The following is a 144,179-nucleotide window of genomic DNA, read 5'->3' on the forward strand; positions in this document are numbered from 1 at the left end:
AATATACATACTAGGGTGCTTTTATTTTTGCGACTATTTTTTATTTATCGCTCCCATCCCGAACTTTTGTTGGAAATACCCCCCAAAAAATTCCCTGAGAGTTTGGACCCTTAATATTAATATTAAGTACCCGACCACAGCGTGTGAAGATTTCCCATTTAAAATACACGTAAACTTGGGTTTTTATTTTTTAAGCTTCTATAACTCCACGGCATTTTATGATATCATCTCGCCCAAAGTCGCGATTTTCTCAGAATTAAATGCTCTATAAAAGTGCCCATTGTCGCGAAGTCGTAACTCATACAGGTGGGGTAGTACGGACCACTAAACTGAATTTTTTCATAGGATTCTTGTTTTTTCTCTCAACAACAAGACCTACAGAAAAAATGTGAAGAATAATTTTATAGGAAATTCAATTTTCTACAAAAAAGGTCCTTAGCACCAAATCACTCAGATTGATATTTTCGGAGATATTCGTCAAATAAAAAATCAATATTTTCTAAGATTTGATTCGACATTTTATGGGAATTCAATGCTACGTATACTTCAATAATTAATATCTCAAAAAATATCAATCTAAGTGATTCGGTGCTAAGGACCTTTTTTGTAGGAAATTAAATTTCCTATAAAGTTGTCTTTTGCATTTTTTCTGTAGGTCTTGTTGTTTATGAGATAATGAGAGAAAAAACAAGAATTCTATGAAAAAATTCAATTTAGCGGTCCGTAGTACCCCACCTATATGAGTAACGACTTCGCGACAATGGGCACTTTTGTAGAGCATTTAATTCTGAGGAAATCCCGAATTCGGGCGAGATGATATCATAAAATGCTGCGGAGTTATAGAAGTTTAAAAAATAAAAACCCAAGTTTACGTGTATTTTAAATGGGAAATCTTCACACGCTGTGGTCGAGTACTTAATATTAATATTAAGGGCTCAAACTCTTAGGGATTTTTTTGGGGGGGGTAATTTCCAACAAAATTTCGGGATGGGAGCGAAAAAAAAAAAATAGTCGCAAAAATAAAAGCACCCTAATTCATACTGGATGAGTACTTAACTGATGATAAGGGCAAGTAGGCAAGTTGCGAGTGAAATTGCTGAGCGATGAGTACTAGTATGATGAATGCCGGACGTGTTTACAGACGAGTGCAGTAGATGAGTGCGTTGCTGGAGATGAGTCTGTAACAGCTGCAGCAGCATATGAAGCTGTTTTAGTGGATGAGCGCGGTGGTTTGGACGAAGACGCCTGTTCCACTCGTTCTTGAGCACGAGCACGACTGACCAAGAACTCAGTGAGTACTTTGAGTGTTGGGTATTCCGTGGAAGCACCCATATTGTTTTCCCAGAGCTCCCGGTTGTGTGAGTCCAGTTTAGATATGATCAACTGCGTAAGCAGCGGATTCAAATCTGAGTTTAATTGTACCCCGAGTGCGTTGAGTGCGTTGATTACCTCTGAAACTGTATTCAGAAGGTAATTAAGCTGCTCAGATGAGCGTGAAGTGAGCGCATGCATGTTAAGGAGCTTGTCCAGTTGAGCACTGATGAGTAGGCGAGGGTTGTCATATCTCTCCTTGAGCTGATTCCACGCAGGTACAAATTGGTCGTCGCACATTTGTACACTGGCGAGGCTGAGTGCGGCTTGTCCTTGCAGACAGCTCTTCAGGTACTGGAGACGTTGAACTGGAGCAAGTTCTTGAGCATTTATCACCATTGAGGTGAATGAGTCCCTGAATTCCGGCCAGTTCTCGTAACGCCCATCGAACTTGGGAATTGCGAGTGCTGGCAAATGAGTTGGGGCCCGGGTTGAGTGTATTACAGTTGGAGCAACAGCTGGAACTGGTATTGAGTTGATAAGTGCGATGACTTTGCCCTTGGCGTTGATATACGACCGATACACCAAATCGTATACTCCGTCCTTGACATATGAGCTCTCCAAGAACTCCTTGGTGCAGGTGAGTGCTAGTGAGTCGTGAGTGAGGTTGAACTGGTGCCATTCACCCTCGAGTAACTCAAGTCGAGACTTGAGTTGAGCTAAGCCGTCGGCAACGGTGAGTGTAGCAGCCAGAGCTTCCCAGTCTGAGAAGACTCTGAGGCGTGAGTGCTGGCTGATGACTTTCAGCTCGAGTGCTGGGGAAATCGTCGATTTCCTGGAAGTGCGCTTGAGTTTCTGCTTAGACTGGTCTCCTTCGCCGTGGATCCCAGTCTCGGTGGCGCTTGAGTCACTGAGGACTTGAGTGTCGCCGACGTTGATCACTGGATAGAGGTGTTGGTCCGTGGGGGTACCTTCAGGGACCTCTGAGTGCTGCGGGTCCGTTGAAATACCCTTCTTCTTCTCTTCATCTCCAATAGTGAGCTCCTTGACCTGTTGATGGGTTTATATGAGTACAGCTGCCAAATGATGATGCTACCGACACAACCAATCAACCATCCGGCTCAAAGGACCATAAAATGTTGTAATATCAATTAATTAAAGACATGCCAGGACTGGTTGGTGATTGGGATGTTGGAAAAATACGCATATTTAAAAATATAACAATATTTTTATTTGTCACAGCACAAATATCACTGGGTTACAAAATTAAATAGTTTATTTAAATTGTCAATACTGTTAATTGTCTGAGCTCATGAATACGTAATTAAATGAATGCAAATTGTAAAAATAGAGCGCGAGTAATTAATTTAAATAATTGGAGTGATTAATCTGAGTTTGGTTGAACACTGATTTGATTATAAAAATGTCATGATAATAAGTAACATGATGTCAGAGGTTACTGAGCGAAGTAAATTATTGAACACGTAAATTACTATTTTTAATAGCACTGAATACAAAAATAATTTAGTTATTGCGTTTTAATAAGAATGATCACTTAATTGAATTGAATTTAATGAGCTCATAATAAATTACACTGATTCTAATTTATTTGTTGAACACGTGGTAGCATGATTGCAGAGGCTACTGAGCGAAAAACGATGTTTAAATTAATTAAGAAACTGAGCATAATGATAATTGAATAAATAATAAAACTGAGTTTTTTAATTATTTGAGCACTGATAGCAAGTAAATATTTAATAAAAAATGCACCTGTTGCCTTTTAGATGAAATAACCTTGTGGTCGATGATCACTGAATTTTTAGAGTCCTTTATTAATTTATAGCTGAGTTCTGATGTTAGCAATTATAAAAATAATTATATTTTTATAAAGCTTATTGATCACTTGTTGCTTCTGATTAATTACTTTCATTTAATTACTCGTGATGAGTGCAAATAGAATAGATTATATAAAACACGTGGTGTCACTTGAAATTATATAATCGATAGATAATGGCATCGGTCTTCTTGCCACGAGGCAGTAAAATCCATGCGAATGCGTCGCACTGCGCTAGTCAAGTTTTTAATTGATAGACACTAGGCCCCAGTAGGTGCTGCCTCTATTTGCCGGAAGTTCAACTACATTCAAATTTGAATGTAGTTGTGATTACGCAACAGTCGTCTATGACCGTATTTAGTTAAATTAAAAAATAAAAAAGATTGGTTTATTCTCTTTTTAATTTATTGTTTAATCATTTTGGTGATGAAGGGACTGTTAGATATGCATGTAATTGAATTTCTAATCGAATTAGAAATTTTGGATTCAGAGAAAAACGCTACACATCAACGACTGCACACGCATTAGTGGGATTAGAACCCGGAACCCTACGTACGAACGACCGACGCTTTAACGACTAGGCTACGCAACCGACAGTAACTGAATTTAGTTATATCCTACACAAGATCGAAAGAATACATTCACTTTTACAGTCACATCAAGCTGTTCAGCTTGAATTCATGCTTAAAAAATTATTAAGTATCAGGTTGTTCAGGTTACGAATAAGTTCAAAGTGTATGCTAGTTTTGAGCTGAACAACCTAACAGCTTGTTCAGCTTGAGTTCAGAATCTTTTTCATACTTTAACAGGCTATTCAGTTTCAATTCAAGCCAAAATATGGTTAAGTAGCAGTTTATTCAGCTTGAAAATAAGCTCCAAGCTTAAGCTAGTTTTGAACTGAATAACCTACAGGTTATTTAGCTCGAATGCAGTGTCTTTTTAATGCTATAGTAGGCTGTTTAGTTTAAAAACAGCCTGGAAATTTCACGTCAGTTTCAAGCTTAAGCTTGTTCAGGTTGAATCCAGCTTCAATTCAATTCCAGTAGCAGGCTGATCAGTTTAATTTAAGGCTCAATTGAGCGCGGTCAGTTTCAATTAAGGTTCAGTTCAGCGCAGTAAGCTTCATTTAAGGTCCAGTTCAGCCTAATCAGTTTGAAATAATGCTGAAACTTTTCGACTCGGGATAAACCACCAGCTCAATTTTCGAGATATCGAGCTGATTTTTTAGCAGGATTTTTTTTAGGTCTCAAAGAAACTTTTGAGACTATGAGACCTAAAAAAAAAATTATTATTTTTTTTTGACACACCCTAATATATATATATATTGTAACGAATGTGAAACTGATCTTTAAAATATTTGAATAGCTAAAAAACAAATGCCTTCTTCTCTTGTTTTATAGATGCGCGACAAAAGTCAGTCAGTCTTATATTGACAGTTTAACAGCAAACATTGTATTTCAATAAACTATATATTGCTTTTGCTTTCTTTTACTGCTGTTAATTGTGGTGTTGTTATTTCTAATATAAGTGTGCTATTATTGTAGTGTATAAGTGATATTAATTTAAGATACCAATCACTGCAGTTTAGTGTCAGAAGTGCGTGTAACCTTCGTGTGTCGTGTAAACTTATAAATATAAAAAAAAGAATATATATATCTGTTAATATATCGTGACGCGATGGGAAAGGTAAAAGTTTGAAACGATCGTGTTTTTTATATTAAAAAAGACGTGAATTCAGTGATCAATTAAACGAGTTTAGTGAAAACATATTTTTTTTTAATTTGTGATAAAGTGCGCGTGTGAATTTAAATAAATTTAATGATAAATCAAATAAGTTTTGTGGATATGTGTTATTATATTAAAGTGCGTGTAGTAAAATAAGTAAATTCGGTGATGAATTAAAAAAAAAGTTCTGTGGATATGTGTTATAGTGTTAAAGTTCGAGTAGTAATATAAATAAATACGGTGATGAATTAATTAAAATTTGTGAATATATTTTATAATATAGATTCCAAGTGCATGTAATAATTTAAACGAATTCAGTGATTAAATAATTAAGTTTTGTGAAAATGTTTTTCTTAATCGGTGCCAATGTGCGTATTTGAATTTATTTGTGTGATGTACTACATATAAAAAAAAAAAAGTTAGGGATTAATGAATTAGTGTTGTGAAAATATTTTTATTAATTTGAGTTGAAATGCGGGTATGAGTAATTACGTGTGTGATAAAAATATAAAATAATAGTGATCAAAATATTAAACGCCGGGTAGTCTCATTATTTTTTTTTTAACAAAACAGTGAAGCCGGAAGAATATTTTATTAGCATCAATTGAGGAGTTGAAGTTGAATTGATGGACAACTCGAAATTCAGAAAGGATAAATTTGGTAATGTATCATTATTCAATAATAATTATAGTTAGATACAATTAAAAAAAAAAAAAAAAAGTACAAATTAGCTAAAAATATCGTGACATCTAACCGCTCTTTTGTTTTGTGATCGATTGTCATGATTAATAAACCGGGTACATTTGATGATTCTATGATGTAGAACGATAGATAAACGATTTTTTATAGATAGTAACATTTGAAAATTTTTATCTAGGCTATATAATACCTCAAGTATTTTATCAAGTCAATAAATAAGTTTTATACGGATAAATAGGAAAATTTTATGAAACGGCTGAGATTACTATCATGAGTTAAATTTAAATTAAAAAAAAAAAAAAAAGAGAAGTCGATATTAACGGAAATAATTGAAAAATTTATTTACTTCAATGCGATTGGGAGGGTTCTTATGAAATTGAAAATAGGCTAAATAACGTAGTTTATAAAATTAGAAAAATACCAAATGATAATATAAAATCATGCATGTAAATCGTCATGTACCATATTGTGATCAATAAGAAAAATAAAAGAGAAATCCGGCTGGGGCCCTGAACGATCTCAGTGTAGACGTTGTAAAGGGTTCCCGGGATTCTGTAGTCAATTAGTAAGTCTAGAATATCTTACAAACTGATAGAATCGAAGATGTCTGAACGACTGCTAAAGACTGGTATAGTCCTTAGGAGAAGTCTGACAGTGGCCCTTGAATAACCACACTGTAGACGTTGTTGAAGAGTTCCCGAGATTCTGGAAGAAGTCTGGCTGAGGGCTCTGAACGATCTCAGTGGTAACGTTGTTCGAGGGATTCCCGGGATTCTATAAGGACTGGAATGTTCTAAGTTCGGTTATTAGCTGAGGGAAGTCCGTCTGAGGACCCTGAACGATTAGTCGTTGTAAGGATTTCCCGGGATTCTTGGGCCTTTGATGAGAGACTGGATATTTCTTTTGGTTTAAGTGAGCTCAGCTCAAATCAAAAGTTTGAATTCTTAGGACTTGTCATTGGTCAACAGTATCCTGACTGGAGCTTTGGGATCCATCCGGAGTTGGCATAGTCAACATTTCTCTTAAGTAGTGCACGACTTCTGGGAGATAGGTGGATACCCTGGAGAGTTTCCAAGGAACTTTTAGGGGGAAAAATTGAAATTCGTTGCAATGTGTATTATTCAGTAATCATTGATATGTTAGCTATAGATAACATATCGGCATATGAGCTGAATGGACCGAGCGATAGAACATTGAGCATTTAAGATCGAAAAAGTAACAAATTGATCATACTAAAAGTTTATAATTAATAACTGATAAATAATAGAATGTAATGATGAAATATGTTTAAAAATAAAATTTAATAAAATGTTGGAGATACTCGTTTTGTTTGTTTATTATGTGCACATAATATTTCCAATTTCATTGGGGAAGGAGAGAAGGAGTCCATTCCTAGTCCTTCAAGGAGGAGAGGAAGGAGTTCCTGTTCCCATCCCGTACCTGATCCCATTCCCATTGAAGGTCTATTCAATCAAGAGGAGGGTTACATTTTTAATTTTATTTATTTTGATTCGTTGAATAGGAAAATAGAGTCACGTGCACTGATTAACTTCTTAGCAGAATATTTTATTTTTTTATTATCAATTCTTAGCTCAATTAAACTATAGACTATTTTTTAAATTTTTTTATTATCTTTGCGTTAGCCTACAGGGTTGTTTTTTGGCTATGGTGTTTTTTTCCCTGTAGGGTGATAGATAGGGTGTGTTGGTACCATAGCGGAATCGAACCAAAATTGCAAATGGTTTTAATTTCAATTAAGTTCGATTCTTCCAACACAAATTTTATCGGACGATAATTTATTGAGAAGGGGGTAGTGTAACGAATGTGAAACTAATCTTTAAAATATTTGAATAGCTAGAGAACAAATGCCTTCTTCTCTTGTTTTATAGATGCACGACAAAAGTCAGTCAGTCTTATATTGACAGTTCAACAGCAAGCATTGTATTTCAATAAACTACATATTGCTCTTGCTTTCTTTTACTGCTGTTAATTGTGGTGTTGTTATTTCTAATATAAGTGTGTTATTATTGTAGTGTATAAGTGATATTAATTTAAGATACCAATCACTGCAATATATATATATATATATATATATATATATATATATATATATATATATATATATATATATATATATATATATATATATATATATATATATATATATATTGAGACAATTCGCTTTTCTCTTTACGATCCGTACCAGCAGCAACCAGGATTCACGGGTTGAACCCTGGCTTAGGCTGGCCTCTGCGAAATTTTTATTATGCTGGGACAGAGCAATGGGCTAGGGTTCTTGCAAAGTAAGAACCCGCACTTGCTCAAACTCGGCAACGTATGTAAAAAAACTTATCAACTTACTTCACGGCTTATTATAAATTATAGATTATTGTTATAGATTTCTAAGTTATGACTTGACTAATAATACTGTTGGTTTATTTAATACTCTTACCAGTATTTTAGAATATAAATAGGATGAACAATGATAGATGGAATAAAAGGAATTAATCCAAAATATATGCAAGTTTATTGCCAAATATAATAATAAAAATTACTTACAAGAAAATGCAAGCGCTGGATATAATGTAGAAAGATGCGTGGCACAGTATAATTTTATATTGCGAGTATATCGCCGGTAACGTACAGTAATATTTAATTGAACTAACTTTATTTATAGTAATCAGTAAACTTGGATAGTAAAGTATAATCGCAAGAGAATTGCTAGTAATACAACTATAACGCAAGTTAATTTCCCGATTTACGAAGTAATTGTCCGTACTAACAAAGTCGCAAGTGAATTGCTAGTATATGACAGTAGTAGTAAATTATACGTCTTATGGCTAATTGATCCAGGATCAAAGTGATTGACCGATCATTTAGGGCATAGGACTAGCCTCGGGACTGTCCCCACTTCACCCTTACGGACGTGCGTCGACGTGATAATTAGTCATGTGACCACTGCACTATGACTTGTGCAGTTTCAGACGGCAACGAGACCGGGAAAAATGGGAACCGCAAGGCGGAGGACGAAGATGGCAATTCACATTGTCTCAATATATATATACAGGGTGTTCCAAAAGTCTCGCCCGAGACTTGAAATCTAGATAGAGGACAAAAGTCGGAGACGAAAAGTCCTTTACGATTTTTTCACCTGATGAACAGATGAATTGTTATTAATTAAACAAGATAGCCAATCAGAATGAAGTATTAGCGCGAACGAGTAGAGTGGAATGAACAGTCGGAGGAAAGCAGTAACAGCGTGAGCGCTCGGCTGACGTTAAGCAGCTTTCACAACGCATGATGCGCATGAATGACACATACATTTATTTATTCTTCATAAAAATACAGTCGTACAGGAAAAATTTTTCTTTTCTTAATCAGCTGCCTGATAGATAGTCGACGGTCAACAAATGGGAGATCAGCAGAAGATTTTTTTTAAAGTCCGGAAAAATGGAAATAAACTTTTCATTTTTCTTATCAATTGACTAAGAGTCAGTCGATTGCCAGAAGTTGGGAGGACAACTGAGGATTTTCTCTTTTAAAATCCAGTCGCGTAAAAATAAATTAACATTTTTATTTTTTTTCAATAACTGGCTGACAGTCAGTTGAATGGCAGCCGGTGGGAGACAGCGAAGGATTGTTTTTTGAATCCAGTCTCGCAATAATAAGAACTTTCATATGTCTTACGTTAGAAAAATTTAGTGGCCCTGAAAAGGGCCGTTTTTTTTATGTTGAACGTTGCTATCACTTGAGCAGCTGTTCGAACGTTCTTCCCCCAACTTGTATACATAGACGACAGCGTTTCATCAAATCTGCCCTGACTTTCTCCATCATGTCAGGAGTAATGTTCAGGTACGCCAACTGAATTCTCGCCTTCGTCTCGAACTGATCCTCTGGTTCTGTCTCGTATACGACTCCTTTCATGTAACCCCACAAGAAAATATCCAGAGGTGTTAAGTCTGGTGATCTTAGAGGCCACTGAAAGGGACCGTTTCTCCCGATCCGAAAATTGGGATACGTCAGATAATTGTCACCCTAATTAATATGTTACTTAATAAATGATCTATCACAAGAATTATTATTTCCATACATTACCCAACCTACGTTCCTAGCGTCCGACAAAGGATGAAGAATCACAACGTTCCCAACAATGCCACCCCACATATTAATTTTCCACTTATTTTAGAAATTGCGGTCTCGAGTGAAATGAGGATTTTCCAAAGCGTATTGATGCGTATTGTGTTGATTAAAACACCCTTCACGAGTGCCGAATGATTTGTTGGTCCACAATATGCGCTTTAAAAAATCCACTGCTCGAAATCACCAGGTCCTAATTATTAAACTTGAGTTGCGTGGAATGGATGCAATTCTCTTGCACGAGTTATACAATTAATCGACGTACAAGAAATCTGCAACCGACGCGCAAGTTTGCGGACACTAGCGTTAGGATCATCTAGCACTGCTTCAACTACACGATCTTCGTTACGGTCCGTACGTACGTCTCGAGGACGACCTACACGCTCAACGCGGGATGGTAAAATAATCCCAGTTTCCCGAAGGCGATGAACAGCACGAAGAATTACGTGATGACCTGCATGACGAGCACGATTCGCGTAACGCTCAGCATACACGCGACTAGCATCATTAACGTTATGGCCACACTCGCCGTAGATGATAATCATGTCCGCATAATCTGAAGCAGAATAATGATTTTCACGAGGCATAGCAGAACGTATTGTGTCGTTACAGAAGATTCAATAATGACTAACATTCGCTAATAGTTTGCACCAATAAATTTTAAAAACAATTGAAAACAATGAAAAAAGACAAACAATATCTAGTGGTACAAGAAAAAGACAGCAAGTGCCTTGGACACAGCATCGAATTTCCACGAAAAAAATCTGAGTGTCGGTTAGCCCCGGCTGGCCAGCCCCAAAACTTCCCGCTGTTTTCGAGCTCAAGGAGCTTGAAAACATCACTGTGAATATATTTTCGAGCTCTTCGAGCTCGAAAATGCTATTGCATGCGATCATTTTTTTATGAGATTTTCAAGATCTAACAAGTAACGTTTTATGCTAGAGTTTAAAAGTTAAGAATCAAAAATCATTAATGAAGAATCGGCTTTGAAATTTTTATTTTCGATTACGTTCTCTGAAGTCCATGTATTGAGGCAGAAATCAATGCCAGTGATCAAAATCAAGATTTGAATGAGTTTTGACTCAGGTCAGAGCAACAATATATGGAATATCCGAGAAAAACATTAAAGACTGGGTTTTTTCAATTTTTTGCTGACAATATGTTTAAAACTAAGGACCAAGTTACATGACATTATCTGATGATCGAAAGAGACTATATTGAGAAAGAGTTGGTATGATTTCAGACACATTTTAGCACATTTAATTTTGATTTATCCGGAAAACTGTCACGATCGGAGTGAGTGAAGGCGACGGGCGAAAGGATTATTTTAATTTATTATTTAATATCGGAATACCGAATTATCTCGTTCTATAACTCAACCAAGGAGTTCGATTGAACCGTCACGTGGCTAGTGTGAGAACATATGAGTGATTGGGCACCGATTATTAAATTATAAGTTATAATATGAAATTATTTTTATTCTGTCATCCAACCAAGGAATTCGGCTCACGTGGCTGATATAAGAATGTTATAATTTCGTATGGTTTATAACTTATTTGTCTATTTGTACCGAGCGGATGTACTATAGACTGTCCCGTTCAATGACCTGCGTGGCGTTAGGGTAGGTCCGGGATTTTTGAGCGAGAGGGATATTGGGTCGGTGAATATGGGCCCTCGAGAAGACCGTGTTCTTTCTCCGTCTTACTTAGGGTTACTATGACTTAATTTACTAGCACTTGAATGCTGGAGAAAAAGGACAGTAAATAAAAAGACGAATGTATTAAAAGAAAAACATGTGTTGTATATTGACAAGTTGAATCTTACATGTAAATATTATAATTTTAGACTTACCCAGAAGGGTTGATATACTTGCACACACACTCACTCCAAATTCACCAATTTGAATTTGTGCACACAGGAATTTACAATGTTTATGACAGTTTTATTGAGATTCACAGGTTGAATCTATTCAAACGAACGCACTGCACGCTGAACCGAAAGGCCGGCTTTGCCTTCGAGTGAATTTGCTATGATTTTTAGGTTTTTATTAGCGGAATTAACTATTCCTGAACAAGGACTCCGATTTGGACGTCACGTGAAGGGGTTTAATTAATTTTGATGCGAACTCAAATGATTTTATTTTAGGTATCCAACCTAGGAGTCCAGATGCCTAGGCGAAGGACCGTCACGAGGAAAGGTTTTAAAAATAAAATTTAAGTCGCGCAATTTATAATTTTTAGTAAAAGAATCGAGTTGCGTTTATCGATCTAGGAGTCCGGTTGCCTAGGCTGTGGACCGTCACGAGAACGAATTTTGGAATCTTGCTCGCGGATAGATCCGACAAGGGTTTTGGTAGTAGAAGTAATGACTGACTTTGATTATTTTTCATGGGTTTATATAGCAAGGGTTTAATAGAAAAGTGGGGCTGAATGATGTCACATCTCTAAGACAAAAGTGGGTTAAAAAAAAAGGGAAAGAAAAATAAAATAGAGAAGTTTTGATTTTTTGACAGCTGAGAGTAAAATATGAGGTTCAAAGGGTCACGGAATTTGATAGCGACCGGATGCAGATAGAAAAATGACTCCGTGGTGGACCGTGGGATACCTTAAAAACAATGTCTCTTTGACAAATTTATGATGACATTAATTACCAATAATTTAGATGCCCTCAAAGAAAAATAATTTTAAAAAAACAAAAATCAAGAGGGAAAAATTTCTTTTGGTAAAAAGGGAAAGAGAGGTTTCGCGGGGTGTCGTGAGACTTGGTCTCCATATCAAATATATGATGACTTTTACGATCAATATATTATGTACTCTAGAAAAATATAATTATTTTAAAAACAAAATAGAGAGGAAAAATTTTTGGTGATAGAAAAAGGTACCGAAATGTTCCGCGGGATACCGTGGGACTTGCTGGTCATAGTCGTAGAAATTTGAGTCGAACTAGATCAAGGAAATATCTTGATGAATTTATATGACATTTACGATGACATTTACAATGATCTGAGGGACTCGCGGCGGACATCTGGAAGACATTGAGTCGGTGATCTCATTGCAAGGGACCGGCCGTAGCGTTGCAGCTGTGCATAGAGGAAAGAGACATACTACTTTTCTAGTGGTTGTTCCTATTCTCGTCTCTCTTTCTCTCGTGTTTTGACCGTTCATACGTACATACTTTTCTGTGGGAATTCAGATCAAACCCAAAAAGAGCTAGATGAATTTATAGGTGTGAAAGAATATACATGTGAATATACCCTCACATATACGTATACGCATTTTTGTACATATTATTGGGTGTGCTTTGAACTACGCAGTCAAATTCTTATTTTAATAAAAATAAAAAAAAATTAGAAGAATTGAAAAAAATTAAGGCACGGTTAAATCGCGATCCATTTGTAACGATCGTTACACCTCTACCCCCAGAGTCGTCATCGCCCTCGATGACTTCGATTTATGCAAATCTTGCTTAAATAAGAAGTGAGGTAAGTGGACAATATGGATTGCGGTTTAACTTACATCGAATATTCCTTACAGCTATTCCTTAAAATAATAACTACATATATTACGATAAGGTGTAGATGGTACTGAGTGGTTGCTGCATGTTAATCCGTCTTCTATGATGATTGTGTTACTGTGAGTGTTTCCTTGTTTCTAATTTGAAAAGTAAATTTCCAGGGGGAACCATGGTTGTTGCCCTCCGTTCCATTGAACATGAGAATTTACCGATCAAGTTTGGAAGTATTGTTGGTTAATTGGAATATTTATTATTTTTTTTTTTCTCTTTTTTTTTTTTTTTTTTTTTTTTACAAGAATAAAAGTTCTTTAAGTGGTTGCTTTTGTAGATGGTCAACATCGTTTATCGTTTATCATTTTGCCAAGACTTTTGAAGGACTTCAATGAAGTTAAGAACGTGCTCGACTGGCAGGTTAGGTGGTTGGATGTGGTGACTTCTGTACTGTTGTACACAGAGCGTCTTGAATATTCCTTGATGATGCATGCGATCATTTGAGGATGCTTGAGGCTGTCATTTTTGCCTTCACCAAGTGTTTTGATGTCCGAACCGGTTCCAGTGATTAACTCGTTTTGCAATTGATGAAGTGGTTAATCCAAGACTCAATAATTGTTCAGCGTGAACAATCGTTGCTGCTGAAGATTTGCCAGGCCTATGTTCATTTTGCTGGATTGTTAATTGCAGGACAAGGTGTTCCTCTATGTTCGGTGATGCTGAGTTTAACTATGGTCCTGATTTCTTGCAAATTCTTGTTGTTTCTGTTATTTTGTTTTGCTGCTAACGGCTTGTGGTCGTCATGAGTGATTAGAAATTCAGAGGAATGGCCGTACAGTTACAGACTGTAGTTTTTTAGACTTATATTTGGTCCTGAGTTATGAACTCTTATGTACTGTAGGTCGTGGCTTCACAGAAGTTTTGAGTTGACATTGGTGTTGTTTTGGCCCAATGGTGTCATTAATTTGTCTTGTTGATTCGAAAATTTCATACGATAATAAGCATGTTTTATTGTGATATTCCTTTTCAAAACTTTCGGTTCTTTTCTCACGCGCTGTGGAAAGAAAGCGCCCCATTGTTTCCCTTGAAAATTTTCGCTGCTAAGTCGATTGTTGCTTATGATGGCTGCCAATCTTCTGTTCCGTATGCGTGATAGTAACTTGTATTGAAATTACTTACAATTTATAGAGTACACGTATATTGCTTATTTATAGAGATTACAATTGTTTGTTAAACGTAACCGACATATATTCATATACTTATCTTCTGGTATATTGTTTATTTAGAATACTATTTCATTTTATAAATTTCGTTGTATCTACTGGTTTTCGTTTCTGAATACATCTTATCGAAATACTTCTAACAAAAAAAAATAGATAAGCGCATGTATATATGTTCAACTTAAATAGAAACAATTTAACTTAGATATAAAATGAAATTATATTTAAAAATTTCTTGTAAATTCACTTATAATCTATATGTAATTGACCTTACGCGCTATCCTATAATATAGTAGTGTGTTATAACCTAAATAAAGCTATACTTTTTGCAGTATTTCTTAACATTTTTTTTTTAGAATATTTTACTTTCTTAACGATTCATTAAAAGATGTTGTATGAAGATATTATGTATGGTTTAAAAAAAAAAATTTTTTTTTGTTTTTCTTTTGTTTTTAGTTTTTTTTTTCTGTTTTATGTTTTATAGTTTTTTTTTTTTTTTTTTTTTTTTTTTTGTGTATATGATATATCTAATAATTATTGATATTATACTTATGTACCAGTAAATTTTCTTGTGTACTTACACATACTCATGATTAAAGGGTATTCTTTCAGTGGTTATGATATCGGTACTGAGTAGTTGATCATTAGTTAATTATTACCATAAGTATGAGTATTTACACGTATTCTTAAATCACTATGTTAATATTTTTATGTGTATATATGTATTATAACAATAAAATAAGATGAATATACATGTAGGGTACAATTTGTTTGGTATATATTTATCTCATCTTATGGTTAGTTCCGTAAAAGTTTACTTATTAATATTATTATTATTATAAAATTTTTTTTTTTTTTTTTTTTTCAAGTTTTCGATAAAGTCTTTGTTAGTAAGGGTTAGTATCTTTGACTTAAATTATGGTTAGCTTAGTTAAGTTTATGTGTATTAGTTTACTTTTATAAGTATTGTTAGCTTGTCAAAAATATATGTGTTTCTTTAGTATATGCTAGTAAATCAAGAAGTTTTATTATTTCCTCATGTGGTTTGTGTGATGTGAGCTTACCTCAATTACTGTTGATTGGTTACATACTTATTAATGAGTAATCTTTTGATGCCTTCCCTTCAGGACTCTTCTGTAGTATAAATATCCTTGGTGGCTGCATATTTGTGAACCGGTCGGACAAAATTTTTATGAAAAATTCATTAAGAAAATATTCGTTTCGGCTCCTCCTGATAATAGTTGAACACATTTGCTTGATTTCTGATTTTTATTGAAATATTGTTATTAAATTTGATCAACTGCAAGCTGTTCAATAATCAATGATTGTATCACAATGCCTATAATAATCTAATACAACTAAAAGATAACGATAATTAAAACAATAATATGTTAATCAGATTGGGTGTCAGTATTAGAGTTAGTAGGATTTCTAGTGTTACATATTTTTAACTTGTCTATATGTTTAAGTGATCGTTTACCCTTTTCATCTTCTATTATAGCTGTATTATTGTCTAATAATTCAACTATAACATACGGGCCTTTATAATTTGAATCGAATTTACCTTTTCGTGGCTCTTTAATAGCGTAAACTTGATCTCCAACATTCAAAGTACTGGGGTTCAAGTGAGCGTCATAGTAACGTTTAGAACGATGTTTGGATCTAATTAAACTAGAGGCCGCGAATTGTCTCATGTCATCCATACGGTTGACTAGATCATGTAAATATGAGCCATAAGTTTCGGTTTTATCAGATGGTGGAAAAGAACTAGGTATACGGGCTCTTTTACCGTATATAAGTTCAAAAGGAGTGAAATTGGTGGATTCGTGTACCGAAGTATTATATGAAAACATTGCGAAAGGAACAAGCTTGTCCCAGTCGTCATATTTATTTACGTAGTGTTTAATAAATTCTGCTAACACGATGTGACTACGCTCTAGGGCTCCATTCGTTTGTGGATGATACCCTGAGGTAGTTATCTGTTTAATTTTAAAGATCTTAGCCAAATGATGAAATATTTTACCAACAAATGATCGACCTTGATCGCTCAATATTACGCGAGGTGAACCAAACTGAATTATTACATGTCGTGCAAGTGCATCTGCAATAGTTTCAGCTTTTATGTTGGGAATTGGTACAGCTATACAATATTTTGTGAGATTGTCTTGTATCGTCAAAATATGCATATTGCCTGATGGTGTTAAGGGCAATGGGCCGACTGTATCGATTGATATTTTATCGAATGGTTCTGCCGGAGTGTCAGTGATTATCATCGGCTCTTTAGTCTTGATTCGGACTAATTTTTGCTCCTGACAACTTCTACAGGTTCGAATGAATTCTGTGACGTCATCTCGCATGTTAGGCCAGTAGAAACGTTCACGGATTCTTCGATATGTTTTGGTAATACCCTTATGACCACCGGTCAAACTTTCGTGATATTCTGCGATGATATCTTGGCGGACGTCTTCGTCTGGCATTGTTACACTTCCATGACAAATAGTTAGTGAACATTCACAGTCGTTGATGCATTCTTTAAAAAGGTCAGTGACGACTGATTGACTCAAACTTTCTAACATATCTCCAGGTTTTGAGATTCGTAGTGTTTTTATATTGTAATGGCTTAATACGTTTTTAACAGTTTTTAGTACATCTTTTAACTCTTGTATAGAAAAAGAGTCAAAGTGGTTTTTCTTCAACACTGCACTGAGGATTTTGTGCTTACCGTGTGGTGTTATAAGTACTTGATTAATTTTTGGCTTTTTCAATTTTAAATCGTGAGGATCTATTTTGTCTGTCTCTATTAATAGTCGTGATGTAATAGTTGTAAATTCACAATCGGCGGAGATAAAATGTAAATAATTATCTCTGAAGTATGTCAGATTTTCATTAGATGTGTGCAGGGTTAATTTATTCTCATTGTCTTTCATTCCAGGATAGAATAACTCACACGGAACAGTATCAGCTACGGATTTTCTTCGTATCGGTGGTAGTTGAACTTCTTCATCCGTACCTGTACTTGAAGGACTTTCATGGATAGGCGGTAAATCAGCCCATCGTCTACTTGCTGCTCCTTGCGGTATTCTCTCCTCAACCTCTGATCCTGATGTTGATCCTTCAGAAGTAACTGCAGGGGTTGATCGTCCTGCAGGATGTCGAAAGGTTATACCAGATGGTCTGCTTAGTTGAGGTTCTGGTATTCTAATGGGAGCTCCCGTTCGAGGAGACTCATATGATGGGTTCTCACCACGTCGATCCCAGTAGTAATTTTCATTTTCTGAAGACGGTCCAGGTGACATTTCAACAACATTTTTAGGCAACGATTTTTGGACAGGTTCAGTTAGTGAGGGAGTTTCTTCATCTTCCCGATTATCTACATATGTTAGTTGATAATCGGTCGCTCGAGTTTTCGTGGACAAAGGTCCTGGTTTGTCAGAACTTTTTGAGGGTGGAACACGATTAGTTGTGAGACTAGGGAAAGCACTACTCCTACCGTGAGCTACTGGTGGTACTGGAGCCGTGGTTTGCGTAGTCTGTGACTGCTTTGGAGGTCGACCAGGCTTACGTTTTTCTGTTTCAGGTATTGGGATTCGAGCGATGGTTTTTGCACGCTGAATTGGAGGTGGCGGTGCTAATGAGGGATTACTCGCTAATCTTCGTAACCTCACTCTCTCACCTATAGTGCTAGCGTTTGCAATTGCCGCGTTTGTGGCAGATGATCGCAATCGCTCCAAATGTTTGGCGATCGAGCTAGATTGTCTTGCAGCTGTTTCGGACTTGGTCGTAGGTAATATCATAACGACAGGATTTCTCGATAGTGCATCTGCATTCAAATTTAGTCGACCTGGCTTGTAGTAGAAAACATACTCGTACTCTCTGAGCCTTGTTCTCCATCGGACTAAACGTTGTACAGGTGGCTTGACTGAGTCAATCCATTTTAATGGTTCATGATCACACACGAGAGTGAATCTTCGACCGTACAGGTATGGTCGAAAATGTAGAATGCCATAAATGACTGCCAAACACTCTTTCTCAGTAGTCGTATAATTTCTTTCTGCTGATTTGAGTAGTCTTGATAAATATGCTATCGGTCTATCTTCGCCAATTTTTCCTTGACTCAGTACTGCGCCAATAGCAAGATCTGAAGCGTCAGTAGTAAGTATGAAAGGTTGCGAAAAATCGGGATATTGGAGGACTGGGGTTGTGCATAATGCTTTACGCAAGTCGTCAAAACTCTCTTGTTGAGCAGAGGTCCAGACGAACGGATTATCCTTCTTTAGTAGTTCTGTTAGTGCTTTTGCACGGCCCGAGAAATTTTCGATAAAACGACGATAGTATCCGGCTAGGCCGAGAAACTGCCTGATGTTAGTTACTGTTTTAGGTCTTGGAAACTTCTCGATAGCTTCTGTTTTCTTTGGATCTGGACGTACACCACCATTGCCAATAATATGACCAAGGTAGGCGACCTCAAGATTTAAAAATTCACATTTGTCAGATTGTAGAACTAGATTAGCTTGATCTAATCTATTGAAAAGTCGTCGGACACGTTTGCCGTGCTCTTCGAGTGATGATGCGAAAATAACAACGTCATCTAGATATACGAAGAGTTCAACGTCTTGTAGACCTAGAAGAACTCTGTCCATAAGTCTCTGGAAGGTAGCTGGGGCATTCTTCAGTCCAAATGGCATTCTATTATATTCATAGTGGCCATTAGGTGTACTGAATGCAGTTTTCTGTTGGTCTTTTGGATCCATTTTAATTTGATGGAAACCACTAGCCAAATCGAAGACTGAAAAATACTTAGCTCCTCCAAGTCTGTCAAGTATTTCGACTATGTTTGGAAGAGGGTAAGCATCGCCAATGGTTTTCTCATTTAACTGACGAAAATCGATAACCATACGCCAGCGCTTATTGCCTTTGGAATCTGGTTTCTTTGGAACTATCCAAAGAGGTGAATTATATGGAGAAACAGATTCGGTTATTACACCGTCATTCAGCAATTTATTCACCTGTCGAGCGATCTCTTCTTTATGAACAGGTGGAAAACGATACTGTCTGACAGATATAGGAACTTCGTCCACAGTCGGAATAGAATGTGTCATCATTGTTGTAGCTGGGAGATCGTCTCCAGGGAGATGAAAAAGAAGCGGAAATTCTCTAATGAGTTCATGTACATGCTCTCTTTCCAGAACGTTTAAATGATCAAGTCGGAGACTAGCACATATTCGCTCAAATCTATCTTGATCGGTTTCTGGTACGTCACTTTCTTCGGAATCGTCAAAGAAATCTTCAGAGCTACCATCACAATCGAAGGGAATAATTTCTTGTGGAGGTATAACTAATTCTATATCATCTTCATAGGCATTAATTGCATGAACGTAGCAAGTGTTATTATGGTTTGTAACCAGAGCATTACCAATAAAAATATTTTCGCGAGTTTCTATACGGGGCAAAAATCCGGTTTTCAAATCTGTTTTGCAAAGATTAATTGGAACTACCGTACGAGTTCGAGCTTTTAATACGATTATTGAGGGTTCGTCTTCTGACTGAAGTGTAGTTACTTGTGATGTGTCAAATGGTTCACCGTTAGTATTTTCAAGCGGAATCGGGTGTATAGGCTCGGAATCAGCGACTATAGTATTGTGATGAAAAGATATTTCGACCTTTTCATTTGTTAGAAAGTCAATGCCAATTATTCCGTCGGTTGGAATAGGTAGTGGATTCTCGAGAACGTGGAATTTCTCGGGATTTGAGAAGAATGTGATTTCTGTTGTACCCAGAGTATCAAGTCGTTCTGTAGTGATCCCTTTTATAGATACAGAGTCCCAGGTATCGATTACTGTGCGAGGGGCCAGTGCGTCCTTCCTAATTACATTTATATCAGCACCTGTGTCGACTAAGAAACGAGCTTTGCCGTTTCGCAACTCAGGGGCTGTTAGGGTAACGACTGGTCCTCTACCCTGGACTTCGGACCACATTATGAATTTTCGACTGTTAGGAATCTGATAGTTGGTGGACGCGCTTCCGTGGGGTTCGCGCTGTTCGGCGTCGCGTCGTTCCGTCGAACCGCGTTGGAGTTTAAAAGCTCCTTAGGAGGTGCAGGGGAGTTTGGTCTCGAATTGTTTTGTTGGCTTTGTGGATTACTATTATTATTGTAATTCCCGTAATTATTTCTGTTGTAATTATTGTAACCATTGTTGCCATATCTCTGATTATTATTATCATAATTGTTACGATTATTATAATAATTGGGGTTATTGTTAGTAGGGTTATTCTGATTATTATCCTGTGGAGGATAATTTTGGTAATAGGGTGTATTATAAGGTACTGGAGGTGGATATGCTCCAGGAGGTGGGTATTGGTAAGGCATCGGAGGTATATATGGCATTGGAGGGAAATAACCCGGTGGAGGATAATATGGATAATAATTCCCAGGTGATCGACTTCGCGGACGGTAAGGTGAGTTACTACGCTCAGGATAGTCGCGTTTATCACGTGGTGGTGTTGTATCTCTAACTGGAGATCTACTATATGAATTAGAAGATCTAGTATTGTCTTCGCGAGCGAATCTAAACGGAATTGTGTTTCGGCGTTCTTCGTCCTGAAAGCTTACTGTTCGAGTTCTACGCGGTAGATCAAGATTTGCGGATTCAGATTGCGCGTAGGCTAAATAATTAGAGTTACGATGAGAGCTACCTCTCAGGTCTTCCTCGAGCCGTAATGCGATTTTATATGCATCGTCGAGAGTACCAGGATTTTGCACGCTTACTCCGTATATTAAATCGTCTGGTAGTCCGCGTTTGAATGACTCGAGTGCTAGACCGTCTAGCATTTTCTTCATCGCAGTCACCTCGACATCATTATTAAAGCTTTCGTTTAATGCGGTTACTGCATTAGCGCGAATTTTTTTAATTCGGGTATAATAGCTTAGAATTGACTCGTTTTGTTTAAGTCGTATAGCTTGAATATCCGCGCAGTATTGTGGATACGTTTTCTTGGTGGCAAAATATTCCTTAAGCGCGTCTCTAAGAGTATTCATTGTATTAATTGTTTTATCCGCGATCGCGTCTCTAGCTGTGTCCTTAAGTTTGGACTTAACTCCGTTAAAATAGGTATTTTCGAGGTTTTCTGGTACAATTGTGAGACCATTTTCTACGTCTTGTAAAAACGCTTGTAAGGGCATGTTTTTACCGTCAAAAGTCGGGACTTGCATTAACGCTTGATGTAGCGTCATACTTTCCCCGAGGGACGTGATCATTTGATCTGTTATATTTGCATGCCGGGTGATATTATTGAGTTGTTGGTCGACTTCATTATTATTAACTAGTCGGCCCAACCTGTTATTGTTAATTCGCGGTGGCGGAATATTTTGGGCACCTGGTAGAGGATCTTGGTTATCGTCTACTCCGTCATGACCATCCATTTCGATTAGTTATAAGAGTAAAAGAAATAGGAAAAGTGAGAATCCTGGTAATTATTAAGAAGCTAGCAAGGAAAAGGGATATTTACGCGAGTAAAAGGTTACGCTGATCAAAACAAAAATTTATTTATTAATTAATTGTTACCAAATTTAAATAGCCTTGTATTTAATTTATAATTGTTTATTGTAAAGTAATTAATGTTGGAAGTATTTTAATTATTCAGATATAGGTGTTGTGTCTGTTTGTGTTTGTTTATCCCTAGTTGTAGGATTGTTGTTGATACTACTGTTGGGTGAATTATCTTCTTCCTGAAGTTTTACAGTTTGTGTTAAATTTTTCCTTTTTACAGGATATGGTCCCACTGCTCCCTTATCTAATATTGCTATTAATTTTCGTATTTGATATTTTCTTCCAGCGCGTTTTCTGGTTCTCATTAGATAAAGTTTAGTTGTGTGTCAAAAATAAAAATTAAATAAGTTTATTTTATGGAACTACAATTATTTTCCTCTTCCGGATGTAGGTGATTTATTTCCTGATTTTGTGAATTATTTGCTGGATTTTGTAAGGATAGTGGTATTGTCACGGGAGTGTATGGTAACTCTCCCCTATGGTATATTGCAACTAATTTTCGCAACTGATATTTTCTACCAGCGCGTTTTCCCGTTTCATTCGGTAGTTCTAAGTTGTGCGCACAAGGTACTTTTCACAATTGCTCCATAGATCAATTAAAAAGTAAGAATACTAAAATAACTGATCTGACGAAATATTACAAATTTTTATGTCTTCTTGAAAATGAGTGAGTTAGTGGAAAATGAATGAACCGCCTGGAGTGCAGCAAGAAGTCTGCGCAATCCCAATTGATTCGATGAAAGATTGAATAGAATTCGACAAGAAGTCTGCGCAATTCTAAGCAATCAATGAAGGGTTGAATAGAATTCGACAAGAAGTCTGCGCAATTCTAAGCAACCGTAATTAATGAGATGAGTAATGAGTGGGTAATGAATGATTCAAGGTTTAACAAAAATACTTGCAATTTCGGGTGCAAAAGTTTACCAGTTGTTTGTACGCAAAACTCAGCAGTATTATAAAATGAAAGAATAGACTTATCCTTAGAAAACCACAAATTATTTTCACTGAAATTGACTCTAAGTTCAATAATTGAATTTATCTGTAATAAATTGAGTTTTCGTCTAATATTTGCATACGTGGGTCAAGAGGCGACAATTTGTAATTGAATTTCAAAAATCTTTTAGGTATATCGACTGGTATAAGTTTGTAGTTAATAAAATTTTTTGATCTGTTAGCGAGTAAATATTTTTTTATAAAAGGGCACGATGGTGCGTCTTCTGCGATTGCAATTAATCTTTCTATGTGAAATTTTATTTTTGTTTGTTTAGTGCGTTTTAGTGTCGATAAGTTAGGCATAAACGTGTAATATTAATGATTTGTGTAGCTAATAAAATTGTAGGCAACAATAAATTGCAAGAGTATTTGAATTATTATGAAGTATTAAAAAAAAATGAATAAAGTATTAAGATTGGGAGTTCGGAACTTTTCAAGAAGTTTTATTTTTAAATGTAATAAAAGTTAGAAAAGATTTTCAAAAATAAAATTGTCAATAGTTTTAAGAAAAGAATAATTAACCTTTTGATTACACAGAAAAATTTTACAAGAAAGATTTTCAGAAATAATTTTGAATTTTTATTCCAGGATTTTATTTTAATAAGATTAAAATGAAGATTAATATAGAAAAAGGATGTCAGGTAGGGGTTAAAGGTTACTGGGTATAATTCTTGGAAAGGATTTCGGAATGATGTTGACGTGTTTCGAATTTTCCACGATAAATAATTATTTTCTTTTTTTTCTTTTTCAGCGAAATTATTTTAAAATTGAAATGATTATAATAATAATTGCAAGGAAATTAAATGAGAGTTATTTTTACTTTAAGAAAAATATCAAAAGAAAAATTTCGCTTTTAAATACAGATATTTTAAATTGCAAAAGAAAATTTGTCAAGAAATTTTATAGAGAAATTTCTTTTGAACAATGAAAAGAAAAATATTTTGGATTTTAAATTTCAAATTTTCAATGTGTAGATTTTTAAATTCGAGAATTTATCGAATTTATAAAATTTTGAGAATTAAATATGTACTTAATAATTACAAGTTGAAATTTAACTCGGAAATTTCAACAAGGCAGGACGTTGGATTTTTTTTAGATTTATAAGAATCGAATAAAATTTAAGAATTTTAATAAAAGAACAATTCACCAGCGTATCCCACCGCTGTCACCAAATTTTTCGACTGTCACGATCGGAGTGAGTGAAGGCGACGGGCGAAAGGATTATTTTAATTTATTATTTAATATCGGAATACCGAATTATCTCGTTCTATAACTCAACCAAGGAGTTCGATTGAACCGTCACGTGGCTAGTGTGAGAACATATGAGTGATTGGGCACCGATTATTAAATTATAAGTTATAATATGAAATTATTTTTATTCTGTCATCCAACCAAGGAATTCGGCTCACGTGGCTGATATAAGAATGTTATAATTTCGTATGGTTTATAACTTATTTGTCTATTTGTACCGAGCGGATGTACTATAGACTGTCCCGTTCAATGACCTGCGTGGCGTTAGGGTAGGTCCGGGATTTTTGAGCGAGAGGGATATTGGGTCGGTGAATATGGGCCCTCGAGAAGACCGTGTTCTTTCTCCGTCTTACTTAGGGTTACTATGACTTAATTTACTAGCACTTGAATGCTGGAGAAAAAGGACAGTAAATAAAAAGACGAATGTATTAAAAGAAAAACATGTGTTGTATATTGACAAGTTGAATCTTACATGTAAATATTATAATTTTAGACTTACCCAGAAGGGTTGATATACTTGCACACACACTCACTCCAAATTCACCAATTTGAATTTGTGCACACAGGAATTTACAATGTTTATGACAGTTTTATTGAGATTCACAGGTTGAATCTATTCAAACGAACGCACTGCACGCTGAACCGAAAGGCCGGCTTTGCCTTCGAGTGAATTTGCTATGATTTTTAGGTTTTTATTAGCGGAATTAACTATTCCTGAACAAGGACTCCGATTTGGACGTCACGTGAAGGGGTTTAATTAATTTTGATGCGAACTCAAATGATTTTATTTTAGGTATCCAACCTAGGAGTCCAGATGCCTAGGCGAAGGACCGTCACGAGGAAAGGTTTTAAAAATAAAATTTAAGTCGCGCAATTTATAATTTTTAGTAAAAGAATCGAGTTGCGTTTATCGATCTAGGAGTCCGGTTGCCTAGGCTGTGGACCGTCACGAGAGCGAATTTTGAAGTCGACTCAGTGAGTCTTACTCGCGGATGGATCCGACAAGGGTTTTAATTAAAAAGTAAAGACTTTTGATGTTAAATTTCAATATTCAAGTCCGTTTATCGATCTAGGAGTCCGGTTGCCTAGGCTGTGGACCGTCACGAGAACGAATTTTGGAATCTTGCTCGCGGATAGATCCGACAAGGGTTTTGGTAGTAGAAGTAATGACTGACTTTGATTATTTTTCATGGGTTTATATAGCAAGGGTTTAATAGAAAAGTGGGGCTGAATGATGTCACATCTCTAAGACAAAAGTGGGTTAAAAAAAAAGGGAAAGAAAAATAAAATAGAGAAGTTTTGATTTTTTGACAGCTGAGAGTAAAATATGAGGTTCAAAGGGTCACGGAATTTGATAGCGACCGGATGCAGATAGAAAAATGACTCCGTGGTGGACCGTGGGATACCTTAAAAACAATGTCTCTTTGACAAATTTATGATGACATTAATTACCAATAATTTAGATGCCCTCAAAGAAAAATAATTTTAAAAAAACAAAAATCAAGAGGGAAAAATTTCTTTTGGTAAAAAGGGAAAGAGAGGTTTCGCGGGGTGTCGTGAGACTTGGTCTCCATATCAAATATATGATGACTTTTACGATCAATATATTATGTACTCTAGAAAAATATAATTATTTTAAAAACAAAATAGAGAGGAAAAATTTTTGGTGATAGAAAAAGGTACCGAAATGTTCCGCGGGATACCGTGGGACTTGCTGGTCATAGTCGTAGAAATTTGAGTCGAACTAGATCAAGGAAATATCTTGATGAATTTATATGACATTTACGATGACATTTACAATGATCTGAGGGACTCGCGGCGGACATCTGGAAGACATTGAGTCGGTGATCTCATTGCAAGGGACCGGCCGTAGCGTTGCAGCTGTGCATAGAGGAAAGAGACATACTACTTTTCTAGTGGTTGTTCCTATTCTCGTCTCTCTTTCTCTCGTGTTTTGACCGTTCATACGTACATACTTTTCTGTGGGAATTCAGATCAAACCCAAAAAGAGCTAGATGAATTTATAGGTGTGAAAGAATATACATGTGAATATACCCTCACATATACGTATACGCATTTTTGTACATATTATTGGGTGTGCTTTGAACTACGCAGTCAAATTCTTATTTTAATAAAAATAAAAAAAAATTAGAAGAATTGAAAAAAATTAAGGCACGGTTAAATCGCGATCCATTTGTAACGATCGTTACAAAACATAACATAAAATGTTATTTTTTTAACTTTTCAGCGCCGATATCTTTTGAACTAATCAACCGATTTTGACGTTTGAGGTGACAATCGGCGCAGTTTTCGAATTCTAGAGCTGATTAGATTTTGAAATTGATCGGATGAGTCACTTCAAAGATAATCGAAAAAAACCGTTTTTTATCATTTCTTTCGCCAACGATATCTCTCGAGCAAATTAACCGATTAAGATGGTTGAGGTGGCTTCGACGCGGCTTATAAAGTTCTAGAGCTGATTAGATTTTGAAGTCGATCGTTCAAGTCGTTTCTGAGAAATCACTAAAAAACAAAAAAAAAATCTGGCCCTGCAGGCCAGCCCCTAAACTTCCCGCTGTTTTCGAGCTCTAAGAGCTCGAAAACATTAGTATAAATACATTTTCGAGCTCTTCGAGCTCGAAAATACCTTTGTTTCTCTTTTCTTGTGAGCTTTTCAAGCACAAAAGGGTTACGATTTATATTAAAGGTTAAAAATTTAGAATCCAAAATAATGGATGAAAGAGCGTTTTTTATATATTTATTTACAATTATATTTAATAATTAGCTCAAAAATAAGTATTTATGTGATACGTTGTGTCTACATCGTGTAAGTATATCGTAATACCAGCTAACATGACAATTTTTGAGCAATCACATTCAATGACTTATATAAAGAAGAACATATTAGTTTTGAGTAATTATGTTCAGTAATTATGATGTTTTTCAATGGAAAAAGCAGATATAGATTTTTCATTTATTATTCCGTCAGCAATATCTCTCAAATGGATTATCTGATTGGGACGTTCTTGGCAGCAGTCAAATGCTTTTATCAAGTTCTAGAGCTGACTAGATTTTGGAATTGATTGATTCGATAGATTCCGAAATATCCACGAAAAACGGAAAAAAACGATTTTTTTTTTATTCTTTCGTCGACGATATCTCTTGAACGGATTATCCGATTGAGACGGTTGAGGTGACAATCGGCGCGTTTTATTGAGGTCAAGAGCTGATGAAATTTTGGGAATGATTGGTTTAGTCGTTTCAACGATATTTGCAAAAAACCGTTTTCTACTGTTTCTTTCGCCGACGATATCTTTCGAACGGATTATCTGATTGAGACGTTCTTGGTGGCAATCGAAAGCTTTTATCGAGTTCTAGAGCTGATTAGATTTTGGAATTGATCGATCCAACAGTTTTCACAATATCCAAAAAAAACGAAAAAAAAAATTTTTTTTTTTTCGTATTTCTTAAATATCTCAGAGTTTATTTGACTAAATAGTGTAAAATTTTTTTAAAAATCTAAGTTCAGAAGATATCTTTCGAATGCCACACACACACACACACACACACACACACACACACACACACACACACACACACACACACACACACACACACACACACACACACACACACACACACACACACACACACACACACACACACACACGCACACACACACACATACATACATACAGACATCGCTCTGGAAATGTCAGAATAGCATCCTAGCACCTTCAAATGTCGACATATGATGAAAACCCGGTTTTTAAAAATCGGGGTGAAACCAATAACTTCCCGAATTTTTTGAAAATCGTCGATTTTCTCAGCGGGAAGTTAAAAAATTATTTTTTTTCCTAATTCGCCAATGTTTTCGAGTCTACTTGATCAAATGATCTGAAATTTTCAGGAAAGTTGAGGGCCAACAAGCTCTTTCGATTGCCACCTCAACCATGGTTGCATGGATGCATCCAAATCGGTTTATTAGTTAAAAAGTTATAGACCGGTCACACACACACACACACACACACACACACACACACACACACACACACACACACACACACACACACACACACACACACACACACACACACACACACACACACACACACACACACACACACACACACATACACACACACATACATACATACATACATACATACATACATACATACATACATACATACATACATACATACACTCGGACATAATTCTGAAAATAGTCAGAATAGCTTCCGAGGACCTCAAAACGTCGACATCTGATGAAAACTCGATATTCGAAAATCGGGGTAAAAACAATAACTTCCCAATTTTCCGAAAATCGTCGATTTTCTTAGCGGGAAGTTAAAAATAAAAATTTTATTTTATTTTTGCGCGACTGGATTTTAAAAGAGAAAATCCTCAGTTGTCCTCCCAACGGCTGACAGTCAACTGACTGTCAGTCAGTTGATAAAAAAAATCAAATTTTTATTTTATTTTTACGCGACTGGATTTTAAAAGAGAAAAGCCTCAGTTGTCCTCCCAACTTCTGGCAGTCGACTGACTGTCAGTCAGTTGATAAGAAAAATGAAAAGTTTATTTTTATTTTTGCGGACTTCATTTTCAAAAAAAATCTCCCGCTGTCTCTCAACTGCTGGGATTCGACTGACCGTCTGCTTGTTGATGAGAAAAATGGAAAATTTATTTTTATTCTTGCGGACTTGATTTTTAAAAAAAATTCTCAGTCGTCATCCCAACTTCTGGCAATCGACTGACTGTCAGCCAGTTAATGAAAAAAAATCGGTCTATCGGTTAACCCTGCGGGCCAGCCCCAAAACTCCCCGCTGTTTTTGAGCTCTTTGAGCTTGAAAACATTATTGTGAGTACATTTTCGAGCTCTTCGAGCTCGATAATACATTTGTATGCCATTGTTTTCAAAAAAACCATTTTTCAGCATTTCTTTCTTCCACGATATCTCACGAAAGAATTGACTGATTTTGATGGTTGAGGCGGCAATAGACGCGTTTTATTAGGTTCTAGAGCTGATTAGATTTTGAAATCGAATGATTCAATTTTTTTGTAGGTATCCGAAAAAAAACGGTTTTCAATATTTTTTAATCAACGATATCTCGTGATCGAATTGACTGATTTAGGCGGCTGAGGCGGCAATCAAAGTGTTTTATTAAATTCTAAAGCTGATCAAATTTTGAAATTGATTTATCGATTCGTTTTTGAGAAATTTCAAAAAAACTAAAAAAAAAAATTTTTTTTGAATTCTTCCGTCAACGGTTTTTCTTGAACGAATGAACCGATTTTGATGGTTGAGGTGGCATTCGACGCGGCTTATAACGTTTTAGAGCTGATGAGATTTTGGAATCAAACCATCAAGCAAATTAAAAGTTATCCAAATAAAACATTTTTGAAAAAATTTTATTTTTAAAATATCTCCGAACGCACCCTACCAATTGAGCTCAAATTTTACAGCTTCATGATATTAACAAGCCGCGTCAAATGACACCTCAAAGATCAAAATCGGTTCATCCGTTCAAGAGCTATGAATATTTACATACATACGTACGTACGTACGTACGTGCGTACACACATACACACACTCGGACATTATCGTGAAATTAGTTAGAATAGCTTTCTAGAACCTCAAACGTCAAAGTCTGATAGAAATTTGGTTTTTGCAAATTGGACCGAAACCAATAACTTCCCGAATTTTTGAAAATTTTCAATTTTCTTAGCGGGAAGTTACAAATAAAAAGTTCATTTTTATTTTTGTGCGACTGGATTTTCAAAAAGAAAATCCTCAGTTGTCCTCCTAACTTCTGGCAGTCAACTGACTGTCAGTCAGTAGATAAAAAAAATAAAAATTTTATTTATTTTTGCGCCACTGAATTTAATAAAAAATCCTTTGCTATCTCTCAACTTCTGGCATTCAACTGACGTCAGTCAGTAGATAAAAAAAATAAAAATTTTATTTTTTTTTTGCGCCACTGAATTTAATAAAAAATCCTTTGCTATCTCTCAACTGCTGGCATTCAACTGACTCTTAGTCAATTGATAAGAAAAATGAAAAGTTCATTTCCATTTTTCCGGACTTTAAATAAAAATCTTCTGCTGATCTCTCATTTGTTAACAGTCGACTATCTGTCAGGCAGCTGATTAAGAAAAGAAAAATTTTTCCTGTACGACTGTATTTTTATGAAGAATAAATAAATGTATGTGTCATTCATGTGCATCACGCGTTGTGAGAGCTGCTTAACGTCAGCCGAGCGCTCACGCTGTTACTGCTTTCCTCCGACTGTTCATTCCACTCTACTCGTTCGCGCTAATACTTCATTCTGATTGGCTATCTTGTTTAATTAATAACAATTTACCTGTTCATCAGGTGAAATAATCATAAAGGACTTGTCGCCTCCGAATTTTGTCCTCTATATTTCAAGTCTCGGGCGAGACTTTTGGAACACCCTGTATACACTAGGGTGCGTCATTTCCGAGCAACATTTTTTTTTAAGTGCATGTGGAAAAACTCATAGTTCAACACAAAACAAAAATTTTCGCGCAAGAAAAAATATTCTATGTCGAGTACAGACCTAGCTCATTGAAAAATTCGATTTTCCCATTTAAATAACACGGGAAAAATTTGTTTTTCAGCTTTAAGTATTGTTAACTTTTTAACAAATCAATAGATCGAATAGACTAATACATATTTCTGTAGGAAATTGAACGCTCTACAAAAAAAATTTCTTATCATTTTTCGATAAATCCATCTGTTCAAAAGTTATTGGAGCTTGAAGTAAAGTTGAAGATCTTTTCACTTCTTCGGCGAAACTATCAGACTTATCACAAAATATTATCGCATCTTTTTTGTTGACAATTTTATTTTCTACGATCAAGTTTCTTTTCACAGCTTCAAGATATTGACAAGCCGCGTCAAATGACACCTTGACGATCAACATTGGTTCATTCGTTCAAAAGATACAGGTATTTACATACGTACGTACATACATACTATAACACAAAAAGTAGACGCTAATTTCTGCGCTATAACTTCGTTCTCTGCCTTTAGCCTCCAGTCTCAATACGAATAGGGCGCCAGGTAATTTTTATCACTGGAATTACCAAACCAGTAAATCATGAAATTTTTTGATAATTTTTGATCTGTGGAATTATCACCAAAACCACGCATAACCCTGGTTAAAAAAGAGAATTAAAGAGAATTAAAAATGAATTGAATCCTTTTTAATTCTCTTTAGAGAATTGAATAGAATTAAGGAGAATTCATATTTAGAAATTTTTAATACTTTTTAATTCTCTTCAGAGAATTACATAGAATTAAGGAGAATTCATATTTTGAAATTTTTAATACTTTTAAATTCTCTTCAGAGAATTAAATAGAATTAAGGAGAATTCATATTTAGAAATTTTTAATACTATTTAATTCTCTTCAGAGAATTAAATAGAATTAAGGAGAATTCATATTTACAAATTATTAATACTTTTAAATTCTCTTCTGAGAATTAAATAGAATTAAGGAGAATTCATATTTTGAAATTTTCAATACTTTTAAATTCTCTTCAGAGAAATCGAATAGAAAAAAGAACTATTCCCAAGAAAAATATAGAGAGCCCGAACTGGGATGGATATCCCGAATTGTCCATGAGGAAGACCACTGGTTATACCAAATATAATATATTATCTATACCAGATATATATATATATTAGGGTGGCGCAAAAAAACCGACTATTTTTTTTTTTCCATCTCGCATAAAAATTTGTTGGTTTACGATGTTTTAAGAAGCCTCTCCACAAATCAGCTCGATAAAAAATTTTTAAGAGGTCGCTCACGAATTTTGAAAATATCAAAAATGATCGAAATTCGGATTTTTATTTAAAAAATTTTTTTTTTCTCGTGGCAGCAATAGTTTATATTTGTAAAATCATGACTATGCTGAAAATTTCAGCTCAAAATTTAAATATTTAAACGGCGCTCAAGAATTTTGAATGTTTCCGAGCGCAGTCTCTTGGACGTTTTTGAGCGACCCTTAAATATTAATAATAAAGCTCCTCGATTTTTTCACCATCAATTTGCATGACAATGAATGAAAATATAACCCGAGAAATAGAAATAATAAGTTTTTTACATACTTTTTTATTTTTTAATCCAATTTGTAGGTTTTTTCGCTTATTCAAAACTTACCCAATTTTATTGTTTAAGACTGTCCTGTACACACAAAAAAAGGAATTCTTGGGTCAAGAAGAAAATCGTTTCCAAAAATAAATTCTTAAATTAAAATATCCTCTTTTCTTGTTTGAAAAAATTTTCTCTTGGTAAAAAAATTTTTTTTTTTTAATTAGAGTATATAAAGCTCTTCAATAAAGAAATTCAATTTTGATTTAAAAATATAAATTTTTGCTTTAAATGTTTTTAGTTTCTCCGAACAAGAAAACAACTTGGTTGGCTCAAGAAAATTTAGCTCTTGGTTTTAGAAGATACCAACTCATTCTAAAAACATCGTTCTCTCGAATGTAGTCGATATCGATTCATTTCGATACATCGAGTTTTTAAACGGAGGCACATTTAACTTACTCCAAGTAAAAATTAATTTATTTAAAGATTTGATAACATTTAGTTCAAAATAAATGTAGACTTCATCTTAGAACGATTAATTTTAGATTTAAAAAATAAAAAACTCATTTTAAAACTAAATTATACATCAATGTAAATAAAAAATACTTTTATTTTAAAATATGGTAACTGTTTAGAATCGCGGCTCCACCTGTTTATATCAAGCAAAAATCCAAAATTATTCAAATTGCCAAGAGACTTGTTTCATTCTCTGGCATTTGTCGGCGGATTAAAGATGTACTTGCTTATTTAGGTGTTATTTAAGCATTACTAAATTGTACGTGTATACCAAAGGTATAAAATTAGCTTGATTTCCAGTTTTTGCTTGAAATTTTTCTGTTCCGTGCTACACTGCACTATTTGACATATTTCTCTTTTTATTCTATGTATTGACTCTTAAGTCAACCACTAAAACTTAAGCTATATGCCTATTTGCCATAATTTCTGTAGTTTCGTCCTAAGTACGTTAACGGACTCGTCAGTAAGGCTATGTTAACGTACTCTTGCCTTAGACTACATCTCTTACTAGTACGGGCCGGCGTAAAACAGTGTTGCGGGCTTCAGTCAGACACTATACTAGCAAAGGAAGGCGGATACCGTCCAAACTACTTGCAACCAAGTGCTAGGTGAGCTGTTGTACACCGTTAGTGTATTGAAATAACAGAAATATGTCAATTTTCCACTATACAAGAGCTCAAAAAATATTTCAACTCTTAGTTAGACCTTTCTATCGCCACCGTCCATCTTACGGTATTAATAAAATTAATTATTTGTATTTATTAGAAATTTGTTAAATTTATTATGGAAAATTAGCATAATTTATGTCATTTTTTATCAATTTTGCACACTTTAGTTACAAGGTTCGGATAGATATCTTGTGATAAAGACATAAATACATACAGAAAATTCTTTCCGCCGTGTAGCAGAACACGTGGAAAAAGTTTAATTATAGATCTTTGATGTGTGAGCACTTGGAACTTTAGGAAATGCGTGGAGTCGCTATTGTCAACAATTACCTAAAATATAATAAATAAGTTCAATTTCAAATTAATTGTTTTTATTAAAAATTCAATTCTCAGAATATATACAATTAATTATCAAAATAAATTTTGATTCTTTATTACAATAAGAAATTTTTTTTGTTTATGAAAATAAATTAAAGGTTATGTTATTTATCCTGGCTTCATTGACACTATGAACTGCATGATACCACACTAAAAAGGAAACAATTTTATATGAACTTAGGATTAGAAATGAAAACAAACTTGATTATCTGATATATGATTAAAAACAGCATAAATAAAAATTAACTTACTTTTTTCGCGATTGAAACGACACCCTTTAACTTAACTTAAATCAGGAAATAACACCAGATATAATGACTAATAACTACAATAACTCACATTTTTACCGAGCACTTCAATTCAAAACAATTTATGTATATGAATTAGTTAATTGTATAATTAATAAACTAATACTATTAGAATATTGGTGTGTAATATATAATTGCACATATACGGCGCCAGCGCTGAACAGACTCGTTTCATTTTTTTGGGATCTTCGGGCGTCTACGTGTATACACAAAGTAGTGTCCGAAGTAGAGAAGCTGCATAGACCCGAGTGCTCCTGTTATCCGAATGCTGCTATGGAAAAAAACCAAGAGCTTGATTTTCTTGACTTGAATTTTTTTTATTTTTGTTTCAAGCAATAGCCACTAGTTGGTTTAAGAAATCTGACTCCTTACGTAGAGAAGTTAAATTTCATAGAATAAAATATTCAATATACATGAATGAAGAAATTCAAAATATTAATTCAAAAAACAATTCACTTTCTTAAAATATTTTTTCTTTTTGAACTAAAATCATATATTTTTAACTTAAAACTTTAACCCACTTGGGTCGAAAAAATAACTTTTTGAATCAAAATAATCAAAATTAAGAGAAAATTTTCTTCAACCAAGATTTATTCCATTTTCCTAAATATTCTCTTGACTCAAGATAATTCTCTTTGAACCAAGATAACCTTTCGGTCAGTGTATATTTTTGGTTGTGCAAAAGTTATATTTAAGTAGAATGACAATAATCGAGTTATAAAAACTAATTCAAACTATTAGTTACATATTATCAGTTAATATTCGAAATTCTTGAGCGCCGTTTAAATATTTAAATTTTGGGCTGAAATTTTCAGCATAGTCATGATTTTACAAATATAAACTATTGCTGCCACGAGAAAAAAAAAATTTTTTAAATAAAAATCCGAATTTCGATAATTTTTTATATTTTCAAAAATCGTGAGCGACCTCTTAAAAATTTTTTATCGAGCTGATTTGTGGAGAGGCTTCTTAAAACATCGTAAACCAACAAATTTTCATGCGAGATGGAAAAAAAAAAATAGTCGGTTTTTTTGCGCCACCCTAATATATATATATATATATAGGACGTGATGCAGGGTATACTACACCACTACCAGTAGGTACTTCCCACTCTGCTACGCAAAGTTCGCTTGGTAGCAGTGGAGTGATGACTGACGATAACGTCCGCTGCATTTGCTTTTAACACTTCTACTATAAGTGTCCATATCCAAGAAGCCCGCACGCTCTAGCGGTGAGCGCATAACTAACTTTCGCTCACTTACTCTCTCCCGCCAGATTGTCGGTCGGCGAGCGTCTCACGATCACTCTTACGTTTTTTTTCCTGTTGCCTTTTTCTCTTATGATTACTTTTTTTTCCAAAAATTTCTCCATAAAAAAAAAAAAAAATTTCACGTATAAAATTATTATTTCTTTTCATTCCCAGAATAAAATTTTAATATATAAATAATTACTAATCATTATTATTTTGTTTTTTCAAAGTTTATAAAAAAAAATTAATTTTTTTTGTTATGTTTACAATTCTCTCGAATTCTCAGCGAGAACAAGAATTGCAACATATGACTTTGAAATTAAAAAAAATAAGATGGAATTGAACTTTTTCGAATCCTGTTTTATTCTCTCGGATTCTCGGGAAGAACAGTAATTGCAAAATTATTTTAGAATGAAAAAGAATTAGTTAGAATTAAACTTTTTCCAATCCTCTTTAATTCTCTTTAATCCTCCACGGGAACAGAAATTAAATATTATTTTAGAATTAAAAAGGATTAGTTAGAATTAAACTTTTTTGAATCCTTTTTTATTCTCTTGAATCCTCCGCGAGAACAGAAATGAAATATTAATTTAGAATTAAAAAGAATTAGTTAGAATTAAATTTTTTCCAATCCTCTTTTATTCTCTTGAATCCTCCACGGGAACAGAAATTAAATATTATTTTAGAATTAAAAAGAATTCGTTAGAATTAAACTTTTTGAATCCTCTTTTATACTTTCGAATCCTCCGCGCGATCAGAAATTGCAATATTATTTTAGAATTAAAAAGAATTAGTAAGGATTAAACTTTTTTGAATCCTTTTTTATTCTCTTGAATCCTCCGCGAGAACAGAAATGAAATGTTAATTTAAAATTAAAAAGGATTAGTTAGAATTAAACTTTTTTGAATCCTTTTTTATTCTCTTGAATCCTCCGCGAGAACAGAAATGAAATATTGATTTAGAATTAAAAAGAATTAGTTAGAATTTAACTTTTTCCAATCCTCTTTTATTCTCTTGAATCCTCCACGGGAACAGAAATTAAATATTTTTTTAGAATTAAAAAGAATTCGTTAGAATTAAACTTTTTAATCCTCTATTATACTTTCGAATCCTCCGCGCGATCAGAAATTGCAATATTATTTTAGAATTAAAAAGAATTAGTAAGGATTAAACTTGTTTGAATCCTTTTTTATTCTCTTGAATCCTCCGCGAGAACAGAAATGAAATGTTAATTTAGAATTAAAAAGGATTAGTTAGAATTAAACTTTTTTGAATCCTTTTTTATTCTTTTGAATCCTCCGCGAGAACAGAAATGAAATATTGATTTAGAATTAAAAAGAATTAGTTAGAATTCAACATTTTCCAATACTTTTTTATTCTCTTGAATCCTCTACGGGAACAGAAATTAAATATTATGTTAAAATTAAAAAGAATTAGTTAGGATTAAACTTTTTTGAATCCTTTTTCATTCTCTTGAATCCTCCGCGAGCACAGAATTTCAAAGTTATTTTAGAATTAAAAAGAATTAGTTAGAATTAAACTTTTTCCAATCCTCTTTTATTCTTTTGAATCCTCCACGGGAACAGAAATTAAATATTATTTTAGAATTAAAAAGAATTAGTTAGGATTAAACTTTTTTGAATCCTTTTTTATTCTCTTGAATCCTCCGCGAGAACAGAAATGAAATGTTAATTTAGAATTAAAAAGGATTAGTTAGAATTAAACTTTTTTGAATCCTTTTTTATTCTCTTGAATCCTCCGCGAGAACAGGAATGAAATATTGATTTAGAATTAAAAAGAATTAGTTAGAATTCAACTTTTTCCAATCCTCTTTTATTCTCTTGAATCCTCCACGGGAACAGAAATTAAATATTATGTTAAAATTAAAAAGAATTAGTTAGGATTAAACTTTTTTGAATCCTTTTTCATTCTCTTGAATCCTCCGCGAGCACAGAATTTCAAAGTTATTTTAGAATTAAAATGAATTAGTTAGAATTAAACTTTTTCCAATCCTCTTTTATTCTTTTGAATCCTCCACGGGAACAGAAATTAAATATTATTTTAGAATCCCTCGCGGAATTGCCATAACGGTATTTCTACGGTATTTTCCGAGTATTTTTTGGGTATAAGTATTATTACGGTATACCCTAGGTATAAATGCGGTATGTTTGTGAAATTTTATTACCGTATTAATACCGTAAATATATTGTGTTGATACCAAATTTTTATAGGGACTGTACCGTATTTATACTGTGTTTATACCGTATTTACGCTCTCGCTATACCGTATTTGTACAATGATTATACTCCATTTATATGGTTTTTATGCTGTACTTAAACGTCGGTTATACCGTATTTATACGGTTGCTATACCTCATTTAAACAGTGGTTACACGGTATTCATATAATGTTCGCACCGTATTTAAACGGTATTTATGCGGTACAAATATGGTGGTTATGCCGCATTTATACAGTGATTATGCCGTCTCACTCTTACAGGCTGAAAAATACTTTTCATATCTTTCAGTTTTATTAACAAACAATCTTCAGATTCTAGAACAGATACAATATGTTTTACTATACTACTTGCATTCTTAAATGGCTCATCTCTTCACTATGTTCTGCTTTCAATTTTTCAATAAAAAAGTACAGCTGTAAAAATGAACTAGTTCATTTTTACTTTCACAAAAAAATTTTTTTCAAAAAAATTTTTCTCATTAACAAATAAGAACTCTTGAAACTAGTAACAATTTTTCGATTTAAACATAAAAATATGTTTACTTGAGGAAAAAAAGTTTTGATTCAAGATTAAAATTTCAAGATAATTATTTACTTGGTGCAAGAAAATTTTACTTTTCCGAATCGTTAAAACAAAATTTCTTGAATCAGGAATTGTTTTCTTGATTCGAGTTAACTGTTTTTTCTATGTAGTAATGATTCGCAAGAACATCAGATAATTTTGAAATACATTTAGGATCAATATTAATAACTAGGATTATTTTATGTTTAAAAATTACATTTCTCAATTGAAACATGTCTAAACACTGCAGTCTTTATGTCGTATGGGTATTTTGACGTAAAAGTCTTTTTTTAGCTCATAAAGTTCTTTATTTGTACATTATAAAAACCTTCACGCGTCTTTTAAATTTTAGTTTCTCTACACAGAAAATACAGTTAACTTGAACTAAGAAAAATATTCTTGATACAAGAAAATTTTTTTTAACGATTCGGAAAATAAAAATTTTTTTACATCAAATAAATAATTATTTTGAAATCTTTACTTTGAATCAAAATTTTTTTTCCTCAAGTTAACATATTTTTATGCTTTAGTCGAAAAATTTTTAATTGTTTTAAAAGTTTTTATTTCTTAAAATAAGAGATATTTTATTGAAGAAAGCCGTGCCAGGTTATTGTAGCAATATTGCATTTTTTTGTTTGAAAAAAATAAAATTTCTTGGAATAATTACCATTTGTTTAACAGAAAAATTTTCGTATGCTCCAACCAAAAAAAAAAAAAGTTACTCAAACCGAGAGAAAAATTTCTTGGGAGAAAAGATATATATGGAAGAGAGGGAAGACACTGGTGCTAGGCAGCAGCAGCGAGAATAGTTCGGTGCGCGCCACTAGGTAGCGCCTACGATTTGTAGTGTCCCTGGTAAGAAACTTATTTCAGAAGTCTTATATTCCGAAATTGTGACCATTCTGGCGCGGGTACTCCTCCGTTATTTAATAGAGTGATAAGTACCTTTTTTGATGGTAATATAGTACAACCTATATTACATAATGACAAAAATATTTATTATCAATGTTTCCATAAATAATTTATCTCTGAATTTGAACTTGGGCTTTAACAAATATATTTTAATCAAAAGTCTATAGAATCTCTACTATATGATTAAAAATATACGAGTGACATAATACATTGTAAAGCAATATAAATAATTATATAGAGCCATTTATCATTAATAATTATATATAGTTTTTTTTACCATGTACTGGATAAATTCCGTATAAACACCTCATTAAATCAGTAGAATTGTTGTGTGAACTCATATTCATATCATATACATGAAGTATTAATCTTATAGAAATGCCGTATAAGCTTCGTATAAACGCAGTATAAGCTCTGTAGGAATACCGTAATTAAATTTCACAAACATACCGTATAAATACGGTAAAACTACTTGTTATCGACTACGTGTATGCTCTTTTAATACAGTGTTCAAACCGTATCATGAAAACCGCGAGGGAATTCAAAAGGATTAGTTAGAATTAAACTTTTTCTAATCCTCTTTTATTCTCTTGAATTCTCCGCGAGAACAGAAATCCAAAGATATTTTAGAATTAAAAAGAATTCGTTAGAATTAAACTTTTTGAATCCTCTTTTATACTTTCGAATCCTCCGCGCGATCAGAAATTGCAATACTATTTTAGAATTAAAAAGGATAAGTTAGGATTAAAAATATTTAATCCTTTTTTATTCTTTTTAATCCTAAAACGATAATAATTTTGTCGCTAGATGAAGGAGAATTAAAAAGGATTCATTTTATGGTCGATCTGAATTCTCCGGAGAATTAAGAGTATTAAAGAGTATTAAGGAGTATTAAGTATGTGTGCTTTTTTAATCCTTTTTAATTCACTTTTTTAACCAGGGAAACAAAACTAAAACTAAAACTTAAAAAAATGCTCAGAACTTATTAGCAAAACAAAACGGAGACTGGAAAACTAAAAACAGAGTTACGGTATGCCATGGTGTCGCTCAGTGTGTAAGTTTATGGAGAGAGGGAGTGGTCCGGGTTACATCATTCCCAAAGTCATGTAGATTTATTTTAAATTTGCAACTTTTATTTAACAACATTAATCTCAAAACTCTATTTAACAATAAATAAAATACGGTAGCTCAGTACAAATAATATTTTCCTCTATAACGAATGCTGAATATATTAAACCCTCGCGGACTCGGGATTACTCCGAAATCATGGTGAAATTTCGGTGAAATCATAGTGGAAAGATAGTGAACCCATAGTGAAATGACAGTGAAATCACTGTAACTTTGTGCCATTTGCTTACTGTGTGATAATTATCATCCGATGGTAATTTTATGATGATTTCACCATCGATTCATAGTAGAATCACAATAGCATAACAGTCAATTTACAGTAGTATAGCTGTAAGTTGACAGTAGTATTACTGTGTATTTACAGTGATTTCACTATCAGTTTATGCTGGATCTGCAGTGCTTCAGTCATGCTTTCTCAGTAATAATACCGTGATCATACAGTGATTTCACAGCAGTCTTACTATAGATTCTTCGCGAAATCACAATAATATCGCTGTGAATTGACAGTAATATTACTGTGATTTCTTAATCATTTAATCCTGGATCTGCTTAGTTTTCATCGAGATTTAGGGGCAATATTGAGATCCTATATTTATTGATTCAAAGATAATAATAATAAAATTAATAATAATATTATAATAGCAACAATAATCCTAATCTTGGTTTTACAATAAATAATTTTTCTTGTTTAAAAAAATTATTTATTATTTCTTTGTACGACTTCATGTAATTCCTCTGGAGGATTAAATGCTATTTTTTTACCCTCGGTAAAGAAGGAATTTTGTTTTTTTTTAACGCATGATGGGACTCGAACTGCCGACCATTCGATTGAGAGTAGCTTAAGTCATGTACTTTAGCCCGCTCGGCCACCACACGTATTCGGAAGTAAATATTTAATCTGTTACTTCATGCTATTCAATACTATATATACTCAAGACTAAGCTATAAGAAAAATTATTTTATTAAATACTATAAAATTAAAAAAATTCGATATTTATAAAAAAAAAAAATTTTTGCCTTCATTTGTAAATCATCAAGTTTTCTTAATTTAAGAATATTTTATTTTAAATTATGATAAATAATAAATATTTACTATTGAAATATTAATCTAAATGATGTTCTCTTTATTTTTTGCAGTAGTTTAAATTCAATTTATACAGTTTTGAAAAAAAAGTTATTCAATTTTTTTATTTATTTATTTTTTTTCATAATTCTCAAGAATTTTACCGTCTTAAGCTTTTATAAAATTAACTAAATTAGATAATTACAGATAAAGTTTCGCTCGGAAATTCCTAAAATAGCTAAATTTATAATAAATAAAATACATATGTGCCCAAATATTTGCTAAACTTACAAATAATTATAGGAGCATTTATGAAATAATTGATATTCTTTTTTTTTTAATTCCATTTCTATCGATTAATGACATTAAAAATTCAAATTTTGATTTTGAAATTGGATTAATGATAGATGTACCTATCAGATCACTATCAAAGTAGAGTTAAATCATGGAGAAAACGCTAATAATTTGCTGTGAAAATATCATAGAGTCACAGTGCTAATACTACTAGGTTGTCATGGGATCACGGTAAATTCATGGTTAAACCACTATGAACTGACTGTGAAACTATTGTAAAGTCACAGAGTTAACACTATCAGATTACTATGGAATCACAGTGAATTCGTAGTGAAATCACGATAAACTGACTGTAAACCCATGATAAAGCCTCAGTGTTACCATTGTTGGGTTACCATAAATCGATAGCTGATCGACAGTAAAATTATCATGAAAGTATGGTAATTTAATTGTAAATCTACAAAAGAATCACAAGTGAAATCACTATGGAACTACCATAAAATTACTGTAAAATTACTATATAACCAGAGTGACGAAATGGCACAAAACGACTGTGAATTCACTATGAAATTACCATCAATACACAGTAAACTTACGGTAAAATTGATTTCACTGTGATTTCACTGTGATTTCACAGTAACCCCGAATCCGCGAGGGAAATTAATCTTAACAGAAAGTAAATTGACGTCTAAACGATACGTATCGATATCTTACAAATAAATCACTTAATTAACTAGAACTAAATGATAATCAAATAATATTTGGTAATCTAGAACGATAATTATAGACTCGATACTCTAGAACACTCTCTTTAGCAAAATCGTAAAACTAACGTACATGGGTCTCATTTCGATGTTAATTAAACACTAATTGGTTCATCAATCAGACATATTTCTTATAATTCTTTTATAAAATAATATTAACAATAAGACATGATCGTGACTCTAATAATGTAACACTATTCTCATAATTCTCTTAGATATTAAATCTTTTCTTTAATTGAAACAGGAGCATAATACCTCAAGACTTTTGACTCGAACTCGATTAATTATTTATAATAATTATCTCATACCTGATGTCTGGTGAATAAATATCAAGTAACGTCTTACACTGTTTTTAAATAATACTTCTGTAGCAATAATCTTAATCTGTAGCTTTCCGCAATGCCTTGAACTGTAGCGCCATTACTACACACGTCTACTCGCTTCAAGCGACTAGAGTCGAATACTCACGTCCGTACTCCTCGAAGGTCTCCCTTCGACTTCTCTTTCTCAATTCTCAATTCTAAAACCCCAAACTCAATCCTATCGTTATCAATAACTGACCTCTATATTCTAAATTCTCAAATCCAACTCAATCTTTACTATAACGGTAACTGGAGGCTCAAGTCCTCACCAAACGTACTCACTAAACCCATTCTGAGTATGGATATCCTTGGCAGTTGCTCTCCTGGAACAGACTTCAGCTGGGATCATAAAACTTATAAACTAAGTGACCTATGACTTCCTCAGCGGTACAAGTGGTCATGACTTGTCCTCTGAGGCCTGTCAGACTAATAATTTAAAAATGACCAAACGGCTTCCACAACAGCAACGGTCACAAAATTACTGTTGAGGCCTGCCAAACCAAAACTCCAAAACTGATCCCATTCTGCATCCGTCAAATTCCTTATATACTGGAGCACTAGCATCTCAGCTAGACCTCTGCAATCAACCAAGAAGTCTCAGAGGGATAGAACTAGGTTCTATCATCAGATGATACCGGGTGACTAATTTAAGTCCCGCTCCACGGTAACACTGACTCGTCCACATACTCAAAATACTCAAAATCCAAAACTCAAACAATCATTTTCCCAAACTTTAATCTCAAATCATATCCCATAATAATTTCCCATAATTCTGATTCCAATTCTTATTTTCTTTATCCCACAAATCCATAACTGTAGCCAAACGTTACTCCATATTTAATTCTTAAACTATAACTTAATCAAAAATCTGTATAAAAATCGTAAATTACTGTAAGCTAAATTATAAGTCTTGAGTTACCATGCTCGTAAATACAATAATATTCGTTGGTGTTTGTGACGTTCACTTTGATTTGACCCCCATACGAAAAATAACGTCACAATACTTACATACATACACTCAGACATCATCTTGAAATTAGTCAGGATAACATCCTAGAACCTCCAAATGTCAAAATCTGATAGAAATTCGATTTTCGAAAATCGGACCGAAATTAATAACTTCCCGAATTTTTGAAAATTTTCAATTTTCTTAGCGGGAAGTTAAAAATTTTTCCCGTGTCATTTAAATGGGAAAATCGAAATTTTCAATGAGCTAGGTCTGTAATCGACATAGAATTTAGGCCCCGTAGATCTAAAAAACAAAACCAAACAATTTAGAAAAATTTTGTCTCGACCTATTTCTTATGATTCCGCAAAAACCGTGGCTCAAAAAATTATTTTGCTGGAAGATCTTTAAACTAGAGATTTCAAGCTTCAATTTGCTTTATTTGTTTTTTCGATACAATAATTTTTCACGAAAATACAGCCTTCCAAAAATCACTAAAAAATTTATAAAATTTTCTTGTTCCTTTAATTTGTTGGATAAGTGTATATATATTAGGGTGTCCCAAAAAAAAAAAAAAATTTTTTTTTTTTTAACGTCTTATGGGCTGAAAAGTTACTTCATATTGTAAAAAGGATCTTCACCAAATTTCAGCCAAATATCTTTAAAATTGAGCTACCACAAAGAGGGGTCCCCTTTCCCACTTAAAACACACGCGAAAATTTTTCATTTTAGTTTTTCGTTATTATGACCACGAAAAAATTTTTTTTACAATTCCTTCTAGTATAATTTTGTAGAAAATTAAATTCTCTACAAAAAAGTGCTGATGCATTATGTACACAGTAAAAAACGAATCCTCAAAGTGTAAAAAAAAGCGTATGTTAAAATTCTGAGTGTTGAATTTTCGACACTTTTGTGTGTCAATTTAACATACAATATTTATCTTGTTTCAATTGTCGTAATCGATTGATTTTTTAACACACAAAAATGTTATTTCAGACGAAAGTAACACTTTTTATATGTTACTGTCAAATCAACACACAAAATATGTTAAAAATAATCTCGACCATCACAAAAGAATTCTCGGAAAATTTCAAGTAAAAATGACACTTCTTGTGTGTAAATTCAACATACAAGAAGTGTAGATTCGTTTAAATAACGCACAGAGGGTGTTGAATTTACATCCAGTCACGTGTTAAAGACATTGCCTCTGTTGTTTTTACGCGGGAAGTACGACGTGCTACCCATTGTGTACCCACACTATTGTAATGGTCGGCCGGCATTTTTAATTATTCATTTTATTTTATAATTTTAATTTGAATTATTATGCAGATAGTTTAGTGTCAATTAAATTAATAAATTGTGGAAATCAAGTTCAACTAAAAACATTAAGAGTTTGTACATGACAAAGTAAGTAAAATTAAACTTTTGAATATAATCATTTTTAAAATACATAACCTAAACTTTTAAATTAATGTTGATAAAATATGATTATTTTATTAATTTTATTAATTATTTTTATTAGTAGTTTGTGAGTCATGGAACACATTAGGGATATCAACATCATGTTTGGGATACTCGATTGTCAAAACCTCTGATATTTTTATTGTTAAAATTGTAGAGTTACCTTATACCAAGAGCTGGGAAATTTATAAAACTTGTGACACAGAGTTTGTTATTGTTACAGACTACTTCATGTAAAATAGAAAAGCTTTTTCAATAAAAATTTATATATAAAGCTAATAACCCAGTGAACACATGACCTTATTTTGACGTCATACGTAGGTCATAGCAATGTCATGACATCTGATGTAAATTTGATGTCAATCTGACGGTCTACATGACTTTAATATGATGTAAAGCTTGTGACATCATATTGATGTAAGCATGACTCTTGTACGACGTCACAGTTATGACTTGTGTATTACGTACGTTTGACATAGAATCTACATCACATTGTTATGTAGTAATAAAGTCATTATCCGTATATCATAATGACGTAATTTTGAAATCATACATTTATGTCAGTAGCAAAGTCACGGTTATACGTAATATGGATGTCACTCTTAAATCATATCTTTACATCAGTGACAAGTCAGTATTTTACGCAATGCTGATGTAATTTCCGAGTCATAGTTTTTTATCATCTATTTATTGAAATAAAACAATCATAGAATGAATTTTCAAATATGTGTAAATGTGTAAAAATAACAACTAAACGTCGAACATTTTTGGGGTCAAAGTAATCGATAAACTCGATAATAGATCATTCAGACGTTTTAGATTAGAACATTAGCGTGAGCATAAAAAAATTAACTTTATTTTTTTAAATGATATATCGAAAATATCATTTAGGATGACAAAGAAAATGTAACGACAGTTTGAACTCTTTTGCTATTATGATTTTAAAGTTTAGTATCACAATTTTTCAATCGATTAAATTTCATACGATTTTGTGAAATTATTTAATGTGTCGCAAAATTTTATACAAGATTTTTTAAATTTCACATCACAACAAAAAATTAAAAAATTTTATAAAACTTAATGAAATTTTATACAATTATCATCGAGGCCGACAAATATTGCTTCTATAAAATTTCATATAAGTTCATCGAGTTTTTTAAATTTTGTGAAAATCCATCACGAAAACTTATTAACTCTGTCTTTTCCGGCATTTTACTCTAAATACATCAATTAAGCACGAGATTTGAACTCTCGTGATGTGGACCAGTGAGCAACGTTCAGGACTACCAGCCAAAAGAAGCCGTGTTCGAACCCAGCAGACGCCCAGGATTTTTTTCATCATTTAACGTCATCTAATCTTGTTTCGGAATTCACAATGCGTTCGCGCGGTAATAATCAAATCAAAAATTCGGTATTTCATTTCATTTTTTTATTTTTCAAAATATTTTTTCCGAATTGATAATTTTGACATCACCCACATGTCATATTGACGTCATAGAAGGTCACACAGACATCACATTTATGTTGCTGATATCCAGCAAGACCACGAGCATGATCTCCAGCAAGACCAGGAGTGCGATATCCAGCAATACCGTCAGCGCGATCTCCAGCAAGATCTTCAGCAAGACCCTCAGCAATAACGTCAGCGTGATCTCCAGCAAGAGCACGAGCGCGATCTCCAGCAAGAACTTCAGCAAAACCATCAGCAATACCTTCAACACGATCTCCACCGAGACCGTGACCAAAATTTCTAGCTACTGTACTGTCCTACTTAAAAATTATAAAAATTTTCCACAACACTACCATAAATTCTACTCTTCATTTATCTGAGCAGAACAGACTTGTATTTGTTCACAAGTAGTTTTAAATTGGCACTTTAACCTTTTTTTTTATATATATTTATGTGGGATCAGTAATCTTTATTTTTTTTTAAGCAACTGTCTTCACTCGATTGCGAGAAACAAAGAAATAACTTATTTGCCTCTCTTATTTTTCTGTCTCTCTCTTTTAAAAAAATGAAATTCCCGGCCCTAGTCATTAGTTTTACATCATAATCTTACGTAAAAAAGTGGGAAATAATGAGTCACACCTGACTCATTCGTGACTTATATCTTACGTAAATGATGACATAGCGTAACGTCACTCTGACGTCTAATTTACGTCAATGTGTTTACTGGGAAGGATGTTTTTATTAATAACAAATCTAAAATTTTAATGATCCTGAAGTTAGCAGACAATTAGTAATTTTTGGATTTTTTTTTCAACAAATAAATTACAAAAAAAAAAAAACAAACTAAAAATATGCACATGTAGAAGATTAAAAAATCTACAGGTGCAATTTTTTCAAGTATTTTTTTTTTTTATGATTTATTGTTTAAAAAAAAGTCCAAAAATTATGAGACGTCGGCTGACTTCAGTATCATAAATTTTATTGGATTAATTTTAAGAATATTTTAAGAAAATAATAATAAATGATCGTATATATATATACATATATTGAACAATACATGATAATATTCTTTTATTATTATTATTATTATAATTTTTATTTTCATTATTTTTATTATCATTATTTTTATTATTTATTACTAATATTATCGTGATTATTATTATTTCACTGCTGAAGAAACAATTATCAACAATTGTTTCATTGATTTAAACTTTAAATAATGTAAAAAATGTTTTTGAGAAGTGTCCAAGTAACACAAAAGCGTATGTCAAATTCAACACTCTTTAAATGTTACAAATAACATATGAGTGTGTCAAATTTTAAGGTTACGTTTTCGAGGATTTTGACACTCATAAAACGTTACTTTTAACATACACGAGTGTAACTTTTTTCTACACAAACGGCGTATGTTAAAGTAACATATAAATAAGTGTCAATCGATCGTTTTACACACGGCAAGTGTCAATTTTGACGAATCCTTTTTTACTGTGTACGTCAAACGAACTGGGAAAAAGTTACGGGGCTTCAAAAATCAACAAAAATTTAGTTTACTCAGTTTTAAAGTTTTTTTTTTATTATTTTTCATTTTTATTGCATCCAAAAAATTTTTTTTTAAATTTTGACGAGCATCCCTGTGGAAAAGGTCTTATAAAATCTCATAAAAAAAAATTGGCTATGAGAAAACGATCAGTATTTGTCCACGAAAAATCTCAAAAATTCTGATACAATTATTTTCTCATAGATGGTGCATCAAAAAAATTTTTTTCTTAAAATTCTCATATAAATTATCAGAATCTATAAGAAACAGAAGCTGTAATATTGTAATTATAAGTATTTATAAGTTTTCGAAAAATGTAAAGTTTACAATTGAGTAGATTTTGGAAATGAATAAGATTGTATGAGACGATTTCTAAAGTAATCATACAAGATTTGATACTGATTAATCAATGTGAGTACAGTTATTTTCCATATAGTTTATATGCTAAATTATTGAATTTTTTAGCATGAATTCAAAAAGTTTCTATTATGTATACTCAAGAATATTTGTATGAGTATTTACGCGGAAAATCTTTAGCAATCTATTCACGAAAAATCTATGAAATTGAGTCCGTTTATTTATTCATCAAATTTACTCAAGTAAACATTCATATTAAATATTAAAGTCATGATGTATTATGGGATATACCATAGTACAACCCAAACAGGTACTTGTTGGTCTGTCAAATGACAGGAGTACTCGAATAAAATCGTATTGAAATTTGGAATATAACACTTCTGAAATAAATGTCTTACCAGGGACACTACAAATCGTAGGCGCGATCTCGTGGCGAGCACCGAACTACTCCCGCTGCTGCTGCCTAGCACCGGTGACTTTCCCCTTCTCCATATCGATCTTTTCTCCCGAGAAATTTTTTCTCTTGGCTTAAACAACTTTTGTTATTTTGGTCGGAGAATACAAAAAAACTTGCGTGAAAAGAATAGTACTTGTTCCGAGAAATTTTATTCTGTTGAACCAAAAAAATGCAATATCACTACAAAAAAATAATGTATCTTGCACCAAAAAAAAAAAAAATGGGGCAAGATACATTACTGGGTTTGTAAAAAATCACATAAAAACTTATATTTTCACTCATCTCAGAACAGTTAAAATACTTAAAGTACAAGAAATAGTGATAATATTAGTATTTTGGGTGTAAATTCTTATAAAACAAAAATGAAGTTAAGCAATTATTTTTGAATGAATCTGATAAAATTAATATTTTATGTGAATGGAAATTATTTATAAAATCTCATAAGTACTCCATAATATTTTATAAGTAATAGCCTTCTAACTAAAACTTACAAAAACTCATAAATCACATAGCTTTTAAATTAAAATTAAATCTTTTAAGTTTTTACAAGTTAATTCGATTATAGATTTTCTTACTAATTCTCATAAAATTTTTATGAGAAAAAGGTCTGCATTTGTCCATGTGATTCCTGATTCAATCTCATAAAATTTCGAAGAAATACATGTTAAATATTTTCTCATAAAATATGACAAATATTTTATGATATTCAATAAGATATTATCTCCTAGGATAACTCTTACTAAAACTTATAAATTCTGAAAATTTCGTATAAAAAAATAATCTTATTGAGATTTTGTAAGTATTATAACATCGGAATTCGCCTGATCAATTCTTATTGAAAATACATTAGAATAAACTGTAACAATCTTATAGAAATGAAAGTACTTATTGAATCTCATAATCGTTGGCGGAATTCGAGTCACAAAATCTCATAAATTAAAAAATCTTACTCATTCTTTTAAAAATCTAGTACGGAAATCATGATAGGAAAACATCAAAAGCTTTGACTCATAGATTCTCATAAAAATTCATATGAGAATTTTTTTAAATCTCATAGATATTTTCGAAGCTCATAGATTCTCATAAAAAATATTCAATATTTTATCAGAATTTATGAGAGCTTTTCCACAGGGATGTTCTTTTAGGAAATTTAATTTCCTACAAAATGTATCTGAAATCATGTATACGTCAAACGAATGAGATCAAAGTTACAGGGCTTTAAACGTCAACGAAAAGTGAAGTTCACTTTCCGTTGACATTTAAGTTCAAAAAATTGATGTTTTTTAAACTTCATTTTTCGTTGACATTTAGAGCCCTGTAACTTTTTTCTCATTCGTTTGACGTATACATGATATTAGATACTTTTTGTAAGAAATTAAATTTCCTAAAAGAACATGCTCGTCAAAATTTGAAAAAAAATTTTTTGATGCAATAAAAATGAAAAATCATAAAAAAAACTTTAAAACTGAGTAAACTAAATTTTTGTTGATTTTTGAAGCCCCGTAACTTATTCCCAGTTCGTTTGACGTACATAATGCATTAGCACTTTTTTGAAGAAAATTTAATTTCCTACAAAATTATACTAAGCGAAGTAAAAAAAAAAATTTTTTTCGAAGTCTCACCCTAGCGGATCGCCATCTACTAAGTATACACTAAATATACACGGTGTATACGCGGCGTATATACGCTGAGTATACACCAAGTTTACATCAAAAATTTTTTTTCAAGTCCCATTTTCATAAAAATTTCTAAGTGCTGTAAGCAAAGTCAAAAATTTTTTAAGTGTGACTGGAAAAAAATTGTTTATAACAAATACATAGTTTTTTTGGTAATTGTTGACAATAGCGACTCCACGCATTTCCTAAAGTTACCGATATGGTAACTGTTTAGAATCGCGGCTCCACCTGTTTATATCAAGCAAAAATCCAAAAATATTCAAATTGCCAAGAGACTTGTTTCATTCTCTGGCATTTGTCGGCGGATTAAAGATGTACTTGCTTATTTAGGTGTTATTTAAGCATTACTAAATTGTACGTGTATACCAAAGATATAAAATTAGCTTGATTTCCAGTTTTTGTTTGAAATTTTTCTGTTCCGTGCTACACTGCACTATTTGACATATTTCTCTTTTTATTCTATGTATTGACTCTTAAGTCAACCACTAAAACTTAAGCTATATGCCTATTTGCCATAATTTCTGTAGTTTCGTCCTAAGTACGTTAACGGACTCGTCAGTAAGGCTATGTTAACGCACTCTTGCCTTAGACTACATCTCTTACTAGTACGGGCCGGCGTAAAACAGTGTTGCGGGCTTCAGTCAGACACTATACTAGCAAAGGAAGGCGGATACCGTCCAAACTACTTGCAACCAAGTGCTAGGTGAGCTGTTGTACACCGTTAGTGTATTGAAATAACAGAAATATGTCAATTTTCCACTATACAAGAGCTCAAAAAATATTTCAACTCTTAGTTAGACCTTTCTATCGCCACCGTCCATCTTACGGTATTAATAAAATTAATTATTTGTATTTATTAGAAATTTATTAAATTTATTTTGGAAAATTAGCATAATTTATGTCATTTTTTATCAATTTTGCACACTTTAGTTACAAGGTTCGGATAGATATCTTGTGATAAAGACATAAATACATACAGAAAATTCTTTCCGCCGTGTAGCAGAACACGTGGAAAAAGTTTAATTATAGATCTTTGATGTGTGAGCACTTGGAACTTTAGGAAATGCGTGGAGTCGCTATTGTCAACAATTACCGAAGATATAACCCAGTAAACACGTTGACGTAAATTTGACGTCAGAGTGACGTTAGGCTATGTCATCATTTACGTAAGGTATAAGTCACGAATGAGTCAGGTGTGACTCATTATTTCCCACTTTTTTACGTAAGATTATGATGTAAAACTAATGACGTATGCATGATGTAAATGTGATGTCTGTGTGACCTTCTATGACGTCAATATGACATATGGGTGATGTCAAAATTATCAATTCGGAAAAAATATTTTTAAAAATAAAAAAATAAAATGAAATACCGAATTTTTAATTTGATTATTTCCACGCGAACGCATTGTGAATTCTGAAACAAGATTAGATAACGTTAAATGATGAAAAAATCCTGGGCGTCTGCTGGGTTCGAACACGGCTCCTCTTGGCTGGTAGTCCTGAACGTTGCTCACTGGTCCACATCACGAGAGTTCAAATCTCGTGCTTAATTGATGTATTTAGAGTGAAATGCCGGAAAAGACATAGTTCATAAGTTTTCGTGATGGATTTTTACAAAATTTAAAAAACTCCATGAACTTATATGAAATTTTATAGAAGCAATATTTGTCGACCTCGATGATAATTGTATAAAATTTCATTAAGTTTCAGCAAATTTTTAAATTTTTTGTTGTGATGTGAAATTTAAAAAATCTTAACTAAAATTTTGCGAAACATTAAATAATTTCACAAAATCGTATGAAATTCAATCGATTGAAAAATTGTGATACTAAACTTTAAAATCATAATAGCAAAAGAGTTCAAACTGTCGTTACATTTTCTTTGTCATCCTAAATGATATTTTCGATATATCATTTAAAAAAATAAAGTTAATTTTTTTATGCTCACGCTAATGTTTTAATCTAAAACGTCTGAATGATCTATTATCGAGTTTATCGATTACTTTGACCCCAAAAATGTTCGACGTTTAGTTGTTATTTTTACACATTTACAAATGTTTGAAAATTCATTCTATGATTGTTTTATTTCAATAAATAGATGATAAAAAACTATGACTCGGACATTAAATCAGCATTGCGTAAAATACTGACTTGTCACTGATGTAAAGATATGATTTAAGAGTGACATCCACATTACGTATAACCGTGACGTTGCTACTGACATAAATGTATGATTTAAAAATTACGTCATTATGATATACGGATAATGACTTTATTACTACATAACAATGTGATGTAGATTCTATGTCAAACGTACGTAATACATAAGTCATAACTGTGACATAGTACAAGAGTCATGCTTACATGAATATGGTGTCACAAGCTTCACATCATATTAAAGTCATGTAGAACGTCAGATTGACATCAAATTTACATCAGATGTCGTGACATTGCTATGACCTACGTATGACGTCAAAATAAGGTCATGTGTTCACTGGGAATTGCATCTTTAGGTGTTATTTGAGCCTTAATAAGTTATAAGTGTATACCAAAGGTATAAATTATGCTTGATTTAGATGTTAGATCATGAATTTTCAGTTCCGTGCAACACTGCATTATTTGACATATTTTTCATTTCATTCTGTGTATTGACTCTTAAGTCAAACACTAAAATTTAAGGCATATGCCTAATTGCCATAATTTCTGTAGTTTCGTCCTAAGTACGTTAACGGACTCGTCAGTAAGGCTATGTTAACGCACTCTTGCCTTAGACTACATCTCTTACCAGTACGAGCCGGCGTAAAACTGTGTTGTGGGTTTCAGCCAGACACTATACTAGCAAAGGAAGGCGGATACCGTCCAAACTACTTGCAACTAAATGTTAGGTGAGCTGTTGTACACCGTTTAAGTATTGAAATAACAGAAATATGCCAATTTTCACTATACAAGAGTTCAAAAAATCTTTGTAGCTCTTAGTTAGACCTTTCTATCACCACCGTCCATCTTACGGTATTAATAAAATTAATTATTTATATTTATTAGAAAATTTATTAAAATTTATTTTGGAAAATTTGCATGATTTTATGTTATCAATTTTGTACACTCTGATTGCAAGGTTCAGATAGATATCTAGTGTTGGAGACAAAAACACATACAGAAAATTTAATCCGCCGTGTAGCTGAACACGTGGAAAAAGTTTAATTATAGATATTTAAGGTGTGAGCACTTGGAACTTTGAAAAATAGGTGGAGCCCCACTTCTAGACCATTATACCTTTGGTATACACTTATAACTTATTAAGGCTCAAATAACACCTAAAGATGCAATTATATCTTCAATCCGCCGACAAATGCTTGAGAATGAAATTGGTTTCAAAGCGATTTGTCTATATTTGGATTTTTGCTTGATATAAACAGGTGGAGCCCCGATTATAGACCATTACCAAAAATTTTCTTCACATTTGTTCTGAGGACTTCAAAAACTTTTTTAGTGTATACTCGGTGTAAACTCTGTGTATATCGTGCGCATATACACCGTGTAAATTCAGTGTAAACTTTGAGTGTATTTGGTGTATACTTAATATGCACCGAGTATACACCAAATAAACCCCTAATTTACACTGACACTAGGTATATATCGAGTTTACACTAAGCTTACATGGTGTATACGGATCCGCTAGGGCAATAACGAAAAACTAAAATGAAAAATTTTCGCGTGTATTTTAAATGGGAAAGGGGACCCCCCTTTGTGATAGCTCAATTTTAAAGATATTCGGCTGAAATTTTGTGAAGATTTTTTTTATAATTTGAAGTAACTTTTGAGCCCATAAGACGTTAAAAAAAAATTTTTTTTTTCTTGGGACACCCTAATATATATGTATATCGTTGAAAAAAAAAATGTATTATTACACTCAAGGAGACAATTTTTACTATCTGGATTAGTAAAAATTCAACAGCAGTTTCAGTGAAAGTTTTATTCTAAAATAGAGTTTTTACTAAATCAAATAGTTAATTTTATTGAATGCTTGTGTTTTGTACTCTAAAACTCAAAGTAATTTTACTTGTAATTTATTCATATATAGGATTAAGCGGTTATAATTTTTACTTATTTAAAGGAAAATTTCGATATATATTTTTTATAAAAATAGTAATTTTTATTTGAAAAATAACAAATATTATTAGATTTTTTTTCTCCGTGTACCAGAGCACTTGCTTAAGTACGTTGTACTTGGGTATTACAATTCATAGGTGTTTTAAGCTAAAAGATCTCATTTTTGTTTTTCTCTATAAATATTTGAACAATACCAGGGTCAAGTTTATATTTTCGACCTAACATTATATAATAAAATATAACTATCGTTAAGATGTGACTTGAGATGGTTGTCAAGAAACGACTGCGCATCAATCTTTCATTCATAAAGAAAAATGTATTGTTTGTGTATATACATGTACATCATCAGCAATAAAATTGTATTAGCCAAGAATAATTCTGTGTTATGATAATTTAACGCAGGTGTTTTGCAAGTTTCGCTTGTAGTTAGGATAAACAACTAGTTAGTAACTGTTTATTACTAAGTGTATTATTTATATTTTAGACTTATATTTAAATAGTTAATCAATCATTAATAATTGTAATTATAGTGTTTAGTAAAATTGTCAATTTTTTTTTTCTTATAAATGCTATATTATTTATTGCAAATTATTGTAAAAAAACAAGAAATTAGTACTATCAGTTTGTAAGTAAAAAATAATAAATTTTTTTTAATACTCATGGAAGGAGATGATGGGCTAACAAATGAAACATTATTTCGGTAATTAATAAAAGAAACTTTAATTTTGTATTATTTATAAAATTATGAATTGAAAAACCATATTAATAAATACACAAATTTTTGAATATTATGCAGAGAAGAGTGTTCGATACCATTGGAAGTATTGGATTTCATTCAAAACTTTAATCAATCTGATTTAGAATTAATTTGGCCTTGTCAAGTAAGATACTATTGGTTAAATTTACAATCATTCGTTAAAGTTGTTCGTATTTTATTAGCTTATGTTACACCTTTTGTTATAGTCCTTGGTATGTATTTAAATCATTTTTAATAATATTCTAGTAAAAGTATACTGATGTAAAATCTGACGATACATTATTGAATAATTATATTAATTAATAGGAGTCATACTGAATATCATATCATTTGGTATGTTAAGTAAGTCGGTTAGCGACTCAGGATTATCATTATATCTTCGAGCACTTGCGATATCAGACAACGGAGCGTTAATATTTGATTATGGTGTAGGAGTTGCAAGATCAAATTTTTCAGCTTTCAATACCTTATTTATGGTAATTTAATTCAAATTATAAATAGAAATGATGTTCAATCAATAATAATTATATTAAAATTAATTATTTTTTTCAGAATAGTAAATTTTTGTGTTGCATGAATTCTGTGTGTATGGAATTTTTTCAAATAACATCAACTTGGCTTGTAGTGTCGTTAACATGGGCTCGTGTTGCGGCAATTATTTTTCCTCTTCAAACACTTAATAAAAATCATGATCGCTCTGCAGTTATTGTTATTATTACCTTAACATGCATTAGTCTTGCTGTTTCTCTTACCAAATTATACTGTGGAGGTGAATAATCAGAGAATTATACTTCATAGCTCATATTATTCTTTACATTTATTATTCATTATATATAATTTATTTCAGGATACGAATCTGACAGCGTATTTGAATATGTAACTTGTCAAAAAATAGTAATCCCATGGGGAATCCCAATGTATTTTTATATAGCTTTTTGTACATGGCTTCCTTTACTTTTCGTTTTTATTGGGAATGTATTACTCATATTTCATATGAGAAAGTCTGAAGCTATTCACACACAATTAACCGGTAAAAATTTTTATGATTTGACAATTCTCAAAAAACTAAAAACAATCGAAAATTAAATTTTGCGTCGGAAGTTCCATTTTCACTGATATAAAGAATAGTATATTACCTTCATATGTATGTATCCATATACTATCGCCGACATTAATCTTTGTCTGATAGAAATATTGAAAAAGAATTAACTGTCAATATTTAACCATTTTAATAATAAAATGTCTATAAATAAGTAATCTCTATTGAAATTAATGTATGCCAAAATCACATATAATATTGCATAAGTTATACAAATTTTCATGCATTCAATTGTTGTATTTCTATTGAAATTTAAAACTTTTTAATGAATATAATTACTTCAGGAACAGTTCGGAATAAATTGAATTTTATTAATCGAACAAGTGGAACTCTATTGGCAGTATCAATTGTTCATTTAATTTTATTATTACCTATTGGATTTGTTGAAACTTTAGAACTATATTGGGATGTTATACTAAAAAAACATCCCTCAAAAGATATTGGAGAAAATCAACAACAATACATTAGTTGGTAAGCAATTTTTGAATAGAATTGATCCAAATATTGAATAAAATATTATTTTTATGATACCAGCATCGAAACTTAAAGCTTCAGTGTCTCTACAGCCAGTCGAAACACGCTAATTTTAAGTCAATGCTGCAAACAACTCCCTGCTTAAAAAATCCGATAGATTCTTATAGCTGTATGTATAAGGCCATATACGTAACTATAGAACTTCTCATAGAACTCATTCATTCTTATTAAATCTCTAAGGGAATTTACGAGAATCTATTGGATTCGATGAGATTTTCTAAACAGAGCTACTAGCGAATTCGTAATTTACAACTACCTTCATACAGTGGTCAGAAACATGCGTGATTCTTCCCTGGGGATGAAACACAATTGTTTCTGACAGGTATTGGTTATATTTAATGGTCATTTTGAGCCTTATGTCTCTCATTTGTTTTCTTGTCACTTCAGTTTACTCATTTCATCTTTAAGACGCAGTTTTAATTAATCAAATAAAATTACTAAAAATATTTTTGTCATATACTATCTAATAAGTGACTGTAAATCACAGATTTTTTGTTCATTAACAGTTCTCTGCATCATCGAAATTAACTTCTTTCTTATTGGTTACTGACACTGAAAGTTCCGATGCAGGTAATCATGAAAAATATAGTGTGTGACTGGATGAAACACGATTTCAGACTGCGGGTAATGTCAGCCAACTTAACCCTAGTCTTAAATCGTCTTGTTTCATCCCTTGTCAGACAATATACTATTAAAATTTTGCTTTAGAAAATATGTCGATTTATAATTTTATATAATACTATGTTTTAATTTTAGGCTTCAAGAAAAGATGTTATTAAAATGGTGCCGAGGATTATTTTTTCATATTTATCATTGGAATTTTGCTATTAATTTTTTTCTTTATTATTTAACAGGAAAAAAATTCAGAGATCGTGTAATTAATGCTTTAAAAAATTGCACTAAATTTTCGTTTAACAAGCATAATTCAGTAGAAAGATGATGACTATCTTACAAAATACATTATTTTTTTCATTACATATTGTATTATAATTATTTAATTTCATGTATAAATCTATGCAAATTAAAAAAAAATTAGATTTTTAATATCAAAAGAACGTATACGCCGTTATAACTTTAGCACACAGAAAAAAAGAAAATCGTGAACCAAGAAATAAAATGTCTTCAAAATTTTTTTCTTCCCTGTTTAGAAAATCTAAACCGAATCAAACCGATTCGTCCCGATTAAACTCAATTGGATCCCAGTCGGATTTCAATCGGATTCAATCGAAATTCTCAACTAGGGTACACGGAAAAAAACGCAGCTCAAAATTAGCTAATAATTATAATCGACAAAGAAAAATTACTTTCCCAAGAGAAATTTGCAATCCAAACCAAAAATTACTATTTTTTTCTTGATTCTTACAATCAGTATTGTTAATTTTACGATTTTTAGAAATTATAATACAGATTAGCGAAAATTGAATAAAGAATAGTAGATGAATAAGAGAGTTTCTGGCACCAGAATCAAAACAGTGTCCTACTTTACCGACCTAAGGTAAGTACCCAGTGTCGGGAATGTAGATTTTTTTATCGATATTTGGGCCTGATGTTGGTAATGTAGATTTGTTTTATCGATATTTTGGGGCCTTCCTCGTTGTTGATGATAATGAAGATTTATTTTATCGATGTTTGAGGCCTTTTTCCATTATTTATGGTAATGTAGATTTATTTTATCGATATTTGAGGCCTTCTTTCATTATTTTTGGTAATGTCGATTTATTTTATCGATATTTTGGGGTCTGTTTCTTATTGATAATAATGTAGATTTGGTGGGGACTTGATCATGATAATGCCGACTTGGTTGAGGCCCAACCATGGTAATGCAGGTTCTGTTTGGGGGTCTGTTTCCGCTTATCGATAAAAGTCGATTTTGGGACTTAGTGGATATTTAAGAACTTTTTAGTATATATATATATATATATATATATATATATATATATATATATATATATATATATATATATTGTTCTAGACCTTTTAACAGCTGTAAGGGAGTGGTAAAAATTCGAAAGTTTTTCCGATAATATTTTTTATTTTTATTAAAAGTAGGGGGTTTAACGGTTGATTTAACCGGTTTTGGGCCAATCATTTTTTACTTTATATCCCCCAAATAATTTTTTTTTTCGTAGAAATCCCCCACACGAGACATTTTTTAGTGGGGATCGCTATTATAAAAACTCGGGTTTTGCTACATTTTTTACAGTTGTTAAGAGATTCGTTTTGTGAGTAGTGCACTAATGATCTGTTCAATCAGGTAAGACTTTTATATTTTTAGAACTATTAAATATATTCAAAATTCGAAACCGTAAATGTAATGTTTGAAATACTTGTTTAGACAAATAATGGACATTTTGAAAGTTAATGAGGCCATCAAATTACCAGTATTTTTACCTACCAAAAAGCTAAACGAATTGGAAAGAAATGGGGATTATCAAATAACGGCTTTCAAAAATGTCAATACGAAATTCGGATTAAGAGTTGTTGCATCCATCAATAACGAATTCATTGTATTTTTACCAAGAAGAACGTCAGCGTTGATAACGAAGAATCCTAATTATTTCGAAGAGTTGCTCAACCCCATACCATATCATAAGCTTTACCTCACTTTCTTTGGCGGTGAATATAATGACTTTGACATGGCTTCCCTCGCAGATTTGAATCACGGTGGAAACACGGTGGGTTTGTTCCATTTTACCACTGTGATTACGGGGTGTATCCACCATGATTCCACGGTGGCTTTACCACCGTGTATACACGGTGTTTTCACTGTGATCTCGCGGTGGATACAGCGTGGAACCACGGTGGTGAAATAGCACAAAGCCACCGTGGAATCACGGTAGATACACCGTGTAATCACAGTGGAAACACCGTGTATACACAGTGGTCAAGCCACCATGGAATCACGGTGGATATACTGCGTAATTACAGTGGATACACTGTGTATACCCGGTGGTGAAATGGAACAAACCCACCGTGTAACCACGGTGGATCCACGGTGTTTACACTTCCACGGCGTTTCTACGGTGTTTCCACCGTGATTCAAATCTACGAGGGTCTCTTGATTCCTCCGCAAGCTCCAACTGTAGATATGCATCCGATAAATCAATCTTTGAGAAACATACGCCATTTTCAATCTTCGACAACCAATCTGGAATCCTGAGTATTGGGTGTCTATTTTTCCTCAAATTGGGATTTGATGTGATCTTGAAATCACCACAAATCCGCACCTGTCTGTTACTATTGATGACTGGGACTATCCCTGGTTAAAAAAGTAAATTAAAAAGGATTAAAAAATCAAACATATTTAATACTACTTAATACTCTCCAATACTCTTTATTCTCCGGAGAATTAAAATCGAACATAAAACGAACTCTTTTTAACTCTCCTTCATCTAGCGAAAAAATTATTATCATTTTAGGATTAAAAAGAATAAAAAAGGATTAAATATTGTTAATCCTAACTTATCCTTTTTAATTCTAAAATAATATTGCAATTTCTGTTCTCGTTGAGGATTCAAGAGAATTAAAGAGGATTCGAAAAAGTTTAATTCTAACTAATTCTTTTTAATTCTAAAATAATATTCAATTTCTGTTCTCGCGGAGGATTGAGAAGAATACAAGAGGATTCAGAAAAATTTAATTCTAACTAATTCTTTTTAATTCTAAAATAATGTTGCCATTTCTCTTCTCCCCGAGAATCTGTGAGAATAAAACAGGATTCGAAAAAGTTTAATTCCAACTTATTTTTTTTAATTTCAAAGTCATGTTGCAATTCCTGTTCTCGCTGAGAATTCGAGAGAATTGTAACCATAACAAAAAAAATTATTTTTCTTTTAAACTTTAAAAAAATAAAATAATAATGATTAGTAATTATTTATTTATTAAAATTTTATTCTGGGAAAGAAAAGAAATAATAATTTTATACGTGAAATTTTATTTTTTTTTATGGAGAAATTTTTCGAAAAAAAAAATAATTCAAAGAGAAAAAGGCAACGGGAAAAAAATGTAAGAGTGATCGTGAGACGCTTGCCGACCGACAATCTGGCAGGAGAGAGTAAGTGAGCGAAAGTTAGTTCCGCGCTCAACGCTAGAGCGTGCGGGCTGCTTGGATATGGACACTTATAGTAGAAGTGTTAAAAGCAAATGCAGCGGACGTTATCGTCAGTCAGCACTCCACTGCTACCAAGTGAACTTTACGTAGCAGAGTGGGAAGTACCTACTGGTAGTGGCGCAGTATACCCTGCACCACGTCCTATATATATATATATATATATATCTGGTATAGATAATATATTATATTTGGTATAACCCGTGGTCTTCCCCATGGACAGTTCGGGATATCCATCCCAGTTCGGGCTCTCTATATTTTTCTTGGGAATAGTTATTTTTTCAATTCTCTGAAGAGAATGGAAAAATGCTAAATATGAATTCTTTTTAATTCTATTTAATTCTCTGAAGAGGATTAAAAAGTATTGAAAATTGCCAAATATAAATTCTTTTTAATTCTCTGAAGACGATTAAAAAGTATTGAAAATTGCTAAATATGAATTCTTTTTAATTCTATTGAATTCTCTGAAGAGGATTAAAAAGTATTGAAAATAGCTAAATATTAATTCTTTTTAATTCTATTGAATTCTCTGAAGAGGATTAAAAAGTATTGAAAATAGCTAAATTTGAATTCTTTTCAATTCTATTCAATTCTCTGAAGGCGATTAAAAAGTATTGGAAATAGCTGAATATGAATTCTTTTCAATTCTATTGAACTCTCTGAAGACCCTGGCGGATCTAATATTACGGTAGGTCTACGGTAGTATTACGGTAGGTTTACCGTAACTTACGGTAGTTCTAGCGTAACTTACGGTATAGCTACCGTAACCTACGGTGGTGTAACGGTAGCTCCACCGTAAAATTACGGTAGAACTACCGTAAGTTACGGTAAACCTACCGTAAGTTACGGTAGAAGTACCGTAAGTTACGGTAAAAGTACCGTAAATTACGGTAGAGCCACCGTAAAATTACCGTAAGTTACCGTAGACGTACCGTGAGTTTCGGTAGAAGTACCATGAGTTACGGTAGAAGTACCGTGAGTTACGGTAGAAGTACCGTTAAACTACCATTAGTTACGGTAGAGCTACCGTAACACTACCGTAAGTCACCGTACAACTACCGTAACTTACGGTAGCTCTACTGTAAGTTACGGTAGCTTTACCGTAAGTTACGGTAGCTCTACCGTAAGTTACGGTTCTTCATTGTGGTGATCATCATTAGGTGTCACGGTGACCCTCCTCTCGAGTGCACATTTCCTTTAAAATATTTATATGCAGTTATAAATTGAAGTACAGTTATTAGGCAAATGTAATACCGTTAATTTATAATAATTAATTTCCATATACCTCACTCGTCGATTTTGGCAAGCCAAGATATCATGATAAGTCATCTCATGTAAAAATATTGCTGCATCACCGACCTGAGAAAGTTTTTGTACCTGTTACATTAATAACAATTAATTAATCACTCGATGCATTGATGAAAAAAAGTTTTTATAGAAATTGAGTAATTTTTTATGCTATTCTTCAGTTACGTTGGTTATATAATATATATATATATGTATATATATATAATTATGATTATAATATATATATAATTTGTAACAAATGATCTATTTATCTTCAAATTTGGCTTCCGTGAAAGAAAAAAATTTATTGAAAATATTCAATTTCATCGGCACTGTTATAAATAATAAGTTTTTAAAATTTATAAACATTAACATAATCTTAAAGTTAATTACCTTGTAAGAAAATGTTTTCGGAAAATCACCCTATTGCTGTACCATTTCATAAATTAGTACAGAATAACCTTTGAGTCACTTTTAGTTCTCTAACCTATTATTTTGGGAATTGATGCTTACTTAGGATTTTATTACTCGAATCGAAAATTTACATGGCGCCATCTGCCAAACAAAGACAAAATGAATCGATAGAAATGGTGTGGAAATAAGGCCCTTACATTTACGCAGCGTGGATTTATCAGAACTCAAGTATGAACAAACATGTCCTATAATTAATCACGTAAATTATTTACCGTGAACCACCGTAATGCGGCAGTGTATGATAGCTAGTAGGCTGTATTGTAATCAACAGTAAAGATATTACTCATAATAGTGAAGAACCAGAACTTTGTTTTGATGATCGCACAAATAGGTACCGTATTTTTATCATAGTTCTACCGTTAATTTACCCTATCTTGCAGTCATGAAATGGCAGGATTGAGGTAATATTATGGCAGAAGTACGGTAAAATACGGTAGAACGACCGAAAATTACGGTAAATTACGGTAGGGTTACGGTAAATTACGGTAGATTACGGTAGGGTTACGGTAGATTACGGTAGGGTTACGGTAGATTACGGTAGGGTTACGGTAGATTACGGTAGGGTTACGGTAAATTGCGGTAGGATTACGGTAGGTCTACGGAAAGACTACGGAAGGATTACGGTGAATTACGGTAGAACTACGGTAGGATTACGGTATGACTACGGTAGGGTTACGGTAGAACTACGGTAATCTACGGTAACTTACCGTAATCTATGGTAACTTACCGTAATTCTACCGTAATATCGGGTCCGCCAGGGGAGGATTAAAAATTATTGGAAATTGCTAAATATGAATTCTATTTAATTCTATTTAACTCTCTGCGGAGAATTAAAAAGGATTCAATTAATGTTTAATCCTCTTTAATTTTTTTTTTAACCAGGGATGGGCGTGGCCCATTCACTATCCTTCACTGGAACCAATATTCCTTCACCAACCAGCCGCTTAATTTCCTCTTCTACTTTTGCCTTTAAGGCATATGGTAGCGGTCGAGCTTTACAAAAAACAGACTTAGCCTCTTCCTTAAGCTCCAATTTCACTTTTTTATTTTTAAACTTCTCTAGTGTCTCGGAAAACACATCTTGGAATTCCCGTAACAATGTCTGTGTTTTAATATCTTCATTAACAAATTTAATTTCTTGCGTGAAACTAGAGTCATCACGTTTAAACAATCTCAATTTGCTAATCCCGTCTCTGCCAATTATCGGACTACTACTCCCCTCAAAAACAAACAATTGCAACTCATATCCTTCCCTTTTATTCTTTACTGTAACTCTACAATTTAATACTCCCAATGGCTTCATAACATCTCCCTGGTAAGACTTGAACACACGGTCCGTAGCAATCATTTTTTCATCTTTAAAATAACTCTCAAGAATTTGCATTGATATCGCTGAAACTGGCGATCCTGTGTCCAACTCAAAATTAATTTCTTTACCGTTAACTACTAAATCAATATTAATTATTTCAATATCTTTTGTTTGCTTTTCCTCTTTGTTAGACTTAATATCATCCAAGGGAAACAGTTTATTAAACTCACCATTAACATCCACATTAACATTATTTATATAATTCTGATTGTTTTTGTTTTTATCCGCATGATTATCCTGCTTGCCATAATTTTGCTTTCCATAAGCCTTATCACTTGACTCTTTATGACTTCCTTTACTGTTTGTTTTCTCTTTACATACCGATGCTAAATGACCTTTTCTTTTACACATATTGCAGTTGTAATTCCTGAACCTACAATTATTTGCCCTGTGACCCTTTTTCCCACAATAGTAACAACCAGCCCCCATACCACTTACGCCTTGCTGATCCTTCTTCTCCACTTGTTGGAAACTGTTAATATTAGAGCTGCTCATATTTATCGACGATAAGTTTTCCATACACATGACATCCCTTGCAGCGGACTCCAATGCTGACGCTAACTCTACAGCTCTTTGATATGTTAAGTTTGTCTCACCTAACAGCCTTTTCTTCATGGTAGCACTTTTTAAGCCCCATACAAACTGATCACGAATGCTCATTTCCAAGTTATCTCCAAATCCGCATTGCATCGATAATTTTTTTAATTCCGTTAAATACGATTTAATATCTTGGCTTTACGTTTGCCTACATTCTTTAAACTTATACCGTTCTGTTATTACAGACGACGCTGGTTGCAGATGATTTTTCATTATTAACTGCAGCTCAGCTAAACTTTTATCGGACGGTGAAATTGGTGTACAGAAATTTTTCAGCAACTCGTACGCTCTAGCTCCCAATAACGTGATAAAAAGAGACTTTTTAAGTTTATCATCCACATTATTTATAATAACGTAATGTTCAAACCTTTCAATCCACATCGTCCAATCATCCTCCAAGTTGAATTCGCTTAATGATCCGATATTACTCATTAAAACTTGTGTTACCACTGGTGCTACGCTTGGAAGTCCTTGTTGATGAAGACTTTGCTGTTGCTGTTGTATTGCTTTTTGTTCTTCTTGTAACTTATTCCTTAAATCCTTGATTTGCTGTTTTTCCACATTTTGCTTTTGCCCTTCCGCACTTAACTTAACACGCTCTTGCTCCAGAACTTTCTGTTCTTCCGTGAGCCTTCTCTCCCATTCTTTTAATTTAGCCGCTAATCTAGCCCATTTTTCTTTTCTTTTTTTTTTACTATTTACCACGCTCAACAAAACCCTTTTACCTCGTCACCATTTGTGTAATGTTTTTAGGGAAAGAGAATGAGTATATCAATTAATAGCACACTGATTATTATAAAAATATATATATTGTAATTTATTTAAGTCTGATTCTTACACGTGTTCACTTAGCAGCTTTCTGACGAATAATGACGCGTAACCCATATTTAGCATCCCCTGTGCACCCCAGTGACATCTACTCCAGTACACAACAATGCGGACAAAGACAAAAGCTAGATTTTTTAAAAATCTACCTACCAAAATAGTAGCACCTAAATTTTTTGTCAATAACAGTTTTTTGTTTTTTATGAATTATATTTAAACCGAAAAAAAATTAGGTAGTGATTTTCAAAAGTAATCGTGTAATCACCAAACTACTGTTAATAAAAAAAAAAAATTTTGTCGATGAGGAATTTTGGCTGTGCCGGATTTCGGCAGTGTGGGATTCCGGTGATGTGGGATTTTAGCTGTGTGGGATTTTGGCGTTGTGGGATTTTGGCATCCACCCCTAAATTAAGAATAAAATTTACTTTGTTTTTCAATTTCTAGCTACGACAATTAAAATAACAAAACAGTTATCTATTATTGTTCAGTCGATTTATATTAATGAAATATCACATTGTATGTCAATACATAAGTGTAACAATATCAGTTAGGTATAAATATTTTTAATCTTAGAATATGATGAATCATAGATTATGAGTCACACAATCAATATATGTATAATCAAAAATATGTGACTATTTTATATCACAATCCTACAAATAAAAGAAAATTTGATTTTTCTATTAAATAGCAAACAATTTTGTATTTAAAATAATTAATAATGCAATAATAATATCAAATTTTGTCATTATTAATATTATGTCACTGAATATTCAACAAGAACATAAATTTAGGTAACAATAAATTTTATTGATTTACACTGAATAATTTTTTATTTTAACATTGTTTTTTTTTCTTTTTTCAATATGAGGATATGAATAATATTCGATCATTTTCTTATTGTAATATTTGTTTAAATGTTGGTTTATTGAGAGATACCTCCCCGTACAAAAAATGATAGATCTTCGATAGATTGGTTGTAGATCTATCCGAGATCAACGAGAAAGTCTACCATCGATCTGTGATAGATCTATATGAGAGGTCTATGATCAGCTTCTCTGGGGAGACAACTGTATTTTTTTATTTTTAATAAACTGATAGGATGATGATAGTATAAATTAACTGGAATGAAATATTTTGGTGAATTTTCATAAAAAAATAGGTTATTTCAAATAACGATCCCATAATTGACCTGTTTTATAGATACATAAATCAACCGCAAATCTGATACAGCTTTCTGATGGATCAGTTCTAAAGGCATAAGGGCGTATAAAATTTTGCTTTGTCGAATCAGCCAATTTACATCTAGACAAATTTTTTTTCGTTGTAAAATTTTTTTAGACGCCCGATCTGAGAAATCATAACAGCGACAACATGAGTGAGATCAGTGTTTCTAGATTTTTAAATAAAAAATCATTGTCTGACCAAAAACAAATATTTTTTTTTACGTGCTTAGGATTATTGGCTCCCCGAAAAGAATATGACGATTGATGTTTATGACTAATTTCTACCAGATCCACCATAGATATATGACAGCTTTCTGATAGATCTGTGGTATCATTACTACAGATCTTTAGCAAATCTACTATATATCTATGATAGCTTTCTGATAGGACTGTGGTATGATCACCCCAGATCTTTAACAAATTTACCATAGATCTATGATAGCTATCTGATAGATTCGTGGTATACTCCAACAATCTTCAGTAGATCCACCATAGATCTATGGTGGATCTGTGGTACGATCACCATCGATCTTCAGAAAATCGATCATAGATCTATGATAGCTTTTTGATAGATATGAGGTATATTAACCAGCGGCCTTTAGTAGATTCACAGTAGGTCTGTTACAGCATTCTGACAGATCTGTGGTATGATCACCACAGATCTTTAGCAAATCTACCATAGATCTGTGATTGCTTTCTGTTAGATCTGTGGTAAATTTATCACCGATCCATCAGAAAGCTATCATAGATCTATAGTAGATTTGCTAAAGATCTGTAGTAATGATACCACAGATCTATCAGAAAGCTGTCATATATCTATGGTGGATCTATCGTTTTTTGTACGGGTCTCTCTTTCCGTACGTACCTTCCATGAATTTAAATTGATTATTCATTTAATAATAATATTCATAATACCATGTTAATTTTTAATAATAAATTATTGAACTTAAATAATATTTATACGGAATTTCTTTCCATTAAATTTAGATGACGAAAGTAATATTAAATACTTTCAAAGAGTCATTCCTTTTTCGCCGACGAAAAATAATTTTTTTTTTTTTTTTATTTAGCGATTATTGTGTAATTTTATAAAAATAAGTATTTGTATACCCAGGAAAAAAATGTTCATACATGACCTTGCCTGTTCATGTATGAGCATGCCTGTTTATGTCTGACCAAGTCTGATATGTTGAATTAATTTAAAAAACTCAATTAGCGATAATTTAATATAATTAATTTAAAGCAACAAAATTTAGATTATTTGAGAAAATTTTCAGTTAATTGCAAATAACTTACAATTTGTGAGTAATATCAAAAATTTTCTTCAAGATAAGTTATAGGAAATAAAATGCTCTACAAAAAATGTCCTATAAAATTTTCCGATAAAGTTGATGGTTGCGTCAAAAAATGTAAAAAATGTAAAAATTTATCGTCAATCTAACTTTAACTTCGAATAACTTTTAAAGAAATAACAATATCGAAAAATTATAAGAGACCTTTTTTATAGAGCGTCAAATTTCCCATAGGAACATGTCTTGAACATTCAAAAGTATTGGTCCCACGGTGAGCTACAAAATTCCAAAGCTTAAAAAATAAATTTTCCCATGTTATTTAAACGAGAAATAGAAAATTGCGATGCGGCAGCTCTTAATATTAATATTAAGAATATTATAGCTCAAACTTTAACAGTATTTTTTTTCGTCATTTCCAACAACATTTTCGATACAATGAAGAAAAAAAAAATAGTCGGTTTTTTTGAATCATTCTAATGTCTATAAATATAGATATACGAATAAATGGAGTGATCTAGTACTAGCCCCTGATCGGGTATTAGATCTTTTACCTTACGTAAAAGAATTTGTAGTGACCGTAGTAATTTCTAAATATTTCAGAAGTTAATAGATGTTTAAAGCTGCCGTTTAATATATGATTTGGTGACATCTTTAAACGCGTTTACTCAAAACTACCCTTTTTATGATGGCGCAGTTAGAATTGTAAGAACCAATCGAGCAATTTTGATCTATAAGAGCTTATTTTATCCATAAGAAATACGACTACAGCCCGAACTAAGACATTTTAAATAAACCGAAAACTTCGATTATTTTTTCGAGTAAAAAACATTGGTCTCAAAAAAATTTAATTTTTTTTTTTTTTTTTTTTCAAATAATCACTTTATTATCTAAAGATTATTCATTATTATTATTTTTAACTTCCCGCTAAGAAAATCGACGATTTTCGAAAAATTCGGGAAGTTATTGTTTGCACCACGATTTGCGAAAATCGAAATTTCATCAGATGTCGACGTTTGGAAGTCCTAGGAAGCTATTCTGACTATTTTCAGAATTATGTCCGAGTGTCTGTCTATATGTGTGGATGGTTAAGGCGGCAATCGAAAGACCTTGTTGGCCATCAACTTTTCTGAAAATTTAAGATCATTTGATCAAGTAGACTCGAAAATATTGGCGAATCACGAAAAATAAATGTTTTTTTTTTAGTTTTCTATTGATTTCTCAGAAACGACTTATACGATCAACTTCAAAATCTTATCAGCTCTAGAACTCAATAAAACGCGTCGATTGACGCCTTAGCCATCTCAATTGGATAATTCGCTCGAGAGTTATCGCGGGAGAAAGAAATGGTGAAAAACGATTTTTTGCGATTATCTTTGAAACAACTGAACTAAAAAATTCCAAAATCTTATCAGCTCTGGGACTCGATAGAATACGTCAATTACCGCCTCAACCATCTCAATCGGATCATTCGTGAGATATCGTGGGAGAAAGAAATGCTAAAAAACGGTTTTTTCGAAAACAATGGTATACAAAAGAATTCTCGAAAATGTATTCACAACAATGTTTTCTAGCTCTTTGAGCTCATGAAGCTCGAAAACAGCGGGAAGTTTTGGGGCTGACCCGCAGGGTCAACCAATAGACAGATTTTTTTTTTTTTTTTTTGTTATATTAAAATATTTTAATCCAGGTTATAGCGGAACATGTCTTAAAGATAAAAAATTTTCGTATTTTCAATCAAATTGAAAAATGAAAAAAAAAAAATTTTATTATCTATAATAAATCAATAAAAATATTGTAAAAAGACCAAATTCGTTAGATCATTTTATGCCCGTAAAAAATAAAAGCATAGTGATAATTTTGTCGGCGGAAAAGGAATACCCACTCGAGTTATTTTTTTAATTTAATTGTTAATACAATAAAAGACATAAAAAAATGTATTTACACAATTTCCAGCAGAATGCAATTTCTGATAATTTATAAAATAATATACTAAAGAATAAAATAATATTTATAGATAAACGTTTACATTACTAAAAAAATTGCGTATTTTTTAACACTATTTAAACGATTAACCCGATGAAAACAAACGTTTTTGCTCAAAACAGATTTTCTTGACTCGAAAATTCATTGTTTTGATTGAAAATATATTTTGTGCAAAAACAATTTCTGGAAATGAGAAAACTTATGCTCATTTTTCACAGCTTCTGATATATCAATGAATGAACTAAGTTAAATTACTTTTAAATTTAAGGTACACGGAAAGAATTTTCGTATGAATATTGCCATGTTATTTTTTCTAAAAATTATTCTGAATCGAGTAATCTTGGGCCATTACGACTTTTTACTTTCGAATTACAAAATTTTACTCTTTCAGTGAGTAAAAATCAATCAGATTAATTTTAACTCACAATTACGAGTAAAAATTACACCTAGCGGCTATCTAAATAAATTCTCCTAATTCAATTTTTACTCGTAGGTTATGATAAAAAGTTGATGATCCAATTTATAAAATTTATATTGAATTACAATAAAAATTACAATTAATAGGCTGAAATTTCCATAAAAAATCTAAAAACCATCTAATTGCCTTAGAATATGACTTAAAATAAATATTTTGAAAAATAATAAAAAAAAAATTACTCTTATTGTGTTGAAAAAGAAAAGATACAAATTTTTTTTTAATTTTAAATTAAATATTAAGTTATAGAGAGATACAGAGATCGTCTTTTTTTCCAAGCCTACGTTTGTGTGCGTAACATGTAAGTTGTCGCGAGCAAAATAAAAGACATTTAATTGAAGCCGATATTAACCGAAGATCAACGGAGACTACTGAAATATTACTTTGCAGTTTAGAGTAAAAATTACTCCCATAGATAAGAAAATTTATTCGAGTTATAAGCAGTTTTTCATCAAACAGTTAATGGGTTTAAAAGAATGGTATATTGGGGAGTAAAAATTAATCGCATGGAGTAAAAATGAATAGATTAAGATGAGATATTCACAATAATCGATTAAATATAAGACTTTTAAAAAATAACTCAGTAGTAGAGTAATACATAGTCTAGCAACGTTAATATTTAAACAAAAAATATTAAATTTAAAACAAAATATACCAATTTTTTGCAACGGCCCAGGATTACTCGAAATTACAGAATAATTTTTATCAAAAAATTATTTCCGTGTATTATTTCAATCGATTCTCGAGGCAAGAATATATGTTCTTAATAACAATAAAAAATTAACTTCTTCGATCGAGAAGTATTTTTTTTAGTAAATTATTGTTATATCTCAATGTTAACGTTGAGTTTTACAAGTTTATTTATTGTAAATATAATAACATAAACGAAAAAATAGTCTTCTAAATAATTAATACTTTTAGTACAAATTATGCTTAGCTAGTACGTGTCTTGTATCTATTTGAAGATGACACGAAAGAAGCTCCAAATTCTTTGTTTATTGTTTCATAACTTTTTTCACTTCACCATGTGAAAATTTAAAATGAAAAACAATATTGATTTTAGATCAATTTTAAAAAATCGTTTCTTTTCGAATTTCTTGAATGAATCAATCTACGCTAAACGACCTATGCATTGGTTTCGTTGAAAAAAAATTTTTACGGCCCGTGGGCTCTTTAAAAAAAAATAAAAAAATTTGGAAATTTTTAGTCTCGCGGTATTTCTCATGTTTGCGCAATAGCGGGAGCTCTAAAAAAATTTTGATGAAAATGCATCGAAGAAAGAGATTTCAAGCTATAAAATACTTTTTTTTTAAATCTCGATACGATTATTTTTCACAAAGTTACAGCCGTGCAAAAATCACTAAAAAATTTCTAAAATTTTTCTGTTCCTTTAATTTTTTGCGTTAGTGTATTTTAATAGCTTTCGAGTTAATTAAAGAATTAGTCAAGTTTTAGAATTAATTAGATTCTTAAAAAAATTTATCGAAATTTTAAAATTATTCAAAAAATGTAAATTTATTAACAAGTGTTTTAATAAATTTTTACTTTCATTGTATCAATACAAAATTTTTTTTTTTGTAAATAACGAACAAAGTAAAAGAGTGATATGTTCTAAAATTTAATCAAATCTAACGCTTCTTTACCTTTTTTAATTGCGATTTACTTAAAACTATTAACTCTTTCAAGAGATATCGTACAATTTTTTTTTTTTTTTACAATTTTATTTAATAATTTTCTGAAACCAAAATAATTTATAAAGATTTGTATCAATTTTAAATCAATGGTACGAATAGTTTGTAAAATATTTGTAAATAAAATTAACAGGCGTTCTTACTTTTTTTCTCTCTCACACTTAATTGAGAGAACGGTATTATCTTTGTTGCTGTTGTATTATCTATTGAACAAACGAATAGTTTAAAAAAAAAATTCAAGCACACTTCGCTAGATTAGACAGTAGTGCATCTATACGCAGCCTGTCGGTTATATTTAGAGATTTTGTTTTCAAGAAAAATTCAGCCAAAAATTTCTGATAACTCCTGTTAATAAAAATAAAAAATTGTTGCAATATATTCTTTCATCGAATATATAATTATCAAGCTACTAATCCATTGGTTTAGAAATTGTATCAAATCGTGGTATATAAACTATTTCGATTACAGCAAGATTAATTTAAATTTGTTAACTTATTCATGAGTAATCGTGAATAAAAAGTTTTGAAACAATTTTTTTTTAGTTCGAAAAACTAAATATCTCTACCTATCAATGATTTGGAGCTCATAGACAGTGGGAAGTTTTAGGACTGTTCCATAGGTTTAAAACATTTTCCCATTTCTATATATACAATGGTCCTTAGTTTTCAATCATCAATAATAATTTAATTAATCAATATGATAATGATCCATATTAATAATTTTTTAAACAATATATATCAGTTATACTCTTGACTATTCTGAGTGTTATTCTGAGTATAATGCACGAAAAAAAAATTTATCGTTAATTTATTTTTTTAATTTACGCTTCACTCAGTCCACATTACCCATCAATTGCTTTAGTATTAGCCGAATATCTAAAGTAATTGTTCGTGGCCGTGTTAAAGATCGGTGCCTCTATTTTGTCAAATGTCCATGCCCTCAGACAATCACATGGATTTGAAGGAGGCACTGCTCCGGGCCAAACCGACTCTCAGAAATATTATCGTTATATCGGTAACACTGTATACTATAGTGACCCAAAAAAACAGACATTTTTTTGTTTTCAAGTCTCATATGAAAATTTGTTGATTTAACATATTTTCAAAACCCTCTCCAAAAATATTGAAAATTTTGAAAATTCCAAAAATGATTGAAATTCAGATTTAATTTTCTTTTTTTCTTTCTCATGGCAGCAATAGTTTATATCTGTAAAATAATAAATATGCTGAAAATTTTAGCCCAAAATTTAAGTAATTAAACGTCGCTCAAGAATTTTGAATGTTTCCGAGTGCTTTCTTTGAACGTTTTCGAGCAATCCTTGAATGTTAAATCATCTCAATTTTTTTACTATCAATTTATATCATAACGAATAAAAATAGAACCTGAGACATAGAAAAAATTAGTTATTTACATACTTTTTATTTTTTTATTCAATTTTTAGGCTTTTTTTGTTATTCAAATCTTACCCAATTCTATTGTTTAAGATTGTTCAGTATATTTTCGGTTATCCAAAAGTTGTATTTTAGTGAAATAATAATAATTGATGTATAAAAAAATACAAAAATTAATTCAAAGTATTAATTACCTATTATGAGTTAATATTCAAAATTCTTTAGTGACGTTTAAAAATCTATATTCTGAGCTAAAATTTTTAGCATGGCATTGATTTTACAGATAGAAAATATTTCTGCCATGAAAAAGAAAAAATTTTTAAAAAAATCTGAATTTTAATCATTTTTAGAATTTCCAAATTTATCGAGCGACCCCTTAAAAATTGTTCACCAAGTTGATTTTTGGAGAGGCCTCTTAAAACATGTGAAACTAAAAAAATTTCATATGAGACTCGAAAACAAAAAAAAAAGGTCGGTTTTTTTAGCTTACCCTACTGTATACTGCAGGATATTGAATACACAGGTAACGCTATTGGATGTCATGTACCGACATACATACAGCGGCGATATTTTTTTGGAAAAATACTGTTTTCTGTATTGAGTACATCCGTACAGTGGCGAACTTGACGTAAGCGTAAATGTTTATATAATAGTTGTCATATTTAAATGAAAAAAATTTTTAAATATCTAATAATATGTTCAATTGAATGCACATACATTTTGTGTAGATCTATGAAATTATAACTGAATTGTTACTATATTGAAATAAAAATATTTTTAAGTAATAATATGAATAAGTGTCACTGAATTAATGGATTAACTGTGAAAAGACCAGACAATTTTTATCTCAAATTACTATTTAAAAATTTAATTTTTTTTTTTTTTGTATTTTGAAAACTCATATAAGAAAAAAAAATATAAAACTAAAGTATTTTAAACACAGCTAGTGACTGATATTATTGTTTCATTATAATTTTTAGCAAAAATATATTCATACCATTTTACTAATTATAAATTATCTTATTATAAAGAACTGTCAAATTAGATTTAACGTTACAAAATTAATTATAGAACATAATTCATTTCAAATCATGTTAAATGTTATTATAAACATTAGCTTTCATTAAAATTAATTATATTTCGGTAAATTTTGAGGCAGCCGATCGACATAATTCGTCGGAAATTGTCCTTTTTTACCTTGATATTCACCATAAAGCCAATCGTCTGATATTTTTGATAAAACTTTAATCTTTGCACCTTCCTAATAAAAAAAAAAAAAAAATAAAATTTTTAAAAATCAAACTACAATTTATGGAAACTTTTATATATACCTCAAAACTTAAATCTTCCCATGTTTCTCCATTGAAAGTATACAATGCATTTACAATATTGGGGGATTGTTCTGGCAATGGTACCGTAATATCTATAAAATTTGCAGGAAACATCCCGGTATGATTGCCCACTTGACCTTCCAGCCATTCATCATTAATTTTCTTCGTCAAAATAACAATATCGCCTTCTTTTAATGCTAGATCACCAGGCTGAGTTGCTTCAAAATCATACAACGCAATACCCTGCGGTCTTGGTGTTTTTTGTGTCTATTGATTTAGAAAAATATTTTATAATACTAATTTTCTAATTACATTAAAAATAATCTGTACTATTAAGAGAATAAGGAAAATGTTGTTCCCGCCATATCTATATGATAGAATTAGTTAATGTTATTGAAATTAGTATCATTAGATAGGTTTTGACTTGAATTTGTGCCTTTTCATACTTTAAACTCTTTTTAATTGCCAAGTATTGAGCTAAATAGATTTATCTATATCATTCGAATTACATTTAAATTACGCGAGAAAAAAGACGATCGTGTTTATTTTCTTTAAATAAATTAATACTTTAATTATTCTGTCACTAAATATGACTGAATGTCACTGAATATATAGCTATATTATTTATATTGCGTTACTTATTCCAAAATGACAGATTTTTATACTCTCTTTTGATTTTAGGAAACTTCTAAAAGCCAAAAAAATGTGCATAGAAAAAAAAAGGATTCATTGACACAAAAAATCTTTACTCGCCTAAAGAAAATTTTTACTTACCCCAATAAATATTTTGCATTGTGAATTGAAAACAAAAATTTATTTAAAACTTATTAAATTATTTCTTGACCAAAAAGATCTTTTCTCTCCCCAAGACAATTTTTGTATTTAATTCATAATGCATAAAATTTTTTGGTGCAAATTAAAATTTTTTGAGGCAAGAAATTCTTTTTTTCTGAGTATTTTATAAATTGAGTGGTGATACTTGGGCAGTCACGTAGTGACTGCAGGTTGCTCGTAAACACTTAAAATACTTACTGTTGGACACTCTATTTGTGTTAAATATTCTGGTGGAGGTGCTGGTGGTGGAATTGATGGCATCGGTGGTGAAGAATTACCATGAGAAAATGTTTCATTGAATTTTGTAGGCCATGTTGAACTTTCATTTAATTTACAAGAGTTATTTACAATTTTATGATTTTTTTCACTTGAAGAAACACTAAAGTTTGGAACAGTTGGCGCTAAACTAGTAGTAAGTAATTTAGGAGCTGGTGGTTTTGGAGGTCGAGCACGAATTATTGTCGGCATCGTTGAGACATTGGTCGTCGTCGATGCTGGTGTAAATAATTGCGTTGGGCCATTGTTATAAGCGAAAAAAGAAGCTTCACCAATATGTTTAATACCATTTGTCATATTTGTAGTGGTACTTTTTGATTGTGAAAATGGATCAAAATTTGTATTTTGTTTCCACGGATCATTTTGAATAGTACGTTTAGCTAAATTGCCAAAAAAATCAAAATCATCTTCAAAGGCACTTTCATTTTGTGATGTATTACCACTATTTGTAAATACAGATGGATTTGAATTTCCATCACTCCCAAAACTATCGATACTAACACCATCACTACTTGATCTTGTGGTAAATGTAGGAGATCCAGGAGGGCTTAAATCAATCAATGATACTGTTCCATCTGGTAAATTGTTTGATTGACCATTTGTAGTTGATGATCGATTATTAGAATAAAATGATTTCACTTGCGACTGTTTAGCAGCTCGGATTCCAAATAAATTTGTAATAAGTTCTGTTGGTCTAGTCTGAAATGAAACAAAAAAAAAGTATTTATACCTATAAATACTATTATATCATGAAAACAATTAATTTTTTGCACAATCTTGAAATATATGCACCACAGATTTTTTAAGCTGAAATTCCCTGACTTTTCCAGGTATTCCAGTCAAATAATTAAAAAATTCCCTAACTATATGTCGTAATATTAAATTATTGGAAATATTTATTTAATTCAAAATAAAATGGTACAAGTCAGTTCAATAAATAATTAATCATTGTCGTTAAATTAAATCTTGTTTTATTATTTATCAATAATCAATGGTTTTTTTTCTGACAGCCTTTTTAATTCAAACTGCTTCATTCTTTCGCTATTGAAATTAATGTCTACTAATTTTTTTTCAAGACGGTATTACAATCGCATTCGCGCCATGCCATTTTTGAACAGTTTTGACAAGAAAAAAAAATTTATCGGATTTTTTCAGTCAAAAAAAAAAGAAAGTAAAAGTTTTCGAGCTCTGTGACGAAATTCCCTGACTTTTCACTGATTTTTCCATTATAATTCCCTGATATTTCCAGGTTTTCCAGGTTTACCAAAAATGTGGCCACCATGTATATGAAGAAAAACATTTTTTTATCTAAATTTTCCCTCTTAATTTGTATGTTAACAGATTTCTCAGTGAATTATTATTTTAATATTGAACTGAATAAGAATGATCAATCATTATTGTTTTTCCTTCTTATAAGATAAACTTTAAAATAGTTTTATTTTGTTTACTTTTTCGATAATCGTGTGTGCTTCTAATAATTTTTACAATTATTAGATTTGATTTGAAAGATCAAAAATTAGAATTTTTTAAATAAATAAATTCAATTTATAATACTTCTTTCATAAATAATTCAAGTATGAATAGAATCGTGATATTTTTATTTCTTGTGAAATCAATAGTCTATCTGGATAGTTATTTAACAGCAAATTTTTATGAAAAATTGGTTTTTTATTTCTAATAACTTAGGAGATTTAATAATTTTATTTTGTGATAATTTTTTTCAAGAATTTAATACTCATATATTTTATAGCGTAAAACGAAACAGAAAATTATCAAATATAAAATAAAAATTCTTTTTTTTTTTGTAACTTAAAGCAGAATTACACTAAATGCATTTTTAAAAAATTAATAGGTTTTTAAAGCTAATAATTTGTCAAAAAAATATAGTATTTATTACTATCATATTTAGTGGTTAATAAAATTTTTAAAATAACAACTCTCAGCTAAAATACGGATGAAGAAATTTTTTTGATGCATATACTTAAAGATAGAGAGGTGAGATAATACTAGCGCTAATTATACATATGAAAGAAAAAAAAATTAATAATACTAATATTAAAATTAAATATATGATCTTACGGGTTTTTTTGGTTTATTAAAATTATTTTGAATGTTGTCTTTTTTTATTCGAGGAGGTGGTGGCCGTGGAGGTGGTTTCTTTTTTTGAACTGGTTGAGGTATTGTCAAAGGGCCAAACGGGTCACTGAAAAAATAAAAGTCGATATTACAGCATAAATAAAATAAATAATTTATATCAAACGTAAAATGCAATCTAAAAAAACTCCAGATTTTAAGAAAATTAACTTTGCCGTACAAAATGTAAGTATATATGGCAGTTATATTTAAATTAATTAACAATAAGTCTACTAATTGAGTTAAATGGAAAATTACTTAGAAATATTATTATTATTAGGGGGAACCACTAGTTTGATCACCTGAAAAAAAGATGATTTTTGGAAATTTTTTTAAAGAAAACTAGTGCATGAAATGTTTCAATGCTTTAAGGATGTATTTGTGGATATAGAAAAAGTGGGATCAATACAAGATTAAATTCTTGGACAAAAAAATTCAAAATTCAACGAGTTATTCACAATCTCTCAATACTCCAAAAAAAGTCACCTCACTACTGCAGTGATAGCAACCTTCGCAGTACATGAAATCAAAAAAACCAACAAGTTTACTAAACAAGAAGTTATTTCCCTCACCATGACTTTCGGACTAAAAAAAAAAATTCAAAGTTAACAAAATGGTGTTTTTAAAAAAAAAATTTAACTTTTGCGTGAACATTTGACGATTTTCAATCTACCAATATTACATTTGTTATTTAATCGGAAAACTGGGGGTTCATGGTACGTAAGAACATATATAAAAGGAGCTACAATTCGAATCAAATCGAGAACCGATAAGCGGATGCTCTTCAGATGGCTGCGACTCCAAAAAAAAAAAAATGATTTGAGATATGCACTTTAAGTTTTAGTATATTATTTTTGAAGGTATAGACTATCGAAATATGCAAAAAAAAAATAATTGATTTTTTCAAAATTTCACACTAGTGACCCACCTAAATCTTGTCAAATTTATTATTTAGCTAATAGTTAACGTTTTAAAAATATTAACTAAAAAAAAATTTTTTCTTAGCTAGTTATAAGGTAAAAGCCTCTATACCCGCTCAGTACCATTAGTCGCCCACTTTAACTGTTTAATGCGTTTTTTATACTTTTTATAAAGACAAATTTCAACTAAAAAATTTACTATCGATAAATAATTATTGGTGGTTTTAAATGTATTAAAATATAATGTATCAAATCATTTTATAATAGATTATAAATTTAAATTAAGTGACTGTTTTTAAAATCGCGCTTAGCTGGGCATTTTTTACTTTGACGTTCATTCGTTAGATCAAATTTAGGTTACATCAAATTTTTTAAGAATTGCTATAACTATATCTTATTAAATATATTTTTAAAATTCATGAAATTTTATATTATGAAAGAATAAAGTAATTTAATTTATAAATTATTTTCCAAATCAATAAACTTATCATAGTTTAATTGACATTGTCTTTGAGCGACTACAGGGCCATGTGTTGATCGAGTAATAGTACATCACAACTTTTAGTGAGCGACTATGGGTACACTCAAGGTCCTTGTTTAAAAAGTTAATAATAATTAATTATCAACATTATTCTTCAAACTTAAATTTGATTCTAATACTCGAAACTTCAAAAAATAACCATAAAAAAAATATGGTTTTTCATTTTATTTAATCATTTATATTGAGTTATTAAATCTCACTCCAATAAAAAGTGAGCGGGTATAGGGGCTTTTACCTCATACTGTTACATAAATTTATTAGTAAATAATCTTACTTGTTACTCCATGTATTATTTCTTTGATCAATTGAATTTCCAGGAGGTTTAGGTGCTGTTCTTGTTGGAATCGGCATTTCTATAAGCAAATAAATATTAATAATAGTGATAATAATAACAATAATAATAATAATAATAATAATAATAAGTAATTGAAAAGGAAATCAGTATGATGCACTACGTCGTACTTAAAACGTATTGATACAAACGTAATCACCTGACACTGAGCAGTACCGAGCGTCACGCACGCATACATGTAAATATTACTCACAATGTATCTATAAAATGACTGTTACATACTTGATAAGTAAAATTATAATTGATTCAATAAAATCCAACACATTTGATCTCACTTACAAACAATTATAACATTTAAATAAATAAACAAAACGCCCATTATAGATAAGTTTAATATTTTAAATATTATTCCCAAGGCACAAAGCTGTCAATGTGTTACTCCTTTCAATAGTGATATAGTGACAATATTATTGATATATTACGCCTATGACTTTGTTTGTTTGACATTTAAACAGCCGTTATCATCTGCTACTTAACGACTTTATCTTTAATATCCCATGTCTAAGAAGAATGAAAACATACCACTACGTCTTGATCGCATTCCTCGAATCATCTTCAATTTTCCTAAAACACTTTCGCTTTTTTCTCAATGGCCGTTAAAAATATCATAAACCGTTATGAGCTGAATGATTGGACCGTTTTAAATTATGGCGACAACCTGTGATATAAACCTCACCTGTCCGAACATATGCAGCCATTTTATACTTTCAGCAATTTCAGCGCTCACCATTGCTGTTGTACAACTTTTTTATTTTTTTAACTGAGTTGTGTGAGGTCAACTTTTTTTTTTGTTATGATTATGAAATATATTTTAACTACAGTTATTGACTTTATCATTTGAAAGTTAGATATGTACAGTAGTGACATCTCTTTTTTTTTATAACCCCTAATAGCACAGTTTGCTTTAGCAAAAGTTTCCTTGAATTTGTCGTCAAATTTCCGTCAACTTCAGGCTTTTCCGTTTTTGACAATTTGTGTGCAACTTGCTATTCAATTTGACGTAAATTTACTACCCGAATTAGAATGCAAGTTTACTTCAAAAGTTGACGAGAAAAAAGTTGTCGTCAATTTTCAGGCAAATTTTATGTCAATTTATCGTTAATTTGACTTGAAAAATTGTCAAGTATTTTTTTGTCGTCAAATTGAAGAGAATTTTATGTATAAATTTGCTTATCTTCTGAAATGGTAAGAAAGAACATTACCGACTTTTTTTTATCGTACAAATAAGTTACCTCTAAATTGAAGAAAAATTAGCAGCAAATTTTTCTTCTTAACTTTTACTGTGGAATTGTTGGCAAATTCAAGCAGCAGATTTCAGGTAATTTCAACATCAAATCACTGTCAATTTCAAGCTAAAGTGGCTGTTAGGGGTGCTATTAGGATAGAAATCCAATAAGTTGACGGTCACTTTCTGAGAAAATTGGTGGCCAAAAGTTGGCAATCCATAAGTTGACGGAAAGTTGCCTTCAGAAACCTGCTTTCGAATTGCGGCTCATCCCTGGCGCCAACTTCCTCAGAAAGTTGGCGGTAACTTGTAGCCAAAAGTTGCAAAAGCTAGAGTTGTCGACAACTTGTCGTCAACGAGCAACTCGTGCTATCAGGGAACTTTTGCTGTGAAATTGTCGGCAAATTCGGGCAGCGGATTTCAGGTAATTTCAACATCAAATTACTGTCAATTTCAAGCTATAGTGGCTATTTGGGATACTTGCGTGCAAGTTGATGCGAATCTACTGCCGTCATCTGAATGTAATTTGCCGTCAATTTGAAGTGAAACTTTAAATCAACTTAACGTCATTCCCTATCCAAAAATTCCCATAGAATCCACTCAACTGCGACAGAAACCGCATAGAAACCAATACAGTCTATAGGATTCTATGCGGTTTTTGTCGCAGTTGAGTGGATTCTATGGGAATTTTTGGATAGGGTTGTCTGACAGTAACACTTGTAGTCAAATTAAATTCAAATTACAGACAATTAACTGTCAACTTAAAGGTAACTGCTTGCTCTCCAACACTTTCATTTAAGTTGGCTTTAGAATACGGCAGTAGCTTGAAGTTAACTTGTGGATAAGGTGGCTATCAGGGTACTTTAGGACAACATAGAACAATAACTCGCATTGACGGATACGTGGAAAATATTATTTTAGCTCATGATGATGTCGAATTGTGACGGCATTTTTAGTAAAATATACTTTATTTTCATTTTTATTATATCATTTATAAGTAATAATCAAATTAATTTTATAAATTATATAATAAAAATAAGTTAAAAACTCTTTTTAAATAATTTATTTTATGAATTCTAGAACAATTAAACTTCATTCTGATGCTTACAATATATAAAACGTCATATTAAAATGAAAAATAAGTAAAATACCAGTGATCAGCCTCATCTAATTTTATAGCAAAATAATTTAACAGTTTTGAAATAAACAGTTTAATACTAAATCCATCTAGGCTTAAAAGGAGTACAGAACTACAAAAACTATAATACTTTATTTGGATCTTCAGGTTTTTATACATCTTTACTTTTTAAACTTAAACTTTAAATTTAATATTTACCTTTTTTTTTATATTTATTATCTTGTTTCTGTTTTTTATTGGATTTAAAAAAAAACATTTAAATTATTACGAAAATAGATTTTCGAAATTTAAATATTTTTATAGTAGTGAAAAGCAGAGACAAATAACGCCCTCTATTAGATATACTTGATATGATCGAATCTATATATAAGTTATATTTTCTGTGACCGAACGATTGAAGCGCTGCTAGTTAAAAATCATTTCATTATTCTTGATTATTTCTTATTCCTCAAAGTCAAGGTGTAGAGTGTAGATTGTTTCTCGTTTCTCCATACATTATTCAGAAGTTGGCGCGAGAACATTAACCGCATTTACTGAGGGCAAAGATTTTTATTTAAAGATCTAAATTATTTTGATATTTTTTTTTTTTTTTGTTTAATCGTGTCTTAAAAAATAATTTATCAGGATGTTTTGGGGTAAGTTATTTAAATATATTTATTATTTAAAACAATTTATTTATTATACCGGTACCTGTTTCAAATATGGCGTCGCCATGTGGTTTTAAACCTCAATGAACATGCAAATTTTTTTTTAAAGTTTTAAATGCTGTTTAACATCACGATCCTGAAATTAACGAACAATTAAAATTTTTCGATTTTTTTTTTCAAAAACTTGATTAAAAAAAAAAAATTTAATAAAAATATGCACATGTAGAAAATTTCAAAAACTAAGTGCAATTTTTTTAAGTATTTTTTTTTTTATAATTTATCGTTTTTGAATAAATCCGAAAATTATTAGACATCGGCTAATTTCAGTATCATGTTCAATATCTTGATTATATTAAAAAGGTATTTTTATTATATTTTATAGGATTGATAATGGAACCAAACAAGCGGTACACGCAGACTGTAGAAAAAGCGTTCCACGTGTCTATGGCCACTCTTGATGTTACAACCGCAGGTAAAATTACTTCAAATAACGTTCAAGTTTTTAAATCATTTAATTGTAATTTATAACATCACTAAAAACTTTTTATTATTTTTTTTTTTTAATTTAATTTTAGATGACGGCATTGTACAGGTTATGTTGTGTTATGATAACCGCAATTACCTTTTGTGTAATTTGCAAAAAAGTTCATCTACGCAAGTTGGACTTGATTTAAATTTCAAAGAAGGCACTAGAATTTCATTTACCTCAAATGGTCGTGGACATGTGCATTTAACAGGTTACTTGATACCCGATGACTTAGAGGATCTAGAACAAGATTTAGATGATGATTTAGAAGAGGAAGAAGTTCCTGAACTAGTTGGTAAAAACGATAAACGCAAAGCTAAAGAGTCACCTGTAGATAAAAAATCACTAAAACGTTTAAAGTCATCAAAACCTGAGTCGTCCGATGATGACGACGACGACGATGATGATGATGATGATGAGGAGGAGGAGGAAGATCAGAGTTTATTGGAAGTTGAAGATGATAGCGATTCTGACGAAGAAGTCGAAGATGAAGAAGGTAGCGATGAAGAAGAGGATGATGACGAAGATGAAGACGATGATGAAGAAGAAGTAAAACCTCAATTGAAAACTAAACTGAGTAAACAACAAAAAAAACAACAGCAACAGCAACAAAATCAAAGTCAAGAAGACAAAGCTCGCAAGCAAAATAACCTGGTTAATGGAAAAGATAAGAAAGAGCCCAAGAAAAAAAACAATGAAGATCAGTCGCAAAAGGAACAAATGGCTAAGAAAAAAACGTTAACCGGTGGTGTAGCTATCGAAGAGCTCAAAGTTGGTACTGGGGCACCAGCTAAATCAGGCAAATTTATTTCGGTTTATTATGTTGGAAGATTAAAAAATGGCAAGAAGTTCGACTCTACTACAAGTGGAGATGGATTCAAATTCCGTCTTGGTAAAGGCGAAGTTATCAAAGGATGGGATATTGGTGTACAAGGCATGAAAGTCGGTGGTAAACGACGCATCACAATACCCGCACCTATGGGGTATGTATAATTAACTACTTTTAATAATTTAAAAAAATATTTTCTTGAAAATTTAATAATTTTTATAAAATAATTTCAGTTACGGCGCCAAAGGCTCGCCACCAACAATTCCAGGAAACAGTACTTTGGTATTTGAAGTAGAACTTAAAAATGTTCATTAAAATTTATCATTATAATTAAAATAAGTATTGATATAATTTTTTTAAAATACAGTATAAAGTTATTTTACATGACTCATTTACACTATCATTTATAATCTTCATCTAAATTAAATAATGTGCCATTTCTAAATCAATCATTCCATAATACATTACCAATAATACCTTCACACCCATCATCTGTTCTTGATAATAACAAAAAAAAATACAGGCGAAAGATAATGACTATTTTATTAGTTCATAATTAACTTAACATTTTGTTTATAGTTAAATAATATATTTTGTAATACAAAACATTTACAATTTAGTATATATTTTTTTCGCTATTGTGACATGACAAACTGCATTAGACTTGATTTTTAATTGTATTTGGAAAACTTTCAAAAATAAAAAAATTAAATTGAATTCTGTTTGAATTTTATAAACTGATAAAAAAAAATCCTTTAATTTGGTGGAATAGATTTTTTTTTTTTTTTTTTTTTATTTTGCGTTAATCGAAATTTTATGACATAAGCAGAGCCAGGATTTTTACTTTGATTTAAAAAAAACAATTAATGATTAATGCTGTCGAATTTTTTATATTACGGCGGAAATATTGGTCGTATAAAGAAATTATTCAAATAAAAGTTGTTTAAGATTTAATTTTATAAAAAAAAAATGTCTCTTACAATTTTTTTGTAGAACTACTAAAAAAGCCGTAATTTCAAAATTAAGATTTCCATAATTATCAAAAATTTAAATCATTCATTATGAATCTTAATTTTGTAATTACGGTTAAAATATTGGTCGTATAAAAAAATCATAAAAGACATTTTTTTTGTAAAATTAAATTTCCTATAACTTTTTTTATAAGACCAATATTTTCAGCATAATATCAAACATGAACCATTCATTTCGAAATTGAGACAAAAATCTTGTCCCTAGACATAACAAATGTGAAATTACGAAGGATTATTCAATTTTGGATATTTTTGGATTTTCCCAAGCCATTGAGCAAACGCCATTTTCACATTTTTTTACTAACTCCGGTGGCGCTTTATCATTTTCAGAATCTGATCGATTTACTCTGTATTTCCATAACTTTAATACAATCGGCTGTATTAAAAATCTCCAAATCAATAATAAAATTGGTATGAAAACACATGGAACACACACCATTATTTTATATTTTTTTAACCTAGAAAATAGGTTATTTTTTTATTAAGTGAAAACTTATATATATTTATGGTATTATTAGGTTATATTTTATAATTAGTAATATTTACTTACTTATAAATGCTCTATACATACATCACTATCGTTTTTAATTAATCATGCTCATAACCTCAGACAAGCTTGAAATTTTGTGTGGCAGTTAGAGATTGCGCATGCGCTCAATCAATTCTGTCATTCGTGTAGGGGGGGGGGGGGTCAGGCTAGAGCCATTCCAAAACACATTTGTTCGAAGTAAAATATGGAATATTTGACAAGTTGACGAATAAATAATTTCGTGGAAAAAAAAAATTAGTGAATAAATTAAATGTATAAAACTTGCGATTTGTAACAATACAAATTTACGAAATAATATAAATTAAAAAAAAAAAAAACAATTGTAGTATGTAATTCACATCGAAATAACATTTACAAAAAATAATTAGTTATAGAATAATAATGATGAGTATAAATAAATTAAAAATTAAAAACAATGATTATCACAAAAAATTATGTATAAATATGTATACATTATTTTTCTATGACAATCGTTGTATTTAATATTTAGGTAGATTAGGGCGTTTCAAAAAAAAACAAGTTTTTATTTTTTTTTGAAACCACTCAAAATTTTTCGTTTAGATGACAAATAGGCCTCTGAAAATATGAGCCTTATTTAATATTAATATTTAGGTTGTGTGGCTCGCACTTTTCGATTTCCCATAAGATCAACACAGGAAAAAAATTTTTGTTTCTTCTGATTTTTGTAACTAATGAACTATAAATTGCATTGTAATGTCCATCAAATATTTTTGTAGAGAATTTGACGCTCTACAAAAAAAGTCTCTTATGATTTTTTGATAAATCCATCTATTCGAATGTTATTGGAGCTGAAAGTTAAATCTATAGTAAATTTCGAGATCTTTTTACTTTTCCAACAAAACTATCAGACTTATCAAAAAATGTCATAGTACCTTTTTTGTAGACAATTTTATTCCCTACAAATTATTTCCAATGAACTTCATTTCGATTCCGCATTGTTTTCTAGTTATTTTTATTTTAATGTTAAGTTTTCAAAATCGATTAGAAGACTATTATTTTTATGAGCTTGGAATTAAAATGAAAATAACTAGAAAAATGTCGAATTTGAATGAATTTTATTGAAAATAATTTGTAGGGAATAAAGCTATCTACAAAAATGGTCCTATGACATTTTTTGATAAGTCTGATAGTTTTGCTGAAAAAGTAAAAAGATCTCGAAATTTATTATAGATTTGACTTCCAGCTCCAATAACTTTCGAATAGATGGGTTTATCAAAAAATGATAAGAGGCATTTTTGTAGAGCATTCAATGCTCTACAAAAGTATTTGATAGTAATCACAATGCAATCTATAGTTCATTAGTTTCAAAAATCTGAAGAAAAAAATAATTTTTTCCTGTGTTATTCTTGTGGGAAATCGAAAAGTGCGTTCGGCACAACCTTAATATTGATGTTAAGGGCTCATATTTTCAGAGGCCTATTTTGGCATCTAAACGAAAATTTTGAGCCTCATTTCGAGAAAAAAAAAATTTTTTTTTTTTGACGCCCTAAGGTAGATTTTTCTAAAATTTAACTATAATAATGTCCTCATGTTCGTTTTTTCAAGGAATTTTGCCATAACTTATTATAATTAGTTGAGTGGGTTCCAAAAATACCACTCGTTAAAACACTTATATTTATATTAGGGTGCTCCGTTTGAAACGAACTTTTTTTTTTGTTCCCCATCGAAAATCTTGCGCTACATGTAAAAATAAAAATTCAGTCCAATTTTGAGTTCTTAATATTAGTTTTAGAACTGGAACAACCTCGCTAAAGTTTTCCCACGCTAAAAGCATTGAATCTCGATTTTTTCTTTTTTATTGAATAAAACTCAGCCCCATATTAACGTATTTTGGTGGTTCAAAGTTTTATTTGAAGAGAACTGTATGTTTGAAAAAACCTGCATTTACTTAATCGTATCTTCTACTGCGTGAAAGCCTTCCTATAAAATTAGTGGTTTTTTTTGTTGGTTACTTTTAAACGGATGACTTTCAAGAAAAAAAAGTACACTATATTTTTAGTAGAAACTTAAGTTTTCTACGAAAAAATTCATATAAGTCGAATCTCTAAAATCAATATTTAAAGAAAAATATCAACTTCAAGTAATCAAAATTTAAAATTTTCACATAAAATTTTCTACACTTATTCTATGGATAATTATCTTCATCAAGTTCAAAGATGAGATGAATAGGTCAATTAGTTTACAAGATATGGCTGTTTGAAATTTTTACGATTAAAAAGAAATCGTTTTTTCACTATTCAAGTTTATAAAACTTTAATTAATTCAGTAAGCTTTAATTTTCGATCATAAGCTGAATCTTTTTACTATTTCTTCCACTAACTTGATAGCCTTGAAAATTTGAACAAAATTAAGAAAATTACTAAATATCGTTTTAATGGCTAATAACCCATACGAAAAAAAGTATATATCCGGGCAAAATTGAATATGTCTCATATATGCGACATATATTCAGATTTGCCCGGCTATATACTTTTTTCGTACAGGAACTTATGCATTTCACATTATCTTATTCTGTTAACTTTATGTTGTAGCTAATGAAACAATTTTTTAATCTCACTGCTACATCATTATTTGAAAATATACATTTTATTAATTATGAATTTACAAAATTTACAAAAGTTTTAGAACGTCTTTAGAGAAATCTACCTTCCATTCTGACTCCCAGAAGGAATTTTTTTTAACTTTATAGTCATTACTGTTCTATAACTAATTATTTTATGAATGTTATTTTGATGTGTTTTACAGTTGTATTTTTCTTTCGATAATACTTTTTTTAGTAAATTTGTATTGTTACATGTTGCAAGTTTCATACTTTTAAGCTATTCGTTAATTTTTTGTTTCCACGAAATAGTCTCTTCGAGAACTCATCGCATATTTATCAATAATATTTTACTTCGAACGAATGTCTTTTGGACAATGGGTATGATGGTCTCCTTGTGTAAGACTCAATTTTAAATCAAGAATAATTATAAATCATAATGAGTACAAAAAATGTAAAAAAAGCTGACCATTAATCAACTCTTTAGACAGCTCTCACAAATCGTCCATTATAAATGGGCTTGAATATATTGTTGATTTGTTTTTTATCTCTTCGGTTGAAAAATTTCTTTTTTATCATAAATTATTAAATACGAAAATTCAGAATTAGGTAAATTTATCAAAGATATTATGGATAGTAATTCATTAGTAAATATAAAATATTAAATTTTCAGTGGTCAGTTCGTCACTTTGTTATAGTGACTTTATCAAGTTTCTGAATTGAAAAATTTCAATAACAAAGCGATTAAACGTCGTTTGAAGTATTAATGTTTGATCCCTGATTAAGAAAAATTATTTGAAATGATTCAAAACAATTTGAATCGACTCATATATAGATTAGGGTGGTTCGTTTCAGAGCAATATTTTTTTAACTTCCCGCTAAGAAAATTGTAAATTTTCAAAAATTCGGGAAGTTATTGGTTTCGGTCCGATTTACGAAAATCGAATTTCCATCAGATGTCGACGTTTCGAGGTCCTAGGAAGCTATCCTGACTAATTTCACGATGATGTCCGAGTGTATGTATGTGTGTACGTACGTACGTACGTACGTATGTATGTATGTATGTAAATATTCATAACTCTTGAACGGATGAACCGATTTTGATCGTTGAGGTGTCATTCGACGCGGCTTGTTAATGTCTTGAGGCCGTAGAAATTTGAACTTAATCGGTAGGGTGCGTTCAGAGATATTTCAAAAATAAAATTTTTTTAAAAATGTTTTATTTGGATAACTTCCAATTTGCTCGATGGATTGATTCCAAAATCTAATCAGCTCTAAAACTCTATAAGCCGCGTCGAATGCCACCTCAACCATCAAAATCGGTTTATTCGTTCAAGAGAAACCGTTGACGAAAGAATTCAAAAAAAATTTTTTCCTTGGTTTTTTTGAAATTTCTCAAAAACGGCTGAATAAATCAATTTCAAAATTCGACCAGCTTTAGAACTTGATAAAACGCGTCGATTGCCACCTCAACCATCAAAATCGGTTAATTCGTTCGCGAGATATCGTGGAAGAAAGAAATGCTAAAAAATGGTTTTTTACAAAACAATGGCATACAAAAGTATTTGCGAGCTCGAAGAGCTCGAAAATATATTCACAATAATGTTTTCGAGCTCAGCGAGCTCGAAAACAGCGGGAAGTTTTGGGGCTGGCCCGCAGGGTCAACTGACAGACCGATTTTTTTTCAAGGTGCTGACTCGAAGTCTGGTAGAATATGTAGAAAAAAAAATTTGGTCAAAATTTGAGCCCTTAACTACTATTTTTAGAGGTCGCCAATTCATTGGCCAGTTTTCCCATTTAAATAACATACAAAAATCATTTTTTTACACTTTTCTTCACCGTAACCTGTGAAGAAATTTTTTTTCTAGTTAGATCATAATTTATTCTTATAGAGCATAAAATTCTCTAAATAAAAGTATGTCACGAAAAAATTGTCTGACGAATATTTTTATATTTATATATACCATGGAAATTTCTATGGGAAAAGAGCGGGATGTTCAATTTTATTCGAAATTTAACTTTTAAAAAAAAACATAACATGAGCTTTCGAGGCGTGCACTTTTGGATTTTCCAAATTTTTATCTATTTTGAATCAATCGTTAACTATCTTGTTTCTACAGACATCTTCTAACACGATTAAAAAAATTAATCGATTTCATTGGAAATTAAATCTAAATACAATTCCAAATCGATCTGATCAATGTCTTATTTACTCAGTAAAAAAATAATTTGGTTCGATTTAATTCTTTTAAATATTTTAGGTATTTAAGAGTTTTTTCAATTGTCGCAGAAATATTTTAAATTAGTTCATTCGTTTGAGAGAAATTAAGAAAAAGCGTTTATTTACATATATACAGACACATTTACTTCGAACATCTACTCCAAAATATTGAAAGTCGAGTTTTTGAATTCGAACAGAAATCAGTAACATTTTTTTATTCGAAAATTTTCCATTTTTATAATAAAATGTTAAAATCTATTTTTGTGTCTGACTACAAAAACTTGCCAATTGACGGAAAAATGGTAAGTTAAAAATAAATTACAAAATTGAACCAACTTTTGTCAATTAAAAAAATTTTATAGTTATTATCGCGTGTATGAGCTGACATTATTAATGATATGAGACAATCTGGAACGACTTCCAGTAACGTGTTGATTTTTTGTTGTCAAATTTGTCAAAAGACAGTAGACTTTAAATTATTTATTAATTAATTTATTGACACTACTAACAATAGTAAATAAATTTTTTGAATGTATTTGTTTAGATACATGGTCACTCGGGCAGTTTTGTTTGTCGTAAACGATATATGCATCTCATAAGTGGATCTCTATAGTCATATATTGAATTGATAATAACGAGGTCATTGACAAATGTGTTATGTTAAAAAAAATCTCAACTTTATTTTATTAAAAAACTGATTTTACGAAACTAAATGTTGTATTAATAATAAAACCGGTTTTTATTGATTATTTTTTATAAATAATACAAAGTATCAAAATTTAATATTCATCAAGTTTGCTCTTCTTTTTTTTATACAATCATATATTTTATCAAAAATCGAATAAATAATTTTTTATTATTCTGAGAATTTTAGTTGATCGACAATACTATATTATTTATATCATTCTTTTATTTATTGAGGTAGGATTAAGTAGAGATTTAAATTTATTTAAAAATTAAGAGATATGTATTTAATATGTTGGTGTTTATGAATGTTATATAGAAATGCAAACGACATGGTCACAGCCATTATATTGCTTTGCTAAGATTATTTTATAAATCTCGCACACGTCTTAACTTATAATATAATAATATATGTATAATATAATATAAGGTACCATGAAATACATATGGCCAAAGATCAGTTCGAAAAACTGTCTTTTGCAATAAAATAGTTATAATTAAAAATTAACTGTGAAAAATATTCACCCGTAACTACTAAAAATATTATTTTAAATTACATTCAATAATAAATTTTTGAATGCTCATCTATTAATTGTATTGATCAAGTCAATTTAATTTTTTTTAATCGATAAATTAATATTAATAAATGAGTTGCTAATGATTCTTGACTTTACATGCTTCCAAATATTTTACGCCCTTTAGTAACAGACATGGAAACAACGACAACACTTAATATAAAAAAGATTAGCCCTAAGATTGTAGTGAGGGCACGACACCATTGTCGTCTACGTTTAGCGCGAGCGATTAAGCGACCTAATCTTTCAGCTCTATGACCGTCTAATGTAAAATCTAAACTTTTATTGAAAACATTTATGCCTTGATTCCAATTAGCTTTATGTGAGGAGTCTCCTACTGCACCATAGGAAGAACTTTCATCACTGAGGTCCAGCTGCTAGAACAAATTATTGTTGAATTTAATTAATTTTATGTATGAATATTAGGGTGGTCCGTTTGGAACGACTACTTTTTTTTTCACTGCCACTTCAAAATATTATTGTCGATACTGAAAAAAAAATTTCCTGAAAGGTTCAACTCTTAATTTTAATTTCAAGTACTTTACATTTGATTTTGAAGTTTTCCCATTTATAATATATAGGAAAGTTTGGATTGTTTTTTTTCAATTCTCTATAGCTCAGCCGCATTTCAAGTTATCGGGTCGTCGTTTGCGGCATTTTGTAGGTAATTTAATACTCTTCATAAGTCTCCTTGATAATTTTACTCAGACTATAATTGCTTCTTCAGTATTGGTTCTGAGAATCATTTTTTTAATAATAATTTGGGTTTTTAGTTGATATTGACTAAATAACGAAATTTACAGTGAAAATGCAGATAACGATTTTTTAGTAAATTTGATGCTCTACAAAAAAGGTCCTCTTAGTTACGTGGCCCAAGTTCTTCGTTCACGTGATATATATAGGGATTTTATTAATTTTGTAAATAAAATATTTCTCAAAGATTTTTCCGATGCTTATCAAATTAAATCCTTCGTATTTTCATTAATGGGATAAGTTAATAAAAAGAAAATTTTTTACTGATTTAAAATTAAAATTTTAAAAGGCATTTGGTCGAATTTTCAAAAAAATATTTTGAAATTAAAATTAAGGGCTGAAACTAGCAGGGAATTTTTTTTTTTCAATGCCTACAACAATGCATTGAAGTGGGAGTGAAAAAAAAATAGTCTTTGCAAATAGACCACCCTAATGAATATTAATACTAAAATGATAAATTTTATAATAATAAATATTTACCGTAGAGTATACTGGTTCATCAGAATTATAACAAATTTTATCCTGTGTGTGTTCAATTCTAGGAACCATCTTATTATGTTCTATATCTTGCAAATTATCACGTATTTTAATTAATCTATTATCATCTTTATCATTAGTATTTTCGACACTTTTGGTATTATAATTAGAAACCGTATGTGCAGTATGTATACTATTGCAATGAGGCACAAGGAAAACCGCTGGTATTTTATTACACTGTTCATGTTTGCTATGTTTCTCTTGAGATTTAGCAACAGACTTAAGTAAAAGTGTTTTTCCTTCATGAAGACACTGATAAGATGTTTTAAATGATGGCACGGATGGATTAGCGTATCCTGGTTTACTGTATAACTTTAAATTAACAGGATTAACAGTCACTGAATCTTTACCAATTGCGCTGGATGAAGATGATGATAACCGATAGATGTGTTCTTCACTTGAAATACCAGTAGAAGTTGTACCATTTGTCTCGATTCCTTTTTGTACAGTACGCGAGATATCACGAAGAATTTCGTCAGGCGTCATGTCGGACTCACCGTCAATGACAGAGTTGAGGGTCCGTGAGAGCTCGAAGAGGACGTCTTGTGCCGTATGGGCAGAAGGCTGGCAGTCTCGCCAAGCATTGCGACATCGACTGGCGTACGTGTAAGCGCGAGCGTAACTGCAACTGGCGGATAAGCCCTCGCAGTCGAGCGTCTCGCAACCAACTAAGTGTAAATCTCTACGATAAATAGATGAACAAGGCCAAATAGGACGTGGTATTGCTTCTGCTTCGTGAATTACTGCTAGACCGAGAGTGGCCTCCGCTCCAAGTGTCCCGACTGCGGAATTTCGGAGGACTGAAGCACAGCATGTAGAATATGAACCAGCGGAGAGTGGCGGCGAATGACTTGAATACCCGGAACTCGTTGAGTTGCGCCATCTCTTAAGATTACGAAGGGCAGCCGCACCTCCGTTTACTAATTGGGATACTTCCGCATCTATTGCTTCCTGTTCAGACCTAAAATTACATTTTAACAAAATATATGTTGAATCTTTATCAATTAATAATTTATATGCCTCAGTCATCAATTATATAAGTCACCTCGTTAGAATATAAACTGATCAAGTTTATATTACTTTCTATAATCATCTTAATTTAAGTGTATATACATGGGAGACTCCAAAAAATTCTTCACCTACATTTCATAGTGATTAAGTCTGACCGTTAGATCCGACTTTTTAAAAGTGAAAGGAATATATATATATATATATATATGTACATACATAGACACGTCACCCTATCTTACTAATAATATTCTTGGCTCACCACTCGACGTCACAGCGATGGTAGTCCTGATGAAGTTGTGGCGTTAACCCGACTCCATTGTTTGCGGACTGGCCAGCAGTTGGATGTGTCTTGCCACACCGGGGCATTCCCTCATACGGCACCACGCTTTTTACACTTATACGTCAATGCCACTAGACCGCATGGACTTGATGCAGGTTCATCCAGTGTCAGTACCCACCGTAACATTCTCCCCCCTCCGAGGACTGTCAGTCAACTTGGCCTGCTGCGAACCGCAAGTAGCCCATTATTATCCACATCCTTTGTTTTTTTTTCACACGATTTATTTTTTATCTGCTCTCAATAAACTCTGGAATCAGTTTAATTGTAACTATAATTTTATGCATTTGTTATTAGAGTGTATCGAAAAAAAGAGAATGGCAAGCGATTAAATAATTTAATAATCACAAGTGTGGGGTCATTCATAAAATACGTCACCCAAAATTGTTTTTTTTTAGACCCCCTCCCACCCTTCGTCACATTTTCTGCGATCCCCCTATCAATATTGCGTGAAAAATGATAGACTCCCCCTCCCGTTATGACGAAGATATTCATAGAAATATTTATATACTTATACAAATATGGAACGAATGACTTTCTATCGTAACAAAAAAATAAAATTTAAAAAAACCGAGAGAAAAATTTTTAAAATTGTTTGGTGAATTGCGAACGTCACGTTTCCTTGGACCCCCCAACCCCCCTTGTCACATCTTGTCACAGTAAGCGACTTTAGCATCATCTTCAAAAATAAATAGCGTCTTGTCATTCGTTAAAGTATCTAAAAACTATATATGTACAAGTTTTTTTTTCCCAACCGACCTGTTAGTAATTATAATTAATTGTTGTAACATAACGATAGATATAAGTATCTAATGAAAAATTAAATACACGGTATTAGATTCCTTGAAGCTCCATAGCGTAAGCTAGTGTTAAACAAAACGAATAAACATGAATTATTATTGCATGATATCGACGAGGCTATAAAAACAATTACGAAATTTCTCTGATGTGTTTAGAATGACACAAGAGTATAATAAATGGTAGTGTATATTATATATACACTATACCTGCTACTGAGCAGGTAGTGCATAGGTATCATTTGTATCGTGATGATGAGGATAAGATATATCGAGAGTTACTTGACATCCGCTGAATTTAATCGGGACCCCGGCGGTGGCCATGTAAACTTTCACGTTGTCTTGTTGTTGATGTTTACGTTATTACATAGTGGAGCCAAGGAATGTCGATGGGCGCGAGGGCATTTGGCAAAGGCCGTCTGCATGGTCGAAGTAACCTGAGCGTTCAAGCAAAAACTCGTTACAGGAGTCACCTGAATGCTCTCGAAAGTCCAAGCCTATAAAGAAACTTAACGATTAAGACGTAATAGTGAGGGATATTACGGACATTTTTGCGTTCGTGGTCAAGGTAGATTACGTGACTATAATACATTACTATTCTACTGTATTCATGATATATTTAGGACAAAGCTATAATGGTAAAACATCTGGTCTTAATTTAATTATTTTCTGTTCAATTCTGTTGACATAGATGATAATAAACTGATAATAATTTCCGATTAAAAATTATCATTGTTACAATGGATAACATAATTTATGTGATGTACTTATATGTAAAAAATTAGTTCTATTTATTTAAAAGAAACCGGTTGTTACAAACTAATGAAAAGCAGTAGTCGTTCATCGTTATTTTGAGCAATAATTTTTTTCCTGAGTAATACTACTTGATTAAATCAGGGTGTCAATCGTTTATAGATCGAACTAGTCAACTAATATCTTGTGGACTTTATTTTGCACTAGTTTGGCTTTCACTATTTTAATAGACTTAATGACTGCCAATGCATTGCGCGAATATCAATCATAATAATAGTATCAAATAATCAATTGGTACGTAAATATAGAAAATATGTCAAAACTTTAGTAATTACATTTTTTTTTGTTTTTCAGTATCCCCTCCCAATATACTACGGTATTCGATTGCGTATTCATGCGTATACAAAAATAACTTAGGGAGTAGAATCAATGAGGCCCATCGGCGCCCCGCAAGGTCGAGCAAGTTGAAATATCTCTGAAGATACATCGCTGCTGTTCGGGCAAAATACGGAGGCGTGAAAATAACGTGACTTTCACTTCTCTTGAAAATATAAATTTAAGTACAATTTAACTTTTATTTTGTACATCAAATCATATTTCATTGTTAACAAAAGTTAAATTAAGATCTTGTGACAAATAATTTAAATTTAAATTCTTCTAAACTAATTATCATTAAATATCAATATATTTTTATTATTAATTATGTATTATTGGAATTAATTAATTTTATCCTATAATTTTAATTTAAATATTTTTTTTTTATTTCATTAAAAAAAAAAATTTAATTTAAGTAAATGGGACAAAATGAAAAAAATCATGAATTTAAAAAAATGAAATATTATTTTTTCAGTTAGTCAATTGTACACCCAATGAGTTCCAGAAAAATATTTGATTTACAAACTTTCACTCGAGCGCTGCGACATGGTCGCACAAGTCAGGGACGTCCTTGTCTTGCAAAAGAAGACGCGGCTATAAGTACTTATTCAGGCGCCATGCGTTTCGTCGTAAAAAAAAAATGAAACATTTATGCAATCCTATGCAGCGAACATAAATAATAAATAAAAAGAATCAATTAATACTTACGTTTGAATTCTTAGAATAAAAAAAAATTTCAGTCAATGCCAGTTTTATCACTAAACTATTTATTAATATAAATGAAGTAACTATGGGCTAATTTTGGTTGATTATAAATTAACATTAATCTTGATAAAATTTTAAAAGATATCTATCGTGAAGAACAGACTTATTTCCAGTAAGAAAAAAATTAGAAATAGTAGATAATATACCAATGTAAACGAGATGAGTCAAGAGAGAGTTAAAGTAACGTTAAAAGGCAGATGGAAGAAACGCGACAGAAGTTTGGAGAAAGTCATGAGATTATTGATTATCAACAGTGAGATCATACCCTAAGTAATTTTAAATTCAAAGCCACGAAAGTATGTACATCTATTTATGTACAGAGAGAGAGAGAGAGAGAGCGAGAAAATTAACATAAATTAATAATATATTTGATAAAGAGCACAAAGGGTCCTGATTAAAAAAAAACTATTAGAAACGACTAAAAACAATTCAAAACGATTTAATTTTAATACTATACAGATATACATTCATCATTGAGTAAATCGTTTTATTTAATCAGGGGGGTGCAATGACACGCTTCATCATGTAATATCTAAAATTATAACTTTTATAGCGGATATTAGTAATGTTTGTGTGAGGTTTATGGTAAAGTATTCAAGGAGCGATCACTGCTATTGCGTCAACAAGTACAAAGTAACGTCTACATGCTTGAATGAATACTCGATGAAATCGTCATCGAGGTAAAGGTAAGGCATATTTACATAGAATGTTTTTATACTAGCACCTGTACGTGCAATTGTTTACTGAAACTAGCAGACTTAAATAAATGTATAAATTTTGAATCTATCGTAATACAGGTAAGTATTTAACATTTATCACCGTCACTTTTAAATTATAATACGTAACCTAGGGTATGTTACGAACTAGAAGAAAAACATCATATAAGGTTGCAAATAATGTTATCAATCAGTGTATTAGTTTCATATAAGTACCTATTTCAGAAAACAGTGGCTGTCCTTTCGATGTAAAACTTTCACGCGCGTATAGGCGCGTTGTTTGCGCGCGGTCGATCTTGCACTCGCGGTTCTCTAAAAGAAACTGAAAGTCCCGTTTATCGAGGGACACACTGTCCACAAACTCAGGTCAGGCCGGGCTTGCCGACACATTTCATAGCCGCTGGTTCGATTATATATACATATATAAAGAAGTATACGTTTAGTTGTTAAATTTCGAGATGTATCTTAACTATTAATGTATAAACTTTATAACAAAAGTGAACAATTAAAACATATTAATTATTCATTATTCATTATTCATTATTATTATTTATTCATTAATTTGAATGTTTAACTACAGTTTTTTTATATTATAGAAACAATACATCTTTGAAAAGAATGAAAGTCATTAAAACGTACTTTGGCAATAACAAACATGTGAATAAATAAATATATATAAAAATAATTTTCTTAGGCTCTAGGCAACAGCAATCCTTGATAATATCGGAAAATAACTGGATGGCAGCACAATCCACGTGCAATTAGGGATAAGTAGGACGAAAGTCTTAGACACTTTCCAGAAGCTTATAAATATTATCGCCAAGAGAAAATTATTAATAAATATATCGCATGTAATAAGTAGTTATAGAACATATGTGAAGCGTTTGAAAATTTTTATTGAGGTAAATCGTTTTGTATCTATCTATATAAATGAGTAAATATAATAAGCTTCTTGTGGTCTGATGACTTAACATTTTTTTATCGTGTAAAAGAAATGCTTCCGGAACAGTTAGGAAATTTTAAATTTACTTTCATTTTTAACATTAAATATTATTTATCTAATGATGCAACATCTGAAAGAAATTTATCATGCTCTCTCTTTTTTTTACGAATATTATAAAATATAAAAAAACAATTATAATATGTATATACACGGAAAGAAAATTCCACTAAAATTTACGATGTTAACATCGTAATCGTGAACTATACTTTCATTAGCATCAATTTTCAAATGTCTCATTTTAAAATTTACTATGCAGGTTACATTTTTTACTAATCAACATCGTAATTTTAACAAAGACTTTTAGGATTAAAAATTATTTCAAAAATTACAATTTTAACATCGTAAAAATAAAACAATAATAATTACAATTCAAAAACTATATTTATTCTTATCTTTCTATTTACTTTTGAATAAAATAAATTTTACAGTGCTGCCTCTGTTATAATACGATGGGAATTATAAAAATTACGATGTTACATCGTAATTTTTGAATAGTATCCGCGTCCTCCGGAAGAGGCGCTCTCGTGACTAATGACTATTTATTCAAATCGTTCATATGGATCTTAAAATCAATATAGAGTTGTGGCCCTTCGGTCGCCGAATGGTCCAAGACGTCGGACACGCCGCACTCGAAAGGACTCGAGTTCAAGTCTAACTTCCGAACGAACATTATTCTATTCTTTTATTTAAAATTTCTCTTCAAATTTTACTATGTTCACATCGTAATTTATACTAAAGAGCTTAAGACTTCGCATTATTTGTCTGAAGTATTATTTCTTAAATGAAATTTCCAACGCTATATCGTAAAAATTATGATTTTAAAGGTACCCCTTATTAAAGAAAGCGATTTAAAACGATTAGAAAAAAAAATTTTTAATATTTTTTAATGCTTTTAAATACTTTGAATACTTTTATATCGCCCTTCTTATATGAGCATTTAACATTGCAAATCGTTTTAAATCGCTTCTTTTAATAAGGGCGTATAGTCCACCATTAAAATAATCAATAGGACAAATTACGATGTTAGCATCGTAAATTTAACTGGAATATTCTTTCCGTGTATATTAAGTAATACACTCTCACTCAAAAATTTTTTAATGATTTGCTTTGTTTTGTTGACTCTCAGCTTGCAGCCTATAAATTATTCTGAAGAAAAAAACGAGCAGTAGAAAAATTACAGTTTTTAGTGTAAAAACAAATCCCTCGTATAAAAAATTTTAAGCATTATAGTTTGCACTGTAATTATTGAGACTAATTCTTATAATAAAATAATTACAATTACAGATACCAAATTTTACAGTTTCTAATGTGTTTTTTAGTTGATCGAACTTTATTATGAATAAAACGCTATTAAGTACTGAAAAATGACTTATATGAAACTGTAATAAATACTACATCTCAGAAATAATGTAATTTTTACAATTTCGAAATAGGGGGACTTTGCTGATATTTGAAACTGTAATTTTTTAACAATTTGCCCGTGTAAAAAAAAATTGTTGAAAAAAGGTTGAAAAAGTGTTGACTATTCTAAACTTCAAAACGTGACACAGCGACGAACTTTTTTTGAATGTTTTTTAAATTTTTGAAAATTCGAGAGAACCCGGCAAAAAATGTTCTCATAAAATGTTACACTGAAAATGGCCTGGTAAAATTATATGAAATTGTATAAAATTTCACTGTGAAGCCTTACAAAATCGTATATAACATTTTATAAACTCAGGAAAAAATGTTTTTATAAAATCATATAAAACTGTATAAAATTTTATAAAATTTTAAACAATTTTTTAAGACTTTACAGTTAAATTTTATACAATTTCATTTAATTTTATAAAATTTTACAAAACTTTACAAATGTTTGTAAAACTGTATAAAATTTTACCAGGCCATTTTCAGCATAAAATTTTATAAAAACATTTTTTCCCGGGGAAAATCAATAAATACCCTGATATTATTAAGATATGCTAAAACAAAAAACGTTCAGAAATATAGTTTAAAGTCAGTTTTCGAACGTCTTTTGTACTGAAAAAAATTATGAAACCTAGTATTTTAAATCGAGCGTCAAAAAAAGTTTACAAATGAGTCAAAAACGATAGTATGTAGTGTTAATAAGTCAATTATAAAGAGAGTAAGCAAAGTTATAAGCACAAATAAAAAGAGTAAGAGCTTAGGGTGTGTATAAAGGGAAAAAAGAGCTCAGGGCGTCAGAAGGTAAACATTGTAAGAAACTGCAGGTTGTACAATTAAAGCACTCTAATAAAACAATTAGAATCTCAATAAAATTACTAAAGAGACTTTCGAAGAGTATTAAATTACTTACAAAATGCCGCAAACGGCGACCCGATAACTTGAAATGCGGCTGAGCTATAGAGAATCAAAAAAAAATTCTAACTTTCCGATGTATTTTAAATGGAAAAATTTCAAAATCAAACGTAAAGTACTTAAAATTAAAATTAAGGGCTGAAACTTTCAGGGAATTTTTCACAAAAATAGCCGTTACAAACGGACAACCCTAATAAAGATATGGATTGGACAAAATTTTCCTTATTTCCTTAATGACATAGATTAGATTAATATGTCTATTTACATGCAATTATTATATTTCATATATATTTTTATTTATTAATAAAATTTTTCTCTCTTGCAATATACATTTTATATAAGATCATAAATTTTAAGAATAATATTAATGTTTTCTAATTTTATGCAATTTACAATATACATATATCTTTGGTTAATTATCTGTGATAATTTGTTTAAATTTGTTTTCATTATGTTTTTGTAAATTATTTAGTTTTTTAGAGTACCAAGTTCAACATGAAGGGTGAGCAATATATCATCGTTCGTTGCCAAGTTATCATACATTTTTATTTTTTGCTTGTTTTAAAGTTTGTTTAGCCAGAATTAAATATTCATTTATTTTTCAGATCATTTCTCAAAGATAAATTATTGCTAATTATATCAGAATACAAATCAAAATTAATTCTACACTTTCCATTATTTATAATTTTAAAAAATCTGTTACATGCATAATAAAGTTTGAATCTTCATCTCACTTTATTAATTTAGCTTTGTAAGATGTCATGTTCCCAATTTTATTTTTTCGTCGCTTCATAAGAAAGTTATAATAGATAAAATTATTATAAAATTGTACTTAAAATAAGAAGGCAAACTAATATCATAATTTACATAAATCACAATATGTGTGCAAGTTGCTGATATACTACAATATATTCGTTCTAATAATAATGGTAATTATTTATTTATTGAATTAATTCAATTAAATGATTACAATAATAAATTCTTATTATTACTGTTTGAATATTTATTTAACCAATTAAATCACTTGGCAGTTTCCCGCTGTATTAGTGTATTTAAAGTTCCTTATCAAAAAAATCCACGTGGGAATCCAGCATAAATTTATATATAGGAATAGATACCCGCATTTTCCTACATGGATTCCTATTCAAATTTATATGTTTGTTTCTGTATATATTCTCATACAATCTGACATAGATTTTTTGATAAAGTTATCATTCATATAATTTATTTTGTTCATTTAATGCCATTCACAGACAGTGCCCCCACTTTTTAAAAATTTTCAATGATTTTCAACTCTGCTGTCCAATTTCAAAACACAATAACTGACAAAAATAAAATTTTTTAAGTATGAATTGAATCATGTCCACAAGACCCCACTGGAACTAAAAATACTAAAAAATTGATTTTGAAAAATTTGTCACTTACTGTGTTTTGAAATTGAGCTGCCGAACTGTCACAAGTGTATCAAAATTTTATCAATTAATTGAAAAAAAAAATTAAAGCATTAATTAGAAAAAGGACAATGTAGTCGTAATTTCGCTGAGATATAGATTTTTAAAAATTACTCAAAGTTGATATCAATTGAGAGTTAAACAAAATTGTTTAATAAATTTCAGTAAAATCTTCATGTCGATTTACAATTCGAATTTTAGAATATTTTAGGCTATAATTTATTTCACAAATTTCGTTTAACTCTTACCCGAACGGACCCAATATACGGTAAATTTGCGGTAAATTAGGTCCGCTAGGGTAATTGATAAAAACTGTAAGTAATTTTTTTAAATCTAAATCTCGGAAAAATTACGACTACGTTGTCCTTTTCTCAATTAGGTTTTAAATTTTTTTCACTCAATTAATTAAATTTTAATATGGTTATTACAGTTGAAAGTCATTGCATATTTTTAAAAAGTAGGGGCCACTGTCTAAGAATGGCTTTAAGTGATACCAAATAAAAAAAAATATATTTTTGTTTCAATTTCGAATACAACAACCACGTTGCTTTGATAATCATGCTGCTAGAAGATTTTTTATATTTTTTGGTGTATTTTCTTCATTGAGATGTTTTGTTGTATATTTTAAAGCATTCAATAAACCCTCGCTTTTGCAAGACGGTTGGTCTTTTAAAAGTTTTACACACCCTTTTACCTGTAATTATACATAAATAATTATGAAAATATGAGCTCTAGGGAATCTGAATTATAGTAAATTACCGTATTTTATCGCAAAATGCGGTATTGCTACTGCAAATTTGCCGCATTTCACGGAAATTTGCGGCAATTTACGGTAAATTAAGGTAGTTAACGCTAATTTTATAGTAAATCGGCACGTTTATGATGACATACCGCAACATTACCGCAAATTTGCGGTAAAGCACTGGAGGCTTACTGTAACCCTACGGTGAATTACCATACTTTTACCGTAAAATACCACAATTTACTATAAAATGCCGCATTTGATCGTAATTCTTCCGAATACCGTTAATTACGGTAATTACCGGAATTTAGATCCGCCAGGAAGTCCGATCCCCAGTGGACCTAATTTACCGCAAGTTTACAGTATTGTTGCGGTAAATATACCGCAAAAATCGACAAGAATCGCCGCAATTTTACGACAAATTACGGTAAGCCCACCGTAATTTTTGGTGGGTTTACCGTACATTAGGTGAATTACGGCAAAGATGTCGCAGATTACGGTAAATTCACTATAATTTACGGTAATTTACCATAATTTGGGTCCGTTAGAGATATAAAGTAAAAAAAAGTTCTATCAACTTACATCAACGTTAGAGCCTTTAAAGAAAACACCTTGTGGATGAACATGATCGTAAAGGATAACTAGCCCAACCATTACTCGTAAAACAAATAACTGTGTTTCTTCTCGTTGAAATTGGGCCAATAGATTTCTACAACAATAATCGAGAATATTAACAAAAAGTACTTGTAAATAATAAATATTATTGGATAAAAATAGTATACTTACGAATTTTCTAACATCCTTAAACAAACTTTTGCCATTGTCCCCAAGGTCTCTGTAATATTCTCTCGTGGTATGTCTTCCCTCTAAAATCACATGTTATGAATGACGAGGTGTGTCAGCAAAAAGTAAATCATCAGCGATATAGGAAACTGATTATCATGATTGATATAGGTGGACAATTTTAAATGAAAAGGGAGTGATGAACTAAAACATGATGATATATCTTCTAATTCATCATATAAAAAGACAAAGATGCATAATGTGAGGATATCATGAACTTACCTCCATCAAGAAAGTTATAGTAGCGTGACTTAAGACGTGAAGCATGGGTGTGGCGTGGGCATAAAATAAGGACATGCGGTTGGCCAGTTCATTGCCTACAATTAATTCATTCTCTGGATTGTCTTTGGCTTTTGTTAACGTTCTACGATAATAACTGAAGTCATTTTGAATTGCTGGTGTTTTCATTTTATGTTCATCGAATTTGAAGACAAATTCAAGAATTTCTGCGAATTGTTTTACAAGTGCTTGCTGAGTTTCAAGATGTTGCATAGGTGATAGATTCCCAGAGCATAATTGACCCAAAATTTCTGGCACAACACGTTCTAAAAACATTCAACAATGTTATTATAAAGTTTTTATTTTATAAAAATATATATACAAATAAGTACCAAGTTCTAAAGAAAATTCATAGAATCTTTTCAGTTTAGCCACAAGAGGTACGACAGTCAGGTACGCCTTGCGCTGGCATTCTTGTGTAGGAATAGAAATTGCTTCTCGAATTTCCTTACCAGCACCTTTGTAGCACTGAATCTCTTCTAAAATAGATTCAGAATTTTTTAAAACTCGTTGTACGGCTTCAAATGTATCTCTTTCATTTTCGGATGGTTGAGCGTCTAAAAAACAAATTATAATTGTTTGTTAGTAATTCATCAGTGTAATTTTTATAGAACATTAATTATTAAATAATCACTCTCGAAATCCAGGAAGACGTCATATTTTTGCGGAGTACAGCAGGTCGACTCGTCACGAGCCAAAAGACTGAGGAGTTTTCCCATAGTGAAAATCCCTCAGCTTTGTGCTTTTTGTCAGAAAATTTATGCCTTGAATAGCATCTGAAACATAAGTAATGATTATATTATTGATGATGATTGAATGATACTTTGAATTTTTTTATTTGTAAAATATATATAGATCTATTTTTAAGAAAAACTATTATATAACAGAAGCAGTTAATAAAATAATTATTTAAACAGAAACTCTACACATCTCAAGCGTGAAAGCGCTGAAGGAGTTTTTGCGATCACACTGTAAAAAATATTGTGTTAAAATCAACATAACCTGTGAGTTATAAACGGTTATTTTGGCGGATCCGAATTACAGCGACCCGGGTCAAAAATAAAACTTGATTTAGACTTGGTTAACCAAGTCGAAATTTGGAGCTATTTTTTATAAGACAAACTCGTCTTTTTTTACGGAGATATGAAATACATTGAGTTTTTGCCTTGGTTTAGACTTGACTGGCTTACTTAGTCACAATTTAAGACGAAAAAGTTGAAATCAAGTCGAAATTGACTTGGTTTAGACTTATTCGACTTAAATTTCAAGACGATAAAGACGATAAAGAAGATCAAGTCGAAATGGATTTGATTTACACAGTAAAAAATATTGTGTATCTGTGTTAAAAACGGTCCGTGTTAAATTTTTTGTGTTGATTATTTTGTGTCAAATCAACACAATTCTTTGTGTTACTTTAAAATTTTCAATCGATCTCCTATTCAACACTTTAAAAGTGTTACCTAGTACAAAAATCGATATTATAAACATTTATTAAGTGTTACTTTAAAATCAACACAAAAAAAGTGTTGAAACGACAATTGACTTGTGTTAAAAAAAATGTCTTCCTTCTATTCACGCGGGAAGCGCCATTAAGCATCAGTTTTGCTTGGTTAGATTATTTTTGGGACATTGAGTTTATTTATTTTCAATTGGACATGAAAAAATTAAGTTGACAAAGTTCATGATTCGTATAGTTTAAAAAAAAAAAATTTTTTAAAAATTGCATCTGTAGCTTTTTCATTTTTCTACATGCGCATATTTTTATTTTTTTTTCGTCATTGATTTGTTCATTAAAAAATTCAAAAATTGTTGACTGTCTGCTAACTTTAGGATCATGTTTACTATCACAAAATAGTTAAATGTTAAATAATAATTGTTGACACTTTTGATAACCTAAAAATAATCCATGGTACAAATATAAAAGTTAACATTTTTTTTGTGTCACCATTAACATTTAAAAAGTGTTGAAGTTACTTCTTATGTTACTCGAATTTTGTGTTGAAATTCAACACAAATAGTCTGTGTTGAAAAATAACACAAATATTGTGTGGACCGTTTCTAACACACAAATTGTGTTGATTTTAACACAATATTTTTTACTGTGTAGACTTATTCGACTTAAATTATAAGGCGAAAAAGTCAAAACTAAGGTGAAATAATTTTTATATATTCAGGCGGAAGTAAGGCGAATAAAATAACTTTTTTTCGACTTGGTTCAGTAAATCAAAAGTAAGGTGAATGACTATCGTGCTCGAAGTAAAGACGAACAAGTTCAAACTAAGATCAAAAAATACAAGTAAGTTGAAATAAGTTGAAACCAAGATGAAAAAAGTTCAAAAAGTTGAAAAAAATTTAATTCAAGTTGGAAAAGTCGAAATCTTATCGAAAAATCGTCGGCAAATCGATAACTTCAAAAGAAAATAAGGTGAAGCGAGCCTGAATCAAGTTTTATTTTTAACGCATTTGGTAAATTTGCCGCAATTATTGTGACATTTTTACCGTAAGAACTGTATGTTTTTTTTTATTTTTGAAGTGCAATACTTCACTTTACGGTAAAATACCGCAGGCTTGCTACAGTTCTACCATACATTATCGCTATCTTAGTGCAAAATTTTCAGTAAAAATACCACAATTTTGCCATACAATGCTGTTCGTTTACTGCAAAATGCCGCAATTCTTCTGAATACCGTAAATCACGGTAATTTACCGCAATTTGGATCCACCAGGGCAATATTTGGGTTATTTTTTACCACAAACTATTTGTGTTAATTTCAACACTGAATTTGTGTTAAAATTTAAACACAAAATTTGGATAATACGAGAAGTGAATTCAAAACTTTATAAATGTCAGTGACTGCCCGGAAAAAAATGATTTTGCCTAATTATAGGGGAAGGGGGGCAAAACGGGGTAGGGTGGGCAAAACGGGGTACCCTCAAAATTTTAGGAAAAAAAAAATTTTTTTTTTTTCGTCTAATTAGTATAAATTCGATATGTTTGCGCACTTTTAGCCCTACACATGACACCTGGGGCAAAATGGACCAACCGAAAATCCTGAAAAAATGATTCTTTCAAATTTTTATCGTTAAATTAAAAAAAAATTTGACATAATTCCGCATTTTTAGCCTTACCCATAACACCTAGGGCAAAATGGACCAGCCGAAAATTTTTAAAAAATGATTCTTTCATATTTTTATCGTCAAATTGAAAAAAATATAATACACTAATCCATTTTTCGGCTGATTTGTTATAGCTGGGGCAAATTTGGCCACTAAAAATATTCGAAAATAATATTTTATTTTTTTATTGATAAAATATTTGAAATAATGCAAAATAATCTGCAATCTAAAAAATCAAAAAACACGTTTTTTGGGTTCAAAATAATGACAAATAAGAAATAAAGAATTGTTTTTTTCTATTAAATAGCAATTAGTAATTAAGCTAATCGAGGGGGAACGATTTATTACACTTAAAAAATTTTTTCTTGAGTATTATAAAACCAAAAATAGTTGTCAAGAGAAAGAAATACATTCTTAATAATGAAAACAATTTAAAAAAAAAAAAAAAAATATCATTTTTTGGAGGAAGGCCTCTCTGCCCCACAAAAAATTTTTTTTTTGCCTTCGTGTCCACCAATGATGTGAAATGTAATTTTTCTTTATGTATATTACATATAAAAGATTCAAGTAATAAAATTTGATCAATTTTCAGAAATTTTTTTTTTTCAACTTTTTTTAAGGGTACCCCGTTTTGCCCGCCAAAAATAAAAATTTTATTTTTTAACGGCAGCTAAAAATTTTGTCTATTTACCTCGAATATCACTAAAAACAAAAAGATTTAGCGTATTTTAGTCCTCGAAAACTTAGTATTTCCTTAGGTACCCCCTTTTGCCCCCCCCCTCCCCTATATAATCACTTATATATGATCAGATCCAAAAATTGGCCAGATCTGATTATATATAATCATATATGATCATATATAATCATGCATGAACGAATATAGTCATTTTTAGAATCTCATTTAGAATATCTGTAAGTTATTAATTAAGTAATTTAATTAGGATTCATTGTCTTCATCAAGATAAATGTCGGTTAAATTTAAGTAAAAAAATCTGTCTATCGGTTGACCCTGCGGGCCAGTCCTAAAACTTCCCGCTGTTTTCGAGCTCCTTGATCTCTAAAACATTGTTGTGAATACATTTTCGAGCTCTACGAGCCCGAAGATACCTTGGTTTCCCTTTTTTATGAGCTTTTTAAGCTCAACAGGGTTACGTTTTATGTTAAAGTTTAAAAATTTACAATCTAAAATAATAAATGAATGAGCATTTTTTATATTTGTTCACAATTATGTTCGATAATTAGCTCAAAAATCAGTATTTACGTGATACTTTGTATCTATAACGTGTAAGTATTTCCTGATACGAGCGAACATGATGATTTTTAGGCAATCACTTCCAATCACTTATATAAAGAAGAACATATTAGTTTTGAGTAATTTTGTTCAGTAATTATTATGTTATTCAATTAAGAAAGCAGATATTGATTTAACATTTATTATTCCATTGACGATATATCTCTCGAACGGATGATCTGATTGTGACGTTCTTGGCAGCAATCGATTGATTTTATCGAGTTCTGAAGCTGAATAAATTTTTGAATTGATCGATTCGATAGTTTCCGAAATATTCACGGAAAACGAAAAAAACGATTTTTTTTCATTCTTTCGTCGACGATATCTCTCGAACGGATGATCCGATTGAGACGGTTGAGGTGGCAATCGAAAGCTTTTATCGAGTTCTAGAGCTGAATAGATTTTGGAATTGATCGATTCAACAGTTTTCACAATATCCAAAAAAAAGGAAAAAAAACATTTTTTTTTTTCTGTTACGTGTGAGCTTACACCTTAATGTTCTTACTTCGTAACCGATCTTACCGTGCCTAGCTCAGCGTCTCTAGAAATTTAATAGGATGTTATAAAGGGTGTGGGTCGCTCAGTGAAGGAATGACTATATGTGAATTTTATGGATATTTGTTTATTGGGCGTCCCCAAAATATGGGAGTACCCGGAAAAGGTCCTGAGAGTCTCTTTTACAAATCTGAGATAGCATAAATGAATCGGATACTAATGCAATATTTTCATTCAACAATAGCGGCATTAACGTATTCTTATAGTGATCTATAATAAAAGCGGTAGAATAAGAGAGATATAATATTTATGCGCGAGCAGACGACTATTCGAATCAGCTTAACTATGGTAACTAACTCTTCTTCTGCAATTGCATTCTCTGCTTCCAAAATATCACTCCGCCGTTTCCCATGAGAACTCTTTTCGTGCAGCATAAGAAAATATCCCTTCGCAGTCTCCAACGGAACTCTTTTCTTCCCACAGTCAAAACTGCTGACCACGCGAAACGTCTGCTCGTCGCATTGTCTTAATAAAAGTAAGACTTAATACAACTAATGTAATGCGATATTTATGTGCAGCTGTATAGCGCCTAATGAAACTACTATAAAATGTATTGCTTTCTGAACTAAAATATATCTATCTATTATTTGTTAATTAGTATTAGACGGATGAGCGTCAGCTCACCCGTCACATTTTCGTATTTCTTAAATATCTCAGAGTTTATATGACTAAATGGTCTAAATTTTTTTTGAAAATCTAAGTTCAGAAAATATCTTTCGAATGCCGCAAGAACCATCTAAATCGGTTCATTCATGAAAAAGATATGAGAGGTTTACATCCACACACACACACACACACGCGCGCACACACATACCCAGGTAGGAATCGCCAAGGCTGACGATAGGCCGAGCATTGGCCCTGTTGTCACTTGCCAAGCTTCGGCAGCTGACCATTGGCCCAAGCCTCGGCCAGGGCTTGGCCCAATGGTTTGATTACGTTAAGCCAAGTCTTGGCAGCTAACCATTGGCCCAAGTCTAGGCCGAGGCTTGGTCCAATGGTTTCATTAAATTAAGCCGAGCCTTGGGTAGTGACCATTGGCCCGAGCCTCGGCCAGGGCCAGGCCCGATAGTTTAATTTTTGTTAAATCGAGCCTTGGCCGCTGACCATTGGCCCGAGGATCGGCCAAGGCTAGGTCCGATAGTTTAATTTTTGTCAAGCTGAGCCTTGGCAGCTGACCATTGGCCAATGCCTCAGCCTGGGTTAAATTTTTATTTAATATTAAAATTATCAACTTTGCATGTATCTATATACATATATGTATACAGAGAAGACCAGGGCATAACGGTCTACCGAGTATACTATTAATATCAAGAGTTGAAATTTTTTAAAAAGTAAAATTATTTGATATACAATAATTTTCATTTAATTAGTTATTGCTATGCACAAAACTTTAGTTAACATGAAATTTTTATTTTTGGCGGGCAAAATGGGGTATCCTTTAAAAAAGTTGAAAAAAAAAATTCTGAAAGTTGATCAAATTTCGTTAAATTCAAATTTTTTATATGTAATATACATAAAGAAAAATTACATTTCACATCATTGGTGGATACGAAGGCAAAAAAAAATTTTTTTTTGTGGGGCAGAGAGGCCCCTCTCCAAAAAATGATAATTTTTTTTTTTATTAAATTGTTTTCAACATTAAGAATATATTTCTTTCTCTTGACAATTATTTTTGGTTTTATAATACTCAAAAAAAATTTTTTTAGGTGTAATAAATCGTTTCCCCTCGATTAGCTTAATTACTATTTGTTATTTAATAAAAAATAACAATTCGATATTTTTTATTTGTCATTATTGTGAACCCAAAAAACGTGTTTTTTGATTTTTTAGATTACAGATTATTTTGCATTAAATTATTCATTTATATCAAATCATAAAATTACAAATTGATAAAAATATGTCATTACTCATCAGACAATTTTAAGTTCATTAAATAAAACTACATTTCACCTCATCTTTACGATCTAATATTTCTGAATTAAATTGTATTTAAATAATTAACAAGCAAAAAAATCATGATTATCTGGACATCAGATTTAGCACAGTGGATAGCGTCCCGGCCTAGTAATCAGAAGGATCTCAGTTCGAACCCCGATAGCCCCCAAATAATTTTATTCGTTATTTCCCATTAATTCAGTAATTAGTTAATTACACTCCAATGTAATGTCGATAAAAGAGTGATCAAACTTTTTTTTAATTATATTTATTAATTTAAATAATAACATTTTAGATCGAGCATTGGGTGAGCCTTAGATTTTTTGCTTCCCGAGGTTTGGCCGAGGCTTGATTTTTTGTTTCCCAAGCCTTGGCCAAGGCTCAATTTTTCGTTTCCCAAGACTCGGCCGAGGCTTGATATTTTGTTTCCCAAGGCTTGGGACATGGCTATCATCCAAGGCTTGGACCAATCCTTGGCCCAATGCTCAGCTAAGGCACGTGCCAAGCCTTGCATAATCCTAGTGACGCTTGGCCAAGGCTTGGTCCAAACCTTGCCCAGTTGTTCTTTCCTACCTGGGTACACACATACATACATACAGACATCGCTCTGAAAATGTCAGAATAGCATCCTAGCACCTTTAAATGTCGACATAGGATGAAAACCCGGTTTTTGAAAATCGGGGTGAAACCAATAACTTCCCGAATTTTTTGAAAATCGTCGATTTTCTCAGCGGGAAGTTAAAAAAATTTTTTTTCGTAATTCGCCAATATTATCGAGTCTACTTGATCAAATGATCTGAAATTTTCAGAAAAGTTGATGGCCAACAAGCTCTTTCGGGTATGTATGTGTGTGTGTGTGTGTGTGTGTGTGTGTGTGTGTGTCGGAAGTGACTGCCTAAAACTCGTCATGTTCGATCGTATCACGATATACTTACACGAGATAGATATAACGTATCGCGTAAGTACTTATTTTTGAGCAAATTATTGAACATAATTGTGAATAAACATATAAAAAACGCTCTTTCATTAATTATTTTGGATTCTAAATGTTTAAACTTGAACATAAAACGTAACGCTTTTGAGCTTGAAAAGCTTATAAAAAAGGGAAACAAAGGTATTTTATAGCTCAAAGTGCTCGAAAATTTATTTATACTATTATTTTAGAGCTCTTAGAGCTCGAAAACAGCGGGAAGTTTAGGGGCTGGCCTGCAGGGCCAACCGATGCCCAGATTTTTTGAACACAATTCAACTGTCGCTTCAGCCCTTTTTTTGTGTTGATTTTAAAGTAACACTTAATAAATCCCAGGTAGGAATCGCCAAGGCTGACGATAGGCCGAGCATTGGCCCTGTTGTCACTTGCCAAGCTTTGGCAGCTGACCATTGGCCCAAGCCTCGGCCAGGGCTTGGCCCAATGGTTTGATTACGTTAAGCCAAGTCTTGGCAGCTAACCATTGGCCCAAGTCTAGGCCGAGGCTTGGTCCAATGGTTTCATTAAATTAAGCCGAGCCTTGGGTAGTGACCATTGGCCCGAGCCTCGGCCAGGGCCAGGCCCGATAGTTTAATTTTTGTTAAATCGAGCCTTGGCCGCTGACCATTGGCCCGAGGATCGGCCAAGGCTAGGTCCGATAGTTTAATTTTTGTCAAGCTGAGCCTTGGCAGCTGACCATTGGCCAATGCCTCAGCCTGGGTTAAATTTTTATTTAATATTAAAATTATCAACTTTGCATGTATCTATATACATATATGTATACAGAGAAGACCAGGGCATAACGGTCTACCGAGTATACTATTAATATCAAGAGTTGAAATTTTTTAAAAAGTAAAATTATTTGATATACAATAATTTTCATTTAATTAGTTATTGCTATGCACAAAACTTTAGTTAACATGAAATTTTTATTTTTGGCGGGCAAAATGGGGTATCCTTTAAAAAAGTTGAAAAAAAAAATTCTGAAAGTTGATCAAATTTCATTAAATTCAAATTTTTTATATGTAATATACATAAAGAAAAATTACATTTCACATCATTGGTGGATACGAAGGCAAAAAAAAATTTTTTTTTGTGGGGCAGAGAGGCCCCTCTCCAAAAAATGATAATTTTTTTTTTTATTAAATTGTTTTCAACATTAAGAATATATTTCTTTCTCTTGACAATTATTTTTGGTTTTATAATACTCAAAAAAAATTTTTTTAGGTGTAATAAATCGTTTCCCCTCGATTAGCTTAATTACTATTTGTTATTTAATAAAAAATAACAATTCGATATTTTTTATTTGTCATTATTGTGAACCCAAAAAACGTGTTTTTTGATTTTTTAGATTACAGATTATTTTGCATTAAATTATTCATTTATATCAAATCATAAAATTACAAATTGATAAAAATATGTCATTACTCATCAGACAATTTTAAGTTCATTAAATAAAACTACATTTCACCTCATCTTTACGATCTAATATTTCTGAATTAAATTGTATTTAAATAATTAACAAGCAAAAAAATCATGATTATCTGGACATCAGATTTAGCACAGTGGATAGCGTCCCGGCCTAGTAATCAGAAGGATCTCAGTTCGAACCCCGATAGCCCCCAAATAATTTTATTCGTTATTTCCCATTAATTTAGTAATTAGTTAATTACAATTCAATGTAATGTCGATAAAAGTGTGATCAAACTTTTTTTTAATTATATTTATTAATTTAAATAATAACATTTTAGATCGAGCATTGGGTGAGCCTTAGATTTTTTGCTTCCCGAGGTTTGGCCGAGGCTTGATTTTTTGTTTCCCAAGCCTTGGCCAAGGCTCAATTTTTCGTTTCCCAAGACTCGGCCGAGGCTTGATATTTTGTTTCCCAAGGCTTGGGACATGGCTATCATCCAAGGCTTGGACCAATCCTTGGCCCAATGCTCAGCTAAGGCACGTGCCAAGCCTTGCATAATCCTAGTGACGCTTGGCCAAGGCTTGGTCCAAACCTTGCCCAGTTGTTCTTTCCTACCTGGGATGTTGATAATATTGATTTTTGTACTAGCCCAGGTAGGAAAGAACAACTGGGCAAGGTTTGGACCAAGCCTTGGCCAAGCGTCACTAGGATTATGCAAGGCTTGGCACGTGCCTTGGCTGAGTATTGGGCCAAGGATTGGTCCAAGCCTTGGATGATAGCCATGTCCCCAGCCTTGGGGAACAAAATATCAAGCCTCGGCCGAGTCTTGGGAAACGAAAAATTGAATCTTGGCCAAGGCTTGGGAAACAAAAAATCAAGCCTCGGCCAAACCTCGGAAAGCAAAAAATTTAAGGCTCACCCAATGCTCGATCTAAAATATTATTATTTAAATTAATAAATATAATTAAAAAAAAGTTTGATCACTCTTTTATCGACATTACATTGGAGTGTAATTAACTAATTACTGAATTAATGGGAAATAACGAATAAAATTATTTGGGGGCTATCGGGGTTCGAACTGAGATCCTTCTGATTACTAGGCCGGGACGCTATCCACTGTGCTAAATCTGATGTCCAGATAATTTTGATTTTTTTGCTTGTTAATTATTTAAATACAATTTAATTCAAAAATATTAAACCGTAAAGATGAGGTGAACTGTAGTTTTATTTAATGAACGAAATTCTCTGATGAGTAATGACGTATTTTTATTAGTGAAGGGGGGGGGGGGGAGGCAAAGGGGGTAGGGTAGGCAAAACGGAGTACCCTTAAAATATTTAAAAAAAAAAAAAAATTTTTTTTTTGTCTAATTGCTATAAATCCGATATATTCGCGCATTTTTAGCACTACGCATGACACCTGGGGCAGAATGGACCATCCGAAAATTCTGAATAAATGATTCTTTCATATTTTTATCGTTAAATTTAAAAAAATTTGATATATTAATTCATTTTTCGGCTGATTCTCTATAGCTGGGGCAAATTCGGCCACTAAAAATATTCGAAAATAATATTTTATTTTTTAATTGATAAAATTTTTGAAATAATGCAAAATAATCTGTAGTCTAAAAAATCAAAAAACACGTTTTTCGGGTTCACAATAATGACAAATAAAAAATATAGATTTGTATTTTTTTATTAAATAACAATTAGTAATTAAGCTAATCGAGGGGAAACGATTTATTACACCTAAAAAAATTTTTTTTGCCTTCGTATCCACCAATGATGTGAACTGTAATTTTTCTTTATGTATATTACATATAAAAAATTTGAATTTAATGAAATTTGATCAACTTTCAGAAATTTTTTTTTCAACTTTTTTAAAGGATACCCCATTTTTCCCGCCAAAAATAAAAATTTCATGTTAACTAAAGTTTTGTACATAGCAATAACTAATTAAATGAAAATTATTGTATATGAAATAATTTTACTTTTTAGAAAATTTCAACTCTTGATATTAATCGTATACTCGGTAGACCGTTATGCCCTGGTCTTCTCTATATACATATATATAGATACATGTAAAGTTGATAATTTTAATATTAAATAAAAATTTAACCCATGCTGAGGCATTGGCCAATGGGCAGCTGCCAAGGCTTGGCTTGACAAAAATTAAACTATCGGGCCTGGCTCTGGCCGAGGCTCGGGCCAATGGTCAATACCCAAGGCTCGATTCAACAAAAATCAAAACATAGGGCCTGGCCCTGGCCGAGGCTCGGGCCAATAGTCACTACCCAAGGCTCGGCTTAATTAAATGAAACCATTGGACCAAGCCTCGGCCTAGACTTGGGCCAATGGTTAGCTGCCAAGACTTGGCTTCACGTAATCAAACCATTGGGCCAAGCCCTGGCCGAGGCTTGGGCCAATGGTCAGCTGCCGAAGCTTGGCAAGTGACAACAGGGCCAAGGCTCGGCCTATGGTCAGCCTTGGCGATTCCTACCTGGGAGGTAACACTTTTAAAGTGTTGAATAGTAGACCGATTAAAAATTTTAAAGTAACCCTAAGAATTGTGTTGATTTGACACAAAATGATCAACACAAAAAATTTAACACGGACCGTTTTTAACACAGATACTCTGTTAAAAATAATTTAAAAATTAAAATACAAAAGGAATTGAATTTTCATAACTAGATATTTGAATTGTATTTTCAATAAAGAAAGCTTTAAATTTAATATACGTAATTTAATAATCAAGCTGGTATTTAAAATTAAGTTTTTAAATTTTCAAAGCAAGTATCGAAAATTCTACGACATATTGAATTTTAATAATTCCATTTAAAATTTCATAATACTTATTTGAAAATTAAAATGCTTGTATATAAAATTTTTGCGCGTGACGTGCTGCGCGTTCAGTATAATTAAGGATTGTGTAGTGAAATATATAATATATGTGAATAATGTGAGCGGTAAATATCAGACTTTATTATTGTTAAGTTTTTATTTGCTCAATAATATATTAAAGTAAATAAAATTTGTGACTGAAGTGAACATCATTGACAGTATGATAAATGATAAAATGATGCAGTATTTAATGTGATATAGCATAATGCTAATAAACATAATAGTTTTATAGTGATTTAAATATTAAAATGTGATGTAACTTTAAAATATTTATTTAAATTCTACTTTTTTAAACGTTTAAGAAAAAAAATATAATTACCCGCTATATTATATTATATTATAACAATAGTTAATAAAAAAAAAAATTTTAAATGTTGTTTATAAGGAATTGATGAAAATTCACAAAATGTTGAAGTTTTATCAATAAACATTTTATTACTTTATATATTTAATAGTCTTTAATTTCCATGTAACCATACACTGTTAGAATAATTGTTTGAATTTTCAAAACTTTGTATATAACGCAATAGACACATACAATTGTGTTTGAAATTTCATTGTAACGATCGTATAGAATTTAAAATACATGCTTTTGAATTTTCAAATAAACGCTTCAGATTTTCAAATACATCTATTTAAAAATTAAAAAGAAAGTGTTTGAAAATTTACAAAAAAGTATTTGAATATTAAAAAACTTGCATTTGAAAATTCAAAAACATGTGTTTTGAATTCTATATGAAATTAGTAATGAAATTTCAAGCACAAATGTATGTGTTTATTGCGTTATATACAATGTTTTGAAAATTCAAACAATTTTTTTAACAGTGTACACAATATTTTTTACTGTGTACTTTCCGCTATGAAAATTAAAAATTAAAAAAAAAAGGAAAGTTATCAGTTTCGGTCCGGTTTTTGAAAACCGAATTTATCAGATCCCGACGTTTTAAAATCCTAGAAAACTATTCAGCTGACCATTTTCAGATGGAAGTCCACCTGCGCGCGCGTGTGTGTGTTTATGTAGATTTGTGTGTATGTAACCTTTTTTTCGTTCGACGATATCTGTCAGAAGAATCAACCGATTTGAGTGTTTTTGGCGGCAATCGAAAGAGCCCACCAAGACTTAGAACTGATCAGAAGTTGAACGGTTGATTAGTTTACGAGTTATACGAAAAATAAAAATAAAATTTTTTTTTTCTATGTTTTTATCGTATATCTCATAAACCACTTGTCCTGTTTGCCTGAAAATGTATTCAGTTCTAAGTCTTGGTGAGCTCTTTCGATTGCCGCCAAGAACACTCGAATCGGTTGATTCGTTCCAAAGATATCGTCAGACAAAAATAATTTTTTTTTCAGTGAAATGTACGTCTTTTCGGCCTAACAGTGTTTTGAGCTCTAAGAGCTCAAAAATTTACAATGTTTTCGAGCTTCCTGAATTCAAAAACAGCGGGAAGTTTTGGGGTTGTCTCGCAGGGTCAACTGTTTTTCAGGTTTTTTTTTCTACAAGTGATTTTTTAAATAATAATAATAATACATAATAGTTTTCTAAGTATGATTCTCAATCTTTTACTCCGACTTTTTAAAAATTTTAATTACATACACATAAATAATAATAATGTATATAAGATCTGTAGAAGCTACTCAAGCTCATTTTAAAAGCCTTTTCAACTATTATTATAGTAATCACTATTATATTTGATTTTGTAATTATTTATTATGGTAGATTTAGTGGAAATATCGATCGACAAAAAAGAAAAATATTTTCGAATCGCATAAATTGACATAATAACTATACACAAATGTAAAAAACGATTAACTAAAAATAATTTCCATGACACATGAAACTATAAATATTAATTACAAACCTTGAAAATATTTATATAATGCAGTGCACACGCGCAGTAATCAGAGGGTGAGTTAAATTACTCGTGTACTCAAAAAATGAATAAACCCAGAAATATGTCTCAAACCCTTTCAAAAGATTGACACAGGCTGGTGCCCAAAACTCTTTGAGTCACATGTTAAAAAAAAAACGATTTACTAAACAAAAAGAAATTAGTCAACAAGTGTAACGACCACTTCCGTTTCAAGCAAGCGTCACCATGATTGTGATGCGAATGAGGGGTTGCTGATTACGATACTAGCGCGTGATTCCCTTATTTGGTTACCGAATGCCATCGAAATGCCGAGGTTCAAAAATCAATGGGGGCGAGTAAGCTTCAGATTTCCAACGCTTAGATGGCAGAGTTTTCAGTGATCAAACGCGCGCTTGACGATGTGGATTTCAAATATATGGCAAGCACTCTACTGATCTTTTAGTATTTTATTTTATCCATTGGCTCTTGTGATCTATGTATTAATTTTTCCACACATCACAAGACTGTGTAATAGAACTGTCCTATTACAGTTACAGTTTTTTTTAACTTCCCGCTAAGAAAATTGAAAATTTTCAATAAGAAGGGAAGGTATTGGTTTCGGTCCGATTTTCGAAAACCGAGTTTTCAACAAATCTCGACGTTTTAGGGTCCTAGGAAGCCATCCTGACTGTTTTCAAGAAGATGTCCGAGTGTATGTATATGTGTACGTACGTACGCCTGTATGAAAATATTCTGTAACTTTTGAACGAATGAACCGATTTTGGTTTCCAAGGTGGCATTCGAAGCGGCTTATTAATTCCTGCAAGCTGTAGAAAATTGAGCTTGATCGTTATAGTGTATTCGGAGATATTTCAAGAATATTTTTTTTTCGATAACTTGTAATGTAGTCGATGGATTGATTCCAAAATCTAATCAGCTCTAAAACTTTATAAGGCGCGTCAGATGCCACCTCGACCATTAAAATCGGTTTATTCGTTCAAATACACGCAGATTTTTTTTTTACAATAATAAAATTATTCTCATTCGAGCTATAGCCACAAGTGTCCCTAACATGAATGAACATGATATTTTCATATCAGATAATTACAATTAGCCTTCTCATCTGCGTCAAAGTTGAAGAAGAAATTCATTAATATATTACTATACCTTACAATATTTTTAATTGATTTCAATACATATTTTCAAAAATTTTTATAAAATATTAATAGAGATATCGTAAGATGACCAAAGGCGTGAGAGATCATTTTATCTACCAGAAAAAAAATCTGGGCTTCGGCTGGCTCTACAGGCCAGCCTCAAAACTTCCCGTTATTTTTGAGCTATATCTATATAGATATACAAATACATGGAGTGATTGAGTACTAGTTCCCTGATCATGTATCAGATTTTTTACTTTATAATAAAAAAATCGGACAGAAATCAATAATTTCACATCTTTTCTTATTTTTTTAACTTAACATTTTCTTATAAGGAAAGTTAAAAATGTCAGGATTTTCAAGCTATTTCGTCAACTAGCTAAAAATGAATAATGAAATATTTAATGAGATGATTAGGATTAAATTAGTCACTACGTTAATTTTCCCAATTTTCGATTATTGTGCTGCGATGTACACTAATTTAAGTCAATCTTTACAGTTTAAGTTACAACGTAAACTTAATGCTTGCGTGCGCTTTGTTTTCAAAGTAAGTAGGTATGAGCATGTAACACCTTATTTTCAAAGACTCGGTTGGCCAACTTTAAAAAACAGAAGAAATTTCTTTATATCTTGTCTATTATATAAAGCAATATATGCCAATCAGGGTCACCTTTTTGAGAATGAACTTAAATTCTTAGAACCGATGTTACGTAGAGGTGATGTGAAACAAGACTATCTGCGTTTAGCTACAAGCCATTTAGTCATATATGACAAATCATTTATTGTTACATCAATCAGAGAATGGAACTCACTACCATCGGATCTCACTACTGTTGCCACATTTGCTGAGTTTAGAGTGTCATGTTATAATTATTTTTTTAATAGTGATCACATTGAGTTGTAGGAAGGGTGATGGAACTTTAAAGACTTGAAAGACTAAAATAAATAAAAAATTGAACTTTTAACATTTAGAAGCTTAAAATTATTAATCTTAAGAAATTAATATTATGTATGAATATTAGAATATACTAACTGTATGTATTATAATTGTATTTTTATAAACTGTATGGCCACAAGGAGTTTTGACTTCATGGCCAAATAAAATTCATTTATCTATCTTTCTAGCTAACGGGCTATTTAATGAAAAAATAATGTCTACTTCCAAATCTTTCATTCTCCATTTCTGTCAAACGAATGATAATAGATTTACATGAATTTTACAGCAATCGACGTTTCTTTTGTTTGTCGAAATAATCGTTTTTTTTGTTTTCATAGAGTTATTACCATCAAATAGTAAATATTGATATTTTTTTTTGTTACCGTACAACCATATTGTGATAAAAGTTGGATGAACGCGTGGAAATCAGTGACATTGAATACCACTTTATTCTAGTCATATTTGCGCCAATGACCGACAAGGGGGAGATATCGTCATATCCCGGATAAGCGTAGGAAACGATCGAATAATATGCTTTACTATACTTATACTTTTTTTTTTTTTTTTTCATATTAAAAAAATATTTCTGTTATAAACAGAAACTCTTAGATAATTTTTTTCATAATTTATGCAATACCATTTAATAGCAAATAATATAATTAATATTTTTTAATAAAAAAATAAGAATAAATTTATTTTTTATAATTTATCCATTTTGTATGCTTGCATACTTTTTCATGAAAAGCAATAGATTAAGTTATATAATGATAAGGGTATCCATTTCAGATTTAAAATTGTCGAGAAATTTTTTATTTCATTAAAATATGAGTATATTAACGAGAGGAAGTATGATATGCTGATCTCTACGGGAAATGTCATTTCAACAACTCAAGTGTACTCTATTAGAATTGAAATAAAACATGGTGAATTATTTAAAACAATACTATAATAGCTGCAGGTGAAATTTTTGTTCGATCATTATTCATAGGAGTTTGATTATTTTTATAACTCTTACAGATGATAAAAAATGAAATCAACATTCATTTATTTTGATATCCATTATACTAAAACATTTCTCATTTGAGGAATGAGGTGTACAATTTCGCTTTATAAACGGGCTGATGAATACGCAATTATTTGTATTCTGATAATATTATCTAAAATATAAAATATATCAATCAGAAGGAAGTAATAAATTTTCTTTTAAGTAACTTTGTTGAAAATATCTTTGTCAATGCATTTCTGTGTATAATAACAAAAACACAGGAAAAATTTTTAACAAGCTCTATAGTCGATCTGGTGCGTGTTGCAAAGTGATATGAGTGATACGGCTTGCGGATAACCACTATGTTACACGTTTTTGTTGGCATAGCGTTCCACATACGTATACTTTCGTAGATACCATGATATTGATAACTCTTGTCACAGCTAAATTTAAATGGATTATTGTAAAAGCAGTAAATAACTAAAGAAATATTATATAAAATAGCAAATATATTAAAAAATAATTTTTAACTCCCTGCAAGGAAAATGGTAAATTTTCAGAAAAAAATAAAGTTATTGGTTTTGGTTATATTTTTGAAAGCCGAGTTTTCTAGAGATCTTTATGTTTTGAGGGCCTAGGAAACTATTCTGAATAATTTCAAGATGATTAACCGATTTAAATCGTTGAGGTGGCATTCGAAGCGGCTTATTAATTTCTAAAACCTGTAAAGAATTGAGGGTAATCAGTATAGTATGCTTGGAGTAATTTGGAAAATAAAATTAAAACTTTATAAGTCGCGTTGAAGGCCATATCAGCCATAAAAATCGGTCTGTCAGTTGACCCTGCGGGCCAGCCCCAAAACTTCCCGCTGTTTTCGAGCTCAACGAGCTCGAAAACACTATTGTGAATACATTTTCGAGCTCTACGAGCTCGCAAATACTTTTGTATGCCATTGTTTTGTAAAAAACCATTTTTTAGCATTTTTTTCTCCCACGATATCTCGCGAACGAATTAACCGATTTTGATGGTGAGGCGGCAATAGACGCGTTTTGTCAAGTTCTAAAGCTGATAAAATTTTGGATTCGATTTATCGAGTCGTTTTTGAGATATTTCAGGAAAAATAAGAAAATTTTTTTTTTTTCAATTCTTTCGACAACGGTTTCTCTTGAACGAATAAACCGATTTTGATGGTCGAGGTGGCATTCGACGCGGCTTATAAAGCTCTAGAGCCCAGTCCATTTTGGAATTAATCCATCGAGCACATTAAAAGTTATCCAAAAAAAACATTTTTGAAAAAACTTTATTTTTGGAATATCTCTGAACGAGCCCTACCGATCAAGCTCAATTTTCTCTCGGCTTCAAGATATTGACAATCCGCGTCGAATGACACCTTAAAGTTCAAAATCGGTTCATCCGTTCAAAAGATACAGGTATTTACGTACGTACGTACGTACGTACGTACATACATACATACATACATACACTCGGACATCATCTTGAAATTAGTCAGAATAGCTTTCTAGGACCTCAAAACGTCGACATCTGATGGAAATTCGATTTTCGTAAATCGGACCGAAACTAAAAACTTCCCGAATTTTAGAAAATTTACAATTTTCTTAGCGGGAAGTTAAAAATTGAATCATTTTTTCAAGAGATATCGTTAACGAAAAAATTTCATAAAGGTGCTTTTTTCGAATAAAATTTAGTGGTATGCGAATAATTCGAACTTACGAATTATTCGTTCCCAATCGAATATGAATATTCGATTCGAAACTCGAAAAAATTCGAATAATTCGGAAATTATCGAATAATTCACGAAGAGTTCGAACAATTCGCGAATTATCGAAATATCACGGGATTTTCTATTGTTTCCAATTTGAATTCCATTACATCGTGTATCAAAATATTCTACTTACGAATAATATCCTTTTTGATTAACAATCAATTACCCGAAGAAAACAATTGCTCAATTTCAATGTATATTTATCTCTGTTAGTAACATAAAAATTCTAGATACTAATATTGGCAAGGCATCTTTTCAACTCATTTTGGTTTTTATAATTACTAATTTCCGTTTGAACAAAAATTTATAAGAAAAAGGCTACACATTAGGGTGCTCCGTTTGAAACGAACATTTTTTTTTTTCACTCCCCATCGAAAATCTTGTTCTATATATTAAAATAAAAATTTAGGTCAATTTTGAGCTCTTAATATTAATATTAACTACTGAGACGACGTCGTCGAAGTTTTTCCATGCTAAAAGCACGTAAATTTATTTTTGTTTCTTTTCAATAAATAAAATTCAGCCCTACATTTATGTACCGTATTGGTTCAAAGTTTTTCTTAAAGAGAATTGTATGCTCTTTAAAAAAGCTAGTATCTGCTTAGCTCTGAGTTCAACTCTAACTCTCCTGTGAGTCTTTAATGTCAAATTTTGTATCAAATTGATGGTTTTTTGCTGTTAACTCATGAACGGCCGAGTTTAGAGAAAAAAAGTATAAGACTTTTTTTTTAGGAAATTTATTTTTCTATAAAAAAGGTTGGATGACTTATATCTGTAAAGCTATTATTTTTAATAATATATGAACTTAAAGTTATTAAAATTTTAGCAAAATTTCAAGATTAATTGTTTTATAATTAAATAATATTCATATTTTTAGAAGTTTTTCGTCTTATTTTATCCATTACGTACCAAAAAATAAAAAATAAAAATTTCTAAGACATTCAAAATTAAGTATTTACAATCTATTTTTGGAATGAATTCGAAATTAAATAGGTTTTTCAACTAATTTAGATAAATATTTCAGGGTATTTTTTATATTTTATATATTTATGTATTAATTGTTATCTTTCATAAATTACTGATCGTATTTTAATTATTAAATCAAAATAATCATCAATTGAAACGAAAATGATAGCTTACTTATACATACATTTTTGGCAGTCTAATGATTTTACATAATAAAATATGCTTTTTATGTAAGTCTTTTAATTATTAAGCAGCGCTTATTAGTTTTTAAACTATCGCTACAGCTGTATAATAAACGCTGCTATAATAAAAATTGTCTTCATTTTTCCTGGATAACTCACTATATAATTTATCAAATGTATCTGAAATTGAAACGAGTCTACCATTTTATAGTCTATTTCGATCGGTACAGATTCTATTGCTATCGATTCATTAGTTTACATAATATTATCGAAAAAATATAAAAATGTCACTGTTTTTCACACTTTTCTCGGATGTTTTATATATTAACGTTCTGATTTTCAAATATTTTACTGTAAACAGCCTACATGCCTCCGAATTTTGATGAAAATGTTTATTGGAAAAGAGATTTTCGGGGCTCGCAACAACTCTATCGCATAGTTAGGAGTCTAAAGATCTACGAATTTTTTCAGATTTTTTCTTACAGAATAAGAATTAAATGAGGGGTAGACACTAATGACCGCATTAATTTTAATCACATTTATTGATTTTTGCCCGAATTCATTGAGTTCATTAAGCAAAATCCTAAACAATAGTATATTGTGTGACAAGGGATGAAACAAGACGATTTCAGACTAGGGTGAGGTTGGCTGCCCGAGCCGCAGGCGAGGGCTGAAATTACCCACAGTCTGAAATCGTGTTTTATCCTGAGTCCCACACTATATTTTTCATGATTACCTGCATCGGAATTTGAAGATTCAGTGTCAGCAGCCAGTAAAAAACAAGTTAATTTCAAGCCGATGATAAGGAGAACTGTTAGAGAATGAGAAATATGTGATGTACAGTTACTTATTAAATTGTAAATAAGACAAAAATATTATTTTCACTCATTTTTCAGTAATTTTATTTAGTTAATTAAAACTGTCACTTCAAAAATGAAATGAGTAAACTGAAGTGACAAGTAAACAAATGAGAGTAATAATTCTGCAAATGAACATTAAAAAGAACTGACACCGGGCAGAAACAATTGTGTTTCTTCCCTAGGGAAGAAACACGCATGTTTCTGCCCACTGTATGGAGGAATTTTTGAATTATGATATCGCTAGCAGTTGTTTGCAGCATCGGCTTGAAATTAGCTTGTTTCGACGGACTGTAGAGACACTAAAACTTCAAGTTTCGATGCTGGTATCATGAAAAAATTAAAAAACCGCTTGTTGGAGTTCGAAGTGCTCAAAAATACGAATGTATTAAAAGATAGTGTCGAGCTCTTCAAGCTTGAATATGGATTTTGACAAAAGTGTTTTTAAGCTCTTTGAGTTCGAAAACAGCGGGAAATTTCGAGGCTGGCCTGCAGGGTTAGCCGGTTTCCAGGTTTTTTTTCAATTAAAAATTATCACAATGTATTAGATAGCAAAAATCCATTTTTATTAACTAACTCATAAAATATTCAAATTACCAATGTGATAATTTACGTCATTTATAATCAATTAAAAAAAAATGTTAACTTCAAACTTTTTTTTTCTTTTCTCTATAAATAGAACTATCTCAGTATTTTGCAAACTACTAAACTAGTATAGTAGTCATGGATTTTTAAGAGGTATGACTATTAAAGAGATATCTGAGTTAGTTTCAATCAGTAAACTTGCAGGTCTTATCCCTTTCCTAATTCCTATAAATGAGCATGTGACCCAGTTGTTAATTGGCTGGCAGATATAGTGCCGCGCTCTGATTACGAATAACGTACCTCGATAATTTACTAAATAGCTTGATTAAAGTTCACCTCACCATAACAACGGTAGTCTTAATATAAAAATAATTTTATCAAGGATGCAAATAATTCAAATAATAAATTCTTGAAGCTTTTATCACCATGGATAGCTATAAATATTTTATTCTTTCAATAATTGGATATGGTCATCGAGTTTTTTATTTTACTCTAATGCATTACTTTATATACTAAAATAAAAAATTAATACAAGTTGAATATTCACACACAAGTTCTTAAGTTGGATATTAATTACGTTGTCATTAGACAATAAAGTCGTTACTCGTTAATAAAAATAAAACAGTTGAGCTTTCAATATAAGGCTACTAAATTACTAAGTGAGATCAATTGTAAATTAATTATCATTTATCAAGATCGTTTGTATGAGGGTAAAATTATTTAAACAATCAGATAATATTTTATAAGAACACTGGCCGTATTAGAGTCATATGAGGCAAGTGTGTGCAAACCCATGCATTTCAGTCAATGAATGGGTTTGCGCCCACTTGCCCCACATGACTCTAATGATACACGAAGAAGAAATAATGTATTTTAGTTACAGTATGTAATTACATTATTCTTAAATAAATTAAATAACCTCGCATGAAAACCCTAAAAATGAAGAAAAATAAGTTATGATTAATTTTTTACATTATTCGCGTCAAGATTAAAATGACACAATACATGTGTGGAGTTACATTCCTCCCATGAGATCTTTTGTATTGAGTTTCCGGTATTACACGTCCTCTATTACTGAATTCTTTTGTTTTCTTTCATTATTTATATTTACAGTGTGATAAAAGTTAAAACGATTGTCAACCGCGAACTAAATATTTTTTTACAAAAAATTACAGGATTTTTTTATTTTAAAATATCTAGACAATAAAAATACTTACCAAGTATATTTTTATATTATAACTATAATAATTCTATATATTTAATCACTTTAATTGTTAACGAAGAGAATAAAACAAACACACTCGTGTGTTTTCTCTTCATTGGTATTAGAACGTTATATTTATCAGTTTCGTATAATTAAAACAAAAAAAATTATAGTAATAATAACCAAACATTAGATATAGTTATCAACGAAAATTCGCGCCTCGGCAAACTAAAGAACTTAACTTGGGTGATCACCGTTCCATGGGTGTTCCCCTTCTGTCTGTCAATCAGCTGATACCCCACTATGATCTCGCAAGACAACGTGTGAGTCCCACATCGAAGCTAAGTAGGAGAGTAGAATAAAAATTCACTTATGTATCATATTAAGTCTTTTAAAGTTGTCTATAAAATACAACGTAGCTCTGATTCATAATTAAAACATTTTTTATTTTACTTCGATCTATTTTATTAATTTTTAAATAATTTGCTGTTAAACGATAACGTTAAAATTGTATTATCAAAAGTAAGAGTTTCTCTAAAATTTATTTACTCAATATATCATTGACAATGATAAATTCGTTGAGGAATTTATCGTGGCAGATTAATTAAGAAGTACACGAATTTTATCTACTTGAAATATTAACAAAAAATATTCATAGATTAAAGTACATACGTATGTACTACATTTTATTATTTTTCATTGAGAGTATGTATATAAAATATACAAGTTGTCTATATGAAATGTTTCATGTGTAAATAAAGATAACCATGCAGTTGATTTATTATTGTATATGATGTTGAAGAAAAATAAGGAGTAATTTATTTTAAAAAATTAGTGTCGAAAATAATGAGTAAAGATTGTACATTTTATCTATAGATATATTGTTTACGCACAATTTATCCAGATAATTCAGAGTACTTCTATTTCTACACTAGTCAAATGAAATTTCTTTATGTTTTCTTTATCATCGAACAAAAATAGAGTACCCTGATGGCAAGACTTTCTGGTCAGGAACCTTGATAGCCACACTCTAAATATAAATATAATTGCTTAGCAAGTTCTGCAGTGAAACATTTTCGACTAACTTAACGACAAGTTTCTGGAAAGCCTCGGCTGGATAATGCTTGCGTGCAAGTTGATGCACATCTACTGCCGTCATCTGAATGTAATTTGACAGAAAAACTTGCCGTCAATTTAAAATGAAACTTTCAATCAACTTAATGTCATTGTCTGATGGTAGCACTTGTAGTCAAATTAAATTCAAGTTACAGACTTTCCTTTCCCTGATAGCCATTTTAGCTTGAAATTGAATGTAATTTGACATTGAAATTGCCTGAAATTTGCTGCCCGAATTTGCAGACAATTTGACAGCAAAAGTTGGAAAGAAAAATTTGCGGTAAATTTTTCTTCAATTTATCCCTGATAGCCAGAGTTTCTGATCAGAAAGTTGGTGTACCTGAGTTGCGATCAACTTGACGACAAGTTGTTGACAACTTTCAGCTTGTGTAACTGTTGCTGACAACTTGTCTACAAGTTGCTCAGAAACTTGTCGACAATCTACTGCCGCAACCTGTCACCAAGTTTCTGAGCAACTTGTAGACAAGTTGTCAGCAACAGTTATACGAGCTGAAAGTTGTCAACAAGTTTCTCGGAAAGTTGCCGTCAACTTATGGAAATGCCAACTTTTGCGGCCAACTTGGCGACAGGTTGCGGCAGTAAGTTGTCGACAAGTTGCAGTCAAATTGGCTATCAGGGTAGAGGTAACTTTTTACAAAAAAAAAAGTCGGTGATGTTCATTCTTATCATTTCAGAAGGTAAGCAAATTTATACATAAAAATGTCTATAATTTGATGGTAAAAAAATACTTTATAATTTTTCAAGTCAAATTAACAATAAATTGACATTAAATTTGCCTGAAAATTGACGACAATTTTATTCTAGTCAATTTTTTAAGTGAATTTGCATTCTAATTCGGGTAGTAAATCGACGTGAAATTGTAGAGGAAGTTGCATGCAAATTATCGTAAAAAATGGAAAAATCCGAAGTTGACGAAAATTTGACGAAAAATTGAAGGAAACTTTTAATAAAGCGAACTGTGCTATTAGAGTTAAGTTGGCTTTAGAATACGGCAGTAGCTTGAACTTATGGATAATAAGGTGGCTATTAGGGAAGTTGGTGTCAGTTAGTTGCGATCAAGCTGACGACAACTTGTCGACAGCTTTCCCAGGGTTCTGTAATCAACTTTCCGAGAAAGTTGACGACAATCTACTGCCGCAACCTACCACCAACTTTCTGAGAAAATTGAAGGCAATTTTCCGTCAACTAATGGAATGCTGACTTTTGCCATCAGCTTTTTCAAAAAGTTGGCGACTAGTTGCCGCCAACTTAAGGAAATGCCAATTTTTGCGGCGAACTTGGTGTAGTCAACAGTTACAAAAGCTGAAAATTGTCAACAAGTTGTCGTCAACTTGATCATAACCAATTGACACCAACTTTCTGTCCAGAAAGTCTTGTTATCAGGGTACCTAACAAGTTCTCGCGTTTGAGGTTTCTATTAATTCATTAATTGGGCATGTTCGGCCGAACTAAGTCCTGAGCAAATTTACTAAGGACTTCCCAGAGAGGAAAGTACCACGGGCCCAGGCTTGGCCCAACTTTGTAGAACCTTGGGCCAGGCTTGTAAGCCAGTCTTGGCCCAGTTTTGGTAAAAGTCTGGATTGATAATCTCGGGCCAAGCCAGGTTTCCAGACCTGGCCCATGCTTCGTTGCCAGTCCTGGCCCAGACTTCGTTGCCAGACCTGGCCCATACATCGAGGAAACGAATAAATTTAATTAAAAAAATTTTTATTATTACTAACCTCGTAGAGTTCATGATCATTAACGTTTAAACTATCTAAGGGAGCTACTGTACGAACCTACTAATGATGAACTGATACATTTATACGATCTATTTATCATATCATAGGTATAGCCAAACTTGGGTAATCCTACCTTGGCCCAAGTCTGGGTTGCCATTGGACGGCCAAGGCGGGGGCATCCAGTATTGGCCCAAGCTCGGGTAATCATTGTAACAGCCAAGGCTAGGTTACCCAGTCCTGGCCCAAGCCTGGGTTGCCATTGAATGGCCAAGGCAGGGGAACCCAGTCTTGGCCCAAACCCAGGTAATCATTGTAACGGCCAAGTCTAGGTTACCCTAAACTTTAAATGTCAACGAAAAATGAGGTTCACTTTTCGTTGACATTTAAAGACCTGTCACTTTTTTTTTAAATTTTTGCCCAGTTGGGCTTATTTTACAAAACATCACTCTGGAAATTTTTTAGGATTTATAAATGACTTCAGAGTTTAAAGAATTGAGACGGAAAAATTTATTGAAAGTGATAATCCTCGAAAAAATTTGTTTTTTTTTTTTCAAAAACAAGTGAAAAAATTCAAAGATACCAATAAATAGTTTTATTGTGATTTTTTTCAAAAACTAAACCTGAAAACAAATGAAATGAGAAAAAAATTGCCATTTGGTTTATTTTTGACCAAGTCACAGGCTATTGAAAAAGTAATGGGCATTAGATTTAATTTTCGAAAGACTGTAAGTTATGAAAGGAGTAGTTTTTGAAAAAAAATTACAATAAAATTATTTATACATATCTTTTATTTTTTTTCACGTTTTGAAAAAAATCCAAATTTTTTCGAAGATTACCACTTTCAATAAATTTTTCCGTCTCAATTCTTTAAACTCTGAAGTCATTTATAAATCCTCAATAATTTCCAGTGATGTTTTGTAAAATAAGCCCAACTGAGCAAAAATTTTTTTTTCAATTGATAAAAAAAAATAGCGGGAAAAGCCCGCTCACTCTGGGATCGGCGTGAAAAATTGCAGAATTAATTGAAGTTTTTTTTGGAAAAATAAAAAAAAAAATAAAAAATGGCGAACTTTGAGAAAATAACGGTTTTTCTCAAAAAAGCCGAAAATTTCGTAGAGTTTATCATCTTAAAATTTTATTGTATTTTTTTCTGAAAAGTACATTCAAAGAAAAAATTTGAAAAAAAAACATCCCAATTAGTCAATTTTTGAAGAAGTTATAGCTATTTGATAAAATGAAAGCCTTATTTTTGAAAAACTCATAACTTTTTTTGGGTTGGGAAAAAAAATTAGAAAATTTTCTGAAAAATTCTTTTAATGGGGTAGATAAGGATAAAAAGTTTCCAGCCAAATCGAAAGGGGTCGGGGTCAGAAGTGGTCGATTTGGCGTGGGATGCCCCATACATATATATATTAGGGTGCGCCAAAAAAAAGAACTAATTTTTTTTTCTTTAGTTACCGTGAAAATATCGTTAAGGATGATAAAAAAAAATTCTGGTAAAGTTTGAGCTCTTAATATTAATATTAAGAGGTGGCACTTTGTGATTTTTGATTTCCCGTTTGAATAACATAGAAAAAAAAAATTTTTTTAGTTTGGAATTTTTTACCTCGGCAATGGATCATTGTACGAATAACCCCAGTATGTATTTTCGTAGGGAATTTAACGCTCTACAAAAAAGGTCTCTTATCATTTTTCGATAAATTCATCTGTTCAAAAGTTAATGGAGCTCGAAGTCAAGTTAGAATAAATGTCGAGATCTTTTTACTTTTTCGGCAAAACTATCAGACTTCCCAGAGAGGAAAGTACCACGGGCCCAGGCTTGGCCCAGACTTGGCCCAACTTTGTAGAATCTTGGGCCAGGCTTGTAAGCCAGTCTTGGCCCAGCCTTGGTAGAAGCTTGGAATGATAATCTCGGGCCAAGCCTGGTTGCCAGACCTGGCCCAGGCTTCCAGGAAACGAATAAATTTAATTTAAAAAAATTTATTATTATTAACCTCGTAGAATTCATGATCATTAACGTTTTAATTATCTAAGGGAGGTAAATGATGTGAAAAACACTCGGTGGAAATTCTGCTGGACTCTGGGTGCGAACTGCCGTCCTTCTGATTACTGAGTCCGAACGGTAGCTACTGGACGAACCTACTAACGTTGAACTGGTACATTTATATGATCTACTTATATAAACCATAGGTATATCCAAACTTGGGTAATCCTACCTTGGCCCAAGTCTGGGTTGCCATTGGACGGCCAAGGCTAGGTTACCCAGTCTTGGCCCAAGCCTGGCTTGCCATTGGATGGCCAAGGCTAGGTTACCCAGTCTTGGCCCAAGCCTGATTAATCATTGTAACGGCCAAAGCTAGGTTACTCAGTCTTGGCCCAAGCCTGGCTTGCCATTGGATGGCCAAGGCTAAGTTATCCAGTCCTGGCCCAAGCCTGGGCCAACATAGGTGTGCCAAAGCTAGGTTCCCCAGTGCTGGGCCAAGTAGGGGCCCGTTGTTCAACTCTAGCAGCTCCTGTATGGGAAGTGATTGAAATAAAGATTGCAATGAGTTTTGACTCAGATCAGAGCGTTAGTATATAAAATATCTGGAAAAAATATAAAATACGGTGTTTTTTTAATTTTTCAGTCGATAATATGATTTGAATTAAAGAACTAGTTACGTTATTGTATGTAGTGATCCAAAGAGACTATAAAGACAAAGAGTAAGCATGATTTAAAAGACATTTTAGTATATTATATGATGATTTGTTGTGGAAAAATGTTATTTTTCAAACTTTTCGATGCCGATATCTTTTGATTTAATTAACCGATATTAACGATTGAGGTGGCAATCAGCGCGTTTCATCGAATTCTAGAGCTGTTCAGATTTTGGAATTGTTTGGTTAAGTTGTCTCGAAGATAACTCAAATAACTGGTTTTTACCATTTCCTAGGAAGGAATCGCCAATGGTAGCAATTGGCCGAGTCTTGGGCCAGTTGTAATTTGCCAAGCCTTGGGAAGTGACGATGGGGCCAGACTAGGTCCGAGCCTAGGCCCTGTGGTTTATTTTGTTACTCCCAAGCCTTGCGGGTAACCATAGGGCCAGATCAGGTCCGAGCCTAGGCCCTATGGTTTGATTTTGTTACTCCCAAGTCTTGGGGGTAACCATGGGGCCAAAGCTGATCCGAGCCTTGGTCTACTCGTTTCATTACTTTACACCAAGCTTCGGAAATAATCCGCTAGAGCGTGTGCTGTCTACTTCGATAAACGGTAATCATAACCTTCCAAAACATTTTAATTTATCACAATGTTTCGTAAACGTTCCTCTGACTCAAATTCTTATTATAAAGTTAAAAAACAAAGATATTTGGAAAATGTAACATCTGACTCTGAGTGGGAGATACAACAAGTAGCAGTAATTTGAGTAAAAAAATAATTGGAAATTATAATAAATGTAACAACAATAACAATAATCACAATAATAACAGTGAGCCTGAAATTCCTTTCAGTAAGTTACATTAATTATTAATATTAATATATACTATAATTTAATATTAATAAATGGTTTATGATGGTATATTTTATTTTAGGCAACTCAATTAGTTACGAAATAACGTTTTCGTCGGGTAGTTTTCGTGTTGAGCCCTAAAATGAAACGGTAACCCTGGCGGATCAGATTCCACTGAATCCCCTGAAATCCCACCGTGTAAATGGGAAAAAATTCCACACAACATCCCTGTGGAAAAGGTCTTATAAAATCTCATAAAAAAAATTGGCTATGAGAAAACGATCAGTATTTGTCCACGAAAAATCTCAAAAATTCTGATACAATTATTTTCTCATAGATGGTGCATCAAAAAAATTTGTTTCTTAAAATTCTCACATAAATTATCAGAATCTATAAGAAACAGAAGCTGTAATATTGTGATTATAAGTATTTATAAGTTTTCGAAAAATGTAAAGTTTACAATTGAGTAGATTTTGGAAATGAATAAGATTGTATGAGACGATTTCGGAAGTAATCATACAAGATTTGATACTGATTAATCAATGTGAGTACAGTTATTTTCCATATAGTAACGAAAAAATTTATGAGATTGATTAAGTTACAGTTTCTTTAGTATTGATTAAGGTTTATATGCTAAATTATTGAATTTTTTAGCATGAATTCAAAAAGTTTCTATTATGTATACTCAAGAATATTTGTATGAGTATTTACGCGGAAAATTTTTAGCAATCTATTCACGAAAAATCTATGAAATTCGTTTGAAGTCCGTTTATTTATTCATGAAAAATTACTCAAGTAAACATTAATATTAAATATTAAAGTCATGATGTATTATGGGATATACCATAGTACAACCCAAACAGGTACTTGTTAGTCTGTCAAATGACAGAGGAGTACTCGAATAAAATCGTATTGAAATTTGGAATATAACACTTCTGAAATAAATGTCTTACCAGGGACACTACAAATCGTAGGCGCGATCTCGTGGCGAGCACCGAACTACTCCCGCTGCTGCTGCCTAGCACCGGTGACTTTCCCCTTCTCCATATCGATCTTTTCTCCCGAGAAATTTTTTCTCTTGGCTTAAGCAACTATTGTTATGTTGGTCGGAGAATACAAAAAAACTTGCGTGAAAAGAATAGTACTTGTTCCGAGAAATTTTATTCTGTTTAACCAAGAAAATGCAATATCGCTACAAAAAAATAATGTATCTTACCCTAACGGACCCAAATTGCGGTAAATTACGGTAAACCCACCGTAATTTACCGTCGAATACGATAAATCTACCGTAAAAAATTCGGATGGATTACCGAATTACCGTAATTTACGGTGGATTACCGTATTTCCGTATTTTACGGTAAATTCACCGTAATGTACGGTAAAACCACCGTAATTTACGGTAAATCGGCATTTTACGGTGAATTACCGTAATTTACGGTAAATCTACTCGAATTTTACGGTATTCTACGGTAGATTTACGGTAAAATTACGGTAAATTAGGTCTGCTAGGGATATTGCACAAAAAAAAAATATGGGGCAAGATACATTACTGGGTTTGTAAAAAATCACATAAAAACTTATATTTTCACTCATCTCCGAACAGTTAAAATATTTAAAGTACAAGAAATAGTGATAATATTAGTATTTTTGGTGTAAATTCTTATAAAAAAAATGAAGTTAAGCAATTATTTTTGAATGAATCTGATAAAATTAATATTTTATGTGAATGGAAATTATTTATAAAATCTCATAAGTACTCCATAATATTTTATAAGTAATAGCCTTCTAACTAAAACTTACAAAAACTCATAAATCACATAGCTTTTAAATTAAAATTAAATCTTTTAAGTTTTTACAAGTTAATTCGATTATAGATTTTCTTACTAATTCTCATAAAATTTTTATGAGAAAAAGGTCTGCATTTGTCCATGTGATTCCTGATTCAATCTCATAAAATTTCGAAGAAATACATGTTAAATATTTTCTCATAAAATATGACAAATATTTTATGATATTCAATAAGATATTATCTCCTAGGATAACTCTTACTAAAACTTATAAATTCTGAAAATTTCGTATAAAAAAATAATCTTATTGAGATTTTGTAAGTATTATAACATCGGAATTCGCTTGATCAATTCTTATTGAAAATACATTAGAATAAACTGTAACAATCTTATAGAATTGAAAGTACTTATTCAATCTCATAATCGTTGGCGGAATTCGAGTCACAAAATCTCATAAATTAAAAAATCTTACTCATTCTTTTAAAAATCTAGTACGGAAATCATGATAGGAAAACATCAAAAGCTTTGACTCATAGATTCTCATAAAAATTCATATGAGAATTTTTTTAAATCTCATAGATATTTTCGAAGCTCATAGATTCTCATAAAAAATATTCAATATCTTATCAGAATTTATGAGAGCTTTTCCACAGGGATACACTTAAATTACACCGTACTCCTCCGGGTTACACGATTTTTACCTGCTATTCCCACCGGAGCTTTGATGAAAGAAAGAGTACATCAATACACACTGACTTTTCACGACGACTGTTTCCGTGAAAATTTGAATTTTACGCTTAAATTACATCGTATCACACGATTTTTACTCGCTATTCCCACTGGAGTTCAATAGAAGAAAGAGTACACTATAGCTACACTTATTTTACACCACACAACGTATTAAATAAATTGTAAATTTTTGTTCATATAGTAGAAACTCTATACTTTTTACAAAAATAATTTTTTTTTGTAAGTCCAAGTTTAATTTCTGAGAATTAACATTCATGGAAGCATTGGTAATAAATACTAATGCCACGATGTAAAATAGGATATACTATAATACCATCAAAAAAGGTACTCATCACTCTGTCAAATGACAGAGGAGTACTCGTGCCAAAATTGCTTCCAGCACTGGAATATAACACTTCTGAAATAAGTCTCTTACTAGAGACACAACAACCCGTGGGCGCAATCTCGTGGCGAGCATCGAACTACTTCCGCTGCTGCTTATAGCACCGGTGACCTCCCTCTCCTACATATATACATATTTATATATACATATATATCTTTACTCCCGAGTTATTTTTCTCTTAGTTTAAGCATTTTTTTCTTTTTTTTTTATAGGAAGAAACAATAGGCCCAAGCTTGGCCGAGGCTTGGCGCAAGACTTATTAACTCTGGGGAAAGCTTGAAATCCAAGCTTGGCCTAAGTCTGTCTAAGCATCGAAATGATAACACCCAGCCAAGCTTGAGTGACCGTGTTGTGCCAAGACTGCATCTAAGTATTGGCCCAATATCGAGAGCCAGTATTGTGCCAAGACTGTTGCTAAATAAGCACCTATGCTTATTAAAAATAAATTAAAAAAAAAAAAATATTAGTAGACATGTGCGTGATGGTAACATATGGAAATAAATTTGTACACAGAGAAATCAGGTGGATCGATGAAACTAATTTTTTTTTTGCATTTGCTGGGTCTCGAACCTGGTCCTTCATGACTGCTAGGCAAGCCACTCTTATCCACTAGGCTTTTAAGCTATTCACAGAAGCCAGAGGTTTTTAGGTACCATTTGTTATTTAGACTGGTAAACCAAGGCTTGTCACTTGAGTATTGGCTGAATCTTGGCCCAAGACTGGCAAACGAAGGCTTGTCACTTGAGTATTGGCTGAACCTTGTCCCAAAACTGGCAAACCAAGGCTTGTCACTTGAGTATTGGCTGAACATTGGCCCAAGACTGGCAAACCAAGGCTTGTCACTTGAGTATTGGCTGAACCTTGTCCCAAGACTGGCAAACCAAGGCTTGTCACTTGAGTATTGGTTGAATCTTGGCCCAAGACTGGCAAACCAAGACTCGTCACTTGAACGTTGGTCGGATCTCGGACCAACCTTGGGAGGCCGAGCCTCGGTAGCCCAGTATTGTGCCAAGACTGGCCCCGTTGTCAATATTTTTTTTCCTACAAGGGTGGGTGGATTGAGCGGCGATAGCCTCCCACGCACGAAAAAAAAAAATATATTCAGTCATTTCCTCCTACCTGAAAACACGTTAAATTGTCGCTAATCCAACATCTTGAAGAAAGATAACAATCAGCTGACTATAGCACGGTGGATTATACGTCAGCTGATCGCTCGAACGCGAAAAAAAAATTTTTAGTTTCAGTCATTTCCTCTCAACTAAAAATTTACCTGATGGTAGCTTATACACAACTATGAATAAATATATATGTCAGCTGGCTGTATCCCGGTGGAAAATATAAATTTGATCCGAGCACGTTGTTTGGTTTTCTAAGGCTCGGTCCAGAACTAAATCTGACGTTTCTAAAGACTCAACCCAAGCCTGGTTCTTTTTTTCCCGAGGCTCGGCTCAAGTCTAGATTTTTTGTTTCCCGATGCTCGGCACAAGCCTCGCTTTTTTGTTTCCTAAGGCTCGACCCAAGCCTTGTTCTTTTTTTCCCGAGGCTCAGCTCAAGCCTAGATTTGGTGTTTCCCGAGGCTCGGCTGAAGCCTCGCTTGTTTGTTTCCCGAGGCTCGGCTCAAGCCTCGATTTTTCGGTTCCCGAGGCTGGGAACATGGCCATCATACAAGGCTTGAACCAAGGCTCGCCCAAAGGTTTGACCCAGGCGTGAGCCGAAGCTCGGTAGCATTGGCTGACGACTGGCCGAGGTCTGGTCTAAGTCTTGCCCTATGGTTCCTTCCTACCAGGGTTCTTTCTTCCGCGATATCTCTCGAACAAATTAACCGATTGAGATGGCTAAGGTGGCAATCGACTCGTTTTATCAAATTCTATACACGGAAAGAAAATTATGGGAACTTTTCCTATGCATTATGGGAATGGTTCCCATAATGGTATGGGAATAGTACCTATACTACTATAGGAATGGTTCCCATATATTATGGGAACCATCCCCATAATAGTATGAGAATAGTTCCCATACCATTATGGGAATGGTTCCCATAATGATATAGGAATGGTTCCCATACCATTATGGGAATGGTTCCCATAATATTATAGGAATAGTTCCTATACCAATATAGGAACCATTCCCATAATGGTATGGGAATCATTCCCATACTATTATGGGAATGGTTCCTATATTGGTATAGGAACTATTCCTATAATATTATGGGAACCATTCCCATAATGTTATGGGAACCATCCCTATAATATCATAAAATTCTTTTTTTGCACAATAATGTAGAAATTTCCCAAAATTTGAATTTTCTTGAATGTTTTATGCTGACAAAAAATTCTTGTTAAAAATTTTAATGTTTTTTTGCCAAATACGATTTTTTTTTTTAATTTTTTAATTTTTGTTTTTATGTTTAATAATATTTCTGTGTATTGTAGAAGTGATTACCACACTTCTTTAAATTAATTTTTTCATGATAATATGGGAACCATTCCTATAATATTATAGGAATGGTTCCTATAATAGTATGGGAACTATTCCCATAATATTATGGGAATGATTCCCATAATATTATGGGAATGATTCCCATAATGGTATAGGAACCATTCCAATTGCATTATGGGAATCATTCCCATAATATTATGGGAATAGTTCCCATACTATTATAGGAACCATTTCCATAATATTATGGAAATGGTTCCTATAATTTATGGGAATGGTTCCTATAAATTATAGGAACCATTCCCATAAATTACAGGAATGATTCCCATAATATTATAGAAAGTATTCCTATAAATTATAGGAACCATTCCTATAATTATAGGAACCATTCCTATAGTGTTATGGGTATCATTCCCATAATTATAGGAACTATTCCTATAATTATGGGAAACATTCCTATAATTATAGGAACCGCTCCCATAATTTATGGTCGTAATTCCTATGTTGGTATAGGAAAAAATTTCACAAAATTATGGGAACCGCTGCTATAATTTTCTTTCCGTGTAGCTGATTAGATTTTAAAGTCGATCGTTTAAGTTGATTTTGAGAAATCATTAAGAAACTAACATAATAATTTTTTTTTTTCATAATTCGCCAATATTTTCGACTCCACATGATTAAATGATCTGTAATTCTCAGGAAAGTCGATGGCCAACAAGCTCTTTCGATTGCCGCCTTAAACATCCAAATCGATTCATTAGTTAAAACGTTACAAATAGTTCACACACACACACACGCCCACATACATAAAGACACTCGGACATCATTCTGAAAATAGTCAGAATAGTTTCCTAGGACCTCAAAATGTCGACATCTGATGAAAACTCTATTTTCAAAAATCCGTGAAAATAATAACAAAAACAATAACCCGAATTTTTGAAAATTTACAATTTTCTTAGCGGGAAGTTAAAATTTTTTTTTTTTAGTTTTTTATTGATTTCTCGGAAACGACTTAAACGATCGACTCCAAAATGTAATTAGCTCTAGAACTTAATAAAACGCATCGATTGCCACCTTAGCCATCTCAATCGGTTTATCTGTTCGCGAGTTATCATGGGAGAAAGAAATGCTAAAAAACGTTTTTTTTCGAAAGCAATGGCATACATATATTTTCGAGCTCGAAGAGATCGAAAATGTATTCACAACAATGTTTTCCTGCTCAAGGAGCTCGAATTCAGCGAAAACTTTTGGGGTTGGGCCGCGACGTCAACCGATAGACAGATTTTTTTCATTTATTTGATGTATATGAATACATTTTCAAGCTCGAAAATATTTTTGTATGCCGTTGTTTTAAAAAAAAAAACGTTTTTTACCATTTTTTCTCCAACGAAATCTCCCAAAGGAATTGATCGATTGAGACGGTTAAGGTGGCAATCGACGCGTTGTATTGAGTTCTAACGCTGGTCAGATTTTGGAGTTGATTGATATAGTCTTTTTTAAGATATTTCAGAAAAAATGAAAGAAAAATTCTTTTTCGATTCTTTCGACAACGGTTTCTCTTGAACGAATGAACCGATTAAAATATAAGCCCGGTGTTAAAATAAAATTACACCGGTGTAGGAGGAGTAACAAACCGGTGTTAAAAATGCCGGTGTAAAAGCGAGGTAACAGGTGTAAAAGCGGAGTAATACCGGTGTAAAAGCTGGGTAAACTGCGTCCGCTGGAGTATTAACTTTAAAGATTATAAAACACAAAAATGTCAGTTCTTTATGAAAATTAATACAAAATATCATTTATTAACTAGTATAGTGATCGAGTAAGTAAAAATATTCACAAAATAAAATATTTTAACACCGGTAAAGAATATCTACACCGGCGGCGGCGTTATTTTAACACCGGTCTAGAATATTTACACCGGTGGCGGCGTTATTTCCACACCGCTTTCAGGGGTAAATTTAACACCGATAATTTTAACACCTACACCGCTTGGACTTACCCCGGTGATTTTTTACAGTGTACACTCGGACATCATCTTGAAATTGGTCAGAATAGCTTTCTATAACCTCAAAACAAGACCTCTTAGATATTTGATTTCTGAAAATCGGACCGAAACCAATAACTTTTCGAATTTTCGAAAATTTCCAATTTTCTTAGCGGGAAGTTAAAAATTTAACACTGAAGAAACTAAATTTTTGTTGATCTTTGAAGCCCCGTAACTTTTTTCCAGTTCGTTTGACGTATATAATGCATTAGCACTTTTTTTGTAGAGAATTTAATTTTCTACGAAATTATACTAGGCGGAATTTAGAAAAAAACAATTTGTCATAGTCTTAATAACGAAAAACTATAATGAAAAATTTTCACGTGTATTTTAGATGGGAAACAGGACCCCCTTCGTGATAGCTCAATTTTAAAGATATCTGGCTGAAATTTAGTGAGCATTTTTAGGTAGATTTTTTTAAAAATCTAGGTATTGTATTTGTCCTCATGGTCGATTTTTCAAGGAATTTTGTCACAACCTATCATAATTAGTTGAGTAGAGTTCGAAAATACCATTCGTTGAAAAATTTATATATGTATGTATATATATATATATATATATATATATATATATGTAATAGAACCAAGTTTTGAGAACACGATTGCGCCTAGAATCCTTATCGGATCCTAATGAAATTTTTTACACTTATTCTATGGGCGATTACCACGGTTAAGTTCGAAGATGGGCTAAATCGTTCGATTCGTTTAGAAGATATGGCTGTTTCGAATTCCCACGATTTTTCAAAAAAAAAAAATTTAATCCACTTTCAAGTTCATATAACTTTAAAACTAAAACTCATAGATAATTTTCGTAAAAAGTATTTGAAAGCTTGTCTAATAAGCTTTAATTTATGACCTTAAACTTGATGTTTTGACCATTTCTTCAAATAATTTGATAGCCTTGAAAATTTTAATGGAATCAAAAAATGTTGAAAATATGGTTTTCATTCAACATCATTTATGCATTTCCCATTATAATCAAATTTCGTCAGTTGTATTTTATTGTGCACAAAATAACCTGTAAATTTCACAGCTATTTTATATTTTAAAAGTATTTCTTTTATTACTTATGATGTATCAAATGTACCTCTACGACGTATGATTATAGCTGGTCTTGTCATTACGATAGCACCTACAGTTCTTATCGGATCTTAATGAAATTTTTCACACTTATTCTATAGGCGATTATCTTGATCAAGTTCAAAGATGGGCTGAATCGTTCAAATAGTTGTGAAGTTATGGCTGTTTGAAATTTCCACGAGTTTTCGAAAAAATCAGTTTTTTTTCACTGTTGAAGTTCATATAACATTAAAACTAAAACTGATAGACAATTCCAGTAAAAAGTATTTAAAAGCTTTTCTAATAAGCTTTAATTAAAGACCTTAAACTTAATGTTTTGACCATTTCTTCCAATAATTTGATAGCCTTAAAAATTTTAATGGAATCAAAAAATGTTGAAAATATGGTTTTCATTTCACATAACTTATGCATTTCCCATTATAATACAATTTTGTCAGTTGTATTATAGTGTGAACAAAATAACCTGTAAATTTCACTACTATTTTATATTTTAAAAGTATTTTTTTTATTATTTATGCTGTTTCAATCATACCTGTACGTCCTATAATTATAACTGATCTTGCCATCGTAATAGTAATTACAATTATGATCTCATACTAATTAAAATTTCTATACTTTGTTTACGTGAAGGTTAGTTTAGTACATTACCTATATAATGTTTTGTCAAATCAACTATCTGAAGTTCTCTATCGAAAATAGTCGTTGTCTTTTTTTACTCTCACTCTTAGAAAACGAGCATAATTTCATATCATGACTATACACTAACATGTATCACAAGATATGTATGTATGAAAATTTTTATATAGATTAATTGGAAAATCTACCTTCCATTTCGGCTGCCGAATGGCCTTTTTTTTTTTTCAATATTAAGTTTCTTTTCAGCCCATAAGACGTTAAAAAAAATTTTTTTTTTTTTTTGGGACACTCATATACATTAGAGTTACTCAAAGCGTATGTTTGTTAAGTTGACATTTAAAGCAGATGCAGTTACAGTGATAAAAAAAATTTTAGGAATTTTTTTTGACAATGATAAATCATTGCAGGTACAACAAAAAAAAAAATTTTGAAAAAAAAAAATTTTTGAAAAAAAAAAATTAGAAAAAAAAAAAATTTAAAAGAAAATTTTTTTTTTTCAATTTTTTTCGATAATCGATCTTTTTGATCGAAGAAATGAAGATTATCGGTAAAAAAAAACATTATCAAATCGAAAAAATGAACAATAACCGAGAAACTACCAATTATGGTGATTTTTGACAAAATCGATAAATTTAAAGCTTCGGGGCACTAAGAAAGAAAAATCGCAGCGATTTGAAATTTTCAGGGTTTTTTCAGGACACTTTGAGGTTGAAAAAATGACGAAGATATCCTTTGTTCATCCGTTATATCCAAAGTTTTAGCAAGATTTCCTAATATCCTTAAATTTGTGAATTTTGACCTGTTTTTTACTAAACAATATCGCTTTAAAAAAATTTTTCTATCAAATGCCACTAATTTTGCCTTATAGAGAATGTTTTCCAGTTTTCAAAACCCTGCTTCCATTCTCTGTACGATCAATACATCCGGAGTTATTGATTATCAAAGCCAAAATGGACTTTTTTGCTTTGATCAATGATAACTCGGCGCCAAATCGTCGTAGAGACTTTTTCAGGCCATCAAATTAAAGGGCATAAAATTTCCTAGAAATGTCAGACAGTCGAATTATTCAAAAAAATTTATTGTCGCCCATAGAGG

General features: G+C 31.6%; 5 protein-coding genes across 12 annotated transcripts; 2 read left to right on the forward strand and 3 right to left on the reverse strand.

Moving 5' to 3' along the window:
* The first annotated feature begins 54,993 nt into the window (after positions 1-54,993).
* LOC130662937 (uncharacterized) lies at positions 54,994-58,272 on the forward strand. Its single transcript, XM_057461922.1, has 7 exons — positions 54,994-55,479; positions 55,576-55,748; positions 55,843-56,012; positions 56,089-56,305; positions 56,384-56,566; positions 56,920-57,106; positions 57,926-58,272. Exons 1-7 carry the CDS (start codon positions 55,439-55,441, stop codon positions 58,107-58,109), a joined length of 1,155 nt encoding a protein of 384 aa, XP_057317905.1. The 5' UTR covers positions 54,994-55,438; the 3' UTR covers positions 58,110-58,272.
* Positions 58,273-66,306: 8,034 nt separating this feature from the next.
* LOC130663134 (abl interactor 1) lies at positions 66,307-81,076 on the reverse strand. Of its 4 annotated transcripts, none has more exons than XM_057462227.1 (6): positions 80,951-81,076; positions 80,197-80,275; positions 78,408-78,531; positions 76,251-77,027; positions 75,219-75,485; positions 66,307-75,148 (listed from the first exon to the last, which is right to left on the reverse strand). In XM_057462227.1, exons 1-6 carry the CDS (start codon positions 80,970-80,972, stop codon positions 75,017-75,019), a joined length of 1,401 nt encoding a protein of 466 aa, XP_057318210.1. In that variant the 5' UTR covers positions 80,973-81,076; the 3' UTR covers positions 66,307-75,016. The 4 variants fall into 4 exon arrangements, with proteins under 4 accessions (XP_057318210.1, XP_057318209.1, XP_057318212.1 ...); XM_057462226.1 differs by having other exon boundaries at positions 80,797-81,037; XM_057462229.1 differs by lacking the exon at positions 80,951-81,076 and adding an exon at positions 80,497-80,767.
* Positions 81,077-83,087: 2,011 nt separating this feature from the next.
* Positions 83,088-85,343, forward strand: LOC130663515 (46 kDa FK506-binding nuclear protein). Its single transcript, XM_057462776.1, has 4 exons — positions 83,088-83,272; positions 83,667-83,756; positions 83,860-84,793; positions 84,873-85,343. Exons 1-4 carry the CDS (start codon positions 83,263-83,265, stop codon positions 84,952-84,954), a joined length of 1,116 nt encoding a protein of 371 aa, XP_057318759.1. The 5' UTR covers positions 83,088-83,262; the 3' UTR covers positions 84,955-85,343.
* Positions 85,344-90,238: 4,895 nt separating this feature from the next.
* Positions 90,239-98,712, reverse strand: LOC130663565 (uncharacterized). 4 transcript variants are annotated; one of them, XM_057462849.1, is made up of 5 exons: positions 98,521-98,712; positions 95,978-96,192; positions 94,821-95,148; positions 93,494-94,511; positions 90,239-92,637 (listed from the first exon to the last, which is right to left on the reverse strand). In XM_057462849.1, the coding sequence occupies exons 3-5, from the start codon at positions 94,925-94,927 to the stop codon at positions 92,356-92,358; spliced, it is 1,407 nt and encodes a 468-aa protein (XP_057318832.1). In that variant the 5' UTR covers positions 94,928-95,148; positions 95,978-96,192; positions 98,521-98,712; the 3' UTR covers positions 90,239-92,355. The 4 variants fall into 4 exon arrangements, with proteins under 4 accessions (XP_057318832.1, XP_057318833.1, XP_057318830.1 ...); XM_057462850.1 differs by lacking the exon at positions 95,978-96,192 and having other exon boundaries at positions 94,821-95,064; XM_057462847.1 differs by lacking the exon at positions 95,978-96,192.
* Positions 98,713-101,908: 3,196 nt separating this feature from the next.
* Positions 101,909-127,912, reverse strand: LOC130663517 (CYFIP-related Rac1 interactor B). 2 transcript variants are annotated; one of them, XM_057462779.1, is made up of 7 exons: positions 127,641-127,912; positions 105,576-105,717; positions 105,274-105,498; positions 104,885-105,207; positions 104,606-104,685; positions 104,402-104,528; positions 101,909-103,771 (listed from the first exon to the last, which is right to left on the reverse strand). In XM_057462779.1, exons 2-7 carry the CDS (start codon positions 105,658-105,660, stop codon positions 103,634-103,636), a joined length of 978 nt encoding a protein of 325 aa, XP_057318762.1. In that variant the 5' UTR covers positions 105,661-105,717; positions 127,641-127,912; the 3' UTR covers positions 101,909-103,633. The 2 variants fall into 2 exon arrangements, with proteins under 2 accessions (XP_057318762.1, XP_057318763.1); XM_057462780.1 differs by lacking the exon at positions 127,641-127,912 and adding an exon at positions 118,981-119,275.
* Positions 127,913-144,179: the final 16,267 nt, after the last annotated feature.

The sequence above is a fragment of the Microplitis mediator genome, chromosome 2, assembly GCF_029852145.1.
Source record: "Microplitis mediator isolate UGA2020A chromosome 2, iyMicMedi2.1, whole genome shotgun sequence".
Lineage (NCBI taxonomy): Eukaryota > Metazoa > Arthropoda > Insecta > Hymenoptera > Braconidae > Microplitis > Microplitis mediator.

What these genes read in the sequence shown, in the direction of transcription:
- LOC130662937 (XM_057461922.1), top strand. Translation starts at nt 55,439, where the DNA reads ATGGAAGGAGATGATGGGCTAACAAATGAAACATTATTTCG. An exon ending in TACCAAATTATACTGTGGAG is followed by an intron (nt 56,306 to 56,383) that starts GTGAATAATCAG and finishes AATTTATTTCAG; the next exon opens with GATACGAATCTGACAGCGTA. An exon ending in CAACAACAATACATTAGTTG is followed by an intron (nt 57,107 to 57,925) that starts GTAAGCAATTTT and finishes TTTTAATTTTAG; the next exon opens with GCTTCAAGAAAAGATGTTAT.
- LOC130663134 (XM_057462226.1), bottom strand. Translation starts at nt 80,827, where the DNA reads ATGATTCGAGGAATGCGATCAAGACGTAGTG. An exon ending in AATGCGATCAAGACGTAGTG is followed by an intron (nt 80,276 to 80,796) that starts GTATGTTTTCAT and finishes ATTTGCTTATAG; the next exon opens with AAATGCCGATTCCAACAAGA. An exon ending in AATAATACATGGAGTAACAA is followed by an intron (nt 78,532 to 80,196) that starts GTAAGATTATTT and finishes TTATTTTTTCAG; the next exon opens with TGACCCGTTTGGCCCTTTGA.
- LOC130663515 (XM_057462776.1), top strand. An exon ending in TCTTGATGTTACAACCGCAG is followed by an intron (nt 83,757 to 83,859) that starts GTAAAATTACTT and finishes ATTTAATTTTAG; the next exon opens with ATGACGGCATTGTACAGGTT. An exon ending in ACAATACCCGCACCTATGGG is followed by an intron (nt 84,794 to 84,872) that starts GTATGTATAATT and finishes AAATAATTTCAG; the next exon opens with TTACGGCGCCAAAGGCTCGC.
- LOC130663565 (XM_057462850.1), bottom strand. Translation starts at nt 94,927, where the DNA reads ATGCCCCGGTGTGGCAAGACACATCCAACTGCTGGCCAGTCCGCAAAC. An exon ending in CATCGCTGTGACGTCGAGTG is followed by an intron (nt 94,512 to 94,820) that starts GTGAGCCAAGAA and finishes ATGTAATTTTAG; the next exon opens with GTCTGAACAGGAAGCAATAG. An exon ending in ATGAACCAGTATACTCTACG is followed by an intron (nt 92,638 to 93,493) that starts GTAAATATTTAT and finishes AATTTGTTCTAG; the next exon opens with CAGCTGGACCTCAGTGATGA.
- LOC130663517 (XM_057462779.1), bottom strand. Translation starts at nt 105,660, where the DNA reads ATGGGAAAACTCCTCAGTCTTTTGGCTCGTGACGAGTCGACCTGCTGT. An exon ending in CGTCTTCCTGGATTTCGAGA is followed by an intron (nt 105,499 to 105,575) that starts GTGATTATTTAA and finishes TTTGTTTTTTAG; the next exon opens with ACGCTCAACCATCCGAAAAT. An exon ending in TTAAAGGCTCTAACGTTGAT is followed by an intron (nt 103,772 to 104,401) that starts GTAAGTTGATAG and finishes GTATAATTACAG; the next exon opens with GTAAAAGGGTGTGTAAAACT.